The sequence below is a fragment of the Mirounga leonina genome, unplaced genomic scaffold (genome assembly GCF_011800145.1).
Source record: "Mirounga leonina isolate KUSES-001 unplaced genomic scaffold, KU_Mleo_1.0 Mir_174, whole genome shotgun sequence".
Taxonomy (NCBI): domain Eukaryota; kingdom Metazoa; phylum Chordata; class Mammalia; order Carnivora; family Phocidae; genus Mirounga; species Mirounga leonina.
Window position 1 is genome coordinate 61317702 of NW_023270451.1, and position 144179 is coordinate 61461880.

General features: G+C 39.1%; 1 protein-coding gene across 4 annotated transcripts; it reads right to left on the reverse strand.

The window, feature by feature from the left end:
* Positions 1-48931: 48931 nt before the first annotated feature.
* On the reverse strand, positions 48932-112438 carry TSPAN12 (tetraspanin 12). Of its 4 annotated transcripts, XM_035020990.1 has the most exons (9): positions 112347-112438; positions 111938-112106; positions 110848-110983; positions 97724-97806; positions 96537-96672; positions 75500-75574; positions 71070-71177; positions 66802-66945; positions 48932-49761 (listed from the first exon to the last, which is right to left on the reverse strand). In XM_035020990.1, the coding sequence occupies exons 3-9, from the start codon at positions 110911-110913 to the stop codon at positions 49456-49458; spliced, it is 918 nt and encodes a 305-aa protein (XP_034876881.1). In that variant the 5' UTR covers positions 110914-110983; positions 111938-112106; positions 112347-112438; the 3' UTR covers positions 48932-49455. The 4 variants fall into 4 exon arrangements, with proteins under 4 accessions (XP_034876881.1, XP_034876880.1, XP_034876882.1 ...); XM_035020989.1 differs by lacking the exon at positions 112347-112438 and having other exon boundaries at positions 111938-112151; XM_035020991.1 differs by lacking the exons at positions 111938-112106; positions 112347-112438 and adding an exon at positions 111185-111580.
* Positions 112439-144179: the final 31741 nt, after the last annotated feature.

Consider the following 144179-nt stretch of genomic DNA (forward strand, 5'->3'; position numbering starts at 1 on the left):
TATTAAAAGGAACTAAGATATGTCTCAGATATTTTAAGTAGTTGACCCAGGAAGTAGGAGAAATCTGATCATTAGTAGCTGAGTTTTATTCCTGGCCCAGCAATTTACTGTTTCTCTGAACTTCTTGCCAGCTATTAATCCCTCTACAAGTAAGCAAGATGCATACTCAACTGTAAAAGGGGGAAAACATACCTACCTCACAAAAAGATTAAGAACATATGCAAATGTATATAAATCTATGTAAGCATATCATAATACTAACCATATCTAACATTTATTGCGGGGTTACTATGTGCCAGGTACTGGTTTGATGTTTTTAAAAAATAATTCATATTGTCTTCATGAGTCTAGGAGTGAGTTGCCATTATTATTCCTATTTTTTAGATGAGGATCCTAAGGTATCCAGAAGTTGAGAAATTCTGAGGGCACATACTTAATAAATTATAAAACCGTCATTCAGTCCAAGCCCACCAGGCTCCCAGGTTCATACGCTTAAACATTATGGGAGATTGCTTCTCAGAAAAACTAAATGTTAGCAAACTTCCATTCCCCGATTTTTGTCAAAATAAGTCACTTCACCGTCAGGGTCCTTGCTACCTAGGAATAATTTTGGAAATCTCTTTTATAGTTTCTCAGGACGGTGGTGCTAGATTTCTAGTATTCCTCACAGATACTATATCATTGTCCTTTATGGATAGATTTTTTTTCAATTTCCAAAAACTATTCCAAACCATGACTCTGGATACACAATCCTGGTAATGTAGTATAACTATAAAATATCATGAGAGATTTGGGTACAGTTCATAACTGGCTTTGTAGGTAATTACAGAACAGGATTTTAAGTATGCTTTTGAACAATGTTAGTCTTTTAGTAGACTATAAAATCTCATAAAGTAACTCTTGTGAAAGTTTAAGCTAATTAGTATCATAACAGAGCATATTGTCCAGAGAACATGTTCATGTCCACCATTGCAGATCCTCTTCCGTTTGCAAAGAATCACTTTTTCAACCTTGTCCTTTCTTGCTTCCCAGAATCCCCCTTTTTTGGACAGGTACCCAGCCTTTAACTAATTATTGTAGAAAAAAGAATAGTCCAATTAATACGGGAATATATGGAACTGATAATTCAACAAACAGAAGTTAGCAAAAGGCACCCTCTGAGCAGTTGGAGTCTCATGTAAGGCACACCTTTGGCAGGCAGAAATGGAGAAATTTTAGCCACAGGTGGCCCCTCCACCAGGGACTTTCATGCACACAACTGTGGTTCTGTCCACACATTACAACCTTTCTCCTGGGCACACATGTACATTATTTAAAATAACAAAAATCCTACAAAAAGCTTAGTTTCCCAGGACCCATTCATCTCCATTCTAGAAACATTTTCTTTGATATAAGAGCCACCTATAATTCATTTCCTCAATGTAAAAAAAAAAAAAAGAAAGAAAAAATCTACCTATATGGAAACTGTAGGAAGTATAAATCTGATTTTCAAATAAATTGAACTCCAAAATACCTGCATTTTCTTCAGACTTTGTCATCTGCAACAAGCACATCAGTAAAGAAAATCTTACAGTAATTTAGAAACCTTTTTGCACAAATAAATTCAGAATGCAAAAATAAATGAATAGGATTTTTTAAATACTGAATAATGTATTTTTAAATCATGATATTTGTATATCATAATTACTAGAGAAATTAATAAAACCAAATATAATAACCTAATGTGATATGTCCGGTAAATACTCTGTGATCAATAAACTGATCAGAGTTATCTATGAAAGAACAGTGCATATGGAACTAAGTTTCCTATTTTCCTTCCCAAGAGATTTAAAAAAAAAAACAAAGAAACAGAATAAACATTCCTTAAGAGAGTTTAGTTAAGAGAGTTTAGGTTTAGGTTTATCTGGAACTGGGTGATTTGACAAATATCAAATTTATGAAAAAAATGGCCAGCTAATTCAATCAAGCAAACAGTCCACTCGGTAAAAACATCAGTCAAGCTAAATAATAAGGAATATTACAAATGTTTTTTTAGACCATATTTTTTGGTGTTTGGTCCCATTTTCAACTCCAAGCTCAAGCAAAAGCGTGAAATATATACAATATGCATTTGAGAACATTCCCCTGAGCATTTAGGGATACTTCCCTTCTTCTAGGCTCTTCCCCCAGCAAATACTCTTCCTGCTTTCACTACCTGTCCCCAATCTTAAAAAGAATGCATCATTTACCCATTTCTAGCAATCTTTGATCATTTCTTAACTAAACACTGACCTTTGAATATAGAACTGTGACATATCTCCTTCACCCCCCCATTGGTAATTTTGTTTTAATAGATTTATTTATTCACTCAGTTATTCAAAAAGTATTTATTGAGTAGAAACTGTTTGCCAAAATAAAGCTGAGTTGATGTAGTGACATTTGGTAGGGTTGATATTTTGAGGCAGGGAACCTACCCTGCTTTAAGATACAAATCACACCAGTCTATCATCTGCATATTTACAGGGCTAACTTGTAAGTAATTATGTATAATAGTAATAGTAATTATAATTTTTAATAGTGCTAATAGCAAAAACAACCCTCTCTAGATTTTCTAGTATATCCTAAGTGCATTTTATATCTGTTATTTATATTTCCACAATCAACTCACAAAAGAAGTGTTATTATTTCCATTTTACAGATGACATGCTTATGCTTACACACCTATTGATTAAAGTCTAAGACAAGAAAATTCTGGCATCATTAGAGCTATGTATCTTTAGGGATTTTCCTACAGATAATTCTAAATACAGTGAGAAGTTTTGAATCAATGAGCCAGTGTACAGCCAAGGTACAATATAAGTAAATTTTTTACTTGTCACATAAAGATGTTGACATTGATATAGAAAGAATTTACCAATACTCATTTATCACACTTTACTCTGGTGGTTCTCAAACTTTAGATTCATTGGAATTATCTGACGAGCTTGTTAATATACAGATTGTTAGACCCACCCCCAAAGCATTTGATTTAGTAATGTGGGATTACAGTCTAAAAATGTGCATTTCTAACAAGTTCCTAAGTGATAGTGATCCTGCTGGTCTGGGAACCATACTTTGAGAAACATTTGTCTAGGACATTCATTAATGTCCAAATAAAATAATTTTTATAGCATTCTAGAATAATTAAAATAAGTAATACCCTGTTAGAACCTGAGTATGATCTCTCTTAGATTATCCAATATTAAAAAGTGTCACTTGGTCCCTATGCAATATCTCTGTGGGTAGCTAGGTTTTTTTGTCTGTAGTTTAAGAACCCCGATTATCAACACATGTAAGAATCTGGACATTATATACTTCTTGATCCACTCTGTGTTTCAGCCTTATTGAATCACCTACTTCTGCCCTTAAGTCTCCATTCCATCCCCACACCACCTAATGTAGCCACCTGGCAAACTCCCACTCAGAATGCAACACTCAGCTCACATATTACCCATTTAATGAAAATTTTCCTAAATGATGTGAACACCATTAATTGCTCTATTTTCTCTTCTCCCACAATTTTATGCATACTCTGTTATCATGTATTACGCTATATTCTCCCTCTCCATTCTTCTGAGTGCAGTGCCTGGCATAAAATAGGATTTAATATTTGTGTAATAAGGAAAGAATGGACAACGAGGTCTTGTTCACCTTGACAGTGTCCTCTATTCCTAGTGTAGGGTGGACATTCTGAGGACCAGTTGAAAACAATATTAGGAAGAATGATTTTTTATCTCTGGTGACCTCCTACATCTTTCAGTTCTTACCTCCTCCCACTTAGAGAACTCTCGTTGCCCTCTCTTTCACTGACCCATCCAGTATCCCTTCCACTGACCCAAATGCCAGCACGGTTTCTACCCAGCCCTGTCATCACCAGGATTCACTGAGCTCCAGAACCAGGTGGGAATCTTGTACTATCTTCCACTGATTTCCTCCCTCTCTCTCTTTTTATTAGTATTTGGCACTAAATTGCCTCATTTCCAGGGGAGCTATTTACCTTAACAAATGGAAAGATTCCAATAAATGTCTTAAATTTGTAAAAGCTGATAAAGCTAATATGCTACCTCCACGTAAGGCATTTTACTGAACCTTAAATGAAAGAAACAAGTCTAAGTAAAATTTCCAGAATAAATGGTACATGCAGTATGTGGGGTGATGTTTGAGGAGTGAGGAATTGCCTCACATTATAAAGGAGAAAGGCCTTCGCTACCTCGCTTTGAAAGCTACCTAGGATATCTTTATTTTTCAAAAGTATTGAAAACAGTTTGTGATTTGGCAGCAACATGGTCCAATGACTTCTCACTATCTACCTCATACCTCATTTAGAAGATAGATCGCATTTAAGAACACTGCTATGTCAACAGTTTTTGGCTTATACTGTACATATTTCTCTGACTGGGTCCCCTGCCTCTGGTCCAGAGAATACATTGTAAAGTTTATGTAATGTCGTTTGGTGCAATTAAAAAACAATCTACCTGCTGAAAAACTGCTGCATACTAGCCTCTGACTACTCCACAGTAAAGGGGTTCTGTGTCAAATTAGCTTGAGAAAAAGTGTATACTATATCCCCCCCTTTTGTCTCACAATGAACATCCACAGTGTATGTTGTAAGGAATCCAACAGCAGAGAAACCTGTTTAACCTCTCAGCATTTCCCAAACTTTTCTTGACCACAGAACCAGTTGTTCATTTCATTAGGTTGGTTTGGATTTTGCCCATAACACTTACTAGTTCCCTGAAACCCAACTTTGAGAAATCTTTCTGAGTTTAGAGAATTAAGAAGAAAACTGAATTTATCAAGAATTGAGATGTATGGGGAAAATGTGCTTATGGGACAATTTATTTTTCCCAACACCATTGATGTTTCTTAAGGCAGATAAAGAATTCAGAAAATAACTTCAAAGCTATTTTTTTACACAGACAATATAAACCTTTTGGTTTAATTAAAAATTTGGAAGCCTCCTATTTTCCAAATAGGCTAAAGTATTTACTGAAACCTTCCTTTCATTCCATAATATTTGCTGGTACTTGGCATGGCCAAGAAGTTGTATTTCCTACAAAACTGGGGGTGGGGGCTACGAGGAATACATTTCCTCTTACTAGTGGATGGTTTTCTTTTAACCTCCCATTCGCACAGCCACCCTTGCCAAGATTGTCATACTGAGTGGGTCAGAGTAAGGTGATTTTCTAAAATATCTTTGTAAAAGAAATTTCCTCAATTACCTACTGAAAGCAAAGATGTAATCACAGGTCATAAAAGCTAGCATTATTCAGCAGACATTTGGTGTAGTGCTCCACAAGACCAATTAAACCAATGAACTCATACAGGATTGTTGTAAAATGAAAGAAAAATCGTGATTGAAATTGAGATGGGAGGTTTTTTCCTAACATAGTACATGGTTTAGCAAAATGGCTGTTCTGTCTCTAAAACAACTGCTTCTTTTTTCCTAAGCTTAGAACGACTCTGTTGTAGTGGTCGCCACCATATGTACGCTTTCCCATGTGGGAAATGCACGTCATTTTCCTTTGCTGGACAGTATTTTTGGTTAATGTAAATAAATTTCTCATTTATAGAAAAATGTTTTCTAATACAGCTGCTAAATGCTTGGAGGATGACATAGGTGAGACTAGTAGCTATGATATAGGCAATGCAATTATATGCAGTAGTTATCAAAGGAAGGAAAAAAGGAGGGAGGGAGGGAGGGAAGGAGGGAGGGAGGGAGGGATGGAGGGACGGAGGGAGCAGGGAGGAGCGTCGGGAAGAATGAGACCAGAAAAGGCATTGAATGTTTCAGGAGACCAGTGAGACTTTAGGATTCAAATTTCAGCAATAATCCTTTTCTGGAAATCAAATGTATATTTAAATTACTTATTTCTTAATTATTACATCAATTCAAAGTCGTTTCCAAAGGTGCTTGTCATTTCCCATTGTTTTATCGAGACTGGCATGAAATCCGGGCTGCGCAGCACAGCTTTTGAAGTTAAAAATTTCCTACCTTCCACCTTCATGCTCTTGTATTGTCTCAGTACTTCGAGTGATCTAAACAGTATGCTGTCAACAAAGAGTGAAACTTGTCTATTTTTCTCATCATTTATAAATATGACCTTTGTACAAAGTATCACTTTAACCTGGAATCAGCAAACAGGAAGAATAAATTCAGAGGAAGAGAGAAAGGGTGGAGTCGAAGCCCAGATGATATGTCAATGCTATTTTGAGAGCTTCAGACAGTCTCGGTGCTACTCTCAAACCCTGTGAGTGGAAGGGCATCTTGGTACAACGTTGGAGGGAAGTTTGGTAAAACCTATCAAACAAAACACACACGCACACCCTTTGATCTAGGAATAGTTCTGCTTCTGGAAATTTGTCTTACAGATAAATTCATCATGATGTTCAAGGCAGGCAATTTAAGCAAAAGAGGCTTTAAAAAATTAATGGTAGTTGGCTAGCTAAATAAACGGTGCTTTATTCATTGGTATATTATATATTTTTAATGAATGAGGTGGATCTATATATGTAGATATGGAAGGAGTTCCAATCTGGATTAAATGAAAACAGCTGAGTACAAAGGAGTATGAGGCGTATTGTCCCAACTGAGTAAAAATATGTGTGTATAGATGTATGATTACATATATGTATATATACATATATATGTGTGTGTCTACACACACACACACACACACACACACTTGCTTTTATATGCCTAGAAAATTTCTGGCAAGATTCTCTAGAAATATTACCAGTGGTTCCCCTGAAGCATAGAATTAGGGCAGCTCCAGGGTCCAGAGAGACTTACTTATTTTTGATGCACTTTTGGATTAATAAAATTTTGTCATATGTATATATTCATTTTCCATTTAAAAGAATCTAGATAATTTTTAAATTTTTATTAAAAAGAACATCCCAGGGCTCGAGACTACAGATAATATTCATCTGGGTTGTTCAGAATGGTAAAGAAGGAGTCTTTATGGGGTAATTCTATAAGAACTTAACCAAACCAGTTGTTTTCTTACATACACTTGCTAGATATACAATCATACAAACAGAATGTTCACCAAAATAGTGCCCTCCAGTAAGTGAAAACCAGACTCATTCCATGACTCATTCCAGATACAACAGCAGTTCTAAGGGAGAATGGAATACCAGAAATCTGGCTAAACGGTCAGTTTGCTCAGTAATATCACTTTGGTGATCTCACTGTAACTGTGAACAATCAAAGTAACCACCCTAAGCCCTCTAAATTGAAGAACATTCTCTATGCAAAAATGTTTTAAAATTAAAAAATAATGTTATAAATCTCCTTGGAGTGGCTCACTATGCTCTCATTTCAACAATTCAAGAAAGAACTAGAAATCAGGGGCACCCGGGTGGCTCAGTCGTTAAGCATCTGCCTTCGGCTCAGGTCATGATCCCAGGGTCCTGGGATCGAGCCCCGCATCGGGCTCCCTGCTCCGCGGGAAGCCTGCTTCTCCGTCTCCCACTCCCCCTGCTTGTGTTCCCTCTCTCGCTGTGTCTCTCTCTGTCAAATAAACAAATAAATAAAATATTTAAAAAAGTAGAAATCAGGTAAGCATGCTCCTAGTATGCACCAGTGTCAGTAGAAAAAGTGAATAAATTAAGGATTTTTTTTTTTTTTGAGACTCCATGTTATTCGGCATGGGGTCTACATTGCCCCATTTAACAAAATAATTGCAAACAATAAATTGATATTTGAGAGTACAGGGTTTTTTGTTTGTTTGTTTGTTTTTTAAACCTTTTAAAAGGCAGGAAGGAAAGAAGGAGGGAAGCAGGCAATTGGTTCCTGGAATGTATTTGCTATTTTTAAAAGGACATTAGTTTAAATGAAAATGATTTGGAAGCTGGTTTGCTAAGTCTTCATTTCATTAAATTACTCAGATTGGGATAAGTGAAAATATAAATAATAAAGGAATGCTGCCATTTTTCTCCTAACACAATTGACAGAAACAATAATGAAATAACTTGATCTCACTCTAACGACTTAATTACAAGTCTTAAGTGCGGAACCCAACTCCAAAGTAGTTAATGGATCCTACTGAAGAAGTTAAGGAAAATAAAGTACTGCAATGGTGAAAATGTAATTTTCAGTAATTCCATGTGAAAGCTAGCATACTTTAAAAACTGTGTACACTGAGGGGCGCCTGGGTGGCTCAGTTGGTTAAGCGTCTGCCTTCAGCTCAGGTCATGATCTCAGGGTCCTGGGATCGAGCCCCGCATCGGGCTCCCTGCTCTGCGGGGAGCCTGCTTCTCCCTCTCCCACTCCCCCTGCTTGTGTTCCCTCTCTCGCTGTGTCTCTCTCTGTCAAATAAATAAATAAAATCTTAAAAAAAAAAACTGTGTACACTGACATTAGCATGACACAAGAGTGCATTCACTGTTTGTAGAAAACAATTCTTAAGTATTAACACAGCATTTATTTTTCCTCTTGCTTCTAGAAAGCCAGACTGGCCAGGATCCGAGCAGCCAAAACTGGAAGCGCCAACGCTTACATGCAGAGCAAACGGAATGGCTTACTCAGTAACCAGCTGCAGGTACGGTCAGGCGTCTCCCTTTTTTTAATGTTCGATTGATCAGTGTAATATTGACTTACTTCTATTTAACCGTATCATTTTATTGTGGGTAATTAGGACAGTGGCTACTCAGACAACAGAAGCGTCGTCTTTAAATAGCCCTGCGCTCTACGGTCTTGCCGGTCGGTTGCAGCAGGTTAGGACTCGGGCTATGAAATGTTGCCAGTGACTCACGACTCCCACTGGGGATCGGGCAGTACTTCTTTACTATGTTATGTACACAAGGGAAAGGTCAGAAATTCTCAACTCAAATACCTATTTTTGTTTCAAAATTATTTATGTTCTTTAAAATTGGTTTGAGTGGATTAAGAGGTCTTACTTCTTTATGGAGAGGGAACACCATTCAGGGTTATAAAGCTCACACGGTATGAAATACTAGAGAAACAGTAGCTTTTACCTCAAAACTGTCCTTTAATATTTAGGATTCCAGTCATCGTGCCATCAAAATGGCTTTTATGTAGGGGAGCATGATCATGGTTTCAGGATTACCTAAGTACGAGATTAAATTTTATTATCCAAAAAATATAGCTCCCAGGCTTTCAAAGGTAGTCGGGAGATGAATGAGGAAAAACTATTTAAATTTTCAATTCAGAGAGGCAAGTCTAAAAGGCCAGACCGCTAATGTGACAGGAACATAAAGGCTGATTACCAAAATTAAAAGCAACTGCACATTTGTCCCTTTTTAGTTAAAAAAAAAAAAAAATTAAAATGCTACCATTTAATCTCAGGAAATAGGCTAGATCTCTCTGTGGAAATGTGTAGCTGAGGTTCTCATTGTTTGCAAATAAAATAGAAAGCACTTCTGTCTTCTGTGTGTTAACAGTCCTCAGAGGATGAGCAGGCCTTTGTTAGCAAATCCGGCTCCAGCTTTGAAACCCAGCACCACCACCTGCTTCACTGTCTGGAAAAAACCACGGTAAGGAAAAGGCACTACTGTCCGCCCCTGTACTGAGGAAGTAATCCCGTTTGCTTTTGTGAATTCTTAATGCTCCCAAGTATGATTTCACTGTCTACATTACTGGAAAATATACTAAAAATGAAAAAAAAAAAAAAACCACGGATATTTGAAATTGCTTTGAAATACTAGAGTGACGTTTCAACTTGGAAAGTATTTTAGAGAATTATCTAAAGTGTTTTTATCTTTAGTGGTTATCTTAACTTTAGTCTGAAATGTCAGTTTAATGCGGATGAAAAGTTGTTTCCCAAGAGGTGACTGCAGGTCCTCCAAAATATCATTTTTCCCCTGATTATGAAAATGCTGATTAAACGAAAACCAATGTAGTTCAAGTGTTCCTGACATCGAGATAAAAGGAATACCAATAGCAGTAACAAAAAAATAGAGACTAACTGAATATAAGCTTTTCTTTCATTAACAGGTTGTAATGAACAAGATAGGTAATAAAAAACTGTGTTCCCATAGGAAAAATGACACATTTCATCCCTGGCAAGCCCCTTGGAGCTGAGGCTTGAGTCTGCATTTCTCTGTTTAGAAGCTCTCAATCAGATCTCTACTTTAGCAAAGGCACCCATTCCCTAGCTGGCTTGTCAAAAGGGGCCACAGTCTTTGACCACAAAGCAGAACAAAACTTTCACCGTATTGGAATCAGTTCTGCTCACTCACTCCCCAGAGGTACATCCTTGTATTCTCAATTCCAACATATCACCCGTGCATTTTTTTCATTTACCTATGTAGTCATTCAACAAATTTGTATTGCTTGCCTACTACGTGGTAGACAGTGAGCCAGACCCTGGAGACGCCATGAAGTCAGGTGTGGTCTCTGCCCCCATCAAGCCTCCACGGATGGGCCAAAACACCGATGTTCCTGGAGAAGGGTCATGAGCGCAGAAGGAAAAATGGGGCCACAGTGCAGTGACACAAAGAAGGTGGAGCCATGAGGAGACAGGATCAGACAAGGTTTCCTGGAGGAGCTTGCAGGATGACTAGGAGCTATTTGACAAAGAAATGAAGGGGCTAAAAGGTGATGTGGGCACCAGAGAAAGGCTAGAACTTGGCCCCAGAGGAACTGAAAGAACTTGAGGGTGATCAGAAGACAGGGAGTAGAGTGACCCAGGAGGAGACAGGGGAAGTCTAGATAATGGCTAGCCTTTGAAAGCATGTGAAGAATTTTGATCTTTATCTCATAATAAATGGAAAGTTATTTGAGGGCTTTAAACAGGGTAGTTACATGATTATATTTGCATTTGTAACTAACGATCCATAACTTACAGGATAAGGTCTATAGCTTAGGATAACTCTTTGAGAGGTAAACGGTAACATTAACAGTCAGGTGTATTTATCTCCATGCTTTTTTATTTTCATTTTTTACTATTTTACCTTCTATTTTTACTATTTTACCTCTTAAATAAAAAATTATTTAACATCAGTTATTACTGTTTAAATTAAACTACCTACAGAAATAACCAGCAGCGGAAAGACTTCTTCACTTCCAGTCACTGATGTGATAAATTAGAATCTCATGCATTATATACTTGTATTATGTGTGTGAAATGTGCATTGTAAAAGAAGAAAACAGATTGTGAATCCTTTGTGGGCTATATTTTTTCCATAAGACTTGATATTGAAATTCATTTCTTAATGAAACTCTGTCTTATCTGGTCATATTATTCTCTGGACTTTAAACAGTGGAATCTTAAATTTCATTTACTTCAAAATGCTTGTCTCAGCAAGGAAATAACAAAATGAGTAACGAAAACAATACATTTTTGCTGTTGGCCAGTGAATTGTTTCCATTGTTTCACTAATATTGTAGGATGAGAGATGGTTACGTGGAATTTGGCATGTGCGAAGCCTTCCATTACAAGATTATTCCCACCTACGCAAAGAAAAAAAATAGTAATTGAAGTCGCTCTCCTGCAGTTCAGACCAAAATGTTTTCCCTTACAGTTATGAGGTGAAATTCTTATATAGGCATTTTAGGAAGTGATTCTTTATTAAATATTCCAAAAGCAAAATTTGCACTGTGGTTTTTCTAAAATGTGGCATATGAAATGATGCCCATCACTGTGTGCCTCTTGGCTAGGAGAACTCTGAATAGAGGCAGAGGTGGTGATGTATCATGAAGATAAGGGAGACCTCCGAGTTCAGTGCTAACCCCTTCTGGATCAAACACAAAGTGGCACATTTTGCAGTATTTTTACCTATTTAACTAATAAGTCACTTGTCTGTACACTGGGAATTTTAGAGGAGCCTCTAAAGAATTAGAAAGTATCTTCGGGATCCCATTTTCTAATTAAAAGATGGTTTCAATCCCACATGAAAATATTTGCTAATATATAACAGACTATCTAATTTGGGGCATTCTATTAAAATAGTCTCTCTTCCATAATCCAGTCTGTTTAAAAAAGAGAAGTCCGTGTGAATTGACACATTCACCGTGAGCAGCACTGTCTTAGATGCGTTTTCACGAGTTTTCTTTTTCCTTCCCGGAAATGATGTTTCAGTTAACACGTGGTGTTTCAAGACAAAGTTAGTCCGTGAAGAGATGCATCCTAAATCAGCCTGCAGGTGTCCACCTCGAGGGCTGACTAGGGAGATTTTCCTTTCGCACAAATACCGAAGGTGGCTTCGATATTCCAGGCTTTATGAAAATGGCCCTCGCTGCCCCTTGGCTCGTCTCAGTGTACGGGCATGTTTGAGTTTTTCAAAGTAAAGCCATTCGTCTCCTTTCGTAACGTCAAAATGCCTTTCTGTGCCCCCTCCTCGCGTTCTCACCGCTGCGGAGCAGAATCACGAGTTTGTGGACGAGCAGGTCTTCGAGGAGAGCTGCATGGAGGTTGCGAGCGGAACCCGGCCTTCAAGCCACAGCCCCTCTCTCTCTTCGCAAGGAGTCACCAGCACTTGCTGTTCACGACGACACAAAAAAACCTTCCGCATCCCAAATGCCAACGTGGCCGGAAGCCACCGGGGCAGTGTGCAAGAACTCAGTACGATCCAGATCAGATGTGTGGAGAGAACCCCGCTGTCTAACAGGTACCCCAGGGGAACGTGTGTGCGTACACACACCTGGGCTCCGTCCCAGGGCGTAGCTGCACCTGCACGCACGTTGCTGCCTTGGTGTATTTGGCGATTTGGGGTGCGGCAAGGGGAGGGGCGGGGGGCGGGGAGTACTTTTTATTTATTCGTTTATTTTTAACTAATACACCTTAGAAGCACCGCGGCATCTAAATCCTAGGGTTTAGAATGTGGCAAGACCAATACCACGTAACAGGTAGGGAAATGGATCCGCTATGATACTCCCGGAGTCAGGAGTAGCTGCTGTATAGCACGACCTGTAGAAAGAAGCCAAGATGGTCAGGCATGCACAACTGTGCTTCTGCCCCTTTCACTCCACCACTTTTTCCTATCTGAGCAGACAGCTTTATATTCAGGAGCCCCCTGTGTAAATGCAAGGAGCCTGAAGTGATAGATAGTCAACACTACTAACGCAGACAAATTAAATTGACATTGATACCATTGGAAAGTACTCAGCAGCGCCTAACAATACATCAACACCTTCAATGTAAGAGTGAAAAACAAAACCATGCCTACACAAATCTCTTGAATCAATATATAATTTTTTTTTTTTTTTAGATTTTTTATTTATTTGCGAGACAGAGAATGAGAGACAGAGAGCAGGAGAGGGAGGAGGGTCAGAGGGAGAAGCAGACTCCCTGCCGAGCAGGGAGCCCGACATGGGACTCGATCCCGGGACTCCAGGATCATGACCTGAGCTGAAGGCAGTCGCTCAACCAACTGAGCCACCCAGGCGCCCGAATCAATATATAATTTTGATCACAAAGATATTTTGGCCCAGAGCAAACACAAAAATCAATCCAATACAAAAAAAGATAAGTGAAATGCTAAAATTGTTCACGTCTGGTTCATTCATGGACAACTGAAGTGAAATTTTTGTTGGCATTTGCCTTTGCTTCTCTTTCTTTGCTATTTGTTTTTACCACAAACATGTATGTGTAATAAAAAGGAATCCATTTAAACTATACAACTCAATAAAACGATCAATTTCTGCCAACATAATTTTGCTTTGTTCTTCAAATTAAATAGCTATGTTTTTATATTAACAATCCATTAATTCAGTGCTACTCCTTTGTTCTCATTCAGCAATCTTTGTGAAAAACCTGGATGACATTCTGAATTCAGGCTATGTTGATTTACATAAATCAGATGTCTCTGGGACCAGAATATTAAATTTTGGAACAATGAAAGGTTTCTGTCTCTAAGATATTCTACCTCTGCATTGTTTTACATCCATTCCAAAATTAAGTAGAAAGCAGAGAATTGTTCAGAATGAAAATTTTAAGACAAAAACATCTTAAATAAGATTTCCATGAAAATAAGGTAATTAGATTTAAGTAATTAGCATCCTGTGTATACCCTCCTTGTTCCTCTCCCCTTTGACCTCCCTCCACATGGAGTATAAAACTCACGCAAGAATACCACTTGGGAAAATCTGGAATTATCGGTAATGGCTAACTTTTTAGAGGTTCTTAAAATTGGCTTTAAGAGCTTTAAGGGCATCATCTTTCCCCAAGAGACAAGATAGTAAAATGACTCTGAGGTGACAAAAACTGAAACACATTCACAGAGCATTGAGGTGCATCTCTTCCATATGAGCATCTCAAACCTCTCAGAGGTCCTGATTTTACTTTGCCCAACCCGGGCTTTCCAAAACTGACCCGATTCCCTTTCTTGCATTTTTGTAGAAAACACTTTGAGAAACACTGATTGAACCAAATTGATCTGGCTCTTAGACACTTAGTTAACATTAATGACCTGGCTAATGTTCATTTTGACATATATTATTAGGTTTGGTACTTCATTTTTAAAAAATCATGGTGACTGGTCTCGGATATTTAACATGTTACTGATAGACATGAAAACACATCCTTCAGTTGTAGGGAAAACATTGTTTCAGTCAACAACTTACTTTTTAAAATCTATTTCTTCCTCACCAGCCGATCCAGTTTAAATGCCAAAATGGAAGAATGTGTTAAACTAAACTGTGAACAACCTTATGTGACCACAGCAATAATAAGCATCCCAACACCTCCAGTGACCACCCCTGAAGGAGACGACAGGCCAGAATCTCCGGAGTACTCAGGAGGCAATATTGTCAGAGTGTCTGCTTTGTAAGACAATTGGAACCAGGTCTAAGAAAATCTGAGCTCTGGCTGTGGAAAGAATTCCAATGTGGAAGAAAGAAGAAATAAATAAACCTTTTGCAGATGAAAACAGCAAAGCAAGAAGGTTGGCAGTGAAATAAAAAACAAAGCTTCCAAACCTGAGGATGGAAATAAAACCACCAAATGGCATTTCTAGACAAAGTTGACCTGTTATACAGAGGAAGAGTCTGTGACCCTTTGACTTTGTGAATGAGCACAATGAAATGCCGCCTATCGATGCTTCTTATGATCTGAACTCTTTTTTAATAAAATAAATAAAACAAATCTTTGAACATAATGTTCCAGTTGAATGCAAAACAAAAAAAATATGGAAAACATTTTGATAAAAATTTTTCCTGTTAAAACCATGAACATTGGCTATGATGAAGATTATTACGTGTTAAAAAAAAAAAAAAAAAACTCCTACGACACATTTGTATTGACTGAAGGAAACCATCATAATGCATGCTAGAATTCTTTGAAGCAGTGATTTCAGTGTCCTTATGTTGTCTTCAGAATAGGCATGATAATCTATAATTGTAGAAAGGGGGAATTTCTGTGCACTTACAACAAGCTGATTGTTCATGTTCTATGGTGGGCTGGGCCAATAAACTCCTTTTAGAGCTGCGGTATTTCTCATGGGGATGCTCATTAGTAAATCTAAAGTGTTCAGATAGTTCAGTATTAATTATTGTTTTACCTTGCACCTAGATACTGGTACAACTGCAATAATTCATTGTACACCTGTTGTATCAGGAACCAGGATTTTTTGTTGTCGTACTTTCCAGATCTTCATAGACACAGTAAGAGCCACGTTCATAGAAACACTTCTGGTGTGGCCAGGTTTTAGGTAACTTTTTAATCCAAAACTATTGTGCCATAAATGTTTTTCAGTAATATCCTTTGGTCCACTGTGTCCCCGTGACAGTGCATTATCTGTTCTTGTACTTCTACAGCGCCTTTCTATTGGGTTTGTCGTCATCAACTGGACTAACATTTTGTAGTTCAAATGACTTTCCTACTTTTGTATTCCCCGACATACTACCTTGTAAGTAGATTACTATCATCAATCCCCTTATCAAAAATCAGGAAAAAGGAGTTGACATCTATGAATGATCTCTAACCTCTTTGCTGTTAGGGAAAAGCCCAGACACTGGATATATCGCTATGCGTTTCAGGCAAAGAGTAGGCTGGGATTAATATCACAAAATCAGTGATCCCAGAATATCACTTGATGTATTATTTATTTTACTTTAGATCTTGAATACATTTTGAGAATAACTAATGTGAATTGAAATGCAGAGATTAAGAACTAGAGTGCTTTATGTAGCAATATTTGATGAAAGCACGCTCTCTACGCCACTGGAGAAGGCCGCACAAATTCTTCGGAGAAAGGCTCCTGTACACAGCAAGGAGCAATTTTCTCCACTAAATCAGGAGGACAGGAGTTTGAGGATGCAAAGTTGATCTCTGTGTACATTTAAGTGAAAAGTCTTTATACCTTTTCACCTTTAAAATATATCAGCAGACATGTCTGCACGTGACAGTGTAAAAAAGTTTTATGTCAAATGAAAAGTTTTGTTCATTCCAAACCACCACCGTAAGAAATAACGTTTAGCTTCCGTACATGGAAAGAATTAATAATTATCCCTCTACTATAGAGATTTTAAAATGCTTATCATAATTTATCATAAAAAGGAATTAATTCAACCATTTTCAAGTAAAGCCAGAAATTCTTGCTTCCCATTTCTAGAATAGCTTCTAGAACAGTGCTGTGCACATGGTAGATCTTAATAAACATTTGCTGAATAAAAGTAAGATACACTCCACTATCTCTCGGGAAGAACTGGCTTTACTCCTAGTATGTCTTTTAAAAAGTTACTAATCTTCCTGGAGTGTGAATATTAACAATTATATTAACACCTGCCTCATGTCACTTTATGCTTCTAGAGCAAATATAGTGAAACGTCTTTGATGGCATTTGTTGAAAAAACTTTTTAAAAAGTAGACTAAGGAAACCACAATCAGGAATACTTAGGTCTTTTGATTCCCAATGAAAAGTTCTATTTTCATGTTCTTAATACTACATTTTAAAAAATGCAGTTAGATTATTTCAGTTGACAATTCTGTCTCCTTTTCAACTTATCATTTATCCCAAACTATTAATTCCTTTAGATTTTTGGAAAAGAAAAAAAAAAACTTTTTGGTGTTTTAGGTGATTTAAAAATATACTGTGTTGGTGGTGAATGACTATTGATGACTGTGTGTTAAGTGCATCTGTATTGTAAGTGAAATGTAATTATTTCTGTGTACCATATGGAGTAACCAAGGTCATTGTTTTTGACAATTTTGTTTGAAATTCATATATCTTATTTCAAAGGATAGCATAATATCTGCATTATGCTGGAAAAAAAATAGACCTTTGGAGAATACTTAAATAAAACATGTGCATGCTTGAACAGGACAACATGGTTAGCTGTTGTTCTTTTTTCTTAGACTTCCTTCCTTTCCAAAATCTAAGATGTGTCATACCCATATTTGGGAGAACCTTCTAACATGTACAAACACAGAACCCATTGATTGTAACACTTAAGTCTAGTCTAAATAGTCTTAATAATAGACTAATCTAGATAGTAGATTTCTGCCGACAGTGGGAATTTAGGAGAGACATTTTTGAAAAACAGTTAATATCATTTAAAGATATAAGAGTGCCATTGCTTTAGATGATCCTTTTTGGAAATCTCTTGGCACCTACAACTCCGTAGCTACTAATTAATTTAAGTATATTACAAGGTTTTGTTGATCAGTACCCAAAAGAGGTAGTCTGGTTACAATCAGCTCTTTTTGTATGTGTGATACTTTTAGATAGAGTGCTCTCTGCAGGGTGTGACCCAGTTTATTAGCCTACACCCTATAAGCCACATGCCTTTTGGACAGTGTGGACCAGAGAGAAGGCTGTTGTGTAAACCTTACATACTTCTTGACTACTGCTACTTGAGTTAAGCAAAGTTGAAGCTCTGAGGTAATAACTTTGGTCAGAACTCAATCAGGTTCTTAGTCAAAGGTTCTTTTCTATTTAGGGAAGCAGACAAAGTGATTTATTTGTCTAGCTGTGTATATGTGTATTATATGTATATTTATATATATCTATTCAGATATATACACATAGATTTTTATTCATTTTTTTAAGATTTTATTTATTTTTGGGGGAGAGAGAGAGAGACAGCCAGCACAAGTGGGGCGGAGGGACAGAGGGAGAAGCAGACTCCCCGCTGAGCACGGAGCCCGATGTGGGACTTGATCCCAGGACCCTGGGATCATGACCTGAGCCGAAGGCAGATGCTTAACTGACTGAGCCATGCAGGCGCCAGGTTTTTATTCATTTTTTAAAAACATGCTCCTCTGATGGTTTCTCTTTAGTAGGAAACAAAAAGCACGGAAAAGTTAAGAGATTATTAGAAGAGGGAAAAACACGAAGTAAATAATGTAGTACAGAGAGTGATTTTAAATTGTGGTAAGTAGTGATCCTCTTGGTGGGATAGTCTCCTTTTTTCCCTTGTTAATTCTTTTCTTTTATAGTCCTTGATTTATTGAGATGCCAATCCTGCGTTAAAAAGCTTTAACACACCTCCCCATTCCTTCAACTGAGTTACAGTGTTGGCTTGGAAATAGGCTCCAGGGAGTTATATCAATGTCTGCCAGCACCATTACTCAAAAGAATAAGAAGGGTTCTTGATATCAAATACATGACTCCTCAGAGTTTCATAAGAAAGGTATCTCCTCTTCCCTGGAGTGTTGTTATTATGTGTTTGTTTTATTAACTCGCAGGTACAAAAATGGTTATTGCTCTGCACTGTGTAAATTTCATCAAAATTTTCAACACAATTGAGTAGGCACATTGTATTTTTTGAAAAAAAAAAAAAAAATAAGAGCTTAAGTTGGACCTACATCAGCTGGTTGTGTTTAGGGTAGTAAAACATTCTCGAAAGAAATTTTACTTTTAAGGAATTATTACTTTTGAACAGCACATTTGCTTAAGACAATTATAAAATATATTTATTGCAAAAAGCTTTTAGTGGGAATAATACTACTTCCACACTTTCTAATTCTTTGTTCTTTACTGTCCACTTTACCTTTTCCCTCCTTCAAACACTAATCATTTCTTTACTAGATTATTCTCTCCCTTTCCCTAATCATTTCCCCCTCTTTTTTATATGGAAATGCACTAGGTAACTACTGTCCATTTTACATATAATTCAAATTCTTGAGTGCCTCACATGAGCCAGACATTGTGATGGGTGTTGGAGAAATGGAGATTAAAAATCCAAACCAAATCCTCCTTGAGGAATTACATACTGGAAAATAGCTTGACATACTCTCTGCTTTACACTGCTATTCTTAATCCTACACTACAAGTATTTTTCTCTCTGCCATAATAACAGTCATTTTTTTCTACTTCAATCTCCTGAAAATGTGTTTTGAACAGAGGCTACATCAAGGTAATATTCTTCAAAGTACTTTCTAAAACCCTGTCATCATATGATTAAAATTCTCTTTCTGTAGGCCATGGTCCTCCCTCTATGGGGGTGCAGGGAAAGGGCACATGAATTCCCTACCTACCTGCTTGGAGAAAGATTAGAAAATAAGACATGGCAAAATAAAACAGGAAAGGAGGCAGAACTTGACATTTACAATTTGAGCGTGGTAAAAAACTAGACTTCCCCAAGTTTCCCCTCTGTCCTTCCTACCATAGTTTCAGGGGACGTAAAGAAAGCTATTAAAGGAGTTTTGCAGGAAGAGTACCAGATAAACTGCTGTGAATCCTAATGCTCCACTTCAAAATTTATTCATCTGATTAATCCCACTGAAATATCTGAGAGATACTCTGACAACAGACCAGTAAGTCTAGAGAGAAAGGTAAGTTTATCATCAGCAGCACTCACATAAATGTGGGCCCATGTGGTCTGTGTCAGTTCCAAGGGATGGGGCTGGCTGAAGAAGGGTATTGAAGGATGGGTACCAAAGATGTGGAGAGAAATTTGGAGGAACCCCAGAACAAAGATGGGGGTGTTGACAAGGGCTACAAGTTGGCAGAGAGGCATCCTTGGGCTTTGATTCTAAGTTCAGCCTTCTTGGCTTTGATCAAGTTAGAGTTTTGTTAGAGCTACAAATTGTAACACCAAAAGGTATTTTTATCTTAATCTATGATCAATTTTTAATATTCAAACATCGACAAATTGCTCAGAGGTCTCCTGGGCTCCCTGTATAACAGAGAACAAAACCCTAAAAGAACAGAATAAAGAAGCGGTGCTGAGAAATGGGAAAGAGATTTGAAAGAGCCAAATATCTACCCTCGAACTTGGGTAGATGAATCTTAAATTTTCCAACCAGAGGCACTGGATACAAAATTTTCTTTTCTTTTGTTTTTTAAATAGAGAGCATGAGCGGGGGAGGGGCAGAGGGAGAGGTAAAGAATCTCAAGCAGGCTCCACACTCAGCAGGGAGCCGGAAGTGGGGTTGATCCCAGGACCCCAAGATCACAACCTGAGCAGATATCAAGAGTCCAACGCTCAACCGACTGAGCCACCCAGGCACCACTGGATATAAAATTTTCAAAAGTAAAAATGTCATGCACATCACAAGTTTACGTAGGACTTAATCTGGACTTCATGAGCATTATGTTTATTCCCAGCCCACCCAGTAAGGTACCAATGTACAAACCACAGAAGTAAAACCCAAATGTGTCCTTTCCAATACACAGTTCCTTTCTTCTGTAGGTTTGCAGTGAACACTAAACAATAATGATTATAACCATGATGAAAAGATAACAATGGTAATAATGACTGCTAACTTTTATTGTGTTCTAAATATATACCAGCACTGTGCTCATCACTTCATGGGTATCAATCCATTAGGTGATTGCATGAGCCACCTTTCTGTTGAGAAAACTTTAACACTAAAAAATGACGGCTCTGGATATTCTAATTCATATGCTATACATTTTTAAATTAAATCATGTATTTCTGTGATAGAGTTCTATTTTATAGAAATACACATGCTCTTTCTTTCTTTCTTTCTTTTTTTTTTTTTTTTTTTTGGTGTAAAACAAAACTGAAAGAAAATGGGGGCAGGAAGAAGAAGCCTGGTTAAATCCATGCTGTATTGGTTACAGTGTCATTACCAAAGACAATCAATTTTTCTTCCCATTTTCTTTGTTCTAAATTTCTCTTTCTTGGAAAGTGTGCTACTAATAACTATTCGTGATTGACTATTGGTGAATTAAAATAAAAATGGAACCTAGCTGGGAAATACATTAGTGTCCTAATTGACAAAGATTTTTCCAACATTTCCATAGCATGGCATGCACACTGAGATAATTTCCCAGTAACAGAGAAAACATCCATTATCAGGGCACTTGGGTGGTATAGTCAGTTAAGCATCTGACTCTTGGTTTCAGCTCAGGTCATGATCTCAGGATCATGGGATCAAGCCGCATGTTAGGCTCTGGGCTCAGCACAGAGTTGGCTTGAGATTCACTCTCCCTCTCCCTCTGCCCATCTCACTTGTGCTTGCTCTCTCTCTCTAAAATAAATAAATCAATAAATCTTAAAAAGAAAGAGCATCTATTATCTCGCACTTGCTCCCCTTTTTGAACAAGGTCTGCCAAAATTTTCAAGGTTGTTGATCAAGAATGCTAACTGTAGCATCTCATTGGCCCCTAGTCTATGTCCTAGAGGCCTTATAATAATGGAACAGGAATATTTTGGAATTGAGGTCACTAACCACAATTCCCATCCTTCATTATCTTTTGTATCTTCTTCAGATTTTGGCAGGCAAAAATTCCAGAGGATGACCGTGAAGTGCCTATTGACATTCAATACCACATGCAAAATAAGGTGCAGAGAGATTTGGATAGGCAAAATAACCGCGTAATTCAGTATCCCAAATTAATATGATATAATTTAAAATATCCTTGGAGTTTTACGTTCTCACAAAGAATTCTAAAATTTTTCTGTAGGTCCTTGATATTTTTTTATTTGCTTCTCATAAAATAGAGAGCTTTAATAAAGGTGTAAACACAGACATTTGATTTATATGGAACTGTAGAAAATTTAATGTACCTTTAAAATGGTGCTTGGGATACAACTACTTGTCATAAAACTTCTTCCCTGGGCTTCATCGTTTGCTTGTTTTATGTACCAAAATAACATTGGGCTATTAATAATATCTCTTTACCTTCCATCTCAATCTTTCCTTTCCTACTTCTCAATGGGTAAATGTGTTAGTCATCATAAGTATTAACAGTGTGTGCAAAACTTCTTTTCCATGAAAACTTAAGTTGAAACTATGATTAAAAAGAAATGTATAGAAAATTTAGTATTACATATGGTTTGTCATTGTCAAATCCTACTGACAGTGATAATGAAGGGTAAAGATTCTCATTTCTGTTTTGTTTTTTTTTCCCCAAAGTAGGAATATACAACAGGTAAACCTTAATGTAAAAAAAAAAAACAAAAAACACACACACACTATATTTTGGAAAAGGAGACATATATATATATATAATATCAGATTATCAGATGGCTCCACTAGTATCTAAAATGAAATGCTTTATTCATCCAAATATGGGTGGGCCCACTAATGAGAGACTAAAAGAAATGGAGCCATCTGTGACTAGAAGAACCTGAAACCACATACTGTTTGGAAGATGCAGAGTTTGAAAGACCAGATAAATTTAACACCATGTCTGCTTCTTTGTCTATCTTACCTAGTATTCAGTTCCCTGGCCACGATTCTGAGAATGTAGTTTGAATATTCTGCATTTATTTATTATTAGACATAGATTATGAAATTTGTAGGATTATCTGAAATTAATTCAAGTCATTTCCCCCATCACCTAGAGCCTCAAATTATAACAAGTATCTCAACATACATTTAGACTGAATGCTAAAATAATTACAATAAACTCAAATTCGGTTAAGACCATCAGTCAAGGGCGCCTGGGTGGCTCAGTTGGTTAAGCAACTGCCTTCGGCTCAGGTCATGATCCTGGAGTCCCGGGATCGAGTCCCACATCGGGCTCCCTGCTCAGCAGGGAGTCTGCTTCTCCCTCTGACCCTCTACCCTGTCATGCTCTCTCTCTATCATTCTCTCTCTCTCAATAAATAAATAAAAATCTTAAAAAAAAAAAGACCATCAGTCAAAAAGTGAGGGTATAAATGCCTCAGTTTGTGTGTCTGAGTATCTCTGATTCTTTTTTTTTTTTTAAGATTTTATTTATTTATTTGACAGAGAGAGACACAGCGAGAGAGGGAACACAAGCAGGGGGAGTGGGAGAGGGAGAAGCAGGCTTCCCGCTGAGCAGGGAGCCCGATGTGGGACTCGATCCCAGGACCCTGGGATCATGACCTGAGCTGAAGGCAGTCGCTTAACCAACTGAGCCACCCAGGCGCCCAGTATCTCTGATTCTAATTAGATATATTTCTATAATAATTCCTGACTCTAGTCAAAATTTAAATACAAATGAACTTTAAATTTACTATTGTTTATTTTTAAATAGTTGCATTTCATTTTCTCATAACAGAGGAGCATATATTTGATGTTCAAAATATATTAGAGGAGCATAGCCTCAACAAATGGCTTTTACAATATAAGAGAAAGCCAAACAAATAAGTGAATGCAAGCATCCAATGCATTTTACTTTTTTTTTTCTTTTTAAGATTTTATTTATTTATTGGACAGAGAGAGACAGCAAAAGAGGGAACACAAGCAGGGGGAAGGGGAGAGGGAAAAGCAGGCCTCTTGCTGAGCGGGGAGTCTGATGCGGGTTTCAGTCCCAGAACCCTGGGGTCATGACCTGAGCTGAAGGCGGACGCTTAACAACTGAGCCACCCTGGTGCCCCCCAATGCATTTTTCATAATAGAAACATGTAAGGTAATATAAAATACTACTATAAAAAATAAGTTCTTAAGAAATGTCTTGTATGTACATTTCTATTTTTAATCATAGATTACTACATAATTTATGTAGTGGTTCTATTATGAAATCTCTTTTATGTCTCCAATAAAACTCAGGAGAGAAATGTTAGAGGGGGGGTACACACACACACACACACACCGAAACAGGCAGAATGTGGAGTTCCACTTATTTCATGATCTGATGAAAGAGAACTTTAAGGACATTTTTGAAAGGATATTTTCTTCCCAGTAATCATTGTATCTTCTGGTGCATTTTTTTTCTTTGTTGATTTTAGAAAATTATAATGTAGCTATGTCTAGGCTTTTAAATGAATCTTCCTGAAAAGATGGATCAAAAATAGCATTCTCAGGATTACCAAACAGCATTGTCTTTTGTTAAAAGCTTAAATGTGAATGCCCGAACCTGCATTAGTGAGTACAAGGAGGAAATAAGATAGTGGTGAGCTTGAGAGCAGACGTGAAACTTGCAAATGTATTGAGGATCTGTGTCTTTTAGGTTACTTTTAAGTAAAGCAACAGACAGGTTTCTTTAAAATTTAATCAATTTCTTAGCTAAATTTGGTTTAAATTTGAAGGTAATTATATCTAATAGTGGAATTGTGAAAAACTATCATATTTTATTGCCATGAAGTGTAAAAGGACACCAAGAACTTGAAATTCCTGTTTTCAAAATGCATCCATGAGCTTCTATCCTCTTTTCCTCCCTACTTTTTAAGAAGCTAAACCACTTTCTTTGGGTTCCATAATTTGTAAGGATCACCAAGTATGCACATGCCTGTGTTCTCCAGTCCATGGTAATTATTGCATGTCACACTGGGGACACGGCAAGGGGAAGGAAGCAAGTCCTCTCATTCAAGGGGGCTGTTAATGTATCCTGAATATTAAACAGTGTGAGTTGCAACTCCAGAAATTTCTCTTAAGCTCCCTGAATGGGCAGTGTAAAACGTCTGCAGCTTAAAATTAAACAAATGTCAAGAGATCTATTAACAAGAGATTTTTTTAAAGAAATGATCTTGCATTAAATCTCAGCTATGACAAAAACAGTACTGCACGGGGGGCACCATGAAGCTGGGGCTGCGGAGGTTGCCATTCTACTCATTCATTTTTTTGTGAACACTTTGTATGTTCCAGCCACTGTTCTAGGTGCTGCGATAAACAGATAACCGTGTTGGTGTAGGGGAGGAAAAATCATTTTCCCTCTACCCTTCTGAGTTCTTGGCTGGGACCCCCTGTAACAAAGCACAGAGTAAGAAGAGAAAAACAGACATGTTCATTCACATGGATGCCTCATAGACACATGGGAGAGACACAAAGAAAGTGAATAACCATCTGAGGTGGCCTAGAATTTGGGATTAGACACCACCTCAGTAGGGAAAGAGGAAGAGCATAATGTAGGCCTCTTAGTGGATAGTAAATGATATTGAGGAAGGAAGAATAAATAGAAGGTATAATCATTTGTGACAAAGTTTGTCTGGATGTGGTAGGCAGACCAGGGGGATTCAGAGAAAGGCTCTCCCCACCTTTGCTGTTGTTCGAAAGCCTGCATCTCAAGGTCATCAATATAGCAAAGCAGCAAATGCTGGAGGTAGTGAGTCCTGAACTCCTACAGTCAGATTTTGGGGTGGTGGGTTCTGCTCCCCTTCAGGATGCATAGTCTACTTGTTGACTTGGGCCCAAAACAGGAAGGGATATAATTAAGCAACTTAAGTTCATAGTGAGATGTATTCTAGGAAAAAATGTATAGGGTGCTCAGCTCAGCAAAGACATGGTGCGGGGGTCGGTGAGCAGAGGGAATGCTTAATATGGTGTTCAAGGAAAGGCCTCTAGGAAAAGACGTGTGAGACCTGCAGAAGGAAGAGCCAGCCCTCAAGGAGCGCTCCACGCCTGGGAAGCACATGTACCTTTGCCCTGGTTGTGTGAAGAACCAATCTGTCTGATTTCAGTGAAATTCATGGGTTTCAATTTTTCCCTTCTATTCCTGTTATTTCAGGCCTCTATCTGATTTGGGGCCAAATTTTTCTGGATATTTTAAAGGAATCAACAGTTTATCATTCTTCATTTCTATTTCTTTCTTTTCATAGTTAAGTGCCAAAACAGGGTTCTTTCAGTGAAAATGACAGCTAACATTTATTCCTTAAACAATCAACATGAGCCAAGCCATTCACTTCCTTTCAATTTCTCTGTAACAACTTTGGAGCTGGTATGAGGATAACCATTTGCCAAGTGAGGAATCTTGGGTCAAAGGAAGTTAAACAACTCACCCAAGGCCACGGGACTGGTAAATGATTAAGATGGAATTCAGACCCAGGTTTGACGGCAAAGCCCCTGCATTTCCGCCTCTAACAGTCTCCCATTTTGTCAACAGTAATATTAAATAGTACTAAATCTGAGTACAGCACACAACTCTGGATTCATCACGTCAAGGCAAGAAGTTCAGGAACATCTCGTGCCTTGCTTCCATTTCTCTTCTTGTGTTTTCATCATGGAAGTGACAAATATGACCCCTGCCAGGACAGTGTTTCCATCTAGTTGAGAAGACCACCATGCGGCAAATAAACATTGAATAAGATTCAATGTTCTGAAAAGTTCTCTGTAAGGAAGTGACATTTATGGGGGCCCAATGGAGAAGTGGGAATTAACTAAAAGGGGGAGATACACATTCCTAGAAAAAAACTGCAAACCACAAGATAGAAAAGCTCTTGTAACATCTGAAAACCTTTGAGGAGGCCCAGGCGCTCGGGCCCTGGGGAGTGGCTGGTGGGGTGGCCGCAGAGGCCAGAGGCACAGGGCACGATGGGTAGGAACTCACAGACCCTTCCCTCCACTTCGTCCTCAGCCCAACAGGAAATTGTGAAGAATTTTGAGCAGGGGAGTGACATGATCCAATGTATGCTTTTTAAAGATCATTGTAGTTGCTTCATGCCGAAGAATGAGTTGGAATAAAGGCATGAAAGAAAGTTGGGAGACCAATTAGGAAACCTTTTCAGTAACTCAAGTGAGTGACAAGGTATGGCTGAGGTAGGCACTTGAGAGGGGTGGACAACTTAGGGAACATTTTAGAGTTAAAGTCTAGGAGACTTGTTATGACTGAGAGCAGCATGAGGAAATTCTAGGAAAGCTGTCAATTTCTGATTCGAGTCAGGGAGTGGAATAAGTGTCATTTGCCAAGATGATCAGGAGTTCTGCTTGAACATGTCCATGACTCGTCCAAGACGAGGGGGAAGATAATAACAAAATGACAAAGCATTAGTAAATATTGATTAAATGCTGACTATATGCCAGACACAGTTTTTAAGTGCTTTAAATGTATTACTTCATTTATCATCAGACCCTATAAAATGTATACTCAGCTTCTCTAGTTTATAAAGAAGCGGAGGCACAGAAATGTTACATAACATACATAGGGTTGCCCAGCAAATAAATTGTAAAATTGGAATTGAACCCTAGGTATTGACTCCAAAGCCTGAAAGCTTAACACCCAGGGACCTCTGGCTTTGGTCTTTTTTTTTTTAAAGATTTTATTTATTTGACAGAGAGAGACACAGCGAGAGAGGGAACACAAGCAGGGGGAGTGGGAGAGGGAGAAGCAGGCTTCCCGCCGAGCAGGGAGCCCGATGCGGGGCTCGATGCGGGGCTCGATGCGGGGCTCGATGCGGGGCTCGATGCCGGGCTCGATGCGGGGCGCGATCCCAGGACCCTGGGATCATGACCCGAGCCGAAGGCAGACGCTTAACGACTGAGCCACCCAGGCGCCCCAGGCTTTGGTCTTTAAGTAAGCAGTTACAGCGCTGTATCAAGGCAGTTAAATACAGGAGTACTCAGCGCCATGTACACAGCATGGTCCCCTGGGTTTCCTTCTCTGGGCCCCTTGTGCTCATTCTTATCTCTGATTGTTGTCAGGCTGTGCTAGGAGGAGCACAGTCTAATTGCAATAACTCACAGGAAGATACAGATGATGGATGCAACTCCCCGGATATTTGCAATTGAAAAGAGACCACTTAAATTTAATGAATCTCGAAGAGAAATATTCTCATTGAGAGAGAACATATCTGTGGCCCCTGAGTATTCTCAAGGACGCTGTTTTGCCCAATCTGCTTATCAATCAGGATGGCCCTGCTCACACAGAGACATACCAAGATACACAACCAAGGCCACACCCCCGGACACACACGTGTATATACTCAGGTACACACTAACACATTGACATACGTGTACATTTTACACGCCCACACAGCGTGCACATACACACACACTCAAAACGCAGAGACACATGTGCAGCCAGCATGTGTTAATAGACCCAGCTACTGTGTATTTTTTTACATGGAATATACCTTTATTAATAGCACTTATATTACCATCTTTATTTATCAGCCTATCATTCACTAAATTAGAGTTTCCTACTTAGTGGTGTGCCCAACTTATTGATCCCAATCCTCCTCATCGTGTTTGGTTTGGTTTGGGGGGACATTTTTTTTTTTAAGTTTTTTTTTTTTTTTTTTAAGATTTTATTTATTTATTTGAGAGGGAGAATGAGAGAGAGAGAGCATGAGAGGGGGGAGGGTCAGAGGGAGAAGCAGACTCCTGCCGAGCAGGGAGCCCGATGCGGGACTCGATCCCAGGACTCCAGGATCATGACCTGAGCCGAAGGCAGTTGCTTAACCAACTGAGCCACCCAGGCGCCCAAGGGGGGACTTTTTTGATAGAACATGCACAGATAGAAAAATCTCCTTCACTTTTATAGTGATACTCCTGACTTTGGGTCTTCTGTTCAATTGTTTCCCATGATTACTCAAACCGTGTGTTCTAACTTTTTAGTTACAATTGAAATAAGGTTTAAATTCCAGTTAAGCTCCCCCCCTTCCAAATTGTGTATTATACATAGAGAGAGAGAGAGAGAGAATGTGTGTGTGTGTGTGTGTGTGTGTGTGTGTGTGATCAGTATGGCTGGCTAGTGGGCAGGGACAAGGATATGTACAAAATTCTAAGTCAGAGCAAAGAGTTTGGGTTTATTATTCTAAGTGCAATAGAAAGCCACAAAGAGTCTTAAAGAGAGGAGTAACAGGAACTGATTTCTTTTTCAAAGTGCCACCGTGGCCGTACTATGGAGAATAGTTACAAGGACCAGAGAAGAAAGAGAACAAAACAAAACAAAACAAAACAACCATTAGGAAGCAATTGGAGTGGTCCAGAAGGGAAGACAAGTAGCTTGAACTAGGGCAGTAACTGCGGGGATGAGGAAAGTTTGGTAGGTTCAGAAAAGCTCATGAAGGAAGTGTTGACAGGACCTCTTGGGTGCTCTCTCTGGCTTTTTCTCACTTTCTCTTGGACCACCAGTGCTGAGGAAGAGCTTAGACAAGGAAGAGCTTAGACAACTGGGCGGATTTACTAAGAAAGCTCCAGGGGAGAAGCAGGGGCTCAAGGTACATGATACATCTCTGTGCGTGCGATCTACATGGAGAGGTCAAAAAGCAGCTGCAAACACAAAACTGGAATTGCAAGGAGAGGTCAAGGCTGCAGACAAATATGAGAACTGCGAGAATAAAGATGGTGTACAAAGCACGACACTAGAGGATGTTGGTAGGTGAGCATGTACATAAAGAAGAAGCTGTGAACAGCTGGGACACTCCAGCATTTTCAGGCAAACCGAGGAGGAGGGGCAGTGAAGAAAATAAAAGAAACTATCACTGAATGATGAGAAATAGCAAGAGCATTTTTATCAGTTTTACTATCATATGAACCAGCTGAAAAGAAATAAATCTATTTTACGTGCTTTCTCCTGCAAGAGCTAAGAATTGGGGCGAGGCATTGTGGTGATTTTGAAGATATGTCCATGAATTCTTTTATATTCTTTCCTCCAAAAAGTGGGGCTGACAATCCCTCCCCTTGTGTATGAGCTGCAGTTAATGAATCACTTCTAATTAATTGAATCTGGCGATCGTGACAGGCTATCTCTTCAAGATTGGATTATAAAAAACTGCAGCTTTTCTCTTGGGTGCTGTCTCTGGCTTTTTCTCACTTTCTCTTGGACCACCAGTGCTGAGGCAAGGGGGCTACTATGTCGTGAGGTGACCTACGACAAGAGGGACTGAAAGCTGTAATCAACAGCTGGTGTCAACTTGCCAGACGTGAGTGAACCAAGTAGATCCATGTGAGTGAACCAGGCAAACCTCCAGATGACTGCAACCTCATCCCATGTCTTCACAAGAGACCCTGAGCCAGCACCACCCCACCAAGCAGCTCTTTTTTTCAGTGAGAGAAAAATCGTCTGTTGTTCTAAGCCACCAAGTTTTGGGGTAACATGTGAAGAAGCAATAGATAACTAATTCGTCAGCATATTGGAGACAACAAATGCTATGTAACTATGTCTAATAAGTTTCCCCTCTAATATTTCGTTACTTTACTCCTAAGGGAAAAAAAAAATCAAACATGTTTAATGTGTTTGAGAGAGATGGAACTGATATCTTTTCTCCACAAAGAAGTGAGACTTCGTGGCATGGACCCTTATTTGGTGAACATCTTCCATATTCAACCACTTTGGTCAAAGAACTGCCTAACTCCATTAGTATTCCTGGTAATGAAACACAATCTCTAGAGGTTAGTTTCAACACATTACAGGTTTTGTAAAGTATTCCTGAAAAGAATTACTTTAAAGTCTCCTCAATCTTCCTGAAATTGGTAGGTCAAGACCAAGAGAACATACAGAGAGTAAGGAGAATGAAGAGTCAGTGAGATATAAAGGAAAGCACAAAAACTCAGTCTCTCCCGGCACCTCTCCCTTTAGTTGGGAGAGACACACAGAGAGAAAGAATGCGTGCACGAGCAGGGGGAGGGGCAGAGGGAGAAGCAGACTCCCCGCTGAGCAGGAAACCCCATGTGGGGCTTGATCCCAGGACCCGGGGATCATGACCCCAGGGGAAGGCAGACACTTAACTGACTGAGTCACCCAGGTGCCCCTGTATCCAGCCTTTTGATCCTCAATGTCTGCATCTCTAAAATGAAGTTCTGCCCACTTCACAGATGGATGAAAGGGTCAAATAAAATAACAGGTGAAAAGCCCTTTTAATGACAAGGTTTTAGGTTGGTCACACAGGCCATCCTGTCTACTCCCTCTGCTATTGGTATATTGATGGGAATAGCTGGTTAAAGGTCACTGGTTTGTTTGAGGATAAAATACATTTATACACGTGACCTTGAATGTTCCTCTTTCAAATTGTTCATATATTGTATGAGCTTAGCACATTTTACTCCAAAGCACACATTTCTACCTAAGTGTTCCCATATAGCCCTAAACAACTGATTCAGCTATTCTTCTGTTTTACTTTTATAAGTGATTATTAGGAACTCGTTCCTTCTCCTCTTTGATAATTCTTGGTGTGAGCTATTTTATCTGGATTAAAGACACAGAAAATCTCAGGGCATAGCTGTAGATTCCAAGTCAAGTTAGCTAGCGTTTTTTTTTTTCAAGATTTTATTTATTTATTTGACAGAGAGACAGCGAGAGAGGGAACACAAGCGGGGGAGTGGGAGACGGAGAAGCAGGCTTCCCGTGGAGCAGGGAGCCTGATGCGGGGCTCGATCCCAGGACCCTGGGTCATGACCTGAGCCAAAGGCAGACGCTTAACGACTGAGCCACCCAGGTGCCCCTTAGCTAGCGTTATTCGCATCAGGTTCTACTCTCATTTCTCTGAGTCGAAATCATTAAAAAGAATCATACTAATCATGGCAGTCAACTATAAGCAGATAACCATATTAGAGTTCATTTATAAATAAAACCCATACTTTGAAAAATCCTTACATACAGATGAAATGTATATAAACAAAATATTTGTGCTCTTAGTTTGGGATTAAGAGAACTATGGCATCAGACTTAATTTTTTTCTTTTTTTCTTTTTTTTTTTTTTTAGCTTTCTCCTTTCCTAACATTTAATATAAAGGAGAATAGCATTTGTAGGGGAAACTGTTGGTCTCCAGGAGTGACTGAATAAAACCATCATGATGATAAGATTGATCTATATAACTAGTCAAAGAAACATGCAGAATTGGCATCTCTTCATAAAAAATTTCAAGTTAGAATATAAATTTCATCGGGGCGCCTGGGTGGCTCAGTCATTAAGTGTCTGCCTTCGGTTCAGGTCATGATCCCAGGGTCCTGGGATCGAGCCCCGCATCGGGCTCCCTGCTCAGCGGGAAGCCTGCTTCTCCCTTTTCCACCCCCCCTACTTGTGTTCCCTCTCTCGCTGTCTCTCTCTCTCTGTCAAATAAATAAATAAAATCTTTAAAATATATATATATATAAATTTCATCTATTTTTGCCTTTGTCTTCTTAGAAGTTAATTTGTAGTCAATTATTTTTAAGGGCCTTAATTTTAAGAATCACTTTTCTGAACTTTAGCAAATGTTTTGCAATGTGATCTGTACTACAAACATTCTTGCTCACAACCGTTGGCTTCATCTCAATTGTTTGAGATGTTAAAATATTTTTAATATGAAATATTTTGCAAACACTGAAAAGTGGGGAAAATAAACACACACTACATTCTCACCACTAAGATGCAACAAATGTTAATATTTTGACTTGTTTGTTTCAGATATTTCTATTATTTTTTATGATTATTAATATATTTTTTAATTCTTTAAAACAGTACAACAGAACAAAGGAAACGTTTTAAAATACAGTAAGACAAGGAGATACTGGGTGGATTTTTAAGCCATTAAGTTGTCATTGTGAGCCTTCTCTTTCTTGTAGTATTAATTTATAAGCTGTAGGTTTGAACAAACTTCATACTTACCGCTTGACTAAGTCAAATATTATCCATAATCCAAAATTTCTCCAAAGAGTAATGAAGCTGGTCAAAACAAAACAAACAAAAAATGGTGGACAGGATCAAGATGACCATTCTTCTTTGTTTGATAACACAATTTTTTAACGTTAAGGGGAAAAAGGGGTGGGGGGTGCCTGGGTGGCTCAGTCGGCCAAGCATCCGCCCTCAGCTCATGCCGTGATCCCAGGATCGAGCCCCACGCCCGCTCGTCTCCGGCTCAGCAGTGAATCTGCTTCTCCCTCTTCCTCCATCCCTCTGCCTGCCATGCTGGCTCTCTCCCTCTCTCTCAAACAAACAAACAAAAAATCCACATACACACCGCAAAAATCAAGTTAAGGGGGAAAAAAAGCCACACGCAAAACGTAGCCCCTGGGGAAGGTGGCCTCCGACAGTGGAAAGAGCAGAGTCTTACAGTCTGAGGTTACATAGGGACCCACCAGCTAGCAGCCCTACAGAGTTCCTGCTAACCTCCTCTCCACATCTCTGTTTCCTCCCCTGAAAATGAGGGTATCAACTACTCTTCCTGTTTTTCATTTTGTAGTTTTTTCCAAGGAAGCTTTTAGGTCCCATTTATAGCCATTGTTTTCTAATTAAGCATCATCATTGGGGAGAAAAAACAAACTTCAAGTAGAAACTGGAAAAGCAACAGAGCCAAAGTAGACACCAGAGTACCCAGGAGAGTGGAGCCCGCAGAAGCTTGCTCAGATCATCAGCTGTGAGGTGGCGGACTCCCTGCATTGCCACCTCTAATCAGCTCCCCAGCAACTAGTCTTCATTTTTTCTTGACAAAATTAGATAGAAGAGTAAAGCACTTGATCCGGTATTCCTTCATTTGTTTATTTTTTTAAAAAGATTTTTGGGGCACCTGGGTGGCTCAGTCGTTAAGCATCTGCCTTCGGCTGAGGTCGTGATCCCAGGGTCTTGGGATCGAGCCCTGCATTGGGCTCCTGCTCCTTGGGAGGCCTGCTTCTCCCTCTCCCACTCCCCCTGCTTGTGTTCCCTCTCTCGCTGTGCCCCTCTCTGTCAAATAAATAAATAAAATCTTTTTTAAAAAAAGATTTTATATATTTACTTGAGAGAGAGCATGAGAGAGCATGCACAAGGAGGGGGAAAGATGGAGGGAGAGGGAGAAACAGACTCCGCACTGAGCAGGGAGCCTGCCTCACGCCTCAATCCCAGGACCCCCCAGGTCACCACCCTAGCGGGAGGCAGCCGTTCAACCAACTGAGCCACCCAGGGGCCCCTCATTTGTTTATTTTAACCAGATCCTTTTATTACCATTTACCAGTCAGCCCTCTATAGACTATGATTTTTTTTCTTCCTAATTTCCTCTTCAAATTGTTTCATATGCTTCATGAGCACAGAATTTCTGTTTGGGTTGATGCAAATGTTATAGAAATAGATATTGGTAGGGGTGCCACAACACTGTGAATGTAATTTATGCCACTGACTTGTTAAAATTGCGATTTTATATTAGACATATCTTACCACAATTTTTTCTTAAAGTCAAACAAAATTAAATAGAGGGGCACCAGGCTGGCTCTGTCGGTGGAGCGTGAGACTCTTGATCTCGGGGTCATGAGTTTAAGCCCCACCTTAGGTGTAGAGATTATTTTTAAGAAATGAAGAATTAAAATGACAGGTGAAGTCTTTCAAGATTCCAATTCCCTTCTTGCTTTTCCATACACAAACCTTACCCTTAGATTTGTATGTTACACTGTCCATTTATGTTTTAAAAATTGTTCTATATCTGTAAGTATGCAAATTAAATGAAGTTGAGATACGAGAATGTCTTCTGTTTATTGTAGATGAAGGGATTCAAAGGCTGGGAGACAAGAATCTGGACTGTTTTTATCATGTGTGACCCACTCGCCCACCCAATAACTCTGTCTTAAGGAAAACACTACCTTTACCAATGCACTGAGGAATATACTGTAAAGAATGGACCTGCATCTTAAAAAGCTGAAGGTGCTTCAAGCCCATGATGACGTTGAGAGATGCTCCCTCTGAAATGGGCTCCCTGGTTCTCAGCCTTACGGGACAGCTGGAGGTGATGATCCCAAAATGGGCAGAAGGACTAGAGCAGTAATCAAAAGAGTTTAACCCACAGAGATCTTCGGTAGTAGCTTATTGATTATGGCATTCCTCAAAGAAATATATTTGGACAGTCTACACTCTAAGAAAAAAAATTTAATCTTTAATTCTTGTGAACAGTCTTGACTTTAACTGACTCAGTGGAGTCACAACTTGTCACACCATCCCCATTCTTGAGCCAGATTGTGAACATGAGCTCTTTAAGTGAAGGGAAGACCAGATTCCTTCAAGGATGTGCCTGCCACACTACAAGAAGGCTGTGTAAATCTTCTTTGTGTTGCCCAAAGACACCTGCAGTCATTGACTAGTGTGGCTGTGTGCTGGGGAAAGAGACATCAAGAAGTATACTCACTTCAGCTCTTTGATCTATAGAGTGAGAACAACAAAGCAGGGAGGAGCAAATGAAAGTGGTTGGAATAGACTCTCCCTTCAAAAATAGAAAATCACCAATAATATTTCAGAAATTAGTGCCACTATCAAATTTCAGAGTTAGGGTTTTGTTGTTGTTGTTATTGTTTTCTGTCACCTCTCCCAATCAATTCACCTACATAGTCTATGCCAAGGACAGATGGATCTTGTAGAATTATGTGGATTATCATAAATGTAATCAGGTAGCATTGCCATTTGCACAGTTGTTCAAGCTGTGGTTAATAGTGTGCCCTTATCAAATCTGGCAAATGTTTTTCCTCTAGACCAGTTAGTAATGACCAGAGAAGCAATTTGCTTTTATGTTCCCGGGACAGTACTATAGATTCCCAGTATTAACCCTGTGCTTTGAAGACTCTATGGGTCTTGTGACAACCAAGCGCTAGGGATCTTGATCATCTCACCGTCCCACCAAACTTTGTGTTGGCCCACTATTTTAGCAGCACGATTCTAACTGACCCCGGAATGAAATGCGTGGGAATAATATTCCACTGAAACTGAATTTCTGCACATCGTCCCTCACCTTCACAAACATTATACCTTTTCTAAGTGTCTCTGTTTTGTCCCTTTACCTGATAAAAAATTCATGCCTCCATTTTCCCTTAAGTGACTTCTCTTATATGAGGTGCTCATTTTTCTCTTAATTTTCTGACCGTTTTTTCTCTGTGTCTTTTTACTGGTTCTGTTTCTTCAACACACACACAACTAAAGCTCCATCTAGTCATTACCCATAATCTCTTTACACAAAATATGCTTTGTGTCAGGATTCACTAGGAAAAATGGAAATACAGGGAATGACAAGCATACACAACTCTAGAGCTGTAGGAAGCAAAAGTAAGTCCAGGAGGTGGCCAGGAATCGGGAAGTGACTGCTCCCAGGTGTGGGGCCGCCAATGAGAAGCCAGACTATAGCTGCCACAGGGGGAAGTGAGAACTGAGCCTCTGACCTTCAGCAAAGTGGCTCTTAATGGAATGATCTGCCCTGAAACCACATAAGAAGGAAATGCTGAGGAATGAGTTTCAGACTTTTTTCCTATGAAACACAGGACAACGAGGAACCAGAAGGCTGCTGAGTTGACAGAAGAGAATCCAATTGTTTTCAAACTTCTATCTCGAACCTGAGCTTTTCCTTTAAAAACCTGTATTGTCCTGACTCTGCCATGATAATCTCAAACTTGAATCCAAAACAAAACCTTCTTTACAATGTTTCTGCTTTCTAGTTTTCTCCTCTGTCTCTGGGGCTGTATTCTTGTGAATCTCTCTGATTTATAAATCCAAGAGTCAAATTTTATTTCCTCTTCATAATCTGTGAGCCTCATTGTTTTCTACCTTCCAATGGTTGGTTTCTTTCTTGCCAACCGTGCTGCAACATAGTACTTCAAGTTGTCATTACCCAGTTCCTTATATTGCTACATTCAGTTCTCTCTGCCTGCAAGTGTTTGCTGTTTTCAGTCTCATCTGCATGCTATGCAAATGTAGACTTCAAAAATATAGCCCTGCTGATAAAAACCCACGTGGGGCTCTCCATGGCCTCAGAATAAAGCCCAAAATTCATATGAGGCCCTCCACCATCTGACCCTGTCCTACCTTCTCCAGTCATAACGGGCTCCTTCTTGCTGTGAACACACACTCCACTAATGCCCATCTCTTCTGGCTTGTTTATCATGACCCTAACCTGAAATATGCTTCTCATTTTTTTCTCATTAAAATCTGCCCCACCACGAGTACAATTTTCCCATGATGTGCCAAAATTTCATCCTGCTTTGATGTCTTGCTTTCTCTGAAATCCTATATCTGTACCACATCTTTTGCACTTAGCGTTATACAAATTCTCAGTGTTGTTGATTCACTTCGCACATTAATGAGTCCCTTCAGTTGCCAGAAACCGTACCAGGGACTGGTTAACTATTCCATGTCCATTTGTCTGATCTCTCCAGTTACACTGGGAGTTTCTTGAAGCAGGGATTGTAGTATCTCTTTTTTTTTTTTCTGATCTTCTCGGTGTCCAGCCTAACCTATTCTACATAGCAGATGTTCAATGAATCTTACTAAATTGAATTGAATTGGTCTCAAACTTGGCAAGAGAAAATAAGATGAATTCCAAAGAAAGCTAGGAAAAAATAGAAGGGAATTAGGAACCATCATTAGAAATCTGATTGTCAGATTGATTCATATTGAACCTTATGCAAATAATAGCACATTATACCTTCATCACAACAATTTTCTCCTCCAATTTTGCCAGAGCAAGCTTTCCAGAGGGGAATAGATTTTTAAGCTATGCACGTGTGAAGAACTTAACAACACAAGGACAGTTAAATTCTCACACACTTCGTCCATAATATATAAAAGGTAATAGTCCTTTAGTTTTTAATTCTGGAAAATACACTTCTTTCCCCTTTAACTGTTCTAGGTTCAGGATCCTGCCCTTTGACAAGCATCTAACAATGAATTATAAAACAAAGGAAACTCTCTCCTGCTCCAGTAAGTTAACAGATGCCTTCCATCTTTCTTACTAGATCAATCATGGATAATTATTTATAGGCCTATTTTGTTAAAACTTCTTTTAAGAAGAGGAAAAAATAGGGGCACCTGGGTGGCTCAGTCGTTAAGCATCTGCCTTCGGCTCAGGTCATGATCCCAGGGTCCTGGGATCGAGCCCCGCACCGGGCTCCCTGCTCCACGGGAAGCCTGCTTCTCCGTCTCCCACTCCCCCTGCTTGTGTTCCCTCTCTCACTGTGCCTCTCTCTGTCAAATAAATAAATAAAATCTTAAAAAAAAAAAAAGAAGAGGAAAAAATATGTCCTGTTAGCACAGTAGAGATGTCCTGGGTGGAGTAGAATAAAATCCCTGAGAAATGAAAGAGATGCTGCATCTGATTGCCTAGCTTGCTGAATCATTGCAAGGCTTTAATAGATCAGTTTTAAGAGCAGGCTCAGCGTTTGATGTGTTCAGCTCTGTTCAGGTGAAATTTCCTCACACTAAACAGGAGAAATGTAGTCAAGTCCTAATAAAGTATTAACTACTAGACATCGAGTTTAGGAAATTGCTCACATGGTTAATGAAGAAGGGATATCAGCAAAGCTCAGGTCAGGACTGCGAACATTCAAGTAGAAGCTCGACGAGAGGGGACCAAAGTCCAAACAGACAAGTAGGGACCTAACCTCATCTCTACATGGTCAGAGTTGAGACACATCTTCAATTAACTATCATCCCCATGATCGTGTTAAATTTTTCTCCCTCCCTTTCCTTCTTGAGGCAACCATTGATCTACTTTTGTCACTATCAATTAGTTTGAATTTTCTAGAGTTTTATATAAATGGAATTATGCAACATGCATTATTTATTGTTGGACTTCTCTCACTCAGCATAATTCTTTTGATTTTACCCATGTTGTTGTATATATCGATAGGTTATTCCTTTTTGTTTCTAAGCTTCTTTCTCTGGGCATAATTACTTTGAGACTTATCCATGTTGTTGCATGTGTCAATAGGCCATTCTTCTTTTTTTTTTCCTTATCAAGTAATATTCCATTATATGGATTTATTTATTTTTTTTAAAGATTTTATTTATTTATTTGAGAGAGAGAGAATGAGAGAGAGCACATGAGAGGGGGGAGGGTCAGAGGGCAAAGCAGACTCCCTGCTGAGCAGGGAGCCCGATGCGGGACTCGATCCCGGGACTCAAGGATCATGACCTGAGCTGAGGGCTGTCGCTTAACCAACTGAGCCACCCAGGCACCCCCATTATATGGATTTAATGCAATTTGTCCATTCACCCATTCATGGACCTTTGGCTTATTTCCAGTTTAAGGCTATTGCTGATAAAGCTGCCATAAACATTCAGGTATAAGACTTCGTTCAGAAACATGCCTTGCTCTTTCTTTAGTAAATAAGTACCTAGGAGAGGAACAGCTGAACCATAGGTTAGGTGTATGTTTAGCAATTTACTGTCAAGCCATTTCCTAAAATGATTGGGCCATTTTACATTTGCACCTGCAGTGTATGAGAGTTCCAGTTCCTCCGCATCTTCATCAACAATTAGTATTGTCAAACTTTCTAATTTTATCCTTCCTAGTAAGTGATACATTGTGGTTTTAACTAACATTTTCCTAATGAATAAGGGGATTTAGCATTTTTTTCATGTGCTTATTCTCCATCAGCACATCTTCTTTGTGATGTGTCTGTTCAAATTTTTACCCATTTTTAAATGGAATTTGTTTCCATATTATTGAGTTTTAAGAGTTTTTATAGATTCAGGATACAAAATCTTTATCAAATATATGTTTTGTAAATATTTTCAGCCAGTCAGTGTGCTTTGTCTTTTTATTCTGTTAATGGTGTCTATCAATGAGCAGTGTTTTTAATTTTGATAAAGTTCAATTTATCAATTTGTTATTTTATACCCATTATGTTCTGATATCATATCTAAGAAATCTTTGTCTATTCTGAGGTCATGAAGATTTTCTATGTTTCTTTCTAGAAGTATTATTGTTTTAGTTCTACATTTAGGCCTGTGATTCATTTTGGATTACACCATTTTATCTTCATGCAATGGTCTTGCACCATTTTTTTAGTGGTGCTATGTATGGAACAAATTTTGGGGTTTTATTTTGTTTTGTTGTTTTGGTTTTGCTTCTCAATATCTAATTGTTCCAGTACTATTTGTTGAAAGGACTATCCTTTTGCCACTGAATTGCCTTTGCATCTTTTGTCAGAAATCAGTTGCCCATATATGAAAGGAATATTCCTGGACTCTCTCTTCTGTTTCATTTCTCTGTTTGTCTTTCTTGACATCAGTGCCACACAATCTTGAAATCCAGTAGTATTAGTCCTCCAACTTTGCTCTTATTTTTCAACTTCTTAAATATACTGTAGGTCTTTTGTCTTTTCATGTGAATTTTAGAATTAGCTTGCCAGTTTCTACAAACCACCTGCTGGGATTTTGATTGAAATTTGAACCCAAAGATCAATTTGGGGTGAAATATCATCTTAAGAATATTAAGAATTCTGATCCATGAGCATGCTCTAAGTCTTCCTTTACTTAAGTATTCTTTAATTTTTCTATTTTATAATTTCCAATGTATGTGTCTTACACATCTTTTTTCCCCAGATACATCCTTTAGTATTTAGTATTTTTAATGCAATTGTAAACTGTGCTGTTTAATTTCAATTTTTGATTGTTAGTTGCTAGTGTATAGAAAATAATTTATTTTTTCGTATTGACTTTGTATTTTTCATTTTTACTAAAATCACTTACTAGTTCTAGTAGTGCTTTTGTAAATTCTATTGCATTTTCTGCATAGACAATAATATGGTCCTCAAATAAAGACAGACTGCATGTTTTTTAATTTCTTTTTCTTGCCTTATATAATGAGAAAAAAAAGTCTTATGTAATACTCATGTGGTAAGCCCTCCATTATCCTTTAACATTTCTTGTAGTATAGTCTGCTGGTGATGAATGCTTTTCAGCTTTTGTATGTCTGAACAATCTTTGTATGACCTTCATTGGAAAGATATTTTCACTGGATAGAAAATTCTAATTTGACAATTTTTTTTTCTTTCAGTATGAGGTACTGTCCCCCTGCCATCTTGCATGCATTGCTTTTTCCAGGAAATTGGTTGTTATCTTGATGCTTGTTCCTCTGTATAACACGACTTTTTCCTCTGGCTGCTTTATTTATTTTATTTTTTCCTCTGGCTGCTTTAAAGATTTCCTATGTATCACTGGTTTTGAGCAAAGCGATTATACTGTGCCTTGGTGTAGTTTTCTTCATGTTTTTGTGGTTGAGGTCCTTTTGTATTCCTGGACCTTTTACAATCAAGTTTGGAAAAATTTCCAACATTATTTCTTCAAATCTTTCTTTTTCTCCTCTTGCTTGAGGATTCTGATTACATGTGTATTAGAACAATTGATGTTGTCACAGCTCAGTGATGCTTTTTTCACTGGTTCTAATTTATTTTTCTGTCTCAGGTTTCTTTCATATACTTTATATTGCTATGTCTTGAAACTCGTTAATCTTTTCTTCTGCAATGGCTTATTTGCTGTTAATTACATGCAGCGTATTTTTTATTTTTCATGTCATGCTTTGTTGTTTTTATCTCTAAAAGTTTGATTTAATTGTTTTAAAAATATCTTTCCTATCTCCACTTAATTTTTTTAACACATGGAATACCACTGTAATTACTCATTTAATATCTTCGTCTGCTAATGTATCTGTGCCAATTCTGGATCTATTCCAAATGACTTTTTTTTTCTCATTATGGGTCATATTTTCTTGCCTTTTAGCATGACTGGTAATCTCTGATTGGGTGTCAGACATTGCAAATTTTCCCTTGCTGGGGGCTGGTTATTTTTGCATTTCATGAAATATTCTTGAGTTTTGTTCTGGATGCAATTATAGTACATGGAAAGAGTATGATAATCTAGGGTCTTGCTTTTATGATTTGTTTGGGTGCCAGCAGAACCATATTTATTCTAGGGCTAATTATCCCTCACTACTGATGTGGGACTTTCTGTACTCCACCCACTGCCCTATGAATTATGGGGTTTCTAGTCTGGCTGGAGAGAATAGCACTATTTCCAGTCTGCTGTGGGCACTAGGTACCGGTCACTCTAATCCTTTTGAATGTGTTGCTCAGTAGTCTTCTGAATACTCAAAGGGGATGTTTTACATACCTCTTGAGCTCTTTATCCATGTATTTCTCTTCTCCATTACTCTCAAACTCAACTGCCTTGGTCTCCCTATATTCTGAGCTTCATATTATCTAAATATAGAATCCAGGCTCTACTTAGATTCTCCCCCCTTTCACCATATTCTGGAAGCTCTCTCAAGGAAATAAGTTGGGGAAACCACAGGGTTCACTTCATTCCTTACCAGCTTCTTAAAGCTCACTCTCTTTATTGCTTAATAGTGTCTTAAATAAAAACAATCATTGTTGGGCGCCTGGGTGGCTCAGTTGGCTAAGCGACTGCCTTCGGCTCAGGTCATGATCCTGGAGTCCCGGGATCGAGTCCCACATCAGGCTCCCTGCTCGGCGGGGAGTCTGCTTCTCCCTCTGACCCTCCTCCCTCTCATGCTCTCTGTCTCTCATTCTCTCTGTCTCAAATAAATAAATAAAATCTTAAAAAAAAAAAAAAAAACATTGTTTCTATCACTGTTGTTATTGTATATTTCAAGCAGAAGGATACAATTTGATCTCCATTATTCCATCTTGGCTGGTTGTGGAAGTCCTATATTATATTCTTAATGTTGATAATAAACAGATTTAAAAAAATTGTATCTCATAGAATTAAAGACAGTATGTACACCTTCTAAATTCTCAGGCTAAAATGAAATTGAAAATAAATATATTTATAGGACTCTAGCTTGTCCATGATACAATATCTATCAAAGATAAATGAGTTCACACACAAAATAAATGAACATAACTTTTGAATATATACAAAAAAATTCTTAAAGAAATACAAATTAGCAAAATTCAGCAATATATTAAAATAACATGTCATGACCAAGAAATTGAGAATAATCTGGGAAATCGTTAATATAGTAGCTCTCTTGTAAAGAAGTGAAGAACATGGACTTTGATTTTAGACAAACCTGGTTAAAATCGCACTTACGTGCTGTGTAATTTGGGGTATGTTCCTTAAGATCTCTGATCCATAGGTACTTTTTCTTTATTATAAAACTTACCTCATTGGTACTATGAGAAGAGTAAATGAAATACTGTATCGATGCACTCAGCACAGAAGTTTTGAATGCCACATATTTTTAAGTTACTTTCTAGAATTGCATGAAAATTACAAAATTAGGGGTGATCTGCTACAATCTTTAACTCTCCACATTGATTTTTTTCAGTGATGTGAACTCAGATTTTACTCTGCACATTCCCAGTTTAACAAATGTAGATTCAAAAGTTAAAGGGCTTGGGGTTAGGCATAAAAGCATTTTATATATCTAAGACACTATTATATTATTAGATCACAGGTACAATTTGATAGTTCACTCAGACATTTATAAGACATGACTGAGCTCTAACTGCATTCTGCACATCCACTTACAGCTAATATGAGTACTTAGTTCATGATAACTCAGTGTCTTGTATCCCAGTCAAGAACAGATGGCCTCCTTTAGAGTAGTTTCTCCTTATTGGAATCATTTTGGACAATAGCTTTTGACTCATTTAACTAACTCATAATTCATGCATGCATTAATTCATACACATAGTGAATAGATACGCACTGATACCCAAGAAACACTACCCAGCCCTACGCAAAGTGTTGAGTGGGATACAAAGTAGCATATTTGTTCTTAAGAAAGAACAACATACAAAGAGAAAACAATAATATAAATGAAAAATAGTGTTATAAAATAGAAAACACAAGAATCAAACTAGATATCATGGCAACTAATAAATGCTGAGCTCGGATGAGGAAGGGCTGTGGGCTGTGGGCTGTGGGCTGGAGCTGTTGGGTGGAGCTGCACATAGGAAGTGGCTGCTGAGCTGGGATTTAAAGGCTGAGTGTTAGGGACACCTACGTGGCTCAGTTGGTTAAGCATCTGACTCTTTGATTTCGGCTCAGGTCCTGATCTCAGGGTCCTAGGGTCCTGGGATGGAGCGCCACGTTGGGCTCTGTGCTGAGCGGGGAGTCTGCTTAAGGATTTTCTGTCTCTCTCTTCGTCTGCCCCTCCCCCTACTTGTGTTTTCCTTCTCTCTCTCCCTCTCTCTGAAATAAATAAATAAATCTTAAAAAAAATAAAAAAAGGCTGAGTGCAAGGTGATCCTGTGGATATAAAGGTATGTGAGAGGAGCACCATGATGTGAGCAAAATCAAGGAGGCCCGAGATACATCCCACCCTGTTAGAGGCAATGAGCAGACCATGGTTGGCCCGTGTGGCTGGTGTATATTAACCTGTGGGAAAGTACAAGGGGATAGGTCTGGAAAAATCAGTTCAAGTGGAAGATTTTATTCTGCAAGCACTGAGGAATGTGGGAGAGTATGCTGACACCTATGCCAATTTCCCCTCCTTCTTTGGTCATAGAACTTCCTAGATCAACAAAGTGTTTTCTGGAACAAAGACTATCCCCTCTCCGCCTTAGAGTTGTGAGATGTGAATGGACACGATGTGTGTTTCTGGATATGCCCGTAAAGGGAAGAAACATGTTTCCTCCCATTCCACTTTCCCCTTTCTTTAGCCTATATGTGGAAGTAGAGTGTGCCATGTGGGACCATGTGAGCTGGGGAAATGCCCTAACACAGCAGAACAGCGGGAGAGAAGGGCTTGACTCCTTGGGCTACGCACACATGTGTGTTTTGTGAAATATAAACTCACTTCTGTTTTGTATTGCAGCCACCCCTGGGCACTGAGCTATTGCTTCTCCATAGTGGACATTTAGTCAGGCAAGACCTAGGATGGCCAGTCATTTCACACCTTCATTTAGCCCAATAAGCCATATAAATGACACATACACAAACGAGCTGGAAAGCTCTGTCTTAATTAAAACAAAGAACTCCTGGAAGTGTTTGAATAAGGAAGTGTGTTTTATAGGAAGTGAGTGACCGGGGCACCTGGGTGGTTCAGTCGGTTAAGCATCTGCCTTTGGCTCAGGTCATGATCCCAGGGTCCTGGGATCGAGTGTCGCATTGGGCTCCTCGCTCAGTGGGGAGCCTGCTTCTCCCTCTGTCTGCCACTCCCCCTGCTTGTAAGCTCTCTCTCTCTGTCAAATAAATAAATAAAAATCTTAAAAAAAAGAAAAAGAAGTGAGTGACATATAGCAGGTCAGTGTTGCCTGGGGCTGGGAATGGGGATTGTAGGGTTTTATAGCAAGCAGGCATGCGGTAGAAATTTTTGAAATGATGAAATATTCTATATCTCAATTGTGGTTGTAGTTACACGACTATATATATTTATAAAACTAGTACTTAAAATAAAGTTGATTAAAGAAATTATTTTAGGGGTGCCTCGTTGGCTCAGTCGGTTAAATGTCTGACTCCTGATTTTGACTCAGGTCATGATCCCAGGGTCATAAGATCGAGCTTCACAAGCCAGGTTCCCCACTCAGCGTGGAGTCTGCTTGAGATTCTCTCTCTCCCTCTCCCTCTGCCCCTCTCTTTCTCTCTAAAATAAATAAATAAATAAATAAATAAATAAATAAATAAATAAATAAAATCTTTAAAAAAAACGAATTTGGCCATGTATGTGTGCGAGATAGATCAATGGGAGGAGACAAGAGGTGGGAGAGGAGAGAAATGTATGGCTTCAATCAAAGTTTTAGATTATTTGGACTTGTTCTGGGAAATAGTAGGAAGAATGAAATTAGAAGAAAAATACTCATTTTGAAGGAAGAAGTACCAGAATTTGGAGACAAATTGGTCCTGGAGATACTGACTGACATGGAGGAGGTTTTGGCTTTTCTATGTAAGGCAGTAGCTGAGCTTCCCCACAGGCGGATGGAGATGCCATGTCACAAAGTGGTGAGGGGAGAAGGCAGAGCATTGCCACTTACTAGCGAAAAGCACTTCCTAAATCTCTCTGAGTCCCTCTTCTTCATTTGTAAAATGGGGATCATGATGCTGACAGATTGCAAAAAAGTTGTAGAGAGCTGAGAAATCTGCATAATACACCTAGCACCCTGGGGCCTGGCCCCTGGTAGGCACCCATGAATGCATGAGGTGGAGGATGATTGCAATAACATATTCTAAGAGAAAATAAATGAGTTTTCCAGATGGTATGACAGACTCTCCCATACATGCTTCTAAGAGATGCTTGGAGGTGAGGAAATAAGAACTCAGTTAATAGGAAAGATGAATCCGCTTGTAAATCACAGGATGATAATTGGAAGGGGGGTTGGATAAGCAACACAGCTCTTGGCAGTATTTTTTTTTTTAAGGGGCAGCTCCTTTTGCCACAGAAGATTCAGTGGTATATTCATTTCTCTTTTCTTTACCTCGCTTGACTCATTCATAGGAGTGGGAGTTCAGACAAAAGGAAGCTCTTGTAGCATCCTGCTTAAGATTCTCCTCATATTAGATTTGGTTCTCAGCCCATTTTCTGTCAGGCTTCCTGAGATCAGAAAGCAATGCATAAAAATTCTCAGGCTCGACAGTGAACTCTCTGAGCTCCAGACTGGAATTTACAGCTGCCTGTAGACATCTCCATCTGCATGTCCTGCAGGCATGTCCAACTCAGTATGTCCCAAACCAAACTAATTTCCCTCCCACACACCCACTCCCCCTCCAGTCTTCTATCTAGGTGTACCATTGCCAATTTACTAGCTATAAAATCTAGAAATTTCAGGTCTTTTACTTTTCATTCCATACTCAATCTGCTGCCTATTTTTTGTGGATTCACCTTGTTGTAATCTGTTGTATGCATTCCACTTTTTTACTTTCATTACCCTGGTGAGGATCCTTCTCTGTCCAGGACCACAACAACAGCAATCTAGCCAGCCCCCCTCCAGACTCTGGAGTGTTCTAGAACTCCGGAGTGGCCAGTACCTACACAAGATAAGGAGTGGCCACGCCACGGGGTTGCGTAATAGCTGCACCCGTCTCACAGCCACCAGTCTCTCACTGGCTAATCCGCTTAAATTTCTGAAAGGCAAATCACTTCTGAAAATACTTCAATGACCTCCCCCATTTAGCTTATGAAATGAAGTCCAAAAACCTAAATTTCACCCATTTCCTTTCCCATGGTAGCTCTTCAAGCATCCTGTGCTCTAACCACATCAAAGGACAAGCTCTGCCCCCCAAGTAATATATACTTTTTAACTTCAGAGTCATGGGATGTTCTCCATGAGTTAGCGAAACACCACTCTTCCTTCCTGACTCAGCTGGAAAGCCACCTTTTTGATGTAGCTGCCTTACTTCCCCTCTTCTCCGTCTCCTCTTCCTCACCACGACCCCCCTGGCCCCGCACTCTGTCTTCTCCTATGAATTTTATCTGTGACCAGCACAAGTGTCTTGCCACCAGGTTCTACAGTGCTTGAGAACAGACACCATCTCCTATTGTCATTTCTGAATCTCCACGGCACTTTGAATGGACTATTAACTAGCCTGAAAATCTTAAATTTTTGCTTTAAAAATGTGGTGATTTTTAGAAAAGAAAGCTTTTGAAAACTCCCAAAGAAATACTTAGCCATTTTGTTTGCAGCATAGCCAAACAGTGAACTCCCTCAGCGCTCCCATAGTCAATACACTTTTTAAGGTCTCTGGCAGTTTTATTGTCCCAGCTGCCCTGTCACTGTAAGAGGCTGGTGTGGACCACCGCTGGAAATGCCATCCGTTCACGTCAAGCCAGCGCAGTCTGTATAAGATGACTGCCTAAATTTATGCGGGCTGTTCTAGAGTACTGAATCAGGTCAAGATAGCCGAAGTCTAGAAATGTGGAAATTCACTTTTATTTATAATTTGAGGATTTTTTTTTAACTGAGGTCAACACAATATATGCTTTTTCTTTCTGTGCCTGAGACATATCAACAAAAAAAAGCAGGCATTCAGGGGCACCTGGGTGGCTCAGTCGGTTGAGCGTCTGCCTTCGGCTCTTGGTCCTGGGGTCAAGCCCCATATGAGGCTCCCTGCTCAGCGGGGAGCCTGTTTCTTCCTCTCCCTCTGAAGTGAAGTTATGGGGAGGTGGGTGTTGAGGAAATAATAAAAAGGGATACTTTTGGTTCTGATTGTGCAAAGGATTTACTCAGTTTTCAATTCAATCTATGGAAGAGATCAAATCTGGCAGTTGATTTCAAATATTGCATTTCTTAGACTCGTTTTCTTCTAAAAATTGCTTTAAGAGCCTGGGATGTAAAAACATTGAGAAGATAAATTAGCATGAATGTGCATATTTTTATATTATAGCAAACAGCCGCATTATTTATCATTTAGCTCAAAAACAAACCTGAAAAGTAAATGGGCATCTTTTCATCTTTTCTCACTGAGGATACATCCTCTTACAGATTAGTTCCAGAGTTTGGAAATCATTATTGTTACTTTACTCAGTCATTTCTTCTCATATTTCTCTCCCCTTGCTGATCTTGTTGAGTGGTAAAAGTGCTTATAATGTATAAAAGTTATATACAGGCAAATGATGACTCTCTAGAAAATATTTATTGACACATTTAAATTTTCTTTACATTTTCTGAGAAATAAACGTAACACACAAAATACAGTAAAATGCACTCTCCCCATTTCAAATAAATATATTTTACTCTTGTAAAAAATTTAATAATCTGTGTAATTCACCACAGTATCTTAATCAGTGAAATAAAGCAAAGAATATCTCTAGTTAAATTGTCATTTATTTTAATGATTCTCACGACATTTTGCTGGAGAAAAGGAACACTATTCTCTGTAGAATTATATTCATACTTGCGGACTACTGCCTCTTGTTTGGAGAAGACAAAGGTAAGCTCACTTTTAAAAAGTGTTAGTGTCAAAAAGAGCCTTAGTTTGGGAGAAAGGTAGCATCCAAGATTTTGCTGAATGAACTACATTATGTGTAAGCTTTCTTGTTAATACTTCTTAGAGACGAGGCTACATTCTGAATTATAATGATTCCTATGCATCACACAGGCAATTTTCAAAATTAGTGGTTAAGTATTTAAATTAACAGTTATGTACGTAATATAAGCCCAAGGTGGAATTTCAAAGCTCTATTAACAGGAAAGGTTAAAAATAATGGTGCTATACAGGACAAATTTATCCTTTTCACTCACGATTGTTATTCTTAACATTATAAGAACTGAAATCTACTGAATTATACAGACTTAACACAGACTCTTATATACACATAGATCCCTGATCAGTTTAAGACAATGTGTTAATTTGCTCTTGTAAGTAATAAGAATATTTTAGTAACCAGGAAAAAAAATCACATTTAGGTAGTCACCAATCTTCAGAGTTTTCTTATGTATAATCTACCCACTCTCAAAAGAATATGTCACCAAGCAACACAGTTCATTAACACTGCCTAATTTCCTACGTTAGAAGTTCACTGGTGTTTGATATACTAGCAAGCTTATGGAAGTAAATCAAACTTTACTGTAGCTCCAATTCCACCATAGCATAACTTGTTTACATGGCTTCAGAAATGATGGTCCAACTATGCCATCTTATATAGGCTATAAAGTGGATATTAGGTCTGTCCTCAGCATTATAAAGGGCATCAACCATTGTCCAGGTGGTGACTTATAAAATGGAAATCTTCCCTCTTTATTTTAAAGGGTAGAAAATTATATGCTTAGTCATTCCTTTATGGCAACATTTTTATTTCTACACATTTCTGAAACATATAAGTATGTACTCAAAAATTCACAAGTCCACTAAAATAAATTTGTGGTTTCCTTCTTTGACGTTCTCTATAATTCCTCCATCTCAAAGTGTGTAGTAAAGCTGTTTGCCATAGATGTGTGTTCAAAGATCCTCGACAGGCTTGGTTTCAACAGTTCTACTGAGTGACATGACAGGTGCTGAGTCGTGTCATTCTTCAGGGACATCATTTGGTCTGTCCCAGGCTCCCTTCTATCATAATAGAGGGCCCAGAGCAGAGTAATGGTGAGAATCATGGCCAAGATTTGTGTCACTCCAATGGAGATTCCCAGAAACCTTAGCACCTGTAGTTGTTTGGTTCCTCTCAAAAAGGAATACATTTTCTTCCCACAACCCTGTAAAAAAAATAACACAGGATTACTCTGGGGGTGTTACAGAGGGTCAAAATAATGAAAACAAACTGTATCAGTTAATGGAACCAAACAACTTGAATCATAGAAGTTTAACTCAGTGACTCTCAACAGGGAATGCCTATGAGAAACCAGAGGGCAGATGGAGGTGAGCACTTTTTGAAAAGCCTGGCCAGGTGATTCTGATGAGCTCTCTCCTTCTTCTGTCTTCCTCACAACCGGAAATTGAGGACCACTGGCATAAAATACAAGTAGAGCAGGGGTTGGTAAACTCTTTTTTTTTGTAAAGGGTCAGATAGTCAATCTTTCAGGCTTTGCAGGCCATATGGTCTCTATGGCAACTGCTCATCTCTGCCACTGTAACCAGAAAGCCACCATAGACAGTTTGTAAATGAAAGCACATGGTTGCATTCCAGTGAAACCTCATGGTAGGCCAGATTTAGGGCCATAGATTGCTGACCCCTGATCAAGACTGATCCAAATTTTCAAAAATAATGTTTCCTTATTATTATTTGTATTCACTCTTAGATGATAGCTCATTTGGTCAGAGACTTTTCCCCAAGGATCAGGAATGTTTGCCCAGTCTACTGCTAAAACATGCTGGTGGGTAGAAGTCCCATCTCTCCCCCTTCTCCAACCCCACATGCATACACTTCTGCCCACTGCTCGTAGAAGAAATACACATAGAGGGTCTTCTGCCACGACATCAAGTTCTAGTTCCACCAGGTAAGGGTTTGAAAGAATCGTTAGCTCCCCTACACACTAGAGACACCTGACTTCAAAAGATAAGCAAGGTTTTTGTTTGCTTGTGTTTAGTTTTAAGTATAAAAGGCTAAGGAGTGCCTGTGATAGGAGAGAATCCTGAAAGAAGAGAAGAGGGGAAAAAAAAAGAAAGAAAAACTATAACCAAGGATCACAGGAGTGGTGGGGCAAAGGGAAGGAGGGAGAATGTGACTAACAACTGCCAAAAGTCACTTCTCCAGTGAACAAAGCCTAGAGAACGTGCCATGTCTCCATTGAGTCCACAACAAAGAAATGATAATTCACTCTTCTAAAGGGAAGCTGATTCTAAATGAAGGTGAAAATCTAGGAAAGAATTTTATAATAATAAATTTCAAGAACTTTGAAGATTCTGAGATTTTACTCTATTTGGAAGCAAGCTAATTAGCCTGTCACAGTTTCATGGACTTCTGGCAGAAGACAGAGACCAAAGATTTTATTACTCACAGCAACAGCAATAGCCACAGTATGTGCCAGTTCCTCAAGATCTGGCAACACAGAGACAGCCAGATGATGCCTGTGTACACAATGGGCTGCATTATGGAAGAGAAACCTCAAGTTTAGGGAACCTTAATCTTTCATAATGGGCAGTAAACATACTTGTCCTTTGCTTTGAAGAAAGACATTATTATACTGGACAGTAAATAAACCCACCCTTTTCTCTGGAGGGAGACACTATCTCTACCTTCAAGGCTGTTTTCTGTGCAAAAACCCTTGAAAAGAGGGGTGCCTGAGTGGCTCAGTCAGTTAAGTGTCTGACTCTTGATTTTGGCTCAGGTCATGATCTCAGGGTCATGAGATCGAGTTCTGTGTTGGGCTCCAAGCTCAGTGTGGAGTCTGCTTGTCCCTCTCCCTCTGCTCCTCCCCCTGCTCATTCTCTGTCTCGCTCAAATAATAAATAAATAAATAAATAAATAAATAAATAAATAAATAAATAAATAAACTTAAAAACCACCCTTGAAAAGATAGTCCAAAAGAAAGCATCCAGTGCTTCTACTCACAAGACATGCAGAAATGCAAGAGACCCATGGAAAATTACCTCCCAACAAAAAGAACTTGACTTTTCAAAACTTTTCTTCTGAGTTTGTGGTAAACAGTGACTTGGTCTCTTTACCCCACTGAGGCAGTTACTTGAATAAAAAGAAATTGATAATTACTTAGAAAATTGCCTCCTTGTGGAATCTCCAGATTCCACAAAGAACTCAACTAAATCAAGGAGAGCAAGACTACCGAATCAGTTGTTAATTTGTGCATTATTTTGGAGGAGAAGAATGAATAATACCTAATTCTTAGATTTCCAAAGACATTGATCAGTAACTTTACTCCAGTAAGTCATTATTCTCAAGAAGCAAAAAATCATGTAAAACTAGTCATAGACATATTTCAAGAGCTTTTTCTGGTCAATCACGTAATGCAAATTAACAGCAAAAGATTAGCAAAATGTCATCAATTTTACCAAAAGCGAAATTAAAATATTTAAAATTTAATACTAATTAACACTGGTTTAATAAAATCACTTCTCTGGCCATCTTACTTGTTTAATATGCACACCAATATGCATGTACATGCATGCATACACATACACGCACACGTATTCTGTGTGTCACAAAGAAAATTCACCGAAGTTCAAATCCTTTTCAAAGCGTTTCATTCAGCTAGTCTATCAGAGCCAACTCACTCTTATATTTATGTGTAATTCTCACAAGCGTCCTTGCATGACACAGGATAGAATAATAGTTAAGATCATGAACCACAGAGCCAGAATTTTGAATTTCAAATCCCTGTTCTCCTACTTATAAGCTATGTGACTTTGGGCTAAGTTACTTACTCTCTCTGCTTCAGTTTTCCCATCTCAAAAAGATAATAATAGTGCCTACCTACCTGGGATATTGGGAAAATTAAATGAATAAACACACTTAATACTTAGAGTGGGGTCTAGTACATGGTAAGAGTCCAGTGGGTGTCAGCTCTGATCTGGTGTGTTGGCCCACAAAAGATTAGAAAGCTCAAATTAAAATAGATAGAAAATCCATGAAAAGCAAGTATGAATGAACAAGTACAAGGTAGATCACAGCATTGTGTCACCACTGAGTACTGATGCGACAACAGCCCTTGCTCATAAGAGCCACAGTGGCTGCTGCTGTTTCTCAGGATAGCGAAGTAATCGTCTAAAATGATTATTTGCTACTGAGATATTGATCACTACCCTTCTCATGAAGCAGAGAGGTATTTAATATAGTTTGGAAAGGGTCACCTTAAAGATAGTCAAATTTAAAAGGTTTAGCTTCAAACATCTGGAGAATTAATTTATACGGATACATCATTTAACCTCATTGCCAGTAGCAGATCACCATATCCATCTTTAGGAAAAAGAAACTGATATGAAATGACTGTGGATAATGTTAACTCCTTCCCTATATTCTCAGTACTTAAAATAAAAATGGATGTTTAATAAGTAAATAAATGATTAGTTAGAATGGACATATCAATAATCTGGTAAGAATAATTAAAATGAACTCCAGACTTAAATGTAAACCGTTCAAGATATACATATGGTGATGTTTCAATCCTGGGAAATGCTTTAAGTCGATTATCATTTGAGTTTTACCTTTTCAGTAGTCACTGCTACTTAAATTTTACCTATATAGCTCTTCTTTTGTGAGAATGAGGCAGCATTATCATGATATATAGTTCTTCTTATTGGCATAAGATCTCCTGCCCCTTTTGACTAATTCATTCGAACTTAAAAAAAAATACAGGAAAGGTAATGTTTCTTTTTCAAATCTGTGAGTAAAATCAAGCAGAGATTGATAACTGAACTACAGTCTATTGTGTTTCATTATTTTGGCTTTGGGGAAAGTCTGTTCTAATTATATTTTAAACAACCACTTTATAAAAAAAGGCATAGTAAATTATATCATCCAGGATGGTTTGGAGGATGCGATATACTAGCTAACACTGAATGTTCTAGAGTGGGAGGGGACTTGAGAAATTAATGAGTTCGACTTTCTATCCTTTAAGAATGTGGCTAAAAAGCACTTCCAGAACAACAGTGGCAAAACTGGCAGAGAAACGACCTCTAAATAGTCTCTCTTCCACATAAGCAATGAAAGAACTAGCAAAATCAGCTTTTTTAGAACTCTGAAAATTAACCAATCTTGTAGCAATCTGAGGAGCATTATTCAAGAAAAGTACCTAAGTCTCAGAACAGCAAGCTCTGTCACATTTTAATTAGCCCTCTCCCAGCCCCTCTCTCCAGCTCCGCAGTAGCCTTGAAAATCAACAGTCCATAATTATGGTGAAAACCAGTGGCCTGGAAGCCAAAGGCAACAGAATAGGATTGGAGCTCCTTCAAAGCCCCATTTGCAGAGAATTGTCATTATTTGTCCTATCTCCTGGTTCCCTGGAAGACCTCATTTGCAAGGCTGTTTTTCTTTGAACCTGAGTTGGAGCTCAACCAGCCCAACAGCCTTTTCCGAGGGTGTTTGTCAGAAGCAACCAGAGGAACACTGAGGTTGCCTGAGGCAGTGCATAATAATTGCACACAAGGAGCTAGTCAAAATGCTTAAAAAGAAAATCTGGGGGAATGAGAAGTCCCCAGGGGCCTTGGCAAAGTTCTGGGATACTTGTGGGGATCTGCAAAGTTCCACACGTGAGTCGGGCTGTGCTCCTGCCCAGGGCTGTGCACATGCTAAGGAAAGACCCAGGAAGGCACTAAGATCTTACCTCTGGCTAACTTTGAAGCTCTATGCACCCTTGACAGAGACTGGGAGGCTTACTGGTTCCAGGCATCAACTGACCCCTAAGTTAACTGAGCAGACTTCAGTGCCCACACATGACAAAGAACACAGAGTTTATAGAACTAGTTCAGGAAAGTTATTAAGGAACAAGTGAACAACAACCTCAACAAACTCTGGGCAGGCAGGAGAATCTGATTTCCAGAGTTGCCACATTTTATTATTTAGAATGTCTCGTTCTCAACAACAATAACAAGATGTGCAAAGAAACAAGAAAGGAAGGCTCATATACACACAAAAAACACCTTCAAAGAAAATGCACTTCTAATGAAAGGAATTCCCTGACTCACTAGACCATCCTGTCCACACTTGAAAACACTAATTCTTCAACTTTTCCTTATTGGAACCTGTCTTCCTAATAAGATGTGTTAGTCCTGGTTCTGCTCTCAGATGATCTCTTTTCCATAAGGTGGAGAGCTGTATCTGAAGCCATCACTTTCTCTTGAATTATTCTCTTCTCCAAACTAAATATTCTAATTCCCTCAAGTTTTCTAAATATATACACTGCATCAGCCTACTGAGCTCTTTCTGGATTGTGCTGATTTGGTCAATGTTTCTCTGAAAATAACACTGATTTTTAACTTTAAAAAACTAAAAATGCTGTAAAATATTAAGACAACCAAGGCTGTTGTGAAGGTTTGGATCCCTGGCAAAAAGTTTTTCAGGTTCCCTAGAAGTGTGGACATGGGATTGCATCACATGACACATAGTCAGGACCTGACCTCCTTCCAGATCTCGGAAGTAATCCCCAAAGATTATCTCTGCGTCAAGATGGGCAAGGGTTGTTTATTCAAAGCAAAGGTCTTAGGATCCTCAATTTTTATAACAATATGTCAGCCCTATCACTACCTCAGTTAGTTTACAGAGCACATAGATAACCCCTCAAACAAGACAGAATTTTAGTACTTAAGTTTGTCATTAGAATTCATTAAATACAGGGCCGCCTGGTGGATCAGTCAGTTAGCGTCTGCCTTAGGCTGTGGTCATGATCCCAGGGTCCTGGGAAGGAGCCCTGCTCAGTGGGGAGCCTGCTTCTTCCTCTCCCTCTGCCCCTCCCCGTGCTTGTGCTCTCTCTCTCTCTCATACTCTCTCTCTCTCTCAAATAAATAAAATCTTAAAAAAAAGAATTCATTAAATACAAATCTCTCTATACTGCACACAATTTAATATTTTTTGATGATGATCCAGAAGGCACTGTAGCAACTTGCAGAATATCAGGCATCACACTGAATATCAGTGAATCATCTACACAGTTACTTAAAGTTAGGGATTAACTTCCCAAAAGAACATTCCTCGTCTTGAGGATAGTATTTTCCCAGATTCCTGTATAAGCACTGTATAGAAGCACTGTTCTCCTCAGCCACTCTAAACTCTTCATAGAAACAGCTCCAGGGCTGATGGTCCATTCCACATCATCCTCAGATACTCAATCTGAACACAAGTTGTGACCTTATTTTCAGCCAGTCAGATAATCATGCATAAGGTTTACACTTTCCAGTGAAACTTGGACACTGTTGTTGAAAACAAGACACCAAGTCTAGAGAAAAAAACATACAGATGTGTCTCGATATACTCCATTGTACTATTCATAGAGACTTAGTTGCATAAACAAACATTTCTGTTGAGTGAGTCAAAGAGGAAACAGAAATGTTAGAGTTCAAAACTGCATTCCATTTCACAAAGGGGGTTTTATTCAGAATTGGAAAGAACTTAATTACACTTACTTGCTTTTCTCAAAATAAAATACTCTAAGTTGATTTACTTGAATATTTTTCTTCCTAAACAAAGCTATGTTAGTCCTACATTAGTAACTTCAGAAAATTCAAAATTATGAATAAGCGTAATGGCTAACCTACTTTACTTGCTGAAATATTAAAATTCTGGTCAACTATTAACTGTAAATAATAACAGTACCTTTTTACCAGAGAAAAAAAATCACTAATCCCTATATTTCCTAGAATCTATTGGAAGGCATGTCAGGATGCCTCATTTCACTTGAGGAAATGATATACTTGAAATTATGCTCTGATCTAGCTCCAAAATGATTTTCTAAAATTGGAAGAACCCCTCGGCTTTTCAGTACTCAATATTCACAGGCCACATAAAAAAATTAGGCAGACTTCTAATCAGCTTGTGAAGATAAAGTATAAATAGGTGTAGGTACCACTACATGCCAGTATTGATATTTTTCTAATGGATGTTTGGTAATACACATGACTGTCAAGTTTGAAATGACTGTGTTAATTATCAGGTACAAATATATAATCTTCAGCCTCATTTCTTCTAAAATTAAAAAAACTGAATGCAGTTCATGAGTCCATGAGCTTTACACAGGTTGAACCAAATGTCCTCCACTGATAATCATAAATGCTTCAGGGAAGAAATGTTTCTTTTAAAAAACAAAATTAAATAGCAAGTAATAAAATTCACCATGGGACGTTCTGTTCTCTTAAGAATAAGGTTAACCAAACCCATGCCTAGGAAATGCAGTAGAAAAAGTCTTCCTATTTCTTCCTATTCCTATAAAAAAGATTTTATTTTTACTTTTTTTTTTTTTAATTTTGAGAGAAAGAGACAGCAGAGCAAGAGAGCAAGAGCAGTGGGGAGGGGCAAAGGGAGAGGGAGAAGCAGGTTCCCTGTTGAGCAGGGCTGGATCCCAGGACCCTGGGATCATGACCTGAGCCGAAAGCAGACGCTTAACCCCCTGAGCCACCCAGGTGCCCCAAGTCTTCCTATTTCTTAATGACAGGCCCTCATATCTTGTTTAATTCTCACTTTATCCCCATTGGATAGACAGAATCACCAAATTTAAAAGACTGCATGTACGGAACATTTTTCATTTTTACAAAAAGATGTGGTTGTAAAGAGACTCTGGAGTCAGAAAACCCAGACAGCGCTGTTCTCGCCCTGAGGCCAGCTGCAGCAGTGGGCACTCCCTGACGGAGGGAGCAGAAGCACATTTACAAGCTGCTCCATCAAACAGTGTCTCTCACTGGGCCCTTTGGCCACCTAAATTGCGTCTGTAAGAAGTGGGAAGGTGTTAAAACAAGTGAAGTGGGAAACCATGTGAAGTTCCCAAAACCTTGACCTGAAAATCTGCTTTCAGCCAGCACAAATATATATAACCAGAAAATGCATACTTTTCCTGTATTGACTTGCAAAACTGGGTGCAAATTGGCTAGTTAAAAATCTAATCATAGATCGTTAACTGTTCTAATTACTTTAATAAATACATTAATATATTACAATTATTGTCATTACTGTCATTAGCTACCACCATGCATTGAAGATTATTGTTTATTATGTGCCAAGTGGTTTGCTAAGCATTTCTCATTAAGAAGCTCCATTTATCCTTGTACTACTAGAATGAGGTAGGTACTATTATTATCTCATTATACAAATACAGACTTTGAGGTTCACAAGTGAAAAACACTCAGCTTGTTCCTCACCATGTATTCCACATCTCAAAACTTTAGTGCCTAAAAATATGGGCTTTGAAATCAAATAGATCTGAGCTCAGTCCCTGACCAGCTATTACATGGGGTTAGGTCACTTAGCCTCTTTTCTTATCTGACTTTTCTCATCTGTAAAATGGAGAGAATAATACTGTGCCTTAATAGAAATATTTTAGGGCTCAAATAAGGTCATGCATATTTATAGAGCTGTATCAATGTGTATCTTACTTGAAAAATCCAAGGTGTCCTTTCCAATCCCTAATTTACTTTACCTCTCAGCTATTACTGGTAGTGTTTACTGTAAACAGGCACTGTTCTAAGGGCTTTATAGATGTTAATTCACTCTCCAAACAAGCCTGACCCGGGTACTTTGGTTATCCACATTTTGCCACTGAGAAAAATGAAACCAGAGACACGAAAACCTTGCCCAAGGTCACACAGCTAGTAAGGGCAGAGCAAAGATTAAACCTCCAGAGCCTGGCTTTGGAGCCCAGACTTAACCTCTGAACCACACTTCTTCACTGTTCCCTAAAGACCTCTCCTTCCTGAACTTCCAGGACACTGCTTTCCATTTCTCCTCTGTCTCCAACAGGTGGGTCTCCTCCTCTTTCCCTCCGCGGTGCCATGCCCCAACTTCGTCCTCTCCTGCAGATGTGACACCAGCTCTTCGTCGGACCTTCGATCCCCCCATGCATTCACTGCCTCGTCTACACTGACGATACCTTAATAGAAACTGCCAGTGCCCCCACCTGCTCCAGTCTGTTCTCCACTTCTTTTTTTTTTTTTAAAGATTTTATTTATTTATTTGAGAGAGAGAGAATGAGAGAGAGCAAGCACATGAGAGGGAGGAGGGTCAGAGGGAGAAGCAGACTCCCTGCCGAGCAGGGAGCCCGATGCGGGACTCAATCCCGGACTCCGGGATCATGACCTGAGCCGGAGGCAGTCGCTTAACCAACTGAGCCACCCAGGCGCCCCTGTTCTCCACTTCTTCACAGTAATCAGTGCTGTCTGTGGGAACACAGCCTCCCAGAGACCCCACTTCCCAGCCTCCCTTGCAGCTAAGCAGGGCCACGGGAGCCCTCGTCAATGGAATGGGAGCAGAGATGATGAGTGCAGCGCTGAACGCGTTGGAGCGTCTTCCCACGCCCTCCTTCTTCCCACTGCCTGGAACTGGAGAAAAACAGGAGTAATTCTGGAAGACAGGTATTAAAAAAAGATGAACGTGTCTCACCATCCTGGGTCCCTGGAGGAACCTATGCAGCCGAGCTGCCCAGGAGCCTGGCCCCCCGGACCAGTTTACGAGAGAAAAATAGACTCCCACCGTATTCAAGTCGTTGCATTTGGAATGAGCTCTTTCCCTGTGTAGTCCGCACAAAATCCACATCTCTGCCTGAATTAGGTCTACCAAGTGTCATCTCATGTGTGACAGGTTCCTACCTCTGCTCCCCGCCTGGAGACCCGGTCCTCACCTCCACTCTGCTTCACAATGCTGACACAATGATTCTGACGCACAAATCTACAATTGTTACTTCGTGAAGTACTTCTTTCGGGTCAGAATATTATAATGGCTTTCTTTGGCGTAAAAACTCTAAAGGCAATATTTGCAAGTCTTCATTAACAGAGCACAAGAAGAGAAGTGGAGCAGTGAAGAGGTAACAGGAAACCTGCAACGGAACTATGTCGGGAAGAGAGGGAAAGGAAAGAATACATGCATGTGTCCACCTGAGGCAAAACTGGCAGAGCGGTTCGAAGCCCGATTAGATGAAGCAAAGCCTGAAGATAAAAGGGATTTTCCCCCTACCAAGCACAGACTGGTCCTGCAGGGCTCTGGATGATAAAACAGACATCACCCAAGTCAGAGTCAACCCAACCCCCACTGACAGTTGCTGAGGAGATAATGGAGTCAGCCGAGAGGCAGGAGGGAGTTTCTTGACTTCATATAAAAGAACCCCAAGAATGGAACTTCTTGGGGATATTCCATCTCAATAACCACTGAGCCTGAAAGCTGCCTACCGTTCACTCTCTGGGCAGGAGGTTCTGTGTGTGTTTATCTGAGAAGGGAGTTTCATTATTAATAAATCGGAATCCCGCGACTACTCAGTGCTAAGCCTTCCTTTCATAATAATGCCTCCAATTTGTGAACGTGGCCTGCCTTTCTGTGTGGCAACTACTCACAGACTTTACCATAAAATGCATGCAGTAGCAGGACAGCCAGGGCTCTTCCTAATGCAGTGCCTGCCCTGTCCAGCCCTGCCAGGAGGCCCCCCTCCCGCCCCATGCTCCAGCTGAGCTGGAACTTTGCATCGCGGCCTCTTTGCTTGCCCCAGGCCCTTTTCGGCCCCATGCCCCTCAAATGTCTTCTGCATGTGGCTAGCACCTGCTTATCTCAATGAATGACGAGCCCCTCGTGTTACACATCTCAAACATAAACACAATGGTAATTAAAGATTGCCTACCCTGTGTCTGGCTCCTTCTTGTGCCCCCATTTGGGTTCATCTAATTCCTATCTCATTCGAGCCACTGATGTGCAGATCATTACTATGCAGACTTGACTAACTTTATGTTACTGAACCTGGCTAGCACCTGGTCGGGGACCTAAGCTGTTACTACTAGCGTCCTGCCTTGCATTTCTCTTTCAACACTCGCCCCTCATTTTGTTTAGCTTTTTTTGTGAGTGTGGTGATTTACTTGGTCGTAAGAAGAATCCTAGTAGTAATTTAAGAGCAGGGTTACCTGGGAGAAAAATAATCAATCTCATAACTATGTAGAACTTGCCAGAAAGCCATACATACCCCTATCCCCCACCAACTCCTTTTGTATCTACAACACTCTGTCATGTCTCTACCGCAGAGAATTGCTAAGGAAGTATTTCTGTTTAGGATGTTGTGTGTGAAAATTATAAAATTAAAGTTGTTTCTATTAGTCGAAATAGATATATAGTATTGACTCACCTTTCTAACTGTTAACAGGAGAAGAGTGTTATCAAAAAGTGTTGAGGGCTGAGATGCTGCCCAGAAAAAAAAAATGGTATAGATTATAAAGCAAATACCATTTGCCAACAACAACAGGGTACGAAGGAGATAAGGAAGAACAGGACTTCCAATCTGTGAGGGAGGACAGCATGAATTCATGACTCTCAGCTCACATAGCAGATAACACACAACAGAGAGAACAAAAACTTAAAATGAACCATCCTAGGGGCACCTGGATGGTGCCGACAGTTAAGCATCTGACTCTTGGTTTCAGTTCAGATTGTGACCTCAGGGTCCTGAGATCGAGTCCTGCGTGAGGCTCTGCACTCAGCACGGAGTCGGCCTGAGATTCTCTCTTCCTCTCCCTCTGCCCCTCCTGCTTGTGCTCTTGTGTGTGCCCACAAAAAAATGAACCATCCCACATGGTTCACTGTGAGCTGCCCCCACCTTTAACTGGGATGATGTGGGGGAGCATCCCTATATGTCCATGTACCTTCTGTGAGCACTACAGATCTATACATACTTTTCACCATCTGGGTTCTTCATCCTGTAAACCAAGGCTCAGAGAGATCACATCCCTTCACTTCCATGCTCCCTGCCTTTCCCTATCACCCTGTTTGTAGATGCTTTCTCTTACTCAGAGAAGAAATAAACAACCACCTAAAGAGGCAGAAATGGTTTGGGGCAAAATTACTTGTCACAAAGGAAATCATAAAGAGTATTTGCTACTCAAACCCAATACCACATGGAACATAGAAAGACTAACTAAGGGTCTAAAAGGAAAGTGTTCTGGAGGCACTCAGCTGTGTGGAAACCATCTCTCTGTCCAGCCCTCATATAAACTGCTGTGAATACTATTTTTCTGAAGAAGCAGTCAATATCTTTTCATAGCGGTCTTTCTTCTAACTACAAAACAATGTGTCTATGGGGATACATTTTACTTCACTCTCTGTTCCTCTTTGTTTTACATTTTGAGTTGGTTCATGTGAAGTAGGGCCTGTTGTGAACATGTTTACTTCCATGTAGTTTTCTTAGGTGGCATACAGAGGAGGAAAATGGCATTTCAGTCCCTTTGAGGAGATGTTTATGCTTCATTTCACATCTGGGGTAGCAGACACTGCAACTATCTCTACAACTGTGGTTCTTCAAACTTTTAGGTATGAAATCCCAAGAAAAGTTGATGAAAGCTGTGGATCCTAGTCACAGAAAAAAAGGCACATAAAATATTGAAAACAATTTTAGCAGTATCACCTTTCCCTTGAAGCCTGTCCAGCAAGAGCTTAGGTCCACGGGCAAGAGATTGGGAGTCCCTCTCTGCAAAACCTTTTTCTCTGCTAGCCTTCTTTATTTTTCTGTCTCTCTGGTTTTTGTTTTGTTTTTTCCTCCAGATCAGGTCTAGACAGAGAACTTTAGTAACGATGTGGTAGAAAACTCAGCCAGTGAGAGAAGGAAGAGATACATCCCAGTCCTGTGTTCTACCAACTTCAACTTGGAGTCTGATGTTTTGCTGAGGCCAGGTCTCACACCTAGTATCTAGAGAGTGTGGTTGCACAAACAATCCCAAAGAACAAGGTAGTCAGCAGTCAGTAATCACTGGCCTAGGCTAGCCCTGGGTGGGCTTTTGCATTTGTAGTTTCTTAGGGTAGAAAAAAAAAAAAATTCTCCAGTGGATCTTTGCATGGCTGCATCCTTCTCATCTATTGCTCTCAGTTCAAATGTCACTTCCTAAAAGAGAGGGTTCCTAACCATCCTAAGTAGCTCCCAGGCCAATAAAACCATTCTCCAGCACACGACCCTACTTAGAGTCTTCAAAATGCTTTTACCACTGCCTGAAATTATTTTTTATTGCTGTGTTTATCTCGCTAAATGTCTATTGTCCTAACTAGAATCTAAGTTATACAGGAGGGATTTTTGTCTGCAACATTCTCTGCTACATCCTCAGCATTTACAATAGCACCTGGAGCCCAGGAGGCACTCAAAAAACATTCTGACTTAATGAATGTGATGGAACCAAATTGATGATCAGAAATATTTTCATCTGCGATATTTACATCTACACTTTTATACAAGTGTGTAGCTCATTACAGGTATTGGAGGACCTGGTAACATATCCAACAATATCTCTGATGGGAACGTTTCTAAAATGTGCGATTGTCGCTATATTTCTGCTCTGTCATTTTTCATAGGTTCCAAATGTGTCATAAAATATTATTGGGTCAGGGACCATGCAGACCACCAGATGGTTGCGAGAGATTTATTTCCTTGATTTCAGACTACTGAAGAAAGATTGCAGGAAGAAAGCCAGTTCTTATCTCTGAGCTTACAGAATATGAAAGATAAAAGGGACCTTGAAGTTCATCGAGTCCAGATCCACTCTTAATTCAAAAACCCATCCTGGGGCGCCTGGGTGGCTCAGTTGGTTGGGTGGCTCAGTTGGTTAGGCGACTGCCTTCGGCTCAGGTCATGATCCTGGAGTCCCTGGATCGAGTCCCACACTGGGCTCCCTGCTCGGCAGGGAGTCTGCTTCTCCCTCTGACCCTCCCCCCTCTCATGTGCTCTCTCTCTCATTCTCTCTCTCTCAAATAAATAAATAAAATCTTAAAAAAAAAAAAAAACCCATCCTACCCCCCAATGACATGGTTATCTGACCCTGACTTTAATATTTTTAGTGATGAGACACTCATTATTTTACAAGAGAACCTGTGTCACAATTGGACGGATTTTGGTGAGCAAGGTCTTCCTTCTATTGATTCAAAATTTCCTTCCTGTAACGTCTGGCCCTTGGAGCAACAATGAGTAAGTCTAGTTCCTGTTCTGAATGATGAACTTTGAAATATTTGAAGACATCTAAAATATCTCCCCTTAGTATTTGCTACTTCAGAATAAGCAACGTAAATACCTCCAGCTGTCCCTCACTTGTTCCTCCCTGATAGACCCCTCATCTTCCAGGTGGATGGTCTCTGGGCACTCTTCAATTAGGAAACATATGTCCTCCAGGGCAAAGTGGAATTAAGTCTTATTTTTAATGATGGATTTAATTGTACTTGAGCCATAAAGCTACTAAGTGATCCACTTTTGTAAGTCAACTATGCATATAATTATGCACTATATCATTACCAATACCAGCATCTGTTATTAATTATAAAATGTAAAAGCAGATTTACTCTGATGTAATGAACCTCCATCTCTGTGGGAAGTCTGTCTAAAGAACATCTCGTAACTGACAATGCCAGCCTGCTACTGAAAGTCTTTTGATGAAAATATGAAAAAGCCTTTCAGATAATCTGGTTCTTCAACTTGCACACGCACAATCATGTGGCTTCTTTCAATCTCAAAATTCATGGAATAAGCAATTATAGACAGCCTGAAAGTAAAGCATTCCATGATAAATACTACTAGTGGAAATAACCTAAGACAAACTGGTAAAAATGAATTGCATTTTTACAGCAAGAAAATTTTATCAAATGTTTAATTGAATGCCTTTCAACTAAACAAAGTACAGTTGAAGTGACTGTCCATATTCAGACTTTATGGGAAGATCTGGTAAACTGATTCGTGTTCTGACATTCTTATGATCAATGTTGGCTATAATCATATTAGCAGTATTAATCACTAAAGAAAGTAGAGATTATTATATATGGTGGTGTAGCCCAGTGATTTCCCATATTGACTTGCCACCCCTAAACACTAACAAAAGTTCACACTAGGAAAGTTGGATAGGTGTCAATCCACCTCTATACTTACACCTCTCTACTGTAATCACCTGTGTCTTTAAAACCTAGTAGTGAGTTATAATGTATTTGGATATCCACAATTATGTTTGCATTTAATAATATCTTGGAAATATTAAGCACTGTTTTCTGTTTTATGGAATGAACAGGGCTTTAACTGTTGAACTTGTTAGTTGACCGTCCTTATTTCAGACTTTCACCCAGAAAAAAAGATGTAGCATAATCACGGAGAACTCAGAGACATCGACCCAATAATTCTTTGATATCTTTTCAAATAAACAACCTGAGTAATTCAGTTGTTTCAACGATTTTTGTTATGAGCTGTGTCCCCTCCAAATGCGTATGTTGAGGTCCTAATCCCCAGAACCTCAGAATGGGATCTTATTTGGAAATAGACTCATTGCAGATATAATTAGTTAAGATGAAATCGTACTGAAGAAGGGTGGGTCCCTAAAGCAATATGACTGGTGTCCTTATGAACAAGGTGAAATCTGGAGATATATACAAACAGGGAAGAATTCCATGTGAAGGTGAAGGCAGAGATTGGGGTGAAGCTTCTACAACCAAGGAACAGCAAAGATTGCCATCAAACCACCAGAGGCTGAGAGATGGGCACAGAACAGATTCTTCCTCACCCCCCTCAGAAGGAACCACGCTTGCTAACACCTTGATTTCAAGCCTTCTAGCCTTCGGAACCATGAAGCAATAAATATCTGCTGTTTAAGTCACTCACTTTGTGGTACTTTGTCACAGCCGCCCTAGGAAACTAACACAATTCTGAATCTCTTAAAAAATACTTGGCACACTTCTCTGTGGCATGTCTTCAGAGCCCAAAGCACTTTATTTTGGATATGCTTAATGTGGCGTAGTCTTGTCCTCTGAGATGAATTTTTTAACAGCCAAAAGCTACACATATCTAAGATATAAAGATGATGGATCATTTGTGTACATAATCCACCATCTTTTTCAAATAATTTACACCATAAATTAATGAAACTGATTTTTGTGCATCTCTACAACTGACTTTGGCAGCCTAAAAGATGTTTTGAACAATAATAGTATTTCTAGGGAAAAATGTATAACCTCCTAAGGTAACCATCTTGAAATATATATAAAAAGGCATGTTTTATAAATCATGACATTCTGTTTTCAAGTTTCACTCTTTATAGCTATATTATATACGTGTGTGTGTGTGTGTGTACGTGCATGTATGGATGATATATTATGAATAGTGTGAGTTGTTAACTTTATGGTAAGCCAGAGATTTTCAATAGTGCTTTCTGATACCCAGATGCTCGACTGGAGATGTTCCTGGGAAATGATCCCAGCCCCGTGGCCTGAGCACCTTCCCTTCCATTTGATTTACATTTTGATCTTCCTTTCTAGATCAAGACTGCAATAAGATTTTCTGTGATGTGGGAATGTCTTATATCTGCATTGTCTGATACAGAAGCTGCTAGTCTCAAGTGGCCTTTAAGCATTTGAAATGTAGCTATTCAACTAAGGAAATGACATTTTAATTTAATTCAGTTTTAGTTTAAATAGCCACATGTAGCTATTGGCCACTGTACGGGATGGTGTAGTTCTAGATTTTAATTTGAATTAAGATTCTGCTGCTAACAAAGTTCGAAAATCACCACTAAAAATGAAGGAATAGGAGAACTTCTGCTAATAAAGGAATAACTGATGATTCAGATAAATTCTCCCAGAAAACACAGCCATGCAACTTTCCTGGGCATGTGATGATTGATTTTAAACCCAGTGAGCATCTAACTCCATTAAATCTGCCAACTAAAACTAACATCGCTGATCATTAGCCAGCAGGGGGAACTGAAGAGTAGAGGACAGCATTTTCCCTGGAGAGTGGGATTTATTTATTTATTTATTTTTCCTACATACGTTTTAGTCTGTGTGGAGGCCCTAAAATACATATCCTGTCCGGGAACTCCAAACCTTGTCTTCCCGAATATCCAGAGTTCTTTACACACCCTGCATGGACCTGTTTTCAAAGGATCCCTAGGAGGCAACAGAAATTGGTTCTACACAGTACAGTTTAAAAATCCAGTTGATTCTAAACCTAGTCTTTCCCAATTTCCTTTGTTAACATGTGATAAGGTTCAGATTTTTATATTGATTTTTAGCTTTATCCTGTTTCTCCACATACCAGAGAAAAATTTTTTAAGGGCCTTTATATTTAGAAGGGGAAAATTTCATTGCCATGTTGTTGATTCTTTACTTAAAAGTCGTTATAAGAAAATATGCATGATAAGTTAACCACATATGGCCTTACCTCTTGATAAAGGTCACTGAGATCTTCCTGGTGGGCCTGTTTGGAACATCCTGGGAATTCCCTAACACAACAGGAATCCGGGGGCCAGTCCATCTCTGTCATTTCCAGCCAGTCAGTGAAGTACACCACTCCACAGCACTTAAACTGCAAAAGAATGACTGGTCAGGCTCAGAAACTACACAAATATTTTCTTAACTTACAGAAGATTAAACGTTAGATTTCTTAAATTTTTGTACCCAGAGCTAAACTCACTTCTGTCATCACCTAAAGATATGTGTACATTCTATATTGACGACAGAAATGTACGAAGGACTCCGTAACGGAACAATTCTGAACAATAATGCTCATAACCCCAGAAATCAGATGAGGCATGACTGAGTCTTTCCCCAACTGTACAATCCTCTACAAGTGATCAAATAGCAACAGAGTCAATATGCACAGTAACAAAACAATTAGCTGGACTTTTATAGTTATCATTAAACCTCTAGTCACGAAAGATTAGTTGATCAATTTATTTGTGTATCACCTAGTTACCAATTTAACTGCTTAACAAATTCAAAAATTAAATTAAAAGTTTTCGTAATCTCTGGAGAAAGAGTCGTTGACCAAAAGCGCACATCACAAAAATTACCCAACTTGAATTCATTAACCAGTAAATTTTTCAAAAAAATTTTGAGATATAAACACAGGTTTAGCCAACACATGTTTATTTAACTGAATGAGAGTCTTGAAATAAAGTATCATATTCTGTCACCATAATCTCAGAAGAAATGATGTGTCTTTAGCTTGAATAAAATTGGATTTAAGAAAAACTATGCTGTGTTTTGTTCTTTTTTGTCTCATTTCACCAAGTTTTAGCAAAAACTTTCTCTGGTCAAAGTTTAGAAACACTGCTTAAGGACATATGCAGATTAGATTAGAATAATTAACTATGATAATTTTCTGCCCTTGGGTAGAGGGAGTTACTCTTCCATATAGTCAAAAACAAGAACTCTGGGCAATCACTGAGAAGAACTTTGCCAAGAGTGTCTGGCTCTACAAATTATGTAGCCCAACAGACCAATCTGGGTCCAGGATTAACACCGTATCATAAAATATCACAGTCCACCATTTCAAAATCCAACTAAAATCAACTATGGAGAATTCTGAATTTCTCGTGTAAAATGAAACACAGAAAACACTAAAAATGATTTTACATTTTTCATTTGCCTAAATAACTTTTAAGAAGAAAAAAACCATCTTAAGAGTATTACAAATGATGAATTACTGATGTTATGAGTAATACTAAAACTTCTGGAGAAACATTTTTTATATTTTTAGTATTTTCCTTTTATAAACTTGTTCTAAAAGCTACAGATATGCCATAAACATCACACATTAACTCAAACATAATTTGACGTTATGCATTTTACATAAGTCATTGAATATCCATAAAAAACATATGTAGTCAAAAAGACTTCACCTTCCAAAAATCATAAACTACTACATTTCCCAATCAGGCTTTTTAAGTCCTTGCGCTCAGAGAAAACCGACTTCTCTCGTTTCCTAACGACATGTGTTTTTCTATGTTGATGACAAAAGTACAGTTCTTGGAACTCAAACTCCATCCACAATAGAGCAGCCCATTTATCTGGCCTTGTCAGGAAATGAGGTGCTCCACAGAAATGACTTTTCCAAATAACTTAAGCATATCATGTTCAGTGCCAGATATATTTTTTTTTAATTTTAATAAGTCACTGAGCTATTTTTTCTTTTTACATAGTTGTTTTTCTTTGTCAACAGAAGATACTAGATTGGTAGTGAAATTTTCCCTAAAACTCCCCTACATGAACCCACCATTATGCCACACACAGGACTGTGGTCTACATCTCCTTGCAGCTTTCCCACCTCCTTTAAAATCACATTATGAAATAAAGCCACTCTTGCTAGCATTGTGTCAAACTGGAAAATACCACCACCATTTGACCTACAAAGGAAGTGAGGTTTTCACAGGTCAAATAACCTGTGGAGACCACAGACTAGTGTGTGGCAGAGCCTACTTACTCCAAAGCTTGTTCTCCAGCCATTATGTTAAATTAAATAAGTAAACACATTTTTAAAAATCAGTTTTTTAAAAAGATATTAAAGAAAGATCCCTAGGGCTTATGTGAGTCCTGTACGGTGAGGTACATGCCCAGAACGGCACTGAAGGAGTCGTCAGGACAAATGGGGCCTGACGAGGTCACTTTTAGCTCTACAATTTATTTTGGGAGCCGGGTGTTGTGGGTTGAATTGTGTTTCCCCCCTCCCAAAATTCATGTTGAAATTCTAACCCCCAGAATGTGACCATATTTGGAGAGAGGATCTTTAAAAGGTAATTAAATTAAAACAAGGTCACAAGGGTGGGTTCTAATCCCATATGATGGATGTCCTTATAAAAAGAGGAAATTTGAACACAGACATATATAAAAGGAAGATGATGTGAAAACCAGGGAGAAGACTGCTGTCTATAAGCCCAGGAGAGAGGCGTCCGAAGAAACCAACCCCGTACACCTTGATCTCACACTTCTAGCTTCCCAAATTGTGAGATGATACATTTTTGTTGTTTCAGCCACCCAGTCTGTGATCATTTATTTTGGCCACAGCCCTGACACACTAACACAAGAGGCTTTAAAAAACTCTTTCAGGGTGCCCAAAAGTCTTCCCCCTCCTATTATGTGAAATAGGCCTATGAGATGGAGGAGAAACTTACCATGCAATAAAGCTAAAAACATAGATACTGTCATTTGCAATGCTATACATGGTCTATCTAGATGGAGCCCCTCTTTGTACCACTGGGGAAAAGCTTGCTTTGTTGTTTTAACCTGGATTATCACGGTCTACATCAGAAATCCCAGAAAATAAAGAGCTCTGGGCAGCTTCTACCCAGAGCAGTAGCTGACCACAGCTTACTATAAATCCCCTAATGTCTCACTTATTTTCCCTTCATGTTGTTTTTAGTACAGATGAACAGTAAACAAACAAAGCCAGGAAGCATTTAAATAAATAGGAAATCTGTGTCACAATGGTAATTTTCACCATCTCAACAACTGTAACACAAAGAGCCAGATTTGGAGATTATCCTGGACTGAAACCTCTGCCCGTATCCCAGACAGAGTAACTGAGCAGACAGCTGGATATCCATCCCGGAAGACACCAACTCTCACATGCCTTGTTGTGGCCCAGCTTGAAATGAAAGAAAAGGAAAAGGGTATACTTGGTCACTGGGGAATCTTCAATCACAAGGAAACTGCTTGGGAGAAGAGCGTGGTTTGAAGCAAGACCAGTAGTGAACTTCAAGTCACCAGATTTTAAATATCTACATGTTGTCCGTGTTTGAGAAGATGAGTGGGTGCAGGGCTATATGGAAGTTAGGTAAGAAAAGCAAAAAGCACCTATGTTTTATTATGCTATAGTCAATAACTGTAAGCTAAATGAGATCAAACTCATGATCCCATTTAATCTTCTCAACAACCCAAGGAGGCAAGTACTTTTATTATCCCTATTTTACAGATGAGGAGACTGAGGCTGAAGGAAGCTAAGTAAATTACAGAAGCTCATGGAATAATAAGCAGCATAGCCAGAATTTGAACCAAGATTTTTCTGACTAGAAAGCTCATACTTTTAATGATATACCGATGCTTAATTCCCAAACAAGTGCTATTATTAAAAAAAAAAAAATTGGGCGCCTGGGTGGCTCAGATGGTTAAGCGTCTGCCTTCGGCTCAGGTCATGATCTCAGGGTCCTGGAATCGAGTCCCGCATCGGGTTCCCTGCTCAGTGCAGAGCCTGCTTCTCCCTCTCCCTCTGCCACTCCCTCTGCTTGTGCTCTTCTGTCTATCTCTCTGTCAAATAAATAAATAAAATCTTTAAAAAAAAAAAAATTAACTGTTTAAAATAAAGACAGCTCTAAAAGTCATGAAAAATTATCTGTTCAAATAAAACTTGGATATTTATCAAGAAACACTCATAAAAAGGAAATTTCACAGTAGTTTAGCAAAATGGCTTCTAAGAAATTCTTAAAATATATGTGAACCACGTGAAATGAAGGGGAAATGGTATACACAGGAAGAAAAGCAGGGCATGGAGTCACTTGAGGAATTTCTCAATAAAGAATTACACCAGTGGTAACTGAATCACAGGCTTAACTTTTCAGCACAGAGAAAATGACAAAAGCCAAAGCTTTGAACATTGCTTTCAAAGTGTGCCATTTATTCCATACCCTCTACCACAGAAATTACAGCACTTACCTCTCTCTGGAAAAAATTCCAAGCGTGAGTAAGCCACCGGTATCTAGGTAAGCCATAATTTGTCATTCTGGCTTTCAAAGTGACCATGTCTGACCACTGAACTGGAACCTAGAGATAAACAAAATATCAACAACTGGGACGTACAAACACACACATTCAGTTCAGAAACACAAACATTCCCATATTCACAAATGTAATCGCTCACACACTCATATGCATACTTGGAATGTATTGCAATTAACAAATATTATTTTAAATTTATATTTGTTTGTGGCCTAAAGTAAGTTCAAGGTTATTTACTTATGAAACAATCTCTATGTGTAGATATTTGCAGTAAATGAGGAAGTTCTTTACATTAAGCAAAGAAAAAATTTAAAATCATTTAATGCCAATATCAAGCTGAAGGAAATCACAAAATAAGCAGTTTACCGTACATCCTACAGGTCCAGCTAAAGAGATCCTCATAACAAATAATCCCTGCCCAGAAATGCCCTTGGACTTGATTTCATAATGCTATGGAGTTGGTTTTTGAAGTGACTGCAAGGGCGCGTGGATGGCTCCATCAGTTAAGTGTCTGTTTCGGCTCAGGTCATGATCCTGGGGTCTGGGATGGTCCTGGGATTGTCCTGGGATCGAGCCCCAGGTCAGGCTCCCTGCTCAGCGGGAAGTCTGCTTCTCCCTCTTGCTTTGCTTCTCTCCCTGCTCGTGCTCTCCTCTCTCTCTCTTTCTCTCTCTCTCAAATAAATAAATAAAATCTTTCCAAAAAAAAATATGAAGTGACTGCAGATTGTAGTACCAAAACAAAGGGATAAGAATTAAGAAGGGAAAGAATCCAGCTCAAGTCATGCCTCACTCTGGAATAAGTGTGTAGATATCTTTCCAAATATTGGATTTGGGACCCATGTTAGAAATTTAGGAAAAATACCTCTCAAATTAAAGCACTTTTTGTGCTTCTAGTCTCAAGTCACCTAGCACCGTGTCCCTTAACAGAGTGTTTAATCATGACAGAGCTTAAGGTACACAACACAGCAGTTGGCTGGAAATCTAGTGAGCGCATCACGCAGTGTTTTATCTACAGCGCCCCGGGGGGAAACTGACGCATACACATCCTAGTCTCACCACACATGTGGTATTATGTTTAGAATGTGTAACTGGGAAACTGGACAAATATCCATATCTGATGTATGTAGTAATACAGACCAGGATTAGCCAAGCAAGCTTGACACTAACTCAAGATTAGGACTATTTTGCAATCTTATTTTAAAAATAGCAGTATCGGGGCGCCTGGGTGGCTCAGTTGGTTAAGTGACTGCCTTCGGCTCGGGTCATGATCCTGGAGTCCCGGGATCAAGTCCCGCATCGGGCTCCCTGCTCGGCAGGGAGCCTGCTTCTCCCTCTGACCCTCCTCCCTCTCCTGCTGTCTGTCTCTCATTCCCTCTCTCAAATAAATAAATTAATTAAAAAACAAAAAAATCTTTAAAAATAGCAGTATCAATAGAAGTAGTTTAAAAATTCCTGACCACAAAAGTTCTTCATTGTTTTCCTTTGTTAATTCTCTTTTTTTATTACTTGGAAATCTACATACAGAAGAAAACATGCCAACACTTGGGCACACAACTTTGTTCCCCCAAAAAAGGTCTGACTGGGTGTACTTCATGTTCACACGGTTTCAACAAAGTTCAGGGAACTAAACCAAAATTCAGGCTACTCATTATAAGTAATTATTTCATATCCCTTTGAGGGATATGGAAATAAATGGAAATGAAGTAAATGAAGTAAATCTCTAGAAATTTATAATCTCAAACAGTTAATATTATTGATAAATTTTTCTAAAGAAGGAATAATCAATAGGAAGTGACAAAACGACAGAAATAACGGGGAAACAGACTGATGTCAAATCTCTTGATTTGGTTATTAGAACATTCTTATTTTAAATTTTATTTTGCAAAATAAATATAAGCTGTTTCCCTCTTGTAACCACAATCGATGTGCGACCAAATATGGCAAGAAACAGAGGAGATCATTGAGGTTCTGGCACAAAATACTGTGATTTGGCCATAAAGGAAAACACACACTTACTGGCTTCTTGCATGGAACAGCTAAGAGTACAAAGCCCATTCTATGCAAAGGCTGGGTTCTGCAAAATTTGGCAGCTAATAAACTTTAATGGCACGTTTCATTCACACTGCTATTAGTGCAAAAGCAATAAAAAAATTCTGACAAACTTTTTTTCCAAAAGATCATTTGCCACATTTCACTCAAAACAGCCCAACAGCCCTTGCTTTATCCTGGTAACTTAATGGGGAAGATTTACATAAGCAAACAGTGGCCTATGCACTCAACTGAAACGGCAGCGTATATCCATTTGGTACCACCATGATACCAGGAAGATATTTGCAGATTGCTCCCTAACAGAATAGAAGTATTTTCTAGAATTAGATGATATTAGAATCAAAACATTTCCTCTCAAATCCCTTAAGTTAATTCATTTCATATTTGTTATAACTTAGGAGGTTTATCAAATAATAGTATGACATAAAAGCTATACAAACCATTTCAAAATCTGTAGAAAGAAAACTCATTTCTAAAACCCTTTTAATTATCAAAAAGAACATAATCAAAAGCTATTAGTAATAGTAATTCTACGACTACTATCTATCACTTGAATGTCAGGGAGATACATGTACTTCCTGAAAACAGAAAAAATTAGAAGCGACCATCTCTTTATCAATAAAACCCAGAAACTGAGTCTGGAACCAACTACTCTTTCACTCCCCGAAATACATGATGTTTCTAGGGATGGAGTGAAAATATGATTCTCAAAGACAGCAAGAACATTCTTATTTTAACAGGAGATTTCATTTTGAAGAAAGTTCTTAACTTTATTAAACTAGTCAGAACCTGCCCTGACTTTTCAATTTTTAATAGGAAAAAAATAATCATGAATTCTCTCTTCTTACTAAGAGTTGTCAGACAGGGGAAGCATGAGTGTTTCAGGCGGGTTCAGATGTGTCGCAGCACCGAAGCCTCGTTTACATGCAAATTAGAGTATGCAAAGTACCATTAGTCTGTAATTATCGCTTAGCATTCAAAACAGTCTCACAGTACAGTAACGGATTCACCACAGAATCTTTAATAACTGTATCGGTACCGAAAGGACTTCACTTTTAGTACACAACTGCTGAAATGTTGTGTACTAAAACAAATACAAAATAATACAAATACAAAATACAAAATACAAAATAATCTCCCTCTCTTCTTCAGAGCTCACATGTTAAAAAAATATGTTGAAGGTTCACCTGGGGAACTTGTCGCAAATGTGAATGCCCCGTCCCTACCCCTTCTTCTTCTGCCTTTCCCTCTATTCTGATTTAGCAGATCTGGCCTAGTGCCCTCTAATGTGCATTTTTAAGAATTGCCTTGGATGATTCCTCCTGTAGACAGTCCAAGGACTACTTGTTGAAAAACATCATCTTCCCAAAACAAAATGACTCTATGATGCTTAGAGTGGAAAACTCTGGCCACCATGAAAACAGCCAGCAAACAGACATGAAAAGGTGCTCAACTTCATTGGTGATAAATGCACCAATTGTCACCAATGAAGCAGGCAAACATTAAAAAAGTAATAATGCCCTGGGTGAGCAACGCAAGTGATAAACCCAAAGTAACTGGTAAAATCTTACGACTGAGAAACCCTATCCTTGTTCATTCTCACTTAGCTCTGAAAGTTGATTTCAATTGATAAAATGAAAGAGAAAACATGCTTAAAAGCTGCTTTCATGTAGCCAAGTCTCAAACTATGAGAGTGTTTCTAGGCTGAAGTAAACACACAGCAACTCTTCAAATATAGTTCTTAAAGGAAGATAGCTCAGCTTCTTGGGAACAGAAGATTCATGCTTCCTAGTCATCAGGGTACAGCTGAGGTGGGCATTTTATGAGGCTTACATGTCGATTTTCAAACTTTCCCAGATCTTGCTGTAAACACGAATCTTTCCTATTATACACTCAGAAGTTGGCAAAATTATTTTCGGACATATGTTACTTCTAGTCTATTATATCGATGTTTAAGCAACCTGTGGAATTAAAGACATACAGTACAGCAAATAAAATATTACAATTTATGATTTGGAACCATGTGTTAGACACAGACAAGAAAATATTAATTTTCAGAAGTATTGGGACCATGTTTACAGTATAAACATTCAAATTAGGGGAGCTGGGTGGCTCAGTGGATTGAGCCTCTGACTTTTGATCTAGGCTCAGGTCTTGATCTTGTGGTCATGAATTTAAGCCTCACTTAAACAAACAAACAAACAAACAAACAACTTTCAAAGCCATAATCATGTGCCTAAATAACTCCAAAGTATATGATTCAAAAGGCTGAACTGGATGTTGTTCCAGATCGTGACTACTTCCCACTTTGAACTCACCATAATTTCCTGCTCGTATGTCCAAACACCACAAGCCAGTTCTACACAGAAAATGACAAGCAAACTTCCAAAGTACTGTAGAAGAACAAAAAATTAATGCTGTTAGGATAGAATCAAAATAAAATATGGTCATCAAAGACAAGCTAAATATTATTCAGTATTGTTTACCCAATGGACAAGAAAACAGAGGCACATATTTAAGAAGCTCCCTTGGGAGGAGATGAGAAAAGTGTCCGCAAATTGAGAAAAATCTACAGACAACATTCAATACTCACCTAAATAGGCCATTTGACTAGTGCTCTATTTATCAAGTACTTTCATAATTCATTCACTCAAGGACCTTGTGAAAGGGATAGGACTATCTCATTTTACAAATGACAAGATTAATGCAAAAAGTAGACAATGTGAGTTGCTCAAGAATGTGCATAGTAAATTTGTGGGGGGTGCTAGAGCTTTGCTGCTGTGTTCCGTGTACTGCACCTCGACACCTCTCCAGTTGTGGAGATATCTTTGCAGAAATAAACAGTAAAAGTGTGAGAAAGAATGGGCTCCCTGAAAGTTCTCTTCACTAATTCCGGCAGAAATAATGGTGTCATGGATCTTCCACTCCTTTTATGTCACTGGGTCAGGATGAGTGTACCTGGTAGTGATGATTATTGACTAACCCCCTGTACTGGAATGACATCTCCCTTAAGGGCAGGAACTTTATTTTTACAAACTGGGTGCCCAGTAAATATTTGTTACTTAAACAGATAAATGAAAACAAAGCGGAGTGATACCCTAGTAAAAGACAGGAAGCTGCCTTGGGCTGGGTGATCTTTACGGAGATAATTTTTAAGATGAGTCACTAATGACAAGGAGAAGGCAATGCTGGTAAGATTTGTGGAAAAGCAATCCAGGAAGAGAAAATACCAAGTGCAAGGCCACCTTTTGGGTCAAGCCAGTTAGTTAAGAACTCCGAGGTAAATGGAGCACAGAAGGGGGTGGTGGGCACAGGTAAGTAGATGAGATGAGAAGTATAAAGAGCCAGATCTCCAGGGGCAGTAGAAAGGATTTTGGCTTTTATTCTAAGTGTAATCAAAATTCAGCAGCACGTGACACGGTCTGACATACATTACAAAAACACAATTCTGGCTGTTTTGTAAAAAAACAACCTGTAGGAAAGCACAGATGCGAACAGGGCAACTAAATAAAAATTGCTGAACTAGGATGGTAGCAGGGAAATGGGGCGGGGGAGGGCAGGGAATGGACTGATGATAGGATTGTGAGCTGTCAAAACGTGAACACTCAGTTTCTTTGCTCATGATTTTTGCCAAAAAGGGGAGGAGGAAATAAAAGATCTAGAAAATTGAGCTGGTTTTCTACTACTTCCAGGCTATATCCCTTTGATTTAAAAATATAAATCACTGCTATTAGTTCTAATTTGCTTCTTTCATATAAAGACATAAATAATATATACATGGCTGCATAATCTCTTAGATAATAACGCAGTCTGAAAATCAAAATTGGTCCAAAAGATAAAGTAATATTTTCTTAAGTGTATCCCATTATATAAGCACTTTTATTTTCAATATATGCAGTACTCTTGGTCAGCTTCAATCTACTCAAATCTCATTGCCTTACTTTAAAGATTTTAGCCTTAAAATGATTAGAAGAAATTTTGTGAACCCAGCACTCCAAGTCAGTTTTTCTCCAAACTCTCTTTCGTGGTTTATTTAAGAGATTTGTAGACATGAACAATACCACATGTGCACCTTCTGTTACAAAGAGACCAAATAATTGTATGCCAGATCCATTTTTTTTCTACCTTTGATAAGACCCTACAAGACAGTAAGACTTCTGAGAAAAGTTACACCATGGGATATTTTTGTTTTCCCAAATCCCTAACCTAATTTTTTTTTCAAAATTGATGTTTGGTTATAATGAAAACCAAAGCAGCCCTGAAAAGGCAAGACATCCCTAAAATAAAACATAGACATGGTCGCTGTTGCTGGTCAGGAGATAACTTTACTGTGCCTTGGGGGTCACCATGCAGATTTCTGGACTGATTTTATACCCTTGTAAGTCCCGCTTGAGTCACTTCTCTTGTTTCTCGCCTCCTGGAGTCACTGGCCAGTTTATGAGGTCTGTGCTGCAACAGCAGAAATGCCCTGAGCACAGAACCAAGGGCAAAGTGCCCAGATATAAGCAATACTTGCAATACCCGAGTCACTCTGCCAGGCCTTCGGATCCAAACTGTGTAGTAACTACATGCATGACAGCACCTTGGATTTCTTATAGCGAGCTTTGCCGTGGGTTAGCAACACCATAACTTAAGCATCCCCAGGAATGCATAAAGTATATATAACTAAAACAATCTCTCATTAAAAACTCAAAACTGAGGGGTGCTTGGGTGGTGCAGTTGGTTGAGCATCCTATCCAACCCTTGGTTTTCGCTCAGGTCGTGATCTCAGGATTGTGAGATCGAGCCTCCACGCTCCGTGCAGAGTCTGTTTGAGATTCTCTCTCCCTCTGCCCCTCCCCTTCTGCACTCACGCATGCTCTCTCTCTCTCAAATAAATAATCTTAAAAAAAAAAAGTCAAAAAAACCAAAAACTCAAAACTGAAATTACCCATCATGGGAAGGAGGGTGTCCATGTAAGCTGGACACTCCTTTAACTCTGGGAAAACTCTAAAACGATTTTATCGTTCAGATTTCCAATGATGTCATTTGATGCAAGTTCTTCCATATAAAACAGTTCTTCTGTCTTTATTCTACTTAGGAGCACAGATTCATTTGACCTTCAGACGGAAAATAAAAGTTTTAACCACATTATAAGACTTCCTTGGACCAAATTAAATCTCAAATTTAATTCAAATCATAAATATATGAGTATGAATATGTATATATTTTTTTGCAAACGATGCTACAGCTTTGTGGTCAGCTGCCCTTGCTTTGTTGTCATTGTGTTGGCCTTACACATCCAGTCTTCTAATTCCAAGGAAAATGCCAGATCCATTGTTAACACGACATACCGAGATCAACCTCATTCATCCCTACTTTTTCTTTTCCAGTGAGCTCCGAGGCCTCCGTGGTCATCTTCATATTGACTATAGCCCAGAGAATCACTCTGCCACTGTTTCGTTTAAGGGCTGGATCTGAGTGAGGCATCTGTTAATCCATAGTTTGAACAGACCAAAGCGAGCAAAGAATAAAGCAACAGCTCCCGCTGACCTCTGCTATGGTATGAAGTGCACACGCATATCATGTTTCACTGCGAAGCCACCCGTCGTCCTCGACAATATTGGGACCACGTATATATCTCCCCTGATGGTGTCAGCCTGTGTCTCCCACGCTTCTCCCTTCCCCGTGCACACTCCCGGCTGAGATGGTCTGCGCCAACCTAGTTTGCAGACCAGTCTGCCCCTCTCATCTCCTTGGGTGCTGTCCTGCCTGAATGGTGAGAAGAGCTCAGAATTTGCAGTCGAAAGACTGAAGTTCAAACCCAGCTCTGAACACACGCTGTGACCTCGGGCAAATCATTAAGCTGGCCTGGCTTCAGTTTGCCTGTCTGTGTACTGAAGATAAACATAAAGCCTTCCTCGCTATTACCATCAAGGCTGATAGGATACATGGGAAAGTGGTTTGAAAAATTTTTTTAGTTTTAAATGTGTAAAACGTATACAAATGCTGTCCGCAACCATTCTGTGACGTACAATCCAATATTGACTTGTCCTCTCTTCTCCTACAGAGAGCCCGCGTTCCCTAGAGTGACGCAGTTTCTTCCTCATCATCATTTTCCAGCGTTTCCTCTCTCGTTCTTTACCACTTTACTTTTCTCCCTGCCTCCATGTAGAGCAGGGCTCCCCTGTCTGCTGAGCACCAGGCCTCAGAGGCTGTGGCTTTTAAACCAGTTGGCTGTCTCACACACAGGTCACAGAACTCGCTTAAACACCCGACCGTCGGTTCTGGCTGGGAGGCATCTTGTTCTTGAACATTATTTTATCCCCAGTAAGTACCTATCTCAAGCAGCACCTGTCACGCAGCAAGTCGTCAATAAATGTTTGGTGGAAATAACGATCAGTTTACCAATGAAAAAGATTTCCTTGTGATTCTCTAATTTGAGCTGAGTTTCCTGCTCACATTTGACTCCCTTTGACTTCTACTTACACATTTAAAGAAATTTTAAATATTGCCTCTCTGTTTTACTCTTGCCTTCCTTGTGGATTATTCTATGATAATCCAGGGTACCTTTAAACATTCGGGACAATTTAACAAAGCTAAAGAAAAGGAGCAATGTACAGACTCCCCCATCTTCCCTCAGCTACTAAGAACTAAACATTTCAAACAAATGTAGAATGAGAAACTGGTTATGCAAGGAAATTAGAATGCGATCATTTGCATGACAAACTATTTTATTTGCTTTAAAAATTATTCAATACAGAGTTCCTTAAAATAGCTAAGTTCCTCTACTGTAATTAACTAAAATTTGTGTTCTACGAGTAAGTTTTATCTTTAAGCATCAAATAAGGCAAGCAGACAACAGGACACACCCCCCCCCCCACAAATGATGCAATTAATTAGTGATTTTTTTTTTTCCACCGAACCTCTCAAGCTGAGAATCATTACCTTCAGTTAAAAAATGAGAGCCCTCTGTAGGGTACCACCAAAAAGAGTATGTGGCTCTGGGCTTACCATATTCTTATGTCTCTTACATGCAAAGGCAGAGGTACTCTATGTTATTTCTAGCCAACTCATATATTTTGTATATACCACTCCTTTCATAGATACATGTACATGTGTTTCTATTATTTATGGTATTTAACAAATGCTCTAGTCTACATTTATAAATAGCTTTATTGGGGTATAATTCAGTTGTAAGTATACAGTTAGATCAGCTAGTATAGATTAAAACAGGATCCTTTAAAGAAGATGTGGTCCATACATACAATGGAATATTACTCAGCCATCAGAAAGGATGAATACCCCCAACTTTTACATCAACATGGATGGGACTGGAGGAGATTATGCTAAGTGGAATAAGTCAAGCAGAGAAAGTCAATCATCATATGGTTTCACTTATTTGTGGAACATAAGGAATAGCATGGAGGACACTAGGAGAAGGAAGGGAAAAATGGGGGGGGGGGGAGTTGGAGGGAGAGATGAACCATGAGAGACTATGGACTCTGAGAAACAAACAGGGTTTTTTGAGGGGGGAGGGGGGATTGGTTAGCCCAGTGATGGGCATTAAGGAGGGCACGTACTGCACGGAGCACTGGGTGTTATACAAAAACAATGGATCGTGGATCACCACATCAAAAACCAATATAAAAAAAAAAAAATGAGAGCCCTCTGGAGGCACCTAGTGGCTCAGTGGGTTAAGCAGCTGCCTGCAGCTCCAGTTATGATCCCAGGGTCCTGGGATCCAGTCCCCCCCCATAATCCCTCCCACACAATGGGGCTCCCTGCTCGGCGGGGAGCCTGCTCCTGCCCCTCCTCTCTGCTCATGCACTGGCACAGGCTTTTGCTCTTAAATAAATAAATACAGTCTTAAAAAAAAAAAAAATGAGAGCCCTCACTGGGTCGGATAAAAGAGCGCATAAAACGTTGTATGTGAAATTGCTGTGTTGACTCTTTTTAAACTAGACAGATGAGAAGAACATGGGCTCTGAAATAAAATAGACTTGGCTTCAGATTCTGGCTCCTATACATACCAGTTGGATGAACTCAGGCAAACCACTAAGCCTCAGTTTCCTGATTTGTAAAATGAGAATGTTAAGAATTACCTCGCGGTGTTGTGTGAAGGATTCAATTAGGTAGAGTGCTGTTGTGTATGTAGTAAGCACTCCCTAAATAGTAGCTATTACTAACCATATCACAGCATCTATTAGAGAATATGAACTCAATGAAGACAAAGGGTACCGTTTTGGCTTAAATACTTAACATGCTGACTGGCACTGAGCAGGTACTCGAGGCCTATTTCTTGAATAGGTATACTGTAGTCAGAGGATGATGGTGAGTAACACTGTTCATCTCCTTGGATCAGGATCAGTGGCACTCCCACTAAAGGACATTTAATCCCACAAGCTATTTGATAAAATCTTTACAAAATCCCTATGCTGTGAGAATATAGCTGGTATTTTTCCAAACATCTTTATTAGGAAGCTAAAAGCAGGAAGTGGTGGGTGGGGAACCCAACTTCTTTTTAAAAAGGATTGAAATCAATTTGTTATTTTAAACTAAGATTGGCCACAAAATGGTAAGAATGGCTTAGGTTAACCACTCCCTTGGTCCACTGGAAGTATTTGAGGAGGAAGAGAAGGACATGAAATCCCACCTTCCTATTTAAGCCCTTGGTGACTTGTAAGTAAATGCATCCCCAGTAGAAACAGAGGGGATTTATTCCTCACTATTAAAGGTTATTTTGTCTCATTGTATGTATACAGACAAAATAGTAAAATCTCAAGGAGGTCCTTCCTTAAATAAACATTTATTTATAAAAATGATTTGGTTCCCTGATACCGCCCACCCCAGGATTTCCTCCTAAAGAAAGCAGATTAATAAACATATGCCCCTATCCCTTCACCCTCCTGAAATTTCCCTAACATAAAAATAAAGGGATTTTTTTTTTAAAGGCATAAGCCCGGGGGCAAAGGAAAAGGAGACAACAGCAAGTATAGTTTGGAATGTGCAAATTTCTCAGCAGTCCCCCAAAAGCTGAAGCCCTAACCAGTAGTGAGGAAAGTTGAAAACAACTGAATCCTCCAAATGCTCAGGTACTGGCAGCTAGGATACCACTGGACGTGGGTGAAGGTAGGGCTAAAAATAGAATGACTCGTTGCAAACCTGTTTAGGAAGAAGTTAGACCCCAAGTCCCTTTCCCCACACTAGGTAGCTGGGTGACTATCCAGACCCAGCAATATAGAAGTTGGGGGTATATTCTGTGGAGACAGTAAAACAGTTTCAAGACTGGGGACACTAGCTACAGTGGAGGATAAAGTACAGTACTGGAAAAGAGAATTGAAGTTCAAATTTACATACCTTTTCCACAAAGGTTCAAAACTCCAATCAAACCAAAATAAGCATTGGATTTCTAGTAGAATAGCAGAAGCTAAAGGGCAATGGAGAAATGTCTTCAACATTCTGAGGGAAAAAAATGATTTCTAACCTGTAATTCCATAGTTAAAATTATCATGAAAAAGCAAATAAAGCCATTTTTAGCCATAGAGGCTTTTAAATTTTATCTCCTCTGTATGCTTCTTCAAGAAATTACTGGAAGATGTGCTCCCTAAAAGGTGAGATTGAACAGAAAAGGACAATGACTTGGAATCCAGAAAACAAAAATGATTTCTAAAACAAGAGAGAGGCAAAGGAAATCCCAGAATGGTAGTAAAGGGATAGCCCATGATGGCAAGGGTTTCAGTGGGCCTAGACTGGAGTAGGTCTAGAATGTTCTGAGACAGATTTCTTAAAAAAAAAAAAAATTGATAGGATGCCCCCAAATATTTGAATATATAAAGAGAACAGTTACACCAGAGTGAGTTTAAGAGTTGAATTAGACAGAAATACATAGAAAATAGAGTTACTAATTCTAAGAAAAACAAAGTATTATTCTAGAAAGAAAAATTAAACCCAGTACTTTCCCTGGCCCAACTGCGAATAGCATTTACATAGTTATAATCTTAAAGACTGATCTATCCAGAGTTATGACATATCGGTGTTGAGTTATGATCGGAAGTGTGCATGAGAGGTTGGGACATGGGGGCAGGAAAGGGTGTCAGATCTCCATCTTAATAAGTTCTTCATCATAAGAAGTCAATGGATAGTCCTTAAAGCTAAACACTAAAAGAATGAAAAGAGTTACATAAATATGAGATTTAGAGATGGGGAAGTAAATTCTCAGGGAATCTGCTAAAACAAAATTGAAAATGGCTGCCTCTTAGAGTGGAAAATGGGAGGGTGGGAGACTCCTATTTCTCATATGAAGGCTTTGAGAATTAACTGTAAATTATGAAGCACTGTGGTAAAAGTAAAAGCAAAATTAGAACAAACAATAGTCCCCCTGAAGCCTTGACACCAAAGAGAAGAAGGTTGGAGGCAGAAGGATTATCTATGTTCTACACAGAAAACGTTATTCAAAAGGCTGAAAATTCTAAGTGGCCCAATTACACTTCATGGTTACTGGAACTAAAGGGGGTGGGTGGCAACTGGAAATTTATGCTCAGGTGCTGTCATGTTTTTGCTAAATGTACTGTCAGTTGCTCAAAATACGGAGTGCTATAACAAAATACAAAAAGTGTACACTTGGAGGTGATTTATAGACCCAACCCTGAGGTCTCTTTCACTAGACCCTGTTTGACAATTTGGATCTCTCCTGCAATATTGCTCATTAAAATCACACATCCGGTCTGCTTAAATCAGTTGGTGAGTTGGATTATTTTCCATGACAGTTGATTTCAGTCACAAAATTATGAAGCTTAGAACTCTATGTTATGGACAATTCCAATGACGGAGGCCTGGATTTAGTTCACTTTCTGGAGAGATATATATGTTTGTATATTCAAGTATTGTGAGTATATAACATTGAAAGTATATAAAAGTGTATTAAAAATATGTAAAAAATCAAGTATACTTATATAACTAAATATGCAAATATGTGTATATGAGTGCATACACACACACATACATGTATGCACAAATAATTCATTGTGCCAGAGATTTACATGCACTATATAATTCACTCCTTAAAAAAATATTACAGAAACATCATTATCTCTATTTCTTAGAATGAGAAAACGGAGCTCTAGGCATATTCATCCACAACTGAGAGGCAACAGACCACTAAGTCTTTCAGAGCACAGGTTCTGAAGTCAAGCATCCTAGATTCAGATCCCAGCTTTACCCCTTGATTGTTTGGGCAAACCACTTAACTTTTCTGTATTCCAGTGTCCTCATCTGCAAAATGGGGATAACAACAGTGCCAACCCCATAGTCTGGTTGGCAGAATTTAATGAGTCAATACATGTAAAACACACAACAGTGGCCGGCACATAGCACGTGTTCTACGAGGGATGATGGTGGTGGTGTTCGCAATACCTCATGAGCCACCATCTCTAGACCCCCAACTTCTTACCTTTCTTACCTTTGAACTAATGGGGAATGACTTAGAACCTTATGTTCCCATCTTTGATCTTTCCTAGTTGGAAAAAAAAAAAAAAAGACTGCCAATAATATCAAAATTTTAAGGATGGCAAAAAAATGTCCTTTTTCTTTCCACCTATGATGGCTAGTTAAAGACACAAATGCTGTTTTAATTGCTATGTAAAATCCTTGACAAGTTATATCAAAAATTGCATCTTTTCTTTTTATGTTTTGAACGTATATTAAGTCAGTCAGATCAGCTTCTTCTCAGTGTAAAATTAGTTTTTCTTCTTATTCACATTTTACAGTTTTATAATGAAGTCTAGTGCCATGTAGCCAATGAGTGCTTAACTGTTCATTAAATGGAACTCTCATAAAAGCTCTACTAAGGGAAAGTGATTTATTTTCTTTTTACACCTTTAATTCTTTACTGTTAATAACCAATAATAATAAAATTTCTAAGAAAGTAATATTTGTTTTGTATAAAATATCAAATAATTTTCACTTTTGGAAAAATAGATTAATTTTTAAATTTTCATTTCTAACTTTTATCAGTCTAATAAAAACATAAAAGCAATCTGTCCTAACAAAGCCAACCAATGTATTGAGTGTTGAAGAGTATTAAATTTTATAAGCAGTTGAGAAATATAGGAAAAATATTTTTTATTACTAAGAGCATTTTTATAGAAAACATCCTATTAATACAAAACTTCTATCTTCAGTCTATCCAGCTTTATAGAGAGAGGAAGCAAAAAAACCTATATCCAACCTACCACAAATAGACCAGGCACTTATTTTCCAAACTGCTTTTCTATGTAAATGCCAACTGGAAATTAATTTTTACATTAAAACAAAATTATAATGTTTTCCTTGAACACCTTTACCTAAGTTTCTCTGTGCAAGCAAGCAGATAATCAACCAAGTATCACAGAACACTTTCAGTAAGAATATATTTCACTGACAGTAAAGTAAAAATTATAAACACTGTGGAAGTTATTTTAACCTGCTACTTTCTTAATTTATAACTAGAAACTCAGGTCGTTTTATCGTAAGCAACATTCAAAATAATTTGAAACCAAAAAAGTCAGATTTGCTTATCTTGGAAAATTAGTACCACCTGAGATTCACCTCCCTCCAAATAAAAGCGATTTCAAAGTATAACGTACTTGAATGGACAATTTAATATTTTTAAAACATGGTGCCTTTTGACTCCTATCTACATGCCACATACTCAGCACTTTTAATAAACAAAAAGTTTGATTAAAAGCCTGCATTCATGAAATGATAAATGATAAACTCCAGTCTCTACCCTGTCAAATACTAAACTCTGCAAGCTTTCAGTGCTAAGTATCTCTATGTCAGTTGTTTATTTTTCCTTTCCTGGTGATTGGAGGTTTAAAAATATTATATTACTTATAGTTAGTAAATAAGAGAATTCCAGTGCCAAATATTTGTACAAGATAATGGAACAGCTGACATTCTGTTAAGAATCCACGGGAACTAAACTACTAACAGTCCAAGAGTACTTGCTGCTTAAAATATATACCCACACAAAGCCTCTGTTTAAGCCTGGTCTCCAAACGATGTCATAGGCTTGGTACTTTCCGACGGCCAATTAATTATTCACCGTGTCCTATGTCTTTCTACAAATTCTTCAAAGAAAAGGCAACATTAAATATCCTTTCTTTTCAGAATCATAAATGGAATGAGGTCAGTCTAATTTAGGAAAAAGCGGGAACTATAAACCAATTTTTGAAGAAACACAGTCTTGTAACTGCTGAGCCCATGCAGAAATTCAAGGTAAGGTACAAAAATACAGGCATGCTATGGTCCTTTGTTCATGCTTCTGATTGAATAAATATAGAAGAGTATTTCTAATAACTTCTCTTAATTTACGCTCCCTTTCAATTTCATTTACACCGGTAATTGCTGAGCTAATTTCTTTATCAAAGATGTTGCTGAAGCTCAAATTTGTACGTATTTGCTTCATGCACTCTTCAAACTATTTGAGAAATGTGTTACACCAGAATCTGAGGGACTTAGCCAAGGGCTTCGAGTTCCCAGAGTCAACAATCTGTATCATGGGAGGTAAAGCATTAATTGAGGCAGTCAAGTAGTATGATAAGACAGGTTACCACATATACAGCTTCTGTTGCTTTGTAAGCTAGGTCAGCTCCAGCCCGCATGCTCAACCTTAGCTCCAAAGATTTACAGGGTGTTACTGGTCTCTGAAGTTAGGGCTCTCTTTACATATTCTGGGGCCGTTCCTCAGAATTTGAGACAGGGCTTCCCATCACCAGACCCTGGGCAGGGAAGTGCAAACAGGAAGAAGCCTTAGCAAAATCCTAAGCAACAATAGCCAAAAGAACACCAGACTCAATTCTTATCCAGATTGTGCTTCTCACTCAGACCCAACCAAATGTGGCCAGATCCCTCCCCAAAACAAGAGGGGCAGGAGTTCGTTATTGCAGGCACCTTTATGACAACATTTTTTATAAGACAACAGGTTAGGAAATTGGAAATTTTAAAAGACTGATGTTTTATTGGGCGGAAAGAGAGATTATACTTTAATGTCAGCCAGTAACTTTTGAACCTATCTGTAACGATGTCTGTGAAAGTATCTTCTTCTAAATCACAGTCTTTTAATTATTTGACCTTTTTTCAGACAAGATAGGCACTTTAACTTATTTTTCTATATTCTCCAGAATAACCACAAACCCTAATTGTTAAAAAGAGTATTAAAATAAAGGGTTCCCTTTAAATTGTACAAATCCACGTATACAAATATTTATTACAAGTACAGAGGTGTGTGTTTTTTTTTTTCTTGTTTTGATAAATCTATTCAAGTAAAAACACTTTCTTCCTGAGCCAAAAATATATTTTTTTCCTTAAAAGAAGAAAGTATATGAACATAACTCAATTCACAGTCATGTTTAATGTTCAGGGAAAGAAAACCATGTGTGAGTAATGATAAAATCTTTAAACTCTCACAAAAGTTGTTCAAACATCAATAACTCAGTCCAACTGATAGAAGGACTAATTTGAATTAAATAGCATAAATTACAGAACGATTTTAAAGAAATGCACCCTTGTTGCAACAAATATTTGAGCTATACCAGTGTTGAAAAGTAGAGATCTTCTAAGACCTGCTTTTATAAACAGACCAACGATTATTTGAAGGGAGTGTATCCATTATCTGCGGGTAAATGCTTCACACGCCTGAGAAGTTTGTTCTCGAACAAGTTAAGCAGTTCTACAACAATCCTCTGATACCAGTCAGTTGTTTATGGAACTTTTTTTCCCCCCAAAGCTGGAAAATTGCTGCGGCACTCCAAAGAACTACTGTTCTAACCCTTCCCCAAGAGTCCTTGAACCTGGCTTGTCTCCCCAAGGGCACCTTAGCCCAGCACCCAGTTTCCTGGTGCCTACTTTAGCTCGATGACCATATTTTTGCTATGACCCCTGAACTAAACACATCCAGATGAACAGAAATTGTTTTATAATATATATCTGAAAAAAAATTCTAAGACATAAGATAGACTTCCCCACCTGAGTGCCTTTATTTCTTCATCAGTAAAGGCACCCTGTTAGAATAAAGTATGTCTTCCATTCTCTCTCCCATCATTAAAAAAAGGTTTTCTAAGGGGTGCCTGGGTGGCTCAGTCGGTTAAGAATCTGACTCTTGATTTCAGCTCTGGTCGTGATCTCAGAGTCCTGAGATGGAGCCCCATGTTGGGCTCTGAGCTCAGCACAGGGTCCAGCTTGAGATTCTCTCTCCCTCTGTCCCCCACCCCGCTGTGTGTGTGCTCTCTAAATAAATAAATAAATAAAACCTTTAAAACAAACAAACAAAAAGGTTCTCTAAATGTGAAGCTCCTTTAGCCCAGAGTGGCTAAACCAGGTAGCTGTTTTCTCCCAGGTAAATGAGCAGAAGGCTCAGAAACAAGCAAGAACAGACACTGCTACCAGCATTAAGTAGGAAAAGATAGATCACATGATTCTTAGGCTCACAGAACTTCCAGCTCCAGAGGAGGTATGCATGACATTCAAGACTCTATAATTTGGCTAATGCTTACATAGCCAACTCTCTGCCCCGCATATCTGGTACATGTTTACCATATGACTGACAAATGCCCTTCTCCAAACACATCAGGAGCTTCCAAGTCTTATCACAATTGCTCTCTCCACCAGCCTTTCAGTGCTTCCAGTACCTTCTCCCCCCGCAGGGACCCTTCTGTAAGCCAATGTCTATCTCTGCCTCCCAATTCACCCCCTCTGAAGAAAATTCTTGGATAATCACTTATTTTAGAATAACTCAAATATATTGCTCAACAAATACTAAGTGATACAACAACAATGTTTATACATTTCAAATAAAATTTAAATTGGTGTTTCTGTCATGTGAGCTGAGAAGATTCATTTTAATCTGAGCCCGTTGTCTGGTTATAAGGGATATTTTATCTGATAAAAGGGAAAAGCATATAGATCACAATCCTGAAAAAGTGTTTTAAATTTATGAAATTTCATGAAAAAACCCTTAACTTTAATTCATAAGCTATTATTTCATCATCGGCTTCATGAGCCGATGCACATAAAGTAAATACTAAACATTTTTCTAAGAAGTTTATCTGAAAGCTACTTTCCTCATTGGCTGAAACGACACTTCTCTCACCTTTTACCTGTATTCACTTGCCCTCTTATCTCCGTTAACATTTAGAGAACTGTTTCCCGAGTCATCTAGACAGCTATAGGATTTTAAATGAATGTCTCCTGTTTTACATTTGCTAAAGGAAGTCAACCGACTGACAACGTGGAAGCAGATGACAAAGCAAAACTACCGCACAACGCTGAATTTGCCTCCGAGGTCCGGTTTGCTGCGCCAGTCACCAGCACTCACAGCTAGGACAGACCTCTCAGTAGCTTGTGTTGACATACAGACACCTGCTTTAAACTCTGTGCAGACCAAAGACGTTCACCAAATTAACGCATATACATGTACATGGCTTATATTGAACCAAAGCTATCTCAACTGTATATATTAAGAAACAACAGATAACAAAGCTTAAAATGTTTACCACGACAGAGTACACCTAAATTATGCACAGGTCAGAAATATAAACGCTTGAACTATTCACACTTCAAACCCCAAAGTAAGCAGAGTCCAACAAGCACTCAAAATCCTGTCACAAAGACCCAACGCTAAGGGCCTGAATATCACCCAGTTGTCCAGGGTCCCCATCTCAGACACATTGACTTCTAAAGACATCTGCTTATGTGCTTTTCTGAGGCGTAATTAGAGTCAGTCAAACCAACATGACTGAGGAAACAGGAGGTCACGGAACTCTGTCCTGGGCTTTTGTACATACAAAAGCAAGTTGTGAAAACCGAGCCTCTGGATCCAGAAATGCATGCATCATCTTCAGTGTCCTCTGCCTGAAACCTTTTGCGAGTTTAACAACTAACTTTGAAAACGGTAGCTTTTAAAGAATTCTAGTTGAAATGTCACAATAATCTGCATGTGTTGAAGAGATGTGTTTCGATCATATGAAAAGTGCATAAACGTAGAATAATACCTCATTTCCTGATGTCAAGTAATACAAATATTACGATCACGTGCAACTAAATGTATCCATAATTCTATTTCAGCAAGGTCTACTGGATTCAGCCACCTTCCCTCCAGTCCCCAAAGTCGTAGTTCAGACCCCAGCCACGGCTTTGAAGACTACTGTGTAACCACTAACAGGGCTTCTCCAGATCTCCAGCCCTAAATGCTAGAAAAACCCATTGGCTCTTCATAGCCCAAGGGACAACATCAGACACTCTCCTACAAAGATCTTCACAAGTGGACTCCTTCATGTGCTTCTCGCTGTGCACTGACACCGTAACCCCCGGAATTTCTAAGCTTTGCCTAAACTTGCCATATTCCTTTACTTCTCTGTGTCGTTGCACACTCTTCATGTTGTTCTAAAGCCCCTTGCCTCCCCTTCTCCGCCAGAAACCTCTGACACATTTTCAATATCTTTTCAAAGTAGCTCAAATAAAGACCTTCCTTCGAAACCCGCCAGAAGTCTCCAATCGCTCCTTAATCTGTGTTCCCACACTTATTTATTCATAACTTTAATACTGTATTTCGCTTTTTTTTTTTTTTTTTTGTATTCTCCCCTTTCACCTTTGCATCTCCAGTGTCAACCACAGACTGGGTACACGATATCTGGTTAAGGAGAGAAAAAGGAAAGAAACAGGGATGAGGAGCGAAGAAGGGGAGAAAGGAAAGGAGAAACGGTTGGATTCTTTGACAAAAGAAGAGGAACTATGGCAGAATTTTTAGAGTTCCTTTCATGATAAGGACATTAAAATATGATATTTTTAAAGATTAATTGACTACTGAATGCCTTGGACTTATAAATTAAAAAATTAATTACTCTTATATTTAAGTCTTACAGAAATAATGCTGATTATTAATTAAACGTATTGTAACAGTAGCTTGGTGTGAAACACTCATGGGCTCTGAGCAAGGACTGTTTTTGAATGCTAATGATGGCAACTAGCGGCTGTATATCTTTGGGCATCCTTCCTTCCCTCATCTGTAAAATAAGTCTAACCATATCAAGCTGCTGTATTTTCTGAGACAACAGGGCAAAACACCGAGCAGATGCTGAATATGTCAATAATTTGATGGACCTTGGTTGAGAAACATAGTTGCTAGGCTATCAGCCAACATCATAAACAGAAAATAATAAAGATATTTAACTTAATAGTTTAATTTTAACTTAATTGGTTATGACTAGCTATATAATTATAAAATATATAACCACTTGAAAGAAGGCCTTAAACAGAGAGCCTGCAGGAAATTACTATTTCAAGATATTCCGGTTTTACATGATGATTTCAACCAACAAAAGAACCGAGGATAGTTAATTTCCTCATGGCCATTAAAAATTTACCCGATTTCCATTAAGATTAGATCATTTCAAATCTGATTCAATCACAGTATATTTTAAGAATGCTTTACAAGTGCTTCCATATAATCATTAGCCATATGTAAATGTTCCGGAATAATAAAACTGAAAAAAAAAAAAAAAAAAAACCACCTTCCCTTTGACACACAAGGTCCTTGGTCTTAAATGTATGAGGTGCTTCCAAGGTAAGTCCTGACCAGCACTTGACTAACTGTGGTTTGCTGGAGGTAGAATGTAGATTAGCATCACACTCTGACAAGTGATGATCTCCTGATGGTGACATTCAGCTGTTGTCGATATTGTAAACATGTCTGCTCAATCTGTTTACATTCCCCTGAGCCGGCACCGCTTTCCTAATGCCTATGTTAATAGCAAGGTAGGACTGCAGTAACAAATGAATTTCATTTAGTCTACAGCTAAAAGCCTTGAGAGTAGTACCCAACTAAGGTTTAAAACCAATTTCCATTTAGCTTCAGTTTCTCTTTTAAAAAGAGAAGGAATTTCTGCTACTAAAATCACTTTGAAAGTCATGGCATATTCAAGTTTATTTTCCTAGTCATTTTTGGCTTGTTTTCCTAATATAATTAGGATTTAATTACTCTTATAAATATAAAAAATATATTCTTACAAATACATAAAAGTTTCTGTTCTATGACAATTTCACATTTATTAAGAACAAATCTAGTTACAGTAGGGTTGCTAGATTTAGTAAACAGAATTCCTGGATGCCCATTTAAATCTGAGTTTCAGATACACGATATATAACGTTTTATAGATGTATATCCCAAATAGTGCATGGAACACGCTTCTACTAAAATATTATTTGTTGCTTATCTGAATTCCAAATTTAATTGGATGTCCTGCATCCAATATGGATACCTTATACGGGAACCTTAAATTAAGGTATTTTCACAACTTGCCTCTATAATTCAATAGAAGGGTCAAAGTTCATGACCAAAGTTCACCAGAAATGTTTTCCTATGGGTGGCCTCTTAGCCCGCCCAGTTTTGGTATTTTTGGGGAGTGGTGTGAGGGGAGGGCAGGTTGGTTATAAAGACCTGTTTTGAGAGTCTCCCACTTTTTCTTGATCAATCCAATGAATAATGGTGTTCTCACTTTTACTTGAGCAGTGCCATAGCCCAAAGGCCAGCTCTTTTTTTTGGTAATCATTCAAAAGATATGGCAACTCTCAGAGATACTGGTTGTCTTTTTGTTTTGTTTTGTTTTGTTTGAGATACTGGTTGTGTTAAAAAAAAAAAAAAAAAGCTTCTTCCTGCTAGTCTCATTTACAGGTCTTAAAAGTGAAACAAGACTTCTATTACAGGAAAATGAATGAGTTGGATTGAATGCATTGGACTTCTTTAAATATTAATTAGGATAATAAGCTAAAGGGCACAAAGGAAGAAAACGTGAGAGTTGCCTTGCAAATATTTGCCAAAGATCTAACATCCTGTCATATTTTGCATTTATGTCCCTCCGCTCCTTTAAGAAACCATTTCCCCTTAAGGATAGAGAAAAAACTAAGGGTAGATGCAGGGAGGCGGCTGCGGGATGGGCTAAATGGATGGTAGGGATTAAGGACAGCACTTGTTATGATGAGAACTGGGTGTTATAGATAAGTAATGAATCACTAAATTCTACTCCTGACACCAATATTACACTATATGTTAACTAACTAGAATTTACATTAAACTTTGGGGGGAAAAAAAAAGAAATCATTCCCCTTGAAGGGGAACCCTATCTAAGAGTCAGGCTTATCCTTTTTTATTTTATTTTATTTCTTTTAAAGATGATCATTTTCATATGGGGTTTTAACAATTTCAATATAAATTCAAACAATAAACCTGCTTGAAATCAACCCTGGTGTTCAAATAACATCCAAAGATAAGGTGGTGAGGATGGCAGTTTATTTCTTGTACCAAAATGAAGATCTGCTTTGATGCCAGTATAATTACAGTTTAGTGGGTCAGTCTCCTCATTGAAAATATCACTCTGTTCATGCCTTCCTGGCTCCAATCTTCCCTCTGAGATGCTGGCTGCTTACTCGCACTGTTCTAATGTCCTGTCCATTATTCGATTTGATAAACATATATGAAAGCTACAGGCAAGGTGAATAGTTCATACTATCAAGTTGTGTGTAGTGTGATAGCTAGGGCTGGTTATAAAAAAAAATTTATGACTAGGGAAATGCGCTGGGCTTCAAAGGTTGAGAAGCATCTACTAGAGACAGTAAAAGCCCAGTGAAAATGGGTTTGGCAGTCAGAAACATTGAGGTTTGAATCAAAGCTCCACACATTATTGCTGAGTGACTTTGGACAAATTACTGAACCTCTCTGAACCTCATTTATAATTATCTACCTTAGGTGATTGTTGTCAGGTTGAAGAAATGAAAGATCATAGGGAAAATGTTTTATATAATGTAAGAAACATTTATAAGCACTTAGGAAAAGGCAGCAACTGTAAAGTAAAATAGTGAAGCTGTTAAAAATATATTGTACTGGACTGCCACAGTTTGAATAGCATATTCTCCATTCACTAGCTAACTCAGGCAAATCAGCCAATCTGTGCCTCATTTCCTCATCTATATTATGGGAATAACATTATCTATCTCATTAGAATTGTGAAGGAGACAAAATTGATTAATTCATATAAAACTATTTATATAAACTACTTTAACATCATCATCTTTGTCATTATTATGGTTTCAGTCCCCCATGTCACCTTTGCATCATAAGGTTCTTTCCAGCCTCATAACGTAGCCTTTCATCACAGGTATCTATGACTCTTCCTGCCTCAAGCGGAGACCAAATTACTTGGTTCTTCATCAACTTGCTTTACGAGCATTCAAGCAGCCTAATGGAATGCATAAACGGTTCTCAAAATGTGTTCCTAAAAGTCTTTGAGGTCCATGGAATATGATATCCCACCCTACCCAAACCCACAGTCCAGGGATCATCCAGAATCACACAAGTTGGAGACAGGGGAAGATAGTTATTCTCAAATTGTTGTGTAAATGGGACAGCATTCTAAGATTGTGGTTTTTGTTTTGTTTTGTTTTTTAAGATTTTATTTATTTATTTGACAGAGAGAGAGAGAGCACAGCAGGGGGAGAGGCAGGCAGAGGGAGAGGGAGAAGCAGGCTCCCAGCTGAGCCGGGAGCCCGATGCGGGACTCGATCCCAGGACCCTGGGATCATGACCTGAGCCGAAGGCAGACGCTTAACCGACTGAGCCACCCAGGCGCCCCTAAGATTGTGGTTTTAAAAAAGGATTCTGAGAGCAGGGCACCTGGGTGGCTCAGTTGGTTGAGCATCCGACTCTTGGTTCTGGCTCAAATCGTGATCTCGGGGTCATGGGATCAAGCTCTGAGTCAGGCTCCATGCTGAGTGCAGAGTCTGCTTGGGATTCTCTCCCTCTCCCTCTGCCCCTCCCTCTGCTCTCAACCTCTCCCCCTCTCTCTCTAAAATAAATAAATAAAATTAAGAAAAAAAAGGATTCTTAGATTTTTTTAAGTTCAAAATACCTTCTCTGTCCTTTAAACTATAAGTTTCATATAAAATAAGTCCTTGAGTTTATGTTTAAATTATTGTCCAAATATCTTAAATGGTAAAATAAGACTCCAAACCCTTCTGCCATTCTCCTCACTGTATACCAAAATGGAAAGAAGTAAGGTCATGGGCATGCTCCCCTTCTCTGAGTGTGGTTTATTTTCTGCAGCACTTTCTGTTTCCCAGTCATGGACCTCAAGAGTCCATGAAGCCAAGACTTATCCTCCAAAAAGCCAACTAATACATTCGCACAGGTTGTTCCTGTGAAATTCAAAGCTTTAGTTCAGCTTCACACTAAGATTCTGTTTTAATTGGTTTGGAATGGGAGCCAGTCAAGCACTGGTGTGCAGGAGCCCACTCCTGAGAGCCAATTTGTGTGCATCTCTCCCCAACTCTGCATTCAGTGATCCCACTTTGGTAGCCGGAAATCAACCATGCTGCAAGTATTTACCCCACGGAAAGCTTCAAATGCTACAAATCAGGATTTTTTCCTGCTCAGATATCCAGCATATTAGCACCCCATTAAAATGTTTGTTTACGTTCCCTACAAGAAATTAATGCACAGCTAGCATTGAGCACTACTGCAAAGAAAGGAATATATCCAATGAATTAATTCTTCCGGAATCTGAGATGTCTGCGATATCATGGTGGCAGCCTCACTATCTGGTGCCACTAACATGAAATATTTTATACACTCAATGTGGTTCAAAAATATATATATACACACACACACATATGTATGTGTATATATATAAGCTGTAATTTAAATTGACTCAAATTTTTAATGTTAAGAGTTTCCTAATTTTTGAATTAGAAGTTGAATCATAGATTTTAGAATCATAGAATGTGAGTGCTGAAGGGAATTTAAGAAGCAATCTGGTCAACTCTTTCAGAATCCAAACAAAACACAAGAAAACCACTAAGATTATGGAAACCAAGACTCACTTCTACCTGCTACCCTATGTAAAGGTGGTGCTGGGATTTGAATATCTATCTGCTATTTCACCACCTGAATTTCCACATGGGTTTTACGGCAGGTTTGTTTAAAAAGGAAGAGAGAGAGAGAACAAGAGTTCTGTTATAACTTCTTTGTTCTAGTCCCGAAGGGCCCATGACACAAGGCAACAACTTACACTTTCAAATGAAAATGTCAACACATAACCAGGGTGAAATAATTAAATAGCGTACATATTTCCATCCCTCCTCATTTGAGGACAACAAATACTTGTGCTGAAATCATCTCTCATGGAAAGAACGCTTCCCTTCTCACAGGATGTTGAACAATTACCACAGATTAGAGACCTGCTATCACGGTTCCCTAAGCACGTAATCTTGTGCACTGATGAAAAAAATAATACAATACCGGTTGGTCTTTTCACCCATAATAAAAAGAAGATGTAAACACCATACCCATGCAAGAAGCAACAGATTTCTTTTCACTGTTCCACAGTAGCCTAACATCCCCACAATGATAAGGAAACAGCAAACAGCAATCATGACTGGATGGACGACAGGAAAATAAGTCAAGATGACAGCCTCCTCTACCCTGAAAGAACAATGATGTCATATTATACATAAAACATAACCAAAATGCACCAAGGACACAGTACAAGACACAACTGAGATTCCTGTTCCTAATCCTTTAAATCATCATGCCTCAAAGCTCATGACTGTGTAGCTCTTTTCAAAGTCACTGCGCTATCACCGATTTGCTTGCTTGTCTTATTTTTGTTTTGTTTTGTTTAGTTTTTTATACAAGTGGTAGCATTTCTACCTCAACTCATTTAAAATCTCTTATAAGATAGGGGTCCCCAATAAGAAGTCCATCCACTCTTAGCTCTGAAGCCTTAGCCTGAGGGAAAGAAACAGGAATCTTCCTCTTCTCTGACCCGGCCAGCACCTTTTCTGCCCGCCGACCGATCCTCCCCCAAAATGCAAAAGACTGCTGTGTAAAAGGAAATTGGTCTCTATTAAAAGAAAGAGGAAGGGAGGTGATTTCTGTTGGAAAACTGTGAAAAAATCATTAACTAGAACCATACTAGTAAGAGTAATAGTAACAACAAAAATTAGCCCTTACTGTTTACTAAGCTCCACTGTGTTAATGATTTTACAAACATGCACCTCAGTTCATCATTCTCCAGACATTTTAGAGGAATGCATGTGGAGTCCCCATTCAGAGATGAAGAAATGGAGGCTGGGAGAAGTTAAAGTAATTTGCCCCTGTGATATTAGCGGATCAACCTTTTGAAATTTGAGAAGAAAATGGCAATGCTGAGTTTGGTTTCCTTAGCTGAGAGATATGAAGGTAAGAAAGCTGGCAGTAATTTTCTTATAGGAAAGTAGCTATGCTGTCCTTTACGCACAAATATGATGCGGCGGCCACACTGTCCACAGGACAGGCAACTGGTGTTACCATACCCAGAAATGTTCGCTAGGACGAGTGGCATACCTTAAAGAGAATGCTAGAAAATGCAAGTGTCTGTGACAAAGGATTGTGGAAGAGCACTATCATCTAAACCGCTGAGGGCAAAGTTACTTAGAAACTAGGGTCTGAGGAAACCTGATGAAAGAAAGCAGTCATTAATTATAAAGCCTACCTTGTTTCTGCAGTTAAAGTCAGAACATTATTTAGGTAGTCCCTCATCCAAGCAGAAACTGCCAACACACTGATGGACATTAGCTGGAAAGAAAAAAAATACAAATTGTTGATCAAGGATTTATGCAACATTCTCTGCAGGATTAATCATTAAAACAATTAAGGATTTTTTTTGTTACATGATCATTACGCTTTTTCCCAGTTACCGTTTAGAAATTCACTATTGTTATAAATATCTGCCATTTCATTTTGTAATCCTGTCATAGCCACTAAACAGAATGTCACCAAAGGAGGACACAGATAGCTAGACAATTAAATGGCTGATTCTAAGTTCAAGACAAGAATTGCACAAGATGAAGAGGCCACAGAATGACTAAATTATCAGATGTAAAAGATGAGCCTAAAACATGTCATTTATAATAAGCAAGGAAGCAATCAAATCCATACTACTGATGTTGCCAAGAAAGTGACAGGAGAACTTGCAAGGGCTTCCATTGTCTAAAGGTCAAACAGTTTGAGCATCAAAATAATAGTAATAATAACAATAAATGCAATGATTTGAAATATCAAATATGCTAAAATCTGTGAATGGATAATAATACTTAAAACTCACTTGTCACCTTTGTAGGAGGGTGGATACTCAACTCATTATTCAGAAAACTGGTAAGAATCCAATTTTTTATCCTACCTTTCCTATACAAACTAAAAAAAAGAGCCAAAGACTTCATGAAAGTTTTTATAAAATTCTGCTAACACATGCAGAAAGCATGAGAATATCACTATTTACAACCCCTACTGAAATAATGGATCTCTAGGCAAAGATCCTCAACGACTACCCAAATTATTAGGTCCATAGTTCTCAGTCCTCAAAATCACCTAGGACTCCTTTAAAAAAAGCCAGAACCACTCTGGATGAGCCCAGAACCACCCTGGATCAATTCTTGAAAGTAGGGCCACAGCATGAGAAATGTGTAAGACTACACAGATGTTCTAATGTGCAGTCAGGGCTGAGAACTGCATAGCATGAAAGGCTAACTTCTAGAATGGGGAGATCAGGCTGAAGTAAAATACCAGCCCCCACTGATTAGTTTTAGTATCACAAGGAAAGATAATGTGTTCCCCCAACATGATGCAATCAGAAGTACACAGAGATACCTTTGAAGTATTTTTTCCAAAATGTCAAACCTGCATCTAACCAAGCCTCCAGCTCTAATTATCAGTTTATAGGAAATACAAGAAATAGATTTAAACTTGTTAAATGCCACCATGGGGATGCAATCAGCAAAATCGAGAATATGAAAAATATCACAGGACAAATGATCTGGTTTCTTTAATTAAAAAAACTGGCCAAGTGGAAAAAAAGAGGGAAGGAGAAACTATTATAAATTAAAAGAAATTTAAGAGATGACCCAAATGCAATATGTTGACCTGGTTTGGATCCTGATTCAAACAAAAACAGCTACAGAGAGACCTTTATGAAATGACAGAGGATATTTTCACATGACTGGATACTTTGAAAATGTTAAGAAGTTATTGTTTGAGATACGACAATGGTATGAAGATTTTTTGAAATCTCCTTATATATATGTTTTAAATTGTCCATAATTAAAAAAAAAAAAAAAAAAAACTTTTTTTAAAGCAACGTTGTAGAACATGTTCAAAATGAGTCTTCCTGGGAAACTTCAAAAAGTTGAAGGTTAGCTCCTAAGTTCTGAAGGTCTTTCCTATTTAGATGGACAAGTGTGCCTTATACTTATCTTAAGAACTTAATTTGACTTTAATTTGATTTTTAATAATTTCTGGCATCTTAATGAACATCAATTACCATTATGCACTATAGATTTAGCTTTTAAATACTGAAATAATGAATATACAAGGTAGGAATGGGTCTATACTGACTCAAGCAGTGCTCATGAAAATGCTTTCTGGATAAAGACTCTAAGGCAAACAGAACAGGAAGAGCTCTGTGGCCTCTCGTAGGGAAATATGGCTACCTGCTTAAAAATCAGGTAGTGAATTTGCTCATTCTTCATTCAGTGGCAGATATTTATTCAACACCTGCTATTTGCCTCATACCGTCTGTACTAGATTTGGAGACCTGGCAATGAATAAGAGATGCTAGATCTCAGCCTTTGTGAAGCTTCTTGTGGGACACAAGGCAGATAACTACAGACTATAAAAAGTACCACAAAGCACAGAAAAATGAAGTAATCTGTTCAAGGTCATATAGACCCTAAATGGCAGAGCAGAGATTCAAATCCAAGCCTTTGGTCTTTGGAGGTTTAGGCTTAGTCACTAACTACCTTCCAAGTTTAGAAATGAGCATATTAATTTCCACAGGGAGGACACTAGCCTGCACAGCATGCAGGGTTCTTTTTTTAAAAGGGGAGGCATAGGCTGGGGGGTAGTCGCTAGTGGCCAGGTTAAGTCTGAATGTCTTAATTATATTCTTTAGTGAACAGAGTCTCAGGGGTCAATGGCCTGAAACAGAGTAAGAATCCTGGGACGACAGTTCCAAGAAGAGTAAGACTAGTTATTACTATCCTCATTTCCGGTGGGAATAAAAACAGATTATAAACCTGATAAAAGTTACCCAGTGGGTCAGCCACAGTTTATTAATCATGCTTCTAGCTTCTGAATTTGATGCCTAGAGTTGCCTGCCTTGTCAAACAATGGTTTCTAGTTTTAAAAGCTACAAAATTCGAGATTACCAAAGAAAATAAAGCAAGCGCGTTAGCTTTCATTCCATGTTGTTGAAAATGCAAAAGGGAGAATAGGATTTAAAATACAAAATTTCTTATTCTAAATACAATTTTCAAATTTAACCCATGGCTCTCGACACCAGCCAATCGGGTGGTTCTGTTCTATATGTTCAAGCTGGATACACCTTGGTCTGAACAAACTGATAATGTGCCCAAGCCACCTTGCCTTGGCTGCCTGCCCTCTACCACCATTGGGAGGAGTCCTTCTCCCAGGTTCACACTTCTCATTTTCAAATACAAACCAACCAATCCAGACCCCACACCCCAACCACCTCCTTTATTGCGCGCTCTCACCCTGGGCCACTCCACACCTGCCGTGATCACCCCAAGGTCTAGGTGCCAGACAAGCAAGGACAGCCCCTGTACTCCAGAGGCTGCTGAAAGTATTTAAACTAGCCAATCCAAAACCTACTTCTTTGTCCGGCCTGTTCCTTGTTGATGTAGCCACAGTAAAAGTACTGCCCAGTCCCTCTCTTTCTCTCTGCCTTGAGATGGACCCCAGTGCTTCCCCTCTTGGCCCTCGTGATGAGACATGTACTCTCTCTCTCTCGTGATCTGTGAGTATAATAAACTATCTTTTCAATGGCAGTCACCTGATCTGTTGGCTTCTCCATACCTAAATAATAATAGAACCTATTAAAACACACAGGGCTGGAATGAGATCTTGCCATTTGCAACGACATGGATGGAACTGGAGGGTATTACGTTGAGCGAAATAAGTCAAACAGAGAAAGACATGTATCATATGACCTCACTGATATGAGGAATTCTTAATCGCAGGAAACAAACTGAGGGTTGCTGGAGTGGGGGGTGGGGTGGGAGGGATGGGGTGACTAGGTGATAGACACTGGGGAGGGTATGTACTCTGGTAAGCGCTGTGAATTGTGCAAGACTGTTAAATCTCAGATCTGTACCTCTGAAACAAATAATGCAATATATGTTAAGAAAAAAAAGAAGAAGAAGAAGAAGAAGAAGAAGAAGAAGGTAGCAGGAGGGGAAGAATGAAGCGGGGGAAATCGGAGGGGTAGATGAACCATGAGAGACGATGGACTCTGAAAAACAAACTGAGGGTTCTAGAGGGGATGGGGGTGGGAGGATGGGTTAGCCTGGTAATGAGTATTGAGGAGGGCACATTCTGCATGGAGCACTGGGTATTATGCACAATGAATCATGGAACACTACATCTAAAACTAATGATGTAATGTATCGGGATTAACATAAGAATAAAAAAAAAGAAAACTACGTGGGCAATTAAAAAAAAAAAACAAAAAAACACACAGGGCTAGCAGGGGGCCCTGGACCACGTGATTAAATCTGAGCCTACATGTTCTCCCTCTACTTGGCTGTATGTGGACCTTTAAATACCTTGTAAGTTTCATGGGGGGGGGGACAGGAATGTCTATTAATGTGATATTTTATTTAATTACCTCAAATTCTTGCACAATTATAAATAATTATCATTCTTTAAAGTAATAACTGATCAGTAATAACTGATCTTAGTTTCTCCATCCTCTAATTTCTTCTAGGCTGTTTAGCCAATTTTCAATATCATAGCTCTGAGACAGGTATCAATAAATTATAAGTTTCTTCATTTTGGTATAGTCTATTATAATCAGTGGTCATTTATACACTGTTCTTCTGTTTATAACAAGAAATGTGTAATTCTTTTAAGTGGTATATTCCAAAACATTTCTAGTAGCATAGAATGGCTAAGTGCATGGGCTTTGAGGTAATTCTTCCATTCAAAAAATATGTATTGATCAACTGCTCTTGGCCAGGTCCTCTGAGATGTGCTGGAGATACACGGATAATGGTATGGCAGTTAATAGGCACCATCTCTAGTCTATGGTGAAATTTACTAAGAGGACACACATTAATCAGCCCATCAAAGATATAAATGTGTAATTGCAAACGGTAGTAAGCACTGGGAAGGAATAATACAAGTTGTTCTAAGCCTCTTTTTTGTGGTGCCTGACCTATTCCATGGAGTCAAAGGGACTTCTCAGAGAGGAAGCTCTGAAGGGTAATTACCAAGTTCATTAGGGAAAGCATGGTTGAAAAAGTACATTCCAGTCGGAAAGAAAAGCAAAGATCCCAGGATGGAAGGCAGCAGGACATGTTCAAGGAAGGGAAACTGGCATGTGGTGAGAATGAAAGGCCAAGCAGGGACCAGATAACACAGTCTTAGAGGACATTAAAGGCATATGGGCTTGGCCATAATGACTGTAAGAAACCACCAAAGCCAAAAACCTTGGTTGGAATTCCACCTCTGCCCCTTAATTAGCTATATGACTTTGGGTATCATTGAATCTGTCCTAAGCCTGTTTCCTCACATACAAACTGTTATGATAATAAGCCCGGCTTCACAGAGGATTTATGTGATGAAAAGACAGAGTAGGGTTCTTTTGCATATTACGTACTACTACTTCAAGTCTCTTTTGACCTCAGGGCTTTCTCTTAATCTTTCTCAGTCAGCTTAAGAGACAAGATGACTCCTAAATCAGTTCAGAAATGGAATCTTCAGATATTTGAAGGTCCAGTGGGTGGATAAGGGATAAAGCTCTGTGATATAGCTACCTACCTCTTGCATTTGCATGGCCCTTCCTAGTTTTGACATCTCTGAAACTGAACTCATTTCCATTCCTCTCAAAACCTGTGTGTCCCTCCCACTGCATTTCCTATCTCGGTAAATGGTAGAATCAACGCCTCAATCACAGAAACTGGCAACTTGGCAGACAGCCTAAACCTCTCCCTCTTCCTCAGTCCTACATCTAATTACTTTCAAGTCCTCCAGATTGTTCCCCCACCACGGCTGGTGAATTCCTCCCCGCTTCCTGCCACTTCTGGCTAGTTCAGGCCCTCAGTCTCTTGCCAGGTAATTGCAATCACCTTCTAATGAACTCTCTGGCTCACAGATTCCACCTCACATTCACCCTTCAATAGCTTTAGGAAACACAGATGGAGTTCTTCTGCTCATACAGCTTCCCCAGCTGCCCCTAGGGCGCCTGCCCAGCTCTCACTTCCACTACCCCCAACTCTCTCCTAGAGAGTCAAGTTTAAATGCTTCAGCAGGGCACAGAGGCCCTCTTCAATCACCTTGAAGCTGTCTCCTCAGTCTGTTCCCTGCCAGCACGTTCTCACGCGCATTCTGTACCCAGATGACAAAAAGCTGCTGCGCTTCTCCAACATGCACCATGCAGAGCCCCCCAAGACCCTGTGTCTTTCCCCATGCAGTTCCCTCTGCCTGGGTTGCACCCTGCCCCAGGCTTTCCATCCTCAGGAGCAGAGCAGGGCAGCCCTACCCTTCAAGGCCAGCTCAAATAGCTAGCATGTAAAGATCTTCTCCCAACTCCCTTCTTACCCACAGCCAGGGCTCTTGGACAGACTTCACAGAGCCATTATCAATTGCTTTCTATTTTCACCCACCCATCTCACTCCACAGACCACTATCTACAGCCCTATCACATAGAAGAGTACCAGGCCCAGCAGGGAGGCCCAAGAGATATTCGATGAATGAATGAGAAAATAATTAAATTAAAGAGAAATGATTTCAACTTGCTAGATGAGCTCTAAGAGAACATTAGCAAAATTAGGGGATGCTTTAAGAAGAGCTAAGCTTTGTACCACTGGAAGTTTTCCAGGAGAGAGATGCTTGCTGAGTTACAAGATCAAAGATTTATACATCAGGTCAGAGGCTGGTTTAAGTGTTCTCAAATGTCCTTTAAACTACAAACTTCTACTTGACTCTACTGTTCTTTTGCACAGTAGTTACCCAAGCATTGTAGTCGTGCCCAGAACATTAGTCAAAATAAATAATATCAATCCAAAGCCTTATCTTATGGCGAACAATCAACTCTGAGACTAAACTGGTTTTTATTATGACATTATTTCCAGCTGCATTAAATGTATGAGAACAGTTTCATTCTCAAGGAGTGATGTTACTCACCGGGGCTGAGAAAATCAGAGCAGTAACAACATACAGAGTGCAAGCTATAGCAAGAAACTAAGCTAAAATGAGATGAGATCACTTCAATACTAAGATCACATCAATACTTGATGCTATTAAATCTAGAAGCACAAATTATGCAAGCCACTCAGGACTCCTTACTAATAATGGTATTTTCTACTAATTTCCAACTTAAAATAAAATAATTCTTCAATTATCATTCATTGTGATTAAATGATTAGGAACACTGCGGTTATCATATGTAACTGGGCATATAACTCCTTATTACATTTTCTCCAGTATTGCAGAATATTGTTTGTAGTTCAAGAAAACGTTTAGAAAATAAAACAAATATTACTTTAGAGAAATATATTTAATATAATACTTAGCAGGACATTTGCTACATTCCGTCTTGCAAAACATTTAGAAAATGCTAGCTCTCAACAAATATTTGTACATATGAAATTTGCTGTGTTGGAGACATAGTCTGGTTTTGCTCAAATCTAATTATGTAAAAATAAGGATTGAATCAAGTTGTTTTCCAAATCAGAATTTTATGTGTGTGCACATTCCCTAAACTTGTCATGAAACGTATGCCTATAGCTTCCACCAAATAGCAAGGGCATAGTCACAAAAGAGACTTTTAAGTCCTTCAATTCTCTGCCATCCATAACATATAGTCTCATATAAGGTAACAGTGACACCAATAATTTCTATTCAAGGCTGACAGATGTTTAAAACCACCTACCTGGACTTTCCTTTTTATGTCAAATCTGGTAGCAAAGAGCAGAATGCAGAAGAGAGATGGGGAACTTAGTTACAGTTCTAACTCTACAGAGACCTTGGACGAGTAATTCAAACTTCTGGAACATCTGCTCATTCTGAAAATGAAGAATTGGACTAGGTGCTTTTAAAATTCCTTTTTGTCTTAAAAAAAAGGGGGGGATTCAAGTTGTGATTTATTGAGATATAAAGGTAAATCAATTCTTAATTAGTTGGAGGCTGGCAGCCCAATGTCAGTACTGCTTGGCTCTGCAGCAGGGATGTGTCCCAGAGAATCCCCCGTGCCCTTCTCCAAAGAGTGGTCCTTATGAACCATGTGATGGCTCATCTTTGCTCAAAAGGGGCCACACTGTATAAAAAGAATGTATCAGCTTTGCCCCTGAGACTAAAGTTTATATAAAGTTTATTTTTAAAAAGCGCTAACATTTGGAGTACCTGGGTGGTGCAGTCGGCTGAGCATCCTACTCTTGATTTCAGCTCAGGTCATGATCTCAGGGTCATGGGATCCAGCCCTGCGTCAGGGCTCCGTGCTCACTGTAGAGTCTGCTTGAGATTCTTTCTCCTTCTCCCTCTGCCCCTCCCACTCCTGCACGCACGCGTGCTCTCGCTTTCTCTCAATAAAATAAATAAATCTTAAAAAAAAAAAAAGCACTAACATTTGTTGGAAGTCTCTTCCTTATTCCTTAGAATTAAAGAAAACTTCAATGACTTTCAGAGTATAAAGTTAGGGGCATCAATGTAAAAAGTCATATTTTTATATGACTAAATAAATGGCATGTGAAGACGAATGTCCACTTGCCAAGATCTCGTTAGGATCTGCCATGAGTCAAATAGCTAAGGTTCACTACCTATGGCCAAGGAAAAAGAAACAGAACATTGGCCTTCTGCTGTTTCATTTGCCCTGCATATATCCCAAAGTGTGAACTAGATTCCCCGTCCACTTTTTAGGTTTTCTTCTATACGTTTCTTTTCCTAGCTCATTAGAGAAGTTTATCTCTATTGCTACTTTCTTTAGTAATGGTAGGTGAAAAGCAATGGCTCTTATAGAACTTAAAAACTAAATATGGGATATTATATTTTTAGAAAATAATAAACAAACATATTTGATAAATGTTAAGTGTTCATCAACTGCAGGAACTTCCAAAAACAACCATATTTATCCATATATGTAATAGCAGAAAATTACCATCTATGAATGGCAAGGATTCATATCATAAAGCCACAGAAGCTGTCTTTTAAATGGAGGAAAGCTTTTGTTTACTTAAATAATATGCCATTTCAACAGTAAAAGTGGGATAAATCTGAAGTAAAAACAACTCATTTCCTTGCTTCTTTGTGGCCAGAATGTGAATCATGGTTTCAAAAGAGTTCTCAGGGCAGTGTACTCACGTGCAGCGCATCCCCAGTGACTTCTCCCTTGACAAACCCACAACACCCATGAGAAACCTAGAAGGTCCAATATCTGTGTGCCAACTCCAGTTCAGCTGTACTGGGGTCAGGCTTCTTCAAAACATGCGAGAGCCACTCAACAGAGGGCAAATCAAGATGACTGGATCCATAGCAATGGAGAAAAAGCAGTGCATTTGTGATCTACTTGCTTCCTCTTAGGTCTATGCCTCATATTTAAAAACACACTCAAAAAACAAACAAACAAAAAAAAACCACTCTGTTTAATTTTCAGCTCTCAGAACAGCAAAACAAAACTGTATAGGTCCTCAGTTAAAATTTAGTTTTCTTTTCCCTAACATCCTTTTCGGTAGAGAAAGGGAGATGGTACCAATATAGTAGAAAAGAGATAGGGAAAAAAGAATTTCAAAATGTCAAGTGAGGAGTAAAAGGCTACAGCTTTTGATCCTAGAGGTTACGAGGGTAGGTTTCTCAGTCTTGCCAAACTAGAGGCAAGAACAATCCCTCTCCATATTCTGAATGTGAAGTCTATTTAAGAAGCTGGGCTTACATGCTCCACTGGTTTATTCTGCTTCTGATTACAATGATTACAATGAGAGCTCAAAGCAAGGACTGCTTCCTTGTTCTTCAACATGTGGCACTCAGACCCCCAACATCACAGAGGAACTTTTTAGAAAAGCAGACTTCCAGGCCCAACTGCAGAGGTCCTGAATCAGAATCTGCATTCTGACAAGATGCCCAAGTGATTGGTTTGAGAAGCACTGCACTAGGGGACTTGGAATGAGGAGGTGGACAGCTAATCCCTTCCTACGGAGGGTGTCTGCCTCTTCACTGCAAGTAAATTCACCACCGTGTCCAGCAGGTCAACTTCTATCAAACCTTGGAGGAAAAAAATTTGAACCGTGATTCCCTGTTCTGCCACTTGCTAAAGTTACTGAGCTTCTCCAAGTGACCTCTCTTTACCCCAAAAAACAAACAAACAATTTTCCAGGGCTGTTATGAGAATTAGATGCATGAGTAGTGCAAGAAAGCCCAGGAATGTGCCTAGCACAAGGTTGAAAACTACATCTGACTCAGTAAGGAAATATAGCATCTGCAAACATTGTTTTAACACTGAAAGAATAACGCTAATTCTCCCAAAGTTAGATACACATTTCATACAATTCCAACAAAAATCCCAACAGATATTTTTAATTATATAAAATAAGCTTTAAGTCCATAGGGAAAAAGAAACCCTAATGAAAACAAGAAAGGTGGGTGCTTTGAAAGCACAGAGAATATGAAAGATTATTTAAAATCCCAGAGAAAAATTCTATTAAAAACAGCATATGAAAATTTGTTTAACTATTGTGTAGTAACAGTATAAATGAAATCAACGGGCAAACAATAAGGCGAACCTATATAGTAAATATGAAATATTTAATGAATATGAATTATGAAATGAAATAATATATAAGAAATATATATAGGTCTAAAGAAAATTATGCTCATGCTCAACTGCGAGGGGAGGGGAAAAAAAACAAAGCAACAGTGAAATAATATTTTAAACCTTTCCAACTGACAAAAATTAAAAGGTGCCAGTACACCAACAAGATCCAACAAATACGTGTGCGCATATAATGAGGTGTATTTATGTTCTTCTTCCTAAGGAATAGATTCCCAGGACAGGATTTCTGGGTCAAAGAAATGTAGCAGTGTTAGTGATATTAATCACAACAATAACAATTACTGCTATTACTAACACAGAGGTTCCTTTGACTAAGCAACCCACCTCCTGATAATCTACTTGAGCATCATTACTATAGTAATGAGTGGTAACCACCGCAAATACTACCATCTACTGTTACTACTGCCACATAGAGAACACTGTTATGTGCAACTGTTTCAAGCACTTTGCATGTATTAACTCGAATTCTCACAACAGCTCTAAAAAAGAGGAACTTTCATCCTTACTTCACAGACTAGGAAACTGAAGCACTATATGTGCCTGGCCTATGTAAGAACTATATAAAGATTAGCTACTTTGTTATTGTCGATATCACATATCCTCCAATGTAGCAATCTCACTCCTGTGACTAAATGAGAAAAATAATTTAACAAAAAAATATTGTGAATGTACATATAAATGTACATGAGTGGGTATATGTGGATAGGTATGAGTAAATAAATATTTGTATGAAATAAAGAAAAATACAGAGGGATCCACACGTGGCGGTTAGCGTGGATTATTTTGTTGGAGGTGAAGGTGGCAGAAGAAGAGGGCTGGAGAAAGGGGAAATGGATCTTAATAAATAAATATGTCAGAACATGCACACAGAAAGTGAGAAAGTTGAAGTACAGGATAACAACAAAGACAGAACATTTTATATTCTTTGGGGATAGAACAAGCCCTGGAGGAATTCAAGGAATAAGTTTTTATAAGCAAATTCATTACTCAGAAGAGCAATATTTTTGTTAAATGACTGGGGTTCCCCCGACCCCCACATAATACAGATTATTAAGAAAATCCAAATCAGTATTCTTTGGGCAGCATCAGCAAAAATCCTAGTAATTCCAAGATTGAGAACTCCGTAATTATCCATGTAAAGGCATTATTTAGGAGCAAGAAAACTGAGTGGGGCTACTGATCCTGTCGCCATTGGGCCATTTAACCTCTGGCCAGTCACTAACCTACACTTAGTTTTCTCATCCACAAAGTAAGGAAGTTCAACAGGTCATAAATCCCCCTTTAGCTGTAAAAATGTGATGATTCTAGAATTAAAAAGCATAAAGTAGAAGAGTGAAAAACTAGTAAATATAAGTGATATTTTACATTAAAAAAAAAACAAAGTTCAGGGGCGCCTGGGTGGCTCAGTTGTTAGGCATCTGCCTTCGGCTCGGGTCATGATCCCAGAGTCCTGGGATTGAGCCCCGCATCTGGCTCCCTGCTCAGCGGGAAGCCTGCTTCTCCCTCTCCCACTCCCCCTGCTTGTGTTCCCTCTCTTGCTGTGTCTCTCTCTGTCAAATAAATAAATAAATAAAATCTTTAAAAAAAAAAAAAGTTCAAAATCTTAACCTTATAGCTAAGCAGGTAATTTAATGACCCATTGAAAAAGGTACATATTTAGAATCAAAAACTGCAATAAGATCACTTAGTGATTTTACATTTCCAAGTAGTGAATTTAACTATTTGATGCTTTTTAATTTTCATGTAGAGAAAAAAATGCTGCCAGTTTAGGTATCTTTCAGATTACTCACTGAAGTTAAGTCTTAATTTGTCACTTTAAAATGCAGCCACCCATAGGGACTAGTTCAAACCAAAATGTCATCCTCTAGAGAACACATGTACCTCTTATGAAAAGAGGCTGGCAAATGGCAGCCAGTCAGCCAGATAAGTAAATCACACATGAAAATTCTAATAGAAAATGATGAATATAATTATTAATAGAACACAAAATTGGCAAAAACGATCCACTTAAGCATGACAGCTTCTCGAAGCAACAAAGTTTTAATTTTTATATTTTCCTCATAAGTTTTATAAATAATAATGTGATTATTAATAACACTTAATGAAAATTTATGCCTGGGTGCAAAAGCATAGAAAGTCACTAGGTCATACAGCATAAAGATTTCCATGAGCTTGTTAAATTTTATGTATTTTATTTCCTTAAATGGTTATGGGATTTTCCAAAAGCATACACAAAATTCCTAAAACTTGGCCAACTTAGAAATAGTTACATGAAAACCACCTTTTCAGGCTGCATGGAATCTCCTAGAAAAATTTACCCAGTCTTTTGATAGGATATCTGTGTATGAATTCCTACAAAAACAGAGTAAGACTGCTTGCCCCAACCAGATTTATAGGCCAGTATGAGGTAAGGAAACAATTTATGGCTTGGACAGTTATCTGAAATTCCTGAAAACAAGCAGTTCCCTAAGTAGTATGTCATAATTTTTTTATCTACAAGCACAAGCACGTGCATTTATTTATATCCCTAGATTAACTTCAAGTCTAATTTTACTGCCACCAGTATCCAGGCGTCGATTTCTTTTTTTCGAATTACGAATGGCACTTGAGCTAGATCAAAGGCATTTTAAGGTCAAAACTTACTTCTCTGAAAAGTAGACGGTGCGATCCTGTGTAATTAATTAATGCTTAGCCATGCCCTTCGGCGCATTAAGTGGTGGCTGTAGGAAACCAAGTCCAGCCGTCCCCACCTGTTGGTGCAGTGGAACCGTTCGACTTACCCAAAAGAGCATATTGAGGGCATAGAGGAGGCAGCGCAGGCACTTCACGGAATCTTCTCTGGCCATTGTGAGCCCCGAAAGGGAAAAGCCCCATCCTTTCACCACATCCTACTTCCACCGGCAAAGTAGCAGCGATCTGCAGGGGCAGGGAGAACAGGGGACTTACCACCGCGCTCCACACCCCCAGCCCATCCCTCCCCTGCCGGCCCTCCGCTGGGTCCCGAGTCTGGTCCGAAGCCTATAGGTCAATGGAGACATCGCCTCCTCGAAGATCAGGTCTTAAAGCTGTAATTGTAACCTAAACTCCCCTAAAGTCCAGACCCACTTCAGATAACACCTGCTGAGAAGAGAAAAGATTGACTCCCGGATGAATGAAGGCACACAGTAAACTCCCGTCCTTGGGGACCCGCGGCGGTGTCCTCTGCATTCTGATGAGGCGCTCTTTAAAACCTCCCTCAGTCCACGCCCCTCCTCGGGGACAGCTCAGCTCGGAACTGTCCCGAAGGTTGGAAACCACACTACCCCCGGGAGACGTCAGAGGCGCCGCCGGCGAGTCCGTGCCTGCAAGTGTCCCCCTCATGAGGACAGCTCCTGGCCCCCCCAACTCCGCACCCCCCACCCCATCCGCAGTTCGAGTGTGAACACCGGGCACTGGGGGGCGCGGCGCTGAGCTGGGATTCCGCCCGGCGACTAGGGTTTCTTTGGGAGAACGTGAGAAATGGAGCTTCGGCCCGGAATGATGGATTAGCCCGGGGCGGGGGCGGGGGCGGGAGGGGCGCAGGGGAATTAGGGCCGGTGCAGCTGTGCAGACGCCGGGTTAGTCACTCACGTCCCCCTCCCCCGGCCCCGGCCGCTGCCGCGACCCCGCGCTCCCCGCCGCCCGAGCAGCACAAAGCCGAGCGCGGTCCCCCGCCCCGCCACCGCGTCCGCGTCCGCGTCCGCGCGCCCCCGGCAGGGCGCGGGGGGAAGCGCCGGCGGCGGGGAGCCCCACCGCCAGCCTCTAAGTAGTTGAGCACACAGCGCCGAGGACAGCCGCCGGCGGGCTGGCGGGACAGCCGGCTGGAAAGACTGGAGACGTGCGGCCACTCACCGTCGGCGCTGGGCTCCGTGCCCCACTCCCGCCGGGGGACGGTCGGGGACGCACTGCGGGGGCTCATCAGGGCAGGGACGCTCCTCCCGGAGAGCCGAAGGGCTGCATTGCCTCAAGCAGGAGACGCTTCCTTCTCTTCCTCTCCCCCCGCCGCCGCCGTCGCCGCCTCCTGGGAAAAAGAAAAAAAAAAGAGTCCTGGGCAGCAGTTGCTGGAAAGTCTCTGTTAAGCCACCTCCCAGCGCCGCTGTCCCTCCCAAGTCCTCGCCAAGTCCGGACGAGGCAGCGGCGGCAGCCAGGGCCAGCTGCACAAACTCTCAGCGCATGCTCCGGCCTCTGGCTGCCCGGGTTGGATCCGAGTGGGTGTTTCTTCTCCCTTCACCCGGCGTGAGCCCCCGAAGGGGCGCCTCACCTCCACAAGACACGGTCCAGGAAGAGAGAGAGCCTATGGACTTCGGGAAGGTCCGCGCAGTAAATCCCTTTAAAATGGTGGTATCCGAGGAGGGGAGGCTGGGTTATAACCATAGGGAAACAGGCTTTTATTATATGAAAATATTTGTGTTTGAGAAGGGGGGGAGGTGAAGGAGTGGCCCAACCCAATTCCTGCAATGAGAAACTAGTTTTCACAACATTTCTGGAACCACCTCCCGTGATTTGTCACTAACATGGTGCCCTATGATCCTTCTTATTGCTTTGTTGTCCTCCTGGTTTCAAAAAAACAAAAATAAAAACAGTTCTTTCCCACTTCCATGGTGCACTGATAGAATTTATGTAAACACCAGAGTAAATGTGTCCTGGTCTGATATCCAGAATAGAAAGAACACTTTTTTTTTTAACTCTTTCATAAGTAACCCAAAGTTTCCAAAATTGTCTCCCAATAAGGTTGTCTGAGTTTTAATTGGATGACTTAACTTGAATTGTGTACAGAGTAATGGGTCTTTGAATTTGTTTTTAAACTAGAAATTCAGGAAGTATTAAAGTAATAATAGGAGGCTATCCTTCCAAAAATACCTTCCCTTTGGGAAGTAAGAAGTTTCACACTTAAAAAAATCACTCAATCATAGTCCCCATATAAAATTGTGATGTTCAATGCCTCATGATAAGTCCACATTTCTATGATTACTTCTGTGCACACTGTGTGGCAAATAAAACTACTAACAAATACAAATTCCATGAAATACAAGCAACATCTTCGAGAAAACCTAATAATGGAAGCCCTCCTTAAATTTCTTTAGGGGAAAAAAGAAAATTGGAGTTCTGTGTCTATCATCGCCCGAATGGAATCAGTTGCTGCATGACCAGAATGACAATGAGACACACACTCTCATTTGGGTAGAGGTAAAATCAAGACCAAAAGATAACCTGAGAGTTCTGGGTTAAGGTTAGGAAAAATCTTGGTAAACAAGTCACTAAGCTGAATGTAGGGCAGCAAGCCCAAAAGAACACAAAGGTAGACATCCACACAAAAGACCAAGAAAAACCTGCAGTGACCCATCAGATGACTCTAACTCTGGCAGTAAAGGATCTTCTGGAATCATGGAGAAGAGTAAAGAAACCCGTCTTTTATCCTCTCTCCGTTTGTGCTCAAATTAGGCTGTACCCCAACTCTCAGCAGAAGACTGCTGAGAAACCTGCCATCTGAACACTCTTGGTACCACATGTTCCGCTATGAGGTAGAACCATCCCCATTTGAGGAGAGTCTATGACTGCCATTAAAACTGACCAAAAGAGTACAAAGAATTCCCATGTCACTAAACAGAGATCCTCCTCTACTTTGAGAAAGCAGTGAAGTTGCCTTTTCATAATTCATAAACTTTAATAATATATTTTATTTATTTATGTGAGAGAGAGAGAGAGAGAGTGAGTGACTAGGGAGACGGGCAAAGAGAGAAGGAGAGAATCTCAAGCAGACGAGGCGCTGAGCTTGGAGTTCGATCTCATGACCTTGAGATTGTGACCCAAGCCCAAATCAAGAGTTGGTTGCTCAGCCAACTGAGCCACCAGGTGCTCCATAATTCATAAACTTTTAAGGGCCCTAGAATAATAAAATTTTGAAGAACAGTGCTTTAGAAATATGTATATCCCCCCTCCCTTTAATAAATAAGAAATATGGAGCCAAGAGAAAGAAGGTAAAGAAGTTGCTCAATGTTACATCTCTGGTTAGATCAGATTCTGAACTAAAATTCAGAATCCTAAATCTCTAGTATGCTAGCGCAGTGATTCTCAAAGGTTCTGTACATTTGAATCACTTGGAGAGCTTTGAAGAAATCCTAATACTTAAGCCATACCCCACACCAATTAAATCAGAATCTCTGCAGATGTGGCCTAGGCATCTAGATTTTTCCAAGTTCCCAAGTTAATTTTGCTCTGCAGTGAAGTTTGGAAACCATTGCAACTAGTTCTTTACAGATGCCAGGAAAACCAGCCAAGGAGTCTCCTCAGACTTAGCTGGATCAAATCCCTCCCCTGTGAGCTGATAAATTGGGATTAATATCCCCATTTTACAAGTTCCGAAGAACAGAGCTGCTATAATATTCCTGATAAATGGTCATCAGAGTCTGTGTCAACACTTCCGTAGAGGAGTCCTCAGCACATGGGAGGCATGGCTGGGCCTCCAGTACTGGGCACTTCTGATTGTTCAAACCTGACCACGCCTCCTCCGCTTATCTTCTCCCCTTCAACTCCAGCTCTGCCTCTTGGAGTCCACAGCCTGAGCAGTCCCTTCCACTCCTTAAGGGCAGCTGACATTCCCTCCTTCTCCATTTCTTTTCTTCACTAGTATTATAGGAGCATGGGAAGACTCTCTGTGAGAAAAACTTCTTTTGTGCACAAAAGGAAGCTAGAAAAAATAGGGGCATGACTGATTTGAATATAGAGTAACACATTAAAAAGATTGTTTCGTCTCTGCGTTGCCCATGAGGTAGGAACCCAGCTCCGTGGTCATGTCCGCTTTGTTATGTGCCTTTTGAGTATATGGCACCTACAGTACTCCATGCTAAAGATACTAAGATACTCTAGGAAAAGGAAAAACCATTCTTTTCAGTTTAGGATTACTAACAGCTACTGTTTATGAGCAATCTCATATGTGCCAATCCCAGAGTTAGGAGTAAAACTCAGCTATGCAAATACATACGTACATAAACGAAAAATGAAAAAGAGTAAAACTCAGCTATGCAGTAAGGTGATACACGGTTCTCACCCCACAAACAACTCATTTGTCCACATCGATTGCACTGACTCTGCTCAAGTTGTGCAGAGGGAAGGAGCAGCATAAGGACTTGGTTGGAAGGATGAACTTCTATGGCTTCTTAGTATAAGATTCTTACAAGGGCACCTCAGAGAGCTCTTTATAATCAATACAAGAAAGAGACTTAATATGTTTTAAGTAATATGTGCCTGACATAAATGGTGCTTCTCAAAATGTATCTTATTATGGAAGTCCAAGGACTAAGCCTCAGGGCACTTCAATGTTTAGTGCCTGGGAACTGGAGGTGCAACCAGCAAAAGACACTTAAGAAGAAGCAGCCAACAAGAAGAGATGGCAATCGGGGTGCCTGGGTGGCTCAGTCAGTTGTCTGCCTTCTGCTCAGGTCATGATCTGAGCCTCTCCCTCTGCTATTCCCCCTGCTTGTACTCTCTCTCTCTCTCTCTTAAATAAATAAAATCCTTAAAAAGGAAAAAAAAATGTATCTTATTAATTCCTCATAACTACATTGTGAGATACTGAGACTCAGATGGTTGATTTCTCCAGCCCCATACAGGAAGTAAGTAAAGAAACTGAGATTTTAGGATCTGTCTGACTCTTTCTACAGGTAGTCTGCATTACAGTAATATTTCAAACTGGGTTAAGGATTCATTGACAAGTCTCATGAAGAGAAAGATTTTAGACATTTTTACTAGTTCTTAAGAATATGATGCTGAATTCCATAAATACGTACACTCAAACTATAATTGGTAACTCTACTTTCACCTTTTACCTCTGAAAGAGTGTATCCAGTTGGACCTGAGAAAAACCTTTCATTACTGAATTAGGTAAATTCAGTATTAGGTAAATTGCTCTCAACTACAAGCCTAATGTTGGCAAATAAAATACAAGGTGATCAGTTAGACTAGAATTTCAGAGAAACAACAAATAATGTTTTGGTACAATGATGTCCCAAATATTGCATGGGACAAATACCCACATTGAGCATCCATATACTAAAAAACTATTCACTGTTTATCTGAAATTCAAATTTAGCTGTGCATCCTACATTTTTATTTATTTGCTAACTCTTACAGCCCTAAGCAAACTAGAAAATTCAGCTGACAGTGCCATAGCAGTAAGGATATAAGTAAATATATTATTTCACATAACAGTAAGTCCAAAAAGAACAACTCATCCACTCGACAGTGACATCAAGGAATGCGTTCTTTCTCTACCTTACTCTTCTGATGTGCACAAGGTATAAGCTAGTGTCCTTGGGCTTCCTCTTCTCATGATTGCAAGATGGCAGTGCAAATCCAGGCATTGTATTGAGTTACTACTTCTTCTAGAGGAGGAGGAATTATTCCTTTCTATGGGTCTCTCTTTGGATCAAGGAAACCCCTCCCAGAAGTTTTGTAGCAGGTCATCCCTTGTGATTCATTAGCTAGAGCCCCATCTCATACTCATGTATGCATCAATTATTGGCAAAGCCAGCTGTGACTGATTTAAAACAATCAGAATGCATTCCGTGTGTCTTGGGTAACACTTCTCTGAAGCACATGGCCAAACAGAGGAGGATAGATAACTGAACAGAGGCAGAATTCTGGTTGAACTTCAGAGTGGAGAAAAGAATGGATGCTACCATCTTCTTTCCTGTTCACTGCTAAAACATCCCAGCTCTCAGCCAACTATTTCTTGGCAGTACTCAGTAAAGGCCCTTAGTTACTGAGAGAACCACTGAAGCAGGAACCTACTGGCAACAGCAAAAGATCCTAAGAGAACCCCATCACATCATTTCCATCTCATTACATAAGCTTACATCTCGCACCCGTATTTGCCTTTGTACACTATACTATTGATTAAAGGATTGCCTAAATCAGCATCGTCATAAAAGCCCCTGGAAGACTTTCCTCTTGAGGTTTATCCAAACTCAGCATCTGTACGAAGTTCAGAGATTTGGACTAATTTCACCAGTTAACATTGGTGCAAATAATCCAGTCTTATTCGATAAATATTTATTGAATTGTTACTACAAACTCACAATTGTGGTAGGAGATACCAAAAGTTCTAACATAATTTTGACTCTCAAAGAATTTATAACTTCATTAGCATACTTCTCTTCAGAAGGCAAAATTTATAGAATGTATGAACTCATTCCCTTTGTAAGAAGTCTTAATTTACAGTTCTTTGAAACAAACTATACAGGTTCCATTTACAAACAGCTGCTAAAGCCTACCTTCCTGACAAAGATCCCTCAGGAATTATTCCATTATCCCACTACATCAGCTTCTTGTCATGCCCATGATGTAACAGCTAGGACGAAGATAGTGACCATGAATATTAGACATTTGTCTTCATCTGCTGTCCCTTCCAATCCACTGGCTGTGCTTTAAAGCTTTCGGGTTTCTCCAAAAGTGCATTAACAAAACATTTATTTATTTACACTAGATTAAAATATTTAATTTTAGAAACTATTTTCAGTCAGCTAATGCAAACTCATTAATGTCCTCATCCTACCATGTACCCAACCAACCATTTTATGTGACAAAAACAATTGTGATTTTGTGGTGATAATTCAGCTTTTATAAAAGTTTTACCATCGAAACTCGCACTTTTTATTCCTATGTTATTATTTGTATGTATGTGTATTACCTATAACCGTATGTGGCAAACTAGAGATGTAGTAAATTTTCATTTCATATTTCACAATATGAATGAATAAATGACCAGTGAATAAGAAAAAAAGCTAGTGTCTCTGCTTTCTTTGATGATGATCCATTTTGTTCTTTGTGAAGAATTAACAATGGCCATTATGTTTTACTGTATTTGCATCGTCAGTATTCTTTCTTAGAAAGCAGTATTAAATGATTAGTATTCATGGTAATAAAGGAAGAGATACCATGTCAGGGACATAAAACATCCATATATACAATTAGTTTTAAAAACTTACAAACATTTCTATCAGTTTAATGCTTTTCTTAGCTTTATCATCACTGTAACTGACTAGAAAAAAGACTTGGAAGGTAATATGTTTGATTTAGAACATTTACACATATGCTCTCAAATGACTAGTAGTAGGAATGAAATTATATGTTTTTTGCTGTGAGTTGCATACTGATGGTGTTTTGTGAGCCCCTTTTGCATTAGCACTGGGTCACAGAGAAGAATCTCTCTGAGCCTGCCAATGTGGAGATGAGTTGGTTCTCTCTTCGGGGAAGGTGGCCTAAAATGTAGCAATAGCTAACGTGGGCTGCAAGGCTGACCATATGTTAACTCAATTAACTAGGTCCCAACAGCCATTCCTCGGATCCGACGTAAAAACTGAGCCTGTAGCAGCCAAAACCTTACTTTACTTAGGTGTACTCCGTTTCTTGATCTTTTCTTTCTTTTACTGTTCCCAACTTGCACGTATACCAAGAGCATTATAAATCACGTCCCCTCTTCCCTCCTTTCCACAACCTCCCTCTTCAGGCTAGTGTTGCCAACTCTCCCATGAACTCATCACGTTTGCTACACATGCAGAGTTTCACAAACGTGCCTCCTTCAGCTATGGGAGTGGGCAGGGATGGCCAGAACCTAGAAACTAGACCAATCAATTAGGGTGTGACTGGAACTTGAGTGAAGACCCACCAAAAGGCGATGTAAATTCAGGCTGCCGAGCGGAACTAAGAATGAGGGGAATGTGTTGGCACGCGGGGGGTGGAAATCTAGCAGGAAGACAGATGGCAGCATCGGAGAGGCCCAGCCAGTGGCAACAGGCAGGCGCCCTGGCAGACAAACAGAAGTCAGGGGCACAGGAGTTGGGCAGCAGAAAACAGGAAAAGGTTCATGAAGTCAAGGAACACTGCTCTCCCTGGGTGTCAAGGTGATTCAGTCCTTCTCTGCCAAGACGCAGTCAGGGAGGCTGGTCCCGGCCAATGAATGCAGGTCCTTAGAAAAGCAGGATTCAAGAACAAGAACCACGGTCCTGGAGAAATTCCTCTAGTCCCTAGTTTAAAGATTTTTTTTTTTTTTAATTTATTTATTTGAGAGAGACAATGAGATAGAGAGAGCATGAGAGGGGGGAGAGCCAGAGGAAGAAGCAGGCTCCCTGCCGAGCAGGGAGCCTGATGCGGGACTCGATCCCAGGACTCCGGGATCACGACCTGAGCCGAAGGCAGTCGCTTAACCAACTGAGCCACCCAGGCGCCCAATCTAGTCCCTAGTTTAAAGAGTTACAATATTAAGATTAGAAAAGTTTGTGGTGTCCAGATTCAGGGAGATCCTAAATTCCGGGTAGAGGAGTTTGCACCTCATTCAGAATCAAGGACAGACACAAAAGGGTTTGACAGGAGCAGAAGAGTAACAGAAGAAATCTACAACAGGTGTTTGGAAGTCAGACCTGGATTTGAAGGCTGGCTTCACCAACTTGCTAGGAAGGTGATAATGAGCAAATGACCTTATCTCCATAAGCCTCGGTTTCCTTATCTGTGTACTTTCTTCTTAAAGTGGTCATGAGTATTACGTAAGGTGTGAGGGGCCTAATTTTAGCTGGGGTCACCCTGTCCTTTGAGGTTTAAATAGAATAGATTGAGCCTCTTTCCCGCAAGCAGTGGGCAAAGTCATTTTGCTCTCCCCTTACAATCCCTCTGGGTATTATTTGGATGAAAAATAAGGGGAAACCCTTCCCCTAGAGTTCTGAATCAGTTTATGGATCACCTTGTCATCCCACACAGGCTAGTCTTTTCTCTGAAGGGTGACAGGCCTCAAGAAAAAATTCCTTCCCTCTCAAAGTATGGCCAGCACAAGCCTACATTCGTAGCTGCCTTTGACTGAAATCTCAGAGACCCTGAAGGGATTTCTGTAGCAGTACCACATACAACTCAAAAATGAGTATTAGAAATTCTCTGGCCACTCTAGCATTAATTTCTTTCCTGTTGCCTTTCTCTGAAGTTTCTATGTTGACTGACCCTCCTCTTATCACTGCTTATACTCCAACGTCAAATTCCTGGTGACTTCTCATGCAGACAACGTAGCTATCTATTCTGTTTTATGGCCGACTTTGAAACTTTGCCCCAGAGGTCTCAGCTTTCACACAATTCTCTCCCTAAGCGATATTCTGGTGCAAGGCAAGTGTGAAGAGATCCATGGATCTAATGGAGAGTCTAGACTATAGACAGCTAGTTTTCAGAAGAGAACCTGGGATTAAGACAGCTTGGGGGGGAGTGTCATTCTGGGATTGAAACAAAGAGCAAACACTGACCTCAGAAACTATTCCTTTCAAGAAGCCACATTTCGATTGGATGACTTTGTAGAGGAATAGATGCCCAGGGCATTGTTGAAAACAATACCAGAACTGGCAGGCAGTTAGTGGAATTGACCAGCTGGCTGCAGGGAGGGGAAGAGTAGATGAGAGCCCGACCAGGACCACGGTCACCCCAGGGTGGCTGCGGTAACCACCCCCACCCACTGTGCCTGGTGAGGAGCAACATCAGAGGCTTACCACCAAGAAGGGGGAAAACACACTCCACTAAAATAATCCAGCCAATCGCTAAACAAACAAACAAGCAAATAACAATAACAAGCCCCAAAGTGGGAGGGAGCGGCCAGTACCTAGAGTTGCTATAATAGATTATCTAAAATGTCTGGTTTTCAACAACAACAACAAAAAATTGAGGCCTGAAAAGAAACAGGAAGTATGACTCATCCACCAGGAAAAAAAGCAGACGGCAGAAACTGCCTGTGACAGTGACCTGATGTCGGATCTAACAGAAAAAGATTTCAAAGTCGCCATTATAACTATGTTCCCAGCACAGGAGGAAGTATGGCTGAAGAAGGAAAGGAAGGTGTGATGGCAGTCAGAGCACACAGAGAACGTCAGTAAAAAGAAGTCAATTATAAAAAAAATAACCAAATGTTGCTGTATGTTCTAGACCCAATAGTACACTTTATAAGAACATTTTATATAAGCAACTATGTGTGTGTATGTGTATGCGTGTGTGTATTTATATGTATATATATATATCAATACATTATATATAGTTATTTCTGTGTGTGAATTGTGTTGTTAGGCTCAGAACACATAGAAATATCATATAATTGTAGTACACTTGCCAATAACAGCACAAAGGAGGTGGGTAGGAGCAAAGCTGTAATGAGTTTAGGAAATGACTGACGGTAGGTGATAAAGCAATAATTATATAAGATAGGAAAAGAAAGAAAGAAAAAGGAAGGAAGGAAGGGAAGAAGAAAAGAAAGAAGGAAGGAAGGATGAAAGAAAAAAGAAAGAAAGAAAGAAAGAAAAGAAAGGAAAAGAAAAAAAAAAAGGGAATTCCCCATCTGCCTCATGGAAGATAAGGATACCAACTCCTAGCTTCCTTAGTGGTTGCTGGCTAAATTGCCCCTGGCCTTCTTCGGCATGCTCACCCCCACTCTGGTGCGGAAACAAGCCTGGTGTTGCAATGCAGATGCTATAACAGGAAAGGCAAGCCTATTTGCTGCCAGGGCTTCCGAGAATCCCTTTGTCCTCCAGTTGCAGCCTATCCTTATTGGCCCTATTGGTCCAGAACTAATTATGGGCTCTTGCTTCTGCTCTTCCTACCTGACGTTCCAATTTAGAATTATATTTAGAATCAGAAATCTTTTCCCAAACCCCATCTTCTTGGTTAGGCCTTATTCCTATTCTTAATCTCTCTCTCCAGAGGCTAGATCTTGCTCCCTATGTTTCATTTGTTTTCTTACTTTTCTGGGACCTGTTGGGATTGGACCCTTAAACCATCACAATGTTGCCACCTGCTGAACTGGGTGTTTTCTTGATGTTGTGCATCATTAGCAACCCCCTCCACCACCAGGACACACACACACACACACACACACAGTGTTGGACCTCCTTAGTTAAAAAACCAGCACGAAGTAAGTCTAGGTCTCCCTGACCCCTCCCACGTGTCCCTCAAGCCCTTGGGACAGTGTCCAGCCCTTTCCTACACCGACCTGTAGGGATTGTTACGGCTTTTGTGTCTTTGTATTGGTTTTGCCTAAACATGTTCGAGTTTTAACAGCAAATGCTCTGAAGTCTCTTCAGTGTGGATCTCACAGCTTTGGGAAGTAAGCAGGTTATTAGCTTTTCTACTGTGTTTGTAATATTACTTTCTGTCTCCTCACTGTCAGGCTGGTCTTTGCTGGCTTGTTTGTTATTTTTGCTGATCAACGTGTGCCTGCAACAAGCTACACAGCTCACCCCTTCCCTGTTCCCTGCTCTCTTTCCTATCAAAAGCAAAGGAATAAATTTTCTGACTTACCCTGGGCAGAAAATCAGGAGAACCAAGATGATGGAACAGAACTCAAAATCAGAGGAAATAGGGGTGCCTGGGTGACTCAGTCGGTTAAGACTGAGAAAATATTTGAAGGGAATTTTACTTTAGCAGATCATAATATTTCCAAGTCTGATTTTTTTTATCTGAGCTACTTCAAACCTACGTAGTGAGTGAAATGACCCTTGAAGTGGGAAGCAGAAGACTGAGGTTCTAATCAAGATTTTTCCTGAGCCAGGAAACCTAGAGTTGTTTAATGGTTCTCCATCTGGAGCGATAAGAAATAATTTAACTTAGTTAATTTTAATATCATAGTTCAACTTTGAACAATTCAATTACATTTAAAATTCTGTCCTTCATAGTTCTGACAAAAGTTACTACCCATAGTAATATTTTTAGAGGCAAAACATTCATCACTTCTCATCCTTTTCTTAAATCTAAATACTACATGCTGATATGAGGTTAGGGGGATGTCCTTCAATTTGTTCAGTGATTTGATATTATTATGACAGATCACATCCCAATTGTTAAGGTTCAAAGTTAGGTTTACAATATTAGTTTATATATCGTCTTTAATTAAAAAAAAAAAAACAACAGTCTCCTGTTTCTAAGAGATCTTTAGAAATGGTCCTTGTGTTATATAAACCAAATACTCATGTCTCCTCTAGGTGTACTTGGGCATTATAGATGTTAAATTTGCTTTCTTTCTTATTCTTCTTTTGTCTTCCAACTTGGAAGATGGCTGTGATTGAAACATACGGTTGTATTATGCATCCACATTCATACTTAGTCCTGTAATTTTTTTGTTCATTGGACATTCATAGTAGGCATAATTGTACTTTATAAATCTGTGCTAATTGGTAGCTACTAATTTCCTCTGTTAATTCAGATTCAAGACCATAAATCATGATGCATTTAACCTACCATTCTTTCATTTACAGGCTAAAAATGACAATGTGATATGATTTTTAGGACTTGACAGTCATCACAAAATAATTAGTACATTAGTAATCAGTAATAGCTCAGTATAAGTACATTTGAGATTCACAATTGAATAGAATGGGGGAAAGGTGGTTTTCAAAAGACATGTTTTCGGCTAAAACTAACGGTACTGCCAAATGTTTTAGAAATTTTTGCAATGCAGATAATAAAACTGCAGTGAATTCGACTAGAAATATCAAACTCATTTCAAACAACTGGCTCATTCCTAAGTCAGACCCCCCACTTTGCACTAAGCACCCTCTACATGAATACTGAGGAAGAAACATTTAACTCACCCTGATGAATGCAACATTTTTAACACAAAAAAAATCATTAATGCATGAGAACAGAAGAGTATGGTCTGTTAGCAAATAATTAGGCTCCTGCTGTAATTATCCTCCATTTGAGAAATTTTCTTAATGTAAAAATGATAAAACAAATCATAAGTATTCACTTAGTTTAATTAGTTAGCAGCACTAAGGCACATTTCGTTTAATCTGTATCCTTTTTCCATACTTTGTTCTAATGATCTTAACTATAGAAAAGCTGAATATTTTACCATTTTAAATTTTTGACAATATCCACATTATAAAATCTTTCTTATATACTCCTGTCTCCCCCACAAAACTTCCCTAGACAAATTTCCAACATCGTGCTTGGTTATTTGTGCTGAGGTGCTAAAGGAGGAGGGAAAGGATTAAGGAAGCATTGCGAGGCCTGAGTTCCAGCAGAAAGGGAATGAGGGAGGGAAGGAACAGGAAAGGGAAGGGACAGGAACAGGGGAGACATCTTGAAAGAGGAAGGAAGAGAAGGAGAGGGGAGGGAAGGAGAAGATTGAAATAAAGAAGGAAGGATGAACCAAAAAACGAACAGTTAACAAGCTGGCTGAGATAGAAGCAAGAACACAAAGATTGCACCCATCACTCATTGGTGATCTAACTGTGATTTTTAAAAATTATCTGTTTAGGGGCACCTGGGTGGCTCAGTCGATTGAATGTTCAGCTCTTGATTTCAGCCCAGATCATGATCTCACGGTCCTGGGATTGAGACCCACATCGGCCTCCTCGCTCAGCACTGAGTCTGCTTGAGATTCTTTCCTTCTCCCTCTCCCTCCCCCTGCTCCTGCTCTCTCTCTCTCTCTTTCTCCCTCTAAAATAAATAAATAAAATCTTAAAAAAAGGATAAAAATGAAGTTTATCTACCTTTTTTTTAAGATTTTATTTTTAAGTAATCTCTATACCCAATGTGGGGCTCAAACCCATAACCCTGAGATCAAGAGTTGCATGCTTTACCCACTGAGCCAGCCAGAGGCCCCTGTTCATCTCTCTCTCTCTCTCTCTATCTATCTATTATCTATGTACTTGGCAATGGATTTTTTAAAAAATCATCCTTCTTTCTCTGGGAAAAAGCACAGGAAGAGAAGACTAAATTCTACCTATGATTCTCAAAAAAAAAAAAAAAAAAAAACAACTCCAACTTCCCCAATAACATTTTTTCCATAACTAAGAAAACTTTCACCACCCAACTGGACCAAGTCAGTCTTAATTCTTGGGATCACAAGTTCTTACTGCCTCCTGGAAAATATGACCCTTAATCAACAGAGGGTTCTTAAGAGGGAAGGAACAAACTTCATCTCTGCACTGGAAAGCAACTTAATGTGTATGCTCTATTTTGGATAGACATGCTGGTTGAATTGAGCTGTAGCCAAGTCAGTTTCTTCCCCTGTTTGCATCAGTGGAAGAAAAAAAAAATCAATCTTTCCTTCTAGTAATTTTTTTTTAAAATAATTTATGATCGGCAAAGCTTATTTGCTATTCTGATTACATTTTTAAAAACCATGCTTGGAAAGGCTGTGCTAAATGAGTTCTTCCCAACTCTTTATGTGTAATGGTCCTGAGATATTTCAAATGCATATATACATTAAACCATTTCAATACATGAATGAAATCTTGATTTGGACCTATAAAAGCCATTTGAAAATAATTCCATTTTGATTCTAGATCTGAGGTATAAAGAAAGTTTCAAAATAAGGAGTTCCAAAATCCTTATCTATCCTCAAAATTAATGTTTAGTAAAATAAATACTTGATGAATAATCAAGGAAGCATGGTCAGATTCACTGATTGAAGTAAAACAGAAAAAATATGCTGCACACCATTGATTCAAGTTTTTAAGATGGAAGAAGCATTTGAAAACTGTTACTTAATTTCATCAGTTTATGTTCATCTGGCAAGCATTGATATGGCCATACTGGTCAATAAAATATTAAATGCTCTGAACTACTTGATAAATGGTTGCTGCTCTGAGCCCTTGACTCCCCAGCCACCCTGTTTCCACTCTCCCATTATCTTTGCACCATCTAGAAAATAAAGCGTTAAGGTTGGGGCAGCATGTGTTCTCCAGAATCTGTCCCAAGGCTTTGGAACATTTGTGCTAACTTGTTGGCATCTGAACCATAATGGTATTAGACATTTTCAATATAACCTCTGAAAGGGATATATGTTGGCAGCTTTCACCTCTTGAGAGAATATGTTCACAGGGGGAAGGAATGATACAATTACCATAGTTTTTTGTTAGCTTTTAAGCTGCAAGCTTGTGTGCCCTTCTTTCCTTTAAAATGGTCCAGCCTTGGCGCCTGGGTGGCTCAGTTGGTTAAGCGACTGCCTTCGGCTCAGGTCATGATCCTGGAGTCCCAGGATCGAGTCCCGCATCGGGCTCCCTGCTCGGCGGGGAGTCTGCTTCTCCCTCTGACCCTCCCCCCTCTCATGTACTCACTCTCTCTCATTCTCTCTCTCTCAAATAAATAAATAAAATCTTTAAAAAAATAAATAAATAAAATAAAATAAAATAAAATGGTCCAGCCTCTTTCATCGAGTCTCTGGATATCGTTTGAATTTTGTTGTATGGACACAGGTGCCACATAGTGGCTTGATTTCTGTTGCCACTGTAGAGCTCTCTTTCAGTACCATGTTGCTCCTGGTCATGGGGACAAATCATGGCAGGACTGCCTTGTCATCGTGCCTCCTTTCTTCCTACCGTCTTTTCTACTCTTCCCTTGGGTGAAGAAGGAGAAGGTATGTATGTGGAGGAGTTAGCTGGTCCTTTTCCCACCATAATAGTTCTTTTAATAGGTTCATGATCAGAGTGGTTTGGGACCCCAGTATTTTCTTGTACAGATTGTTTAATGTGAGTTCTTGATTTATCTTCCCGGGGCAAGCTTCCCTTGGAACTGGGTTGTACGTGCCACAACCAACAGAAATCAACACTTCTCACTAATAATTACATTCACAGGTCTAAAATGAAACACCTTTACTTTCTCCTTTTCGAATTTAGCTCCCCGGGACTAGGACCACTATGGAGAGAAATCCCTCTCTGCTCTAGAGGCTCATCCCCAAAGCCTGTTTTCAGCTCTGGCATGTCCAGACATCACATCTCTTCCAGGTGGTAAATAAAACTTTCAAGGCACCATCTAGGTGTGAGATCATGCTCGTAAGATTAAATGCTATCTGGATCTCCACTATGGTACATACACACAATACAGTGGGCTACAAGAATGTACTTCCTCTCTCAATCTTCCTTACTACATTTAGCATCTTCTTTTTAGTTCTCCTCCTTAATATTCCCATCCAAGTCAAAGGCATATCCAAAATAATTGTGTGAATTTTTTATTCACATAAAAAAGTACAGAGGTGCTGAATAAAATAGCACCATCTCTTCTTTCTGCACTTTGTGAGAAGACGGTATTTTGCTGATGCAAACTCTCCTCATTTCAGTTTCATTATTTTGTTTTCTCCCTTTTCTCTGAGTTAAAAGGGCCTCAGGTGAGAAGTGATGGAACATTGATGTGTCACATGAAACTTTCTCTTTTCCACTCAGCACTAATGAAAATATTTGCCTTCTACTTAACTAACAGCCTTTTCTTTAAAACTTGCTGAACTTGTTTTTTAACTGAGTAACTTCAGCACACACCATAACAGGGATGCTTTAGATTTTCATCTCTTTCATTCCTCAGGAAAAGAAAAAGAAAGGCAGGGGGGAGTCCCGAATTTTACAAGCTGAATAAGAAAAACAAAGAAAAGCTTCTTGATTTTTAAAACAATAATTTTAAAATCTCATTGGCTTATTAACTTATTGCTTTCCATTAAATATCAACTAAAAATCACTTACTATCCCCAACAAAATATATGTAAATTGTCAATGTACTTTAATTGTATGTAATGACAATATGGAAAGCACAAATAGAAATGAGCATTCATCATTAACAGGTAGATAGTGCTTTAGAATTTTAACAGTAATGTTTGTTCATTGGGCTAACTCAGACTTAACATATGGCATATTTTAGTATTTTACACCTTAAAAACATTTCAATTCTACCTAGAAATGTCCTTCTGTAAATCCACCCATGCAATTAAAACATTGGTAGGACATAAAAGTATACACAATTAGCATAGGAATATTTTAAACTGTTCTATCTACTCAACAAAATTTTTCCACTAAAGCTAAATAATTAGTTATCAGATTACTACTACCCAGAAGACTCAGCAGCTGCTTCTATTTAAGGCTTTCATATATGTTTTTACTGTCCCCTCCCTATGCAGCCAAATTAACCCAAGAAAGAGACAGTCAGATTAATTTCAAGAGCTCTTTCTCCCTGCAGGACACTAGAGATAATGGAATGGGGAGCAGCTGCGTTTCCTGAGCCATTTCGTCCCTTCTAGTTATTTTTCTTCCTTTTCTGGCCTTCCACAGTCTCTCCCTTCCCTTATACAATCTCAATGAGTTCTCAAGCTTTAAATTACATTTCTATTTTGATGACAACTGTAAGCACCTCTCTAGCCCAGGCTCCCTCTACTGGGAACTCCAGATTCTAGTATTCAACCAACTACAGAATATCTCAGACTTCACATGTGCAAAATGGGGCCCACAGTGATGGAACACCACACCACATCTCAATTCGTAAGTGGAATCACCGTTCATTCATTTTTTCAACCAGGAACCCAAATTTTATCTTTGATTCATATTTCTCTCTTGTACTTAATTCACTTAGATGGAAGGCTCTATTAATTCTATTGTGAAATGCACCTCAAATCCAGCTCGTTCTCTGTCTCCATTGCCAACAAGCGAGGCAATCTCGGGACGCCTGGGCGGTTCGGTCAGTTAAACATCTGCCTTCCGCTCAGGTCATGATCCCAGGGTTCAGGGATTGAGTCCCACATCAGGCTCCTTGCTCAGCGGAGAGCCTGCTTCTCCCTTTCCCTGCCACTCCCCCTGCTTGTGTTCTTTCTCTCTCTGTCAAATAAATAAATAAAATCTTAAAAAAAAAAAAATGGCAATCTCTTAATTGGACTACTTTGTCAGCTTTTGTCACATCAATATTTACTCTTCTCAATTCATTCTCCATAAAAAATAGGAATTATCTTCCTCTTGTTACAAATAAGAAAACTGAGGTTCCTGGTAGTAAATAAATTTGCCCAAGTTTACATGGCAGTAAAGGATAGCACTAGAATTTTAAGCCAGGTGAACCAGCTCAAGGTTCAACAATTTATTCAATTTCATATAACTATAAAATGGAATCTAGCTAGTTCAAATTTTGAGGTCCTTTTACTAAACTCTACTGCTCCTCTATATTTAAAAGAATAATGACCAGAGGAATACTTTTTATGTCTCACAAATTAAAATGGACCAGGAAACTCACATGTGTATGTGTGTGCATATACGTATATTGTAGAAAATATCAAAATGTTAAGAGATATTAAGAAGGGAGTAAGAGAGAGGTGAAATTGTGATTAGTTTATTTTATTTATTTATTTTTAAAGATTTTATTTATTTATCTGACAGAGAGTGAGAGGAGGAACACAAGCAGGGGGAGTGGGAGAGGGAGAAGCCGGCTTCCCGCTGAGCAGGGAGCCCGATGCCGGGCTCCATCTCTGGACCCTGGGATCCTGACCTGAGCCGAAGGCAGATGCTTAATGACTGAGCCACGCAGGTGCCTTTAACTTATTTTCTTCTTCATAATTTTCTATTTCTGCATTTTCCTGAATTTTCTACTAATAACCTATACCAGTTATAATCAGGAAATCACAATGAAGTTTTAAATAGGTCTGGATGTAACTAAAATATATATTTTAAGTAAACTAAGTTAAACTGAAACACTTGACCTTTTTTTATACTAACTTTATGACCAAATTTTCATTACTTTCATAATTTTTATGACAATTAATTTTTATTAATTTTATAGATTGTGTTATAGGGATAAGTCAAAAGGTTCTTTGCAATTGAGATCAGAAATTATAATTTTTTAAGACGTTGCTTCCTTTCTGTATTTTCCTGACCAAATCTATCAGCCACTCTAAATAATGCTTACACTTAAACGGCATTTTCATGTACACTTGAAAATAATCATAAGGAATAGCATAGCATTTACATATGAGTGACAAATGTTTCTTAGAGGCCTTTGGTTTTTTCATAATTGTGAATAGTCTCTAGAGTTCCATCTATAACCTCCACTTGCTCCAAAATTGCAAAAGCACACTTCCAGCCTCTATTGACAACTCACTCGCATTTTCAACACAATACACTTAAAACTGAACTTTGACAGCCCCAGGATGAATTAAATGTCCCTTATGGACGCTCCCATAACATCCTATGTAACCTCTTTTAACACGTAAATTGTGTGTCATAATTACCTGTTAGTCTATATTCTCCACTAGATTGTAACCTCCTTAAGAGCAGTCTCTATCATTCATTTCCTCAGTGTCTAAAAATCGTCTATAGGGATGCTGTAAACCTATTTTTCAAATTAAAAAATTAACTTCTCTAAAATAGTATAATAAAAATGGTTCTACTCAATCAGAATCTACATCACGACAAGAAGCATAATGAACTCTTGAAGGCAATTTAAAGTGAGCCAATCAACATATCTTTTTTTTTTTAAGATTTTATTTATTTATTTGACAGAGAGAGAGAGCGAGAGAAGGAACACAAGCAGGGAGAGTGGGAGAGGGAGAGGGTCAAGCAGGCTTCCCACTGAGGAAGGAGCCAGATGCGGGGCTCGATCCCAGGATCCTGGGATCATGACCAGAGCCTAAGGCAGACGCTTAACGACTGAGCCACCCAGGCGCCCCTCAACATATCTTTCAATGCCTAAAAGATTCTGTTTCCTCTAGGCGAGACTGGGAAGGGTTCAAGGAAACAGATTATCAGCTGGAAAATTTTGGCTTTTGGCATACAAAAGAGAAGATGTCAACAAAGTGTATTTGGGACAGTGGGAAAGTATTTGATTTCAGTGTTCTTTAGTTCACAGAATTGGTCCTAGTTTTCCTCTGTATTTCATTAGATCCCATCTCTGTGATGCCATGTAGGTGTCTTTAGATGTACAAAGACTTCATTGAAGAATAATGAATTTCAGGAAGGCTGAAATGGAGGGGATTGTTTCCTTTTTGTACAGCTTTCTACAAAACCTCACTCTTTGTTATCCAAATATTGTCAACATCTTTGCAAGCTCTCTCTCTCTGAATTCTAGGTCATTGTATTCGATCCTTTTAATGTTGTTTGGCATTGGCACTTGATATAAAATGCCACTTTCAGAATTTTATCAACCACAATAGTGTGTAGAAGACAACATTTTTTTACAGTTTCTACAAGAGTTTCAAAATCTTGTATTTTGCATCAACTAATAATGGTTAAAAAAAAAAAAAAGAAGAACCCAAGCATCCACTGGCTATATGAACAAAACTAACACCAGGGCATTCGGCTGGTGAATGAAGGAGATCTTAAGGAATTAAGTAGACAACCCCAAATCTAGTGTATGGTAATTGCTGGGCCTAGGGATTCTTCTCACTCCAATGAATATAGGATATGTGATCTCTGGGAGATTGTATGAGGCCAGAGTTTCAACCCCATGAAGTCTGAAGTTAGAGCTCTTGCAGGGTATCATTTACACTATGCCAATCATTGCCTAACATTGTACAAGGGTCTTTGGAGTCTCTGTTTGGCAGCCAGCCATGATTCACTGCTGCAGCATATTGTCAAAGCAGCTGGTCCTCTGTGTACACACACACACACACACACAGACACTTGACCCACTGCAGAAATTAACCCTTTCTCACCTAACAATACATTCATACCCTTGACTTCACACTGCCTGTAAGAATCACATCTACTCATTGAGGGCCACATGTGTACCAACTCTTTTCATATAATTCATTTAAGCTTTAGAACAACCCTATAAGGTAAGTATTACCATCCCCAATGTACAGATGAGAAACTTAAAGGTTGAATATCCGCCCAAGTTTTCAGAACTAGTATAAAACCAAGATCTGTCTGGTTCCCAAACTCTCTTTCCATTAAAAACTAGTGATCTACTCATACATCGCAACAGGACCTAGAAAAGGGGCAAAAGCTCTTTTGAAGTGCAAATTAATGAAAAGCCATTAGGAAGTTAGGTAAATTCTATTATTAAAATTATAAGCCTACCTTCATAATTGCCAGAGCTGACTGGCTTGAGAACCGTAAGAAACTATGATTACTTAAAATGTGTGTTTTAATCTCAATGATATGTTATATTTTAAATATTCATTATTATAAAGAAATAACTTATTTTAATAAAGCCCTGAAAAAGTTGTAGAAATTCCAAGAAAGGAAGGGAATTGCCAATAATCTGGTCAGAATACAGTATGGTCAAGGTCATTGCAGGTCTCCCAAAGGGCCATCAGAGGTTGGCAGGCCCTAGTGAATTTCCCATGACCAAACTGAGGCACTAGCTTCAACTTTATGCTATCAGGAGCTTGATTTGTGTCTGATACTGGAAGTTATTTCTATTAAATGAGAGTTTTCATTCCTCCAGACTGGTTTTTATGTGGGAAAAAAAAATCATTAATAGGTTGTTAGTTTTTTAAATATTCAATTTATTATAGTTATAAGGAAAAAAGGATTAGTTCTTCTTTACAGTTGTCAGTTCATTTTATAAACCTTATTATCCCATATAGAAGACTAGCAAATTTTCACACTTTAAAGGAGGCCTTTAATTACTATCTAAAATGAGTTATAAACCTTGTTAATTAATCTACTTTTAACATTTTAAACTGCATTAGTACATTTAACATACTCAATTTCTTTCAATATATACATAAATTATCTAACAAACTTTCTCAAGTATTTAAGCAATACTTGTACAATTAACAAATGAAACTTTAAAAATGGTTTCCTGTAAGTTTTCTTAAATGTCCAAATACTGTATATAAAATTAATTATATTCAGTCTAGATGCACAATTATAAATCAGGTTTTAATTAGCCATTTTTAAATGGTGTACATGTTAAAGTCTCCTGTACATTACAGATATTTAGTATCACAAGTATGCACACATTAATTAATGTGAAAATATTAATCTTAGGTTTTGGATGTCCAAAACATTTCTACAATTAATTCTAAATCTTCCTAGATGTGTAACATTCTTTTCTGCAAAGGAAGCATACCATCTCACAAAATTTTAGGGGTTATATCCCCACATAACTTCTGGAGCTGCCTTCTCACCTTCTCAATGAACTGAGCCTAGTCCCGTGATAAGACTGGATCCCATCTGTGATAGGGATGGAACATACTGAACCCTGTAGAATAGAGCAGACTATAATAAGGACTTTGAAAGTGAAAGAAGAAAACATCATGTGGCTCATAACCCTTACAAGTGAATCACATCATTATCTAATTTTCAAGTCAGGTTAGAGTCTATAACTCCCACCCAGGTGGCCATGCCTTTTAGTTGGATTTTGTTTTCCTTAGTTCTTAAGACAAGTAAAATGTATTCACATCCAGGTGTAAAGACATTTGAGTGTAAAGCATTCCTGCATTTTCCCACATTAATCAAACCACCCAAATCTTCCTGGTATTAAAACTATACTGTAAAAAAACCCCAAAAAACAAAAGCCATACTGGATTGAATTCTGAAATGTCTTGGAGCTTTGTCTGACTATTTTGCTCACAACTTCCAAGGTTATTCTGTTGACAGACACATCTCTTAAGGGCAGATGCACAGTAACCTGGCTCACGAAAGTGAAGTATCAAAACAAAATGTCAATGTATTAATTGAGAAGGAGAAGTAGGACTTGTAAGGAAGCCAGGCACTTAAAATCCTCTGGTGCATACATTATCTTCCTTTAATCAGGCTTCATAAAGAGGTGAGTTATTACCTGAAGGTTGCCCAGTGAGTATGAATCAGAATAAGAGAAATTAAGTATATGATTTGGATGATAAATGACATCAGTATGAGACAATCTCATCTACCTACCAGGGTTTAGAGGAGCCTAACAGATAGCATTTCTTACCCTGAAAGTTTGGTACCGACTATAAGGCAAATATGGAGTCAAACAGATGGAGCTCAAAATGCAAACTTTATTACTGATGAAGGCTATGCAACTAAGTGTGCTTGATGTATTTCTTCACTGAATTAGACCAACTGACCTTGTCACTAGTCCAAATACTCGATCCCAGTGACCCCCAGAGCCAGGCCCCTGACTACTGGGAAGTAGAGAGACAAAATGCATGCATCCTGTGGGAAGGCTGGTTTCCAAAGAGGGGAGAGATTGAGAGAGAGAGAGAGAGAATGGCAACATACCAAATCTCTCTTCCACATTTCACTTATTAGATAAGACATTTCTTCTGCTGGAAGGGGTCCACAGGGGAAAGAAGAGCCAGGAGTGATTCTCTTAGGGAATCCTCCCACAGAAAGATTGGGGAATGAGGGCTCCCCAAGCCTTGGTGACATCCATCTCCCCAGGAAGGTTTTTCAATGATCTGAAATGCCACAGGACCAGGAAAGGATTGTTTGTATACCTGGACCAGGACTGCTTCTGCTCCTGATGGATTCAGGCTAAGCACTGCCAGCACATACCTCTGGGATTCTCATCTTCTCATGCTTTTGTTGCTGATCAATCCCTTTTCTCATTTGCAGGTGGTTGGGTTTTGCTTTGGTTTTGTTTTTTTTTGTGTTTCCTGTTAATATAGTAAATCAGGTTGATGTCAAGTTCCATGGGGCCTGGAAGCTATTCTGCCTTTCTAAACAGTCTTTGCATGTCTCTGCTGTGATCCATTATAACTCAATCTTAATCCTCTCAATTCCAAATTCGTGAAGGATGACCCAGTTCCAAGGAAAATCATAATAGATTCTGTGGAGCTAAAACTCCTCTGTGAGATGGAGAGCTTCTTCTCTGTTTACAGCCTCCTGGGAACTTCCATTTAATGGCAGTAATTGCTTTCTTTTTACAGATACAACTGCTTTGCTGCTCAGTTTTTCAAAACTGAAAAATAATTGCTTAGGAATAAATACATAGGTGCTGAATCTATTTTTTTTAAGCAAAGGAAGATTAGTATAAAAGTAAAAAAATGTGGTTACTACTGGGAGAAGAGGAGGGGAAATGCAGTTGGGAAGGGGCACAGGGGACTTTCTAAATACTGTGAATGTTCTATTCCTTAATCTGAGTGGTGGGTACACAGATGTTTATTATTGTCACATATACATCAGTTATGTGTCCTAATATTTTTGTATATGAACCATACATTTCAAAGAAAAGGCCATTTACACATGATAAAAATGGCAAGTGTAATGATTCTATTTATGTAAAATCTTATATATATGTATGTATAAAAGGAGAGATGTGCAAAATGACAATCATTAGAATGTTAATGGAGGATTTCTTTTTTTTAGTATATGTGCTGCCGAAGCGACCACTAATGGAGGATTTCTTGAGATAATGAGATTTCAGATGGTTTTTGGTTTGTTTGTGTTTGTTTGTTTTTTCTGAGTTAATGTTCTTAGGTTATGAATATAATTGGAAAAATCAATAAAGCTATTTTCATTGAGAACCAAAAAGAAACAGAACTGCTGCTCACAAAAAATTATTAAATGAAGTTGTATATGTAGCTTTGTGTTTTGAATTCATTATTTATTTGCATTTTTAGGTGTTTATTTTTCTCTAATTAATGAAAAGGTGATACCTGGTATATTTTGTGCTACATGAGTTCAAACCTTGCTCCTGGTACCAAAATCTGCATTATTTTTCCATTGTTGCTGTAACAACTTACCACAAATTAAGTGACTTAAATGGCACAAATTTATTACAGTTCTGGAGTTCTGAAGTCCAACACGGGTCTCACTAGGTTGAAATCCAGATGCTTGCAGGACTGCATTCCTATCTGGAGGCTCTGGGGATGGTGTATGTCTTTGTTTTTTGTAGCTTCTAGAGACCATCCATACTTGCTTATGGCCCCCTTCTTCCATCTCTCTACCCATTCTTCCCTCTGGTTCTCTCCTCAGCCTGAAAAGTTCTTGTAAGGACTCATGTAATCAGGTTGTGCCCACCTATATAATCCAGGAAAATTTCCCCATTTCAAGGTCTTTAAGACTAATCATATCTTAAAAATCTCTTTATTAATGTCATGTGATATATTCAGAGGTTCTAGGAATTAGAACCAAAACATCTTTGGGTGGCTATTATTCTGCTTCCATATATGTCTTATAGATTCAGAAATATAATTCTGTTTTTATATATAGATAATTTTTCTCTAATTAAAAATATATAGAGAGAAATTATTTTAATGTTCAAGAGACACATTGTCAAATATGGACACAATTTTAATTTATTCAAAATAACTTCTAAACAAAAAATGGAAAACATTGTTTATGATAATGACTCAGTTGAAAAATAGATACATTTTTAAATTGTCCAGTAAAAATGCAGTCATGTAAATACTGAAAGCAAAACCTTATAAATAATTTAGGGTTGCAAAAAATAAGGTTTCTTCAACAAACTTTTAAAAAGACTATAAAATCAGATTGCCACAAAGCAGGAGTAGGAATTATCATACATATTATGTATATCCCTCAACCAGGGTCATCTTCCCAAACATGTGGCAAGAATGCCAGTGGAAGGGGCACCTGGCTGGCTCAGTCTGTACAGCATGTGACTCTTGATCTCAGGGTTGTGAGTTCAAGCCCCACATTGGGTGTAGAGATCACTTAAAAAAAAAAAAAAAAAAAAAAGAATGCCAGTGGGAGCCACTTGCTGCACATGATTCAAGCCTCTTTTTTGCAGCCCATCTATTACCTGTGTCAAAAATTCTTCCAATAAGGATTTATTCCTTTGGGTTCAAATCCTCTCTTATAATGCCAGCTCTCAGAATATAAGCTAAATACTGGCAAAAGCCTTGGCCTGAATTTTTTAAAAACTAGGATAAAACTTGACATTTGAGGAGGGAAGTGCACCAGAAGAAATCTACCTGAAGCTAGGAATGGGTCATTGAAATGGAAAATAACTTTTTCCATTCCATTTTCCAGGGGGCCAAAGCAATCTAACTTTTCCTATTTTCTATTTTTTAAATGCACCATCCTCTACCAATAATGACAAGTCATGTCAACCAGCCAGGGGAAAATAAAATATAAGGACACAGAGGCATTTTTATTAAATTTTAAAAATTTGATGCCCTGGCTAGAGAGGACAGTGCCAAGGGATTGCTGACAAAATAATATGAAAGGTAGATGTAACTTTCAAGAAATGGAAACAGATAGATGCAGCCTATCATAAATCATTGATCATATTTATGCCTAATATTTTATAACATTTCCCCTGCAGTGCCCATTGTTGATTCATATTAATCAAAAATAACCTGAAATTAATGCCGAATGCCCCAGGAAAATATTGCAAAGAAAAGACATTACTTACAAGATTACTTCTGCTTTGGCTCAAAAGAGTTTGAAAGCTTTATATCACTCGCTGACATATTTCATTTTAAGCAGGCTTGTCTACTTTCATCTCTGTGCTATGTATAGCATGCTGAACTATCTTCATAAGATCAAAGGGAAACTCACTGTACTTTATTTACAAAGGCAAATTTAATGGGTAACCAAGGTACTTATTTTACCAAACTGACTAGTCCCTTTGAACTAATATCTTCACTGATCCATAGACCATGCTCAAATGTGGAGAAGGCTTCCTTGAATATGGAAAATGTTCTTAGCCTAATTGGTGCACTTTCTTTGAACTGCATGCCATGGATGTTACTATGCTGTAAGTGCACGAGAGAGAGGTTTCTTCAGAACACCTGGTTGTCAAAATCCTTTAGAAAACAAAACAACAAAAAATGCACCAACACTGCAAAGTTGAAAACACTTCCTTTCATTATCAACAAATAAAAATACCTCACTCCAAAATACATGAGGATGACATTAGGTGTTATTATAATAATGAATGCCATTATTTGCATGTGACCCACTCTGGAATAGCTTACAGTGCTCACTTCGGCACTGATTTAAGTTGAAACTGTGTTCTGTGGGTCACATTAATGTAAATATGAAAGGGAAAGTATGTGAAGCAAAGTCATGCGATGGAAAGAGTATAGATTGGGGAGTCTGACATTCTAATGCCACCATTCTAAGAACAGAGTGGTTTTGCCAAAATTGTTAATATCCCTGATTCTCAGATTCCTCACCTTCAAAATAGGAAGTCCTCTTTTTCTATAGACATCAGTGCTCCTCACCAGAATTTCCGGGTCTTGTGCTTTGGGGCACAGGACAGAAATGCATTCTCTTGCCTGTTGAGGGAATGCAGGGACTATAATCTGCTTTGGCCAAAGAAATATGAGGGGAAGTAACGTCATTTCTGGGGAAAAAGTATTAATTGGCATTATGAAACTTTACAGAAGTATCTTTCTTTTCTGGGACCATCTTGGAAACATGTATTGATAGGATATGCGGTCCCAAGTCTGAGCCATCACGGGGAAAGGAACTGCCTTTGAGAATTATGTGGGTCTAAAATCTTGCTGTTGAAAGCCACCGAGAGTTGTTACCCCAGGATAATTCACTCTATTCTGAGTGAACATCCTGTGGGATTAATGAAAGAATTAAGTAAAATCATATAAATAAGGCACTTAGCTGAATGCTTAGCACATAGTAGTTGATTCATAAACGCTGGTTCTTTTATCTTTTTCCCTAATCTTATCCACTTTTTTAAACAAGTGAGCCTGCTGTCATAAGCTTGCAATAATATACAATAATATAGAGTGAATCAAGTTTTCTCCTCACTGCTTCCATCCTTTCCTATTATCTCTTCACCCCTCCTGCCTCTTTTCCTGGTTCATAGCAACCAGCTATTATAGGCAGAAGTAAAAACAAAAACAAAAACAAAACAACAATATTATAACCATCTCCACACTCCTCAGAGTGACAATATCAAAAAGTAGAATTTAAAGATTGGTTAAAATCACCTGAAATTGCTATTTTTGTCCTGCAAAGGTAGTCTTCTCTGGATTATCTTCCTCTGATGCTATCACCTTTGCCTACTTTCCAAGCCCCATGGAAGCTCTGGAGAGTATTTTCCATTACATTTTCTTTGATGTCACAATTTCTCTTGGTCTAATTGACCTGGGAATTAGCTGTATTTCTGTTTAGCTTATCTTGATCTTACATTGAGTGTTTGGGTGTTTTGTTTTGTTTAATTTACTGCAGGACCTGGAAAATGGAAGCATACAGAAGTCCAACGAAACAATTTTTCTAGGTCAGTGAATGCAAGAAATGGCCCAGAACATAATATCATCAAGGGCTAACATATATAGACCACTGACTATGTGCCCGGAACTTTGCTAAGCACTTGGCAAGCAACCCTTTACGTAATCTTCATGATCCCATGAAGTAGGCACTGCAGTCGAGACTGATAAAGCTGAGTTTAGAGAAACTAAATCACCAACATCCTTAGCTACTAATGAGTGGAGCAGGACAGGTGTCCAAGTGGTTTGACTGCAAAGTTCATACCCTTATTTCTCCACAATAGATGGATTGCCTGCATGTATATACAAGAATATCACATATAGAGAGTATTTATATCTGTAAATTTCCTGGGAATCAGAGGAAGAAGAGGGGGATGCTTTTATTTTCTCTTTGTCATCCAGGGCTCAAGTACCAATTATTTACTTATAACACTCTTGGATTGCTTACAGAAAACATTTACGAGGGGATATTTTAACCCATATTTATCTAATTATTGAATATGTTAGTATAGAAGACACCATAGTAGGAATATTTATGAAATACAGAGATCTGATTCTTGCCTCCCTGAACTCAGTTTTGGAAGGGGAAATGGTTGAAAGTTTCTCTAGATTTTTATTGTTGTTGTGTAGCTGTTGTCTCCTGGTGTAATGGGGAAGAGAATAACAGAGAATAACAGAGCCATATAATTGTATAATTTTTTAATTTCGTTCCATATTTAAGTTAATTAAAACTGTTATGGAAAATTATCTCTAGTGCCTTCTGTTCTCATTCCTCTCTGAGAGGAAAGAAAGAGAAGGCATTCATTATTCTGCCCATTAATTTCCTCAGCGTTAATTTTTTAGTATAAGGAGGATGCTGAGAATCCTTTAGAAGTTCTGAGGTAGAAAGGAAATATTACATATAATATAATAACTGAAAGAACAGAGGGATAAAATCAAGGAGCAAATGAATAGTTAAAAATATGGTTTGCTAGATTAGCAAACACTATTGCTTTAAAATGGTTAACTAGCTGCATTATTTTCTCACATCATCTTTATTTCTATCTCAGTTTGCACATACATGTTTCTACTATTTATATATATATAGGTATGAGGAATGAAGGATTCTCAACTTGTGCATATATATTAATTAATGAGAGTTTTCTAATTGATACTTCTTCAAAGTCTGTCATTCGCTTGACTCCATTGTAATATACTTTCTAATTGTACAGAGACAGAGTTATATGGGAGAATAATATCTGGGGCTAAAATGTGTCATGTAGTTTCATATAGTTTAATATGGTTGAATAAATATATGAATATAAGTATATGTGCAGAGTCAAAAAGAATGTGAGAGGACATCTAGTTTATACCGTGCCTCTAGGTAGAGGAGTCCTTCATTATCTAAGGTAGACAGTTATTAAGACCTTTGGCTTGATCAACCATGAATTTGCTACAGGGAGAAGAGTTACAGATGGATAAGTAAGCTGACGCTTCCTCAGACAGCAATTTAAAATCTTAATTTTGATCAATGCTTATAAATTATAACACTAACACATGCTAATTATAGCAACTGAACAAAGCAAAAGTTCCACGAAGATAAAGGAAGATTCGCTACCCCATGCTTTAAATACTCTTTCTCCCACCTAACAGAAATAACCTGCATTTCCACGTGGTGGTGCAAACAAATGCATACACACATACTCACCCTCTCGCCATTTTTCCTCTCTCTCTCTCTCACATGCACCCTCACTGGTTTTATCATTTTACAAAAATGAAGTAATATATTCATCAATATATATGCACTGTTTTTCCCTTTAAAAATACATCATATGCATCCTTTTGAGTTAATAAACATAGAATTCATACTTTTGATTAGCTGAATTATGTGAATATATGAAATTTATTTACTTGTTCTTTTATTAATAACATTCAAATCTTTTGTAGTTTTTTTTTTAAGGTTTTATTTATTTATTCATGAGCGACAGAGAGAGAGAGAGGCAGAGGGAGAAGCAGGCTCCCAAGGAGCAGAAAGCCCGATGCGGGACTCGATCCCAGGACCCCGGGATCATGACCTGAGCCGAAGGCAGACCCTTAACCATCTGAGCCACCCAGGTGCCCCCTTTTGTAGTTTTTAATCATTAAAAAGTTTCAATAGGGGAGCCTGGGTGGCTCAGTCAGTCGTCTGCTTGTCTGCCTTCGGCTGGGGTCATGATCCCAGGGTTCTGGAATCGAGCCCCACATCCGGGTCCACGGGTTCCCTGCTCAGCAGGGAGCCTGCTTCTCCCTCTCTGTTGCTCCCCCTGCTTGGGCTTTCTCTCTCTCTCTCTGTGCCAAAATAAATAAATAAGATCTTTTAAAAAAGTTTCAATAAATATTCTTATGTGCAAATACTTACAAACTGATTGTTTTTATATTTATTTCTATACAATAAGTTCCTTGAGGTGATTTCAGCCTAATAACAATTCTGTGTAAGAAATATTCCCGATATGAGGGGCGGAGCAAGATGGCGGAGGAGTAGGAGACCTGGATTTCGTCTCCTCTCAGGAATTCAGCTGGATAGGGATCAAACCATTCTGAACACCTACAAACTCAACAGGAGATCGAAGAAAAGAAGAGCAACAACTCTCTGAACAGAAAAGCGACCACTTTCTGGAAGGTAGGACGTTCGGAGAAGTGAATCCGAGGCGATATTTGGGAGGATAGACGGCGGGGGAGGGGCCTCCGTCGGCCGCTTCTGGCAAGTGATAGAGCCGCGGAGCACAAAATCGGAACTTTTAAAAGTCTGCTCCGCCGAGGGACGTCACTCTGGTGGCTAAGTGGGGGGTGGAACCCTCCGGGACAGTGTGGTCTCAGGACCCTCGGGGTCACAGAAAGACCGGGGGTGCCTGAGTGCGGCAGAGCTCCCAGGTATCGGAGCAGGGAAGCCGGCTGCAGAGGCGGAGCCCAGGCGCGGGCTCTCAGCTCGGGGTGGCCCTAAACCGGGATCCGCGGCACAGTCGGGCCCCTGCTCCTCCAGCAGGGACCCAACAAGCGGCAGATCCGGGGAGACTCACCTTCCTTCCCGGGGAAGAGCCGTGGGGGAGCGCACCGCAGGGATCTGCTGGGTTTGAAGACTCCACCCGGGGTCGGGTGCCAGAGATAGAAATGCGGTCACAGGCCGGGTAAGCACGGCGTGCGGCCGGAGACCAGGGAGACGGGAGTGACTGACGGCTTTTCTCTGGGGGCTCACTGAGAAGCGGGGCCCCAAGTTCCCGGCTCCTCCGGGGCAGAGATTGGGAGGCCGCCATTTTCACTCTCCGCCTCCAAAGCTGTACGGAAAGCTCGCAGAGAACAGAAGCCCCGGAGAGCAAACCCGAGCAGATTACTTAGCCGGGAGGGGGCAAGGGCGGGGCAATTCCGCCTCCGGCAGAGACATGTGGAAACCACGGCAACAGGCCCCTCCCCAGAAGATCAGCGAGAACAGCCAGCCAAGACCAAGTTTACCGATCAATGAGAACGGCAGAACTCCAGCGCTAGGGGACTACTGCATATAGAAATCATGGCTTTTTTACCATGATTCTTTAGTCTTCCAAAGTTAATTTTTTTTTAACTGTCTTTTTTTCTTTTTTTTTTTTGAATTTTTCTTTTCCCCTTTTTCAACCAATATCTTATCAATCCCTTTTTTAAAAAAAAACATTTTTATTTTTCATTTTTAGAGTCATATTCTATCCCTTCATAGTAGTTACCCGTATTTTTGGCTTATATATATATAAGTTGTTCTCTCTTTAAAATTTTGAGATAGTTTCTTCTAACAGATTAAAATATACCCTAAATCTCTAGTATATGGTGTTTTCTATTCCCCTGCCTGATCACATCCTCTCCCTTTTTTTTTTCTTTTTTCTTTTTTTAAATCCTCTTTTCTTTTTTGAAACTTCTTATCAATTCCTTTTATAAAATTTTTTATAATTTCCATCTTTACAGTCATATTCCACCCCTTCATCATATCAACCGTTATTTTTGTACATATATAAGTTTTTCTTTCTTTAAAATTTTGGGAGGCACTTTCTTCTAAAAGACCAAAATACATCCCAAATCTAGTGTGTGGCACTGATCTATATACAAGCCTGATCATATTTGATCACATTCTGGTTTTTTTTGTTTGTTTGTTGTTGTTGTTTTGTTTTGTTTGTTTTTGTTTTTATCTTTATCTTTTTCTTTTTCTTTTTCTTTTTTTTCTTTCTCTTTTTTCTCTCTTTCCCTTTCTTTTCCCACTGTTTCAGGTCTTTTCTGATTTGTTTAGAGTATATTTTCTGGGGACGTTGTTACTCTGCTAGCATTTTGTTCTCTCATTAATCTATTCTCCTCTGCACAAAATGACACGATGGAAAAAAATCACCTCAACAAAAAGAACAAGAGGTAGTACCGACTGCCAGGGACCTACTGAATAAGGACATTAGTACGATGTCAGATCTAGAGTTCAGAATCATCACTTTAAAGATACTAGCTGGGCTTGAAAAAAATATGGAAGTTATTAGAGAAACCCTTTCTGGAGAAGTAAAAGAACTAAAATCCAACCAAGTAGAAATCAAAAAGGCTATTAATGAGGTGCAATCAAAAATGGGGGCGCTAAGTGCTAGAATAAATGAGGCAGAAGAGAGAATCAGTAATATAGAAGATGAAATGATGGAAAATAAAGAAGCTGAGAAAAAGAGAGATAAACAACTACTGGATCACGAGGGCAGAATTCGAGAGATAAGCGATACGATAAGACGAAACAACATTAGAATAATTGGGATCCCAGAAGAAGAAGAAAGAGAGAGGGGCAGAAGATATAATGGAGCAAATTATAGCAGAGAACTTCCCTAATTTGGGGAAGGAAACAGGCATGAAAATCCAGGAAGCACAGAGAACCCCTCTCAAAATCAATAAAAATAGGTCAACACCCCGACATCTAATAGGAAAACTTACGAGTCTCATAGACAAAGAGAAAATCCTGAAAGCAGCTCGGGAGAAGAGATATGTAACCTACAAGGGTAGAAACATTAGATTGGCAACAGACCTATCCACAGAGACCTGGCAGGCCAGAAAGGACTGGCAGGATATATTCAGAGTACTAAATGAGAAAAATATGCAGCCAAGAATACTATATCCAGCTAGGCTGTCATTGAAAATTGAAGGAGAGATAAAAAGCTTCCAGGACAAACAAAAACTAAAGGAATTTGCAAACACAAAACCAGCCCTACAGGAAATCTTGAAAGGGGTCCTCTAAGCAAAGAGAGAGCCTAAAAGCAACAT

Coding starts and splice junctions, on each gene's coding strand:
- TSPAN12 (XM_035020990.1), bottom strand. CDS start 110,913: ATGGCCAGAGAAGATTCCGTGAAGTGCCTGCGCTGCCTCCTCTATGCC. Junction 75,575..96,536: donor ATCTGTTGCTTCTTGCATGG/GTATGGTGTTTA, acceptor GTTCTTCTACAG/TACTTTGGAAGTTTGCTTGT. Junction 71,178..75,499: donor CATACGAGCAGGAAATTATG/GTGAGTTCAAAG, acceptor GTTTATCTCTAG/GTTCCAGTTCAGTGGTCAGA.